At 44.4% G+C, this 144179-nt stretch overlaps 3 protein-coding genes across 5 annotated transcripts in view; 1 reads left to right on the forward strand and 2 right to left on the reverse strand.

The window, feature by feature from the left end:
* ryr2a (ryanodine receptor 2a (cardiac)) overlaps positions 1-1023 on the reverse strand; it is a 139548-nt gene extending 138525 nt beyond the window's left edge. The window contains exon 1 of the mRNA XM_056576687.1: positions 844-1023. Coding sequence (XP_056432662.1) covers positions 844-1023 — 180 coding nt within the window. The remainder of the gene's footprint in view (positions 1-843) is intronic.
* A 32836-nt stretch (positions 1024-33859) lies between these two features.
* On the reverse strand, positions 33860-79879 carry mtr (5-methyltetrahydrofolate-homocysteine methyltransferase). 3 transcript variants are annotated; one of them, XR_008893123.1, is made up of 34 exons: positions 79744-79879; positions 78276-78487; positions 75702-75791; positions 75405-75474; positions 73909-74001; positions 73720-73826; positions 72538-72597; positions 71779-71873; positions 69993-70093; positions 68368-68429; positions 68115-68182; positions 67650-67729; positions 67047-67159; positions 66810-66950; positions 61643-61828; positions 56962-57141; positions 56741-56857; positions 56146-56286; positions 55856-55945; positions 54626-54778; positions 53283-53390; positions 52492-52592; positions 48980-49047; positions 47488-47608; positions 44043-44124; positions 43690-43788; positions 41842-41917; positions 41518-41673; positions 40912-41111; positions 39458-39658; positions 38783-38978; positions 37636-37748; positions 34877-36238; positions 33863-34836 (listed from the first exon to the last, which is right to left on the reverse strand). XR_008893123.1 is itself a non-coding variant. In XM_056576606.1 (33 exons), the coding sequence occupies exons 1-33, from the start codon at positions 79778-79780 to the stop codon at positions 36149-36151; spliced, it is 3807 nt and encodes a 1268-aa protein (XP_056432581.1). In that variant the 5' UTR covers positions 79781-79879; the 3' UTR covers positions 33863-36148. The 3 variants fall into 3 exon arrangements, 2 of the variants coding, with proteins under 2 accessions (XP_056432582.1, XP_056432581.1); XM_056576606.1 differs by having other exon boundaries at positions 33863-36238; XM_056576607.1 differs by lacking the exons at positions 78276-78487; positions 79744-79879 and adding an exon at positions 78132-78146 and having other exon boundaries at positions 33860-36238.
* A 7569-nt stretch (positions 79880-87448) lies between these two features.
* Positions 87449-104209, forward strand: bms1 (BMS1 ribosome biogenesis factor). Its single transcript, XM_056576605.1, has 23 exons — positions 87449-87559; positions 88509-88706; positions 88788-88978; positions 89945-90024; positions 91228-91416; positions 91914-92056; positions 92196-92317; positions 93200-93393; positions 94725-94870; positions 94950-95671; positions 95764-95865; positions 96524-96675; positions 96962-97043; positions 98031-98113; positions 98763-98948; positions 99466-99654; positions 100020-100200; positions 101163-101221; positions 101320-101442; positions 101585-101732; positions 101848-102023; positions 102700-102861; positions 103249-104209. Exons 2-23 carry the CDS (start codon positions 88516-88518, stop codon positions 103474-103476), a joined length of 3849 nt encoding a protein of 1282 aa, XP_056432580.1. The 5' UTR covers positions 87449-87559; positions 88509-88515; the 3' UTR covers positions 103477-104209.
* The last annotated feature ends 39970 nt before the right edge of the window (positions 104210-144179 follow it).

Raw genomic sequence — 144179 nt, forward strand, 5'->3', positions numbered from 1 at the left:
CACACTGTAGTATACATACTGTACAGTCATGAAATAAGACTCCACACACACACTGTAGTATACATACTGTACAGTCATGAGGCTCATAAGACATGTTTCATTTTCTGAAGGGGGGGGGGGGGGGTCAAAAAGTGTTACAGCATAGCACCCCTAGTTACCCAGATCAAGGATTTATATTGTATTTTCTCTCCAACTTCTTCAAATCAGTATGATTTAAACTCTTTCAGCAATTTAGTAACAGCACAAAATCGGTTGATTCATCACCGTCTGGACTGGATGACAATGTTATCTTTGTGGAAGACTAGTAATGGGGCTGTCTCAGTCATATTCATACTGTGACATAGCATTCACTGCAATGAAAAGGTTGGTCTGGTGGTGTGACACCACTCCATAGCAGCCCTTCTTCATTACTGAACCCACAGGCACTCCAGGACATACTCAAGAAGACCTGCCTGTCAGTGTGAAATCTATTAACCATCTTACAAAGTGGGACATTGCTTAAATAATTGATGAAACAATCAACATACCCTGCTGAAGAATTTGATGCATAATATGTGTATGTGGTGTTCATATTTGAGGAATTGCGGCAGTTGATAGATGTAGATTAGATCATCCATTTCACATTACGGCAAAGTCCCTCTGTGAAGTCAATTAGGCTTGCACCTCGGTAACAGTTCTGAATATCCAAAGATAATACACATCCACTTCACCGGATTTTGACAACATTTTGCATTGGTCAAGGTTTGACACAGTATTAATCTGTAGCATGTAGATGAAGACAAAAACGTACTTTCAAACATTTCAAGTATTTAGAGTTCTCATGTTGTATAAGGGAACCTTTACCTTGGAGTTGGACGTGGACTCTAGGAAGCACAGCCTGTTTCCAAAGCCTTCAGCAGCCAGACAAAGCTTCTGCTGCTCTTTATGGAGAGTGGCAGAGCACTGCAGCACCACCTCGTCGTCCTGGGACAGAAGATGAAAGAAAAGGTCAACTGAATGAAGCCCTGCGATGCCAACCTTCATCTTGCCAGCTCACTTCCGGTTTTGCTTCGATGTAATTCTGGAACCAGCGGGAGACGGGCAGCCAAGCTTTGAACAAAAACTGTTGCCAGATACATTTGAAAAAACATTGACTTCTTTATCTGCATCTCATCTTTGGACCACACAGGGTGTTGGCGTTTCTACTCAAAGGCTCTCAGGAACATCGCTATCCTCTCACAATCACGCTCATTAAATGTGACATTCAAGGGCTCAAGTGGGACTGTGGGAGTTAAGGCTAGCCTTCTATTTTTTATCCCTTTCACAACAACCTACTAATCCGAGGTGGAATTGCATTTAAGTGAATTTGCTTTTCTCACAAAATAAAAACCACACTCAAGAACACAGAACGCTGCACCTGACATGCACACTGCACTTCCTGCACCCCGGAAAAAAATAAGCATTCACATGTATCGTCTATGAGTGAAAATCAACTGAAGTTGAAGGGGCAGTTACAAAAGTATCTTTCAATTAAATCCTAGCCGTTGTTATTTCATAAAATTGGACTTATTGCTAAATTCAAATAACTTCTGTTTACCGAAAAATATCAGACATCTTTTAGAACATTTTTATGGAAAGTGTTGGATTCTTGAAAAACAAAATTACAAATTTCCTTGTGATTTTATTATTAGCCTTAAGAGAACAGTTTGCTCTTCCTAAGTTGTCACATTAAGTGTTGCCTTGATTTTAATTGATAATATTGATTTTATAGTTTTAACTACTTCTATTTATAGTATTATTTTAATCTTTGTTCAGTGCTGCAACTCACTGATACAAAATGGACCCACTGTGCTTCCAATGTTATATATTATCACCCACCCTCAGGATATGACTTATTTACTAGTGGGCTTAACTGGCCTGCTTAAGGCTTCTGTGCACTGGTAGACTCTTAAAGGGAACTTCACCCATTTCCATTAAGCTTTGTATCGTTAGAAACCCACTCATATTTTTGAATGGTCGAGCATCATTCCCTATTTTCTGAGAGAACTGGAGAGGATCCATATCGATCTCCAACACTTCCTGTTTAAGATGACGCAATATGACGTTTTTACGTAGAAGTAAATAGGAAGTGTAAGAGGGGAGGATTCTCGTAAGACTACAAGCACTAGTCCCACCCCTCTATAGGGGGTGTGAACCCATGACGCTACAGACCTATTAGAGCAGTGCAGTGGGGTGGGACTTCACCAGCAGAAACTAACATCCACAGCGTCTGAAGCTAAGCTAACAGAGGCTGTTGATAAAACTGAAGTACAATGGCGGAAGGTACTGGATCTGACATAGAAGATGGGCACCATGCAAAAGTTCACCATTTCGAAAGAAATACAAACGAGGACTAATTCACTGAGTTCACCAACTAATACTCCACTAGAAATGTTGTGTGAAATGATTTTCAAGCATTCTTGCGGTATTAGCTTGGTAGATGGAACAGCGAGGTGTCCGATAGGCGGAGTTCTAGATAAGCGGGAGTGGCCAGTGAAGCTGGGCATCGTGGTGCATGGTGGGAGTTGTTGTCTTCAATCCACAAGCGACAAAAAGTCACTTTCTGCCTTTTCTCGGTCAGACGGCACCAAATTAGAATTGTATTTTATTATCGACTACATATAGGACCCAATTTCAATACATATTCATGCCTCCACCGGTGAAATGCTCCTTTGAGGTCGGGCCGACCTGGGCAGTACACACTGCTCAACTGGTCTCGACAATTCGAGCAGTGTCGACAATTCGTTTTGCATTGGCAAAATAGTGTGGTGGTCCACACTAGACTGGGATCACGCCTGTATACACATTTTACTCTGAAATCTCGGCATTCTGGCTTGAACTCATAGACTATGTGAGTCTATGCGAGTTGGCATGTTGAGGTGAGTTCCTCACTTCTTCTCTCAAATATTAATGCAAATGAATGAATGCGAAAAATAATGTGGTAATGTGTATTTTGTAGGGCTGGGCAAATTGACGCGTTCATTACGCGTTAACGCAATCTTATTTTAACACGATTAATACAAATCTTTTTTTTTTGCTCTGATTTTGAAAGGTTTGGCCCACAGAATGTCCACATTCATATCAGAAATATCTTTTGTTTTTAGTTTCACTTACTTTACATGAAATTACACTTAAGCAGTAAGTGACTGCCTGATTACAATTGCAGTAAGTGACAGCCTGTTTACAAATCCCAAATCTGTGGAGCTACTTATTTGAATTTAGATACACTTGTAGTAACTGTTGGTTTACAATTATGCTAATTAGCTGCCTGTTTACAATTCCTAAATCTGTGGTTATCCGTAAATTTCGTATTCAACCCACACTGAATGAGTCAATAAATTCTAACTTTTAATCGTTGCCCAGCCCTAAAATTTTGGGTTTCTAAGAATAGGATATGTTCGTTTCATCATCGTTTATATTGTTCGATCATACATTTAGTTATATTGTTTGATCAGCGAAGATGTCAGTTCTGTTCTTCAAAAATCTCTGTAAAGAAAAAAAAAGAAAAATAATTAATGAGCTTTTTGTCCTTTTGTCTAACCCTGATAAAGACAAAAGGATAAATGGACTTGTTGTTCTGGTAGCTAAGCCATTTAAAATTATAAGGAATAAAATCATCCCTTTAAGTCTGATCTTCAACGTATTAATCCAGACATCTGAGTCATCCGTTACGAGGATCGGGCTGTTCGGTTTTTCCCATTGGCTGTTGCCAATAGGAATCATCCATCTGTATTTCTATATGTATGTTAACCTAGGATATCTAAATGAGTTCACCAGCTGCACCCTATTTGAGATGCTTTCCAGTTGATTTGCGTATGTGAATGGTGAAGGTGGGTCTTCTGGCCCTACAGACAGATCACAAGACTGCTACTAGGGAGAGGAAAAAGACAAAGAAAGATCTCTAAAAACCCAACAATTAATTAACTATTACCATCTGTGATTGGTTGAGCAGTACCAAGTGACCTACTTGATTTCCGTAAAGAAGGGCTTCTTTTGTTAGCCTCATTTTATGGTTCCATCTTTCATCTTTTGTTCCCTTATGTGTACAACTTATTGTCAACGAATAAAAGGGTTTCTTATTCAGATTTATCCACCTTCTACCTTTTAACACCATCCACACGCAAAGCAATGAGGCAAGTTTGATGGAATAAAGATGACAGACTTTTATTCTAAATGTTATATATATACTAGATTATACAAAAATAACTAAAGACAGACTTTCAATATTTGATGCAGATATTGAATGTTTGGATAACGTCCAAAATCCTGCTCTATTTTACAGCATTAACAAAAAGACAAAAGACTTTCCTTTAATATTTAACATTCTTATAGAGCTTTCGATAATTACGTTTGATAAACAATATATGTGACAAGGATAAACACAATAACATAAGAATGGGCCTGACCTAAATAAGAATTAATACATCTCCCGACTCAAACTGTTCGTATTGTATGGTATAGATTTAATAGAATGATTCTATAGTCATATGGTTCCTCCTCTTGTATGCTAGAAGAGATGAAGGCATATTATTCCACTCTTACATAAACCATCTTTGGTTGGCAGACATTACTCCTTTAAAATTAACATATTCCCACACATATATTCTGTAGCAAATGAACGTTGCCATATATGTGTATAATAACTTGTATAATATACTAACTGATACCTTTAAAATAATGCCGTTCACAGTCAAGTCTTATTGCTTTTTTTTTTCAGAACGAACATAATTGTTTGTTAGATTGCAAACTGGAGCAAAACCACTCATCCAGGATTCAGTTATATTTCATTCCTACTGACCGCCAGAGGCGTTGCTTTAGCACTGGATGCTCCATCTCGCGCACGCACAGGGTTAGGGTTAGGGTTATTGTACGATGTTGAATTATTATACCAACAAAGTCACCTGTGATACCTGGGTGACCCGAGAATATCTATATATAACAGGACACACAAATATTCTTTGTTGTAATATAACATATTAGCTTGTCACAAGTAGCCTTTTAACCCAAGGGTTGGTGCCTCGATTCGACTTTGTCCACCAAAGGCTGTGACTTATAATTTGTTCGATTTCGGCTGCAGTAAGGGGTGACTAAAGTGTGCAGGCTACGCGTAGACGTCGGCTAGCAAAGCAGCTTATATCACCTTTCCAACTTTGCTTTAATTTGCTTAGAGTGTCAGTCGGCGGCTAGTTTTCAGTCGTTGTATTATTCTTTCGGTCTTGCACCGTTGCTCATGTGTTTTCGCCTAAGCCCGGTTGCTAATTTGTATGCTCGCCAGTGCACGGGGTCCAAGCACCCTTTACTGTATTTTTCTAGCGGTGTTGCACTGTTGCTCAGGGGCCGTATTCACAAAGGATCTTAGGGCTTAAAGTAGGTCCTAACTGGCGAATTTAGGAGTAACTCTTAAAAATAATGGGCGTGTCACTCTTAAATTTAGGACTCCTAACTTTTTTCACTAAGAGCAATTCACAAAGTATTTAGGCCTAAAAGTAGCACCTAAGTCTAGGAGAGCTTAAAAGTCCTCAAGAGGACTCCTAACTCAGTAAGACCTATTCACAAAGAATCGTAAAATGCCTGCGAGACGAAATGTTAGGGTATTAAACTTGTTGTGGAGTAGTGCGCGATGCATTAACATCCCCGACTAACAGGAATAATCCGATTAGTCCCGAAATAAAATGTTTGGACACACTACGTTATTTAGCAACAGGGGAAATGCAACTTTGCAATGCCGACGATTTCAAAATACCGCAACCATCAGTCAGCCGTGCCATAAACTTTCCTTTGGACATTCAACAATTACACAGGATCAAAGCCAACTTCATGGCACTTGCAGGTATGCCCGGTGTGGTCGGTGCTATTGACGGGACGCACATAAAAATAATTGCGCCATCAAAAGACGAGGACGTGTTCGTCAATAGGAAGGAAGTGCATTCCATCAACACGCAGGTTGTTTTTGATGCAAATTTTAACATAGCCTACTGGATGTTGATGCAAAGTGGCCTGGAGCTTCAGCTACCCATGATTCGCGCATTTTAATGGTGTGCGGTCTGGGGCAGCTTTTTGAGATGTACCAGGTGTCACTTGCTGGGTGACAGTGACTGACTATCCATGCAAGACGCGGCTCTAGACACCGTGGCTCTAGACACCCTACCTCAATCCACAACCGGTCGTGTATGTTTGTGTGCTCTAGCATATATGGAAGAAATCAGTAAACAATAAAAAATATGGATTCAACAAATAAAAGGCATCAAAGAGCCAATACGATGTGTTTTACGCATAGGACTAAGTGTAATCTGCGTAATCACTTACATGTTATACTTTAATGTTGTGGAGAGAGGAATTGGGCAGATGAAACGTCGGTTTCATGTCCTCCACGGCGAAATACGCCTCACCCAGAGAGGGCAAGCACAGTAATCACTGTATGTGCCATTCTACACAACCTCTGCAAGCGGAGGAACATTCCACAGCCAGACGATGATGATGATGATGATGATGATGATGATGATGGCGATCAACATGACAAGGAATTTGGCCGTGTTGTACCGAGTGGACAGGCATTTAGGGATCACTTTGAAAACACATTTTAGGTAAACACCTTGGCACAAATCAGTCAACACTTAGGTAGTTCATAACATTTATTTTCTTTTAAATTTTACGTATTTTATTGTTTGCTTTCTCTCTCTCTTGAACGTGCAAGCTACAACGTCATTATCGTGGTCTGCACAAAATTGTCATCATGCGTGTATTCTGCTAACTACACTATAACTACTTAATAGGAATTCATTTCTAGCCTAGGCTATTTCCTTGTTTTTCGGTGATTCAGTGGGCTCGTCTGAACAACCAATCACCGAACTGACCGCTTCTAAACTCGTGCACGAGAATTGACGTAATCCTAGCAACGCGCGCGTCACTCTTAGTTCACTCTTTGTGATTTATCCTTAGTAAGAGTAGGTCTCAGCGGCTTTGTGAATAACTTTTAAGAAAAAACTCCTACGTAAAATGTTTTAGCGCGAGTTAGGAGCACTCCTAGCGGTAAGATAAAATGCTTTGTGAATACGGCCCCAGGTGTTGATTTCGCCTAGGCCGGTTGCGTACTTTGATTTGATCGCCAGTGAGCGCAGTGGCTTAAATATCGACGGTGCAACCGGTGCAGCTGCCCGGGGCCCAGACACCATCAGGGGCCCGTGGAGGAAGAAGAAAATAATAATGTTTTTGTGAATGCAATACCTCGGGGGCGGGTCGGTAAGGTAGGCTAACGCTGAGTGGCTGGTATGGGAGGAGGAATGATCATTTGTCCAAATTCCAAACACCTTGATAGCTGTCAGTCATGATGAGTCTCGATGACGTTGTTTCAACTTTCAGCAGGAAAGAAAAGCAAGTTGACCGTAGCGTAGCATCACCATGTTTAGCAAGCATAAACAAAAAAGCGGCGCGCAAAAGTGGAAGAAAAAAAAGAAGCAGGATGAGGGTAAAACTAAAATGGCCAAGTTAGATACATTTTTTACTCAGACCCAGGCAACCACCCAGGCAAAAGCTAGCGTCCCGCCGGAGGCTAGCGGTAGCTTGCCAGCTAGCTCAAATGAAGTGGCTGCGGCATTGACCCCACCGCCACGTCCCGCCTCTCCGGTCGGCCCGAAGGAGACTTCCCCGCCACCGAAGCTTCAGGGGTCGGAGTCGGCGGACTCGGCTGTGCCCACCAGAGGACCTGTTGCAGGGATTATTCTGCCCACAGATCGAGGACTCTACATTACTCTGCCTCCTGACGCCAAGACAAAAAGCAATATAATAGCAACTGGTTCATGTAGGCCTACCGGACCATTCCCCAGAGACAAAAAGCAAGGAAACAGGTGTTTCTCTGAGAAATACTACACCACCACTACCAAGGCTGTGCTATTCGCCAACACTGGACTGAGCCTATTGTGAGCCATGCTGGCTGTTTGCAGACCGAAGGGCACCTTTCTACAGTGATGCGTGGGTCAAAGGAGTACGAGACTGGCAACATTTATCTGCGAGGATTGACCCACATGAAGAATCTCAGATTCATTCCGGAGCGTGTGCTATATATGAACAGTGGAAGAGAAACGGGAGAATTGACGCAAACATGGAGAAACGCGAGAAATGCCGCCAATTACTGGAGACAGGTACTTGAGCGTATTATTAATGTTACAGTCACTCTGGCCACTTGTAACTTGTCTTTTAGAGGACACAGGGAGATCATTGGACAGTCTAACAGCGGGAACTTTCTCAGTATAATACAGCTCTTAGCACGTTATGATCCGGTTCTGAAAGAACTTCTTGAGCAACCACAAGGTTCTGTTAAATACTTGAGTCCTGCCATTCAACACGAAATCATCTAAATTATTGCAAAACGGGTGCAGTGCGACATTCAAGTCGCAGTTTTTCTCTTTTATTATGGACACCACTCGATATTTCCAAAAGAGACCAGCTGAGCCAGGTTTATAGGAATGTGACTATCCAGGCTTTCCTAGGTTTCGAGGAAACAGCGGACACGTCAGCCCGTGAGCTGCAGAAGAAAATTCTGGACAGCATACAGAGTAACGGATTTGTGTCGGAGGCAAGGATATGACATGAGTGGAGTATATTCAGGTGTGCAGACCAGGATGAAGGAGATGGAGCCGCTTGCCAAATATGTGCACTGTGCTGCACACAACCTGAATCTGACACTGAATAACTCTGTAAAAAATATAGCAGAGCTTCGTCGATTTTATGACACTGTTGAGGGTCTTTATACTTTTTTATCCTTTCTGGTATCATTTCATCTGAACTCTCAGAGCATGGTAACGTTACTCTGAAACGTCTCTGCCCTACCAGGTGGTCCTCAAGGCATAATGCCCTAGCTGCCCTGAGGTACCGTTATGCAGATGTCACGAAAGCTTTAACTAAAATCACCCTCGTCAGCGAAAAAAGAGACGAACAGGATGAAGCTACAGCCCTACAAAAAAAAGGAAAATTTCTGCTTTATTTTCCTTGTCGTACAGCAAACAAAAATACTGGAAAACGTGGATGCAGTGTCAAAGATGTTGCAGACAAAAGATTGCGATATCCAAAAAACAATCGGTCTCCTCGAAAACATAATTCAGACCCTCTCCACATACCGACATGACTTTGACCAGGTCAATCGCACCGCTCAAAATCTGGTTGCAAAATGGGGAGCACAGAGCGAGTTCATGGAAATGCACAGAGGAAGAGTGAAACACCACTTCGATGAACTCTGTGAAGATGAAAGGCTGAGTAATGGAGAAAGCTATTTCAGAATAAATGTCTTCAACGCCAGCCTGGACATGATTATCAGCCAGCTTTCACAGAGATTCATTTCTATGCGTGAAACTAATGAGGTGTTCCACGCTATCCAGCCGGGCACACTGAACAAAGCGCAGGATGACGCACCTCACCAGGACGCACAGCGCCTCGCGGGCCACTACAGCAGGGATTTATCCTCAAGTTTCCCCGACCAACTCCTTTTATGCAGAGCCTGCTTTAAGTCTGAAATAGCAAAAGAGCCAACTAGGAAGGATCTGGCTAAGATGCTAATTGTGAAAAACAGCACCATGGCAGCATCATTTACTGACGTTTGCACTGCATTACTGTTATATCTCACCATACCTGTCACTGTTGCGACTGCAGAGCGCTCATTCTCCAAACTCAAGTTGATAAAGACTTATTTAAGGAGCAGCATGGGACAAGAAAGACTCAGTGGACTGGCTATACTCTCTATTGAGAACGGCAGAGCGAGGACTATGGACCTGAGCAGTGTCGTAAATGACTTTGGCCCGTAAGATGAGCTTCGAATGAGTGAGTACAGCTTCTCTTGTTTATGAAGTGGAATGTGTGTAGCTTTGTTAGTGTCAGCTATATTTGAATGTTTGATCGTTTGGAGACATCATCAGGCTGTGATAGTTTGAGCCCAGGTCAGGGTAGGCTGTTAGATAAGTGTTGATTTGAAGCTTCGGCCGCAGTCCGTGGTGCTGAAAGGATGGCTTGCAGGATGAGTGTGTGTGTGGTGGTGCCTTTATCATTTGTTTACCCATGTGCGATTGCTACCCCTACTCTCATTGGCTGAATCGTTGAAAACGTTTTAGACTCAAACAATATAAGGTCTCGGGGAGACAAAGCTCTGTTGGTTTGTATATTTTATTTTCGTAATGGTAGGGAAAAACAATACTTTATTAAAGCATAAAATTGTGATGTAGAACAAAATAAAAAGAAAACAAAGTGCTTGCATGATATTGAAGCCTACAGCGATCGTTATAACTTGTGTGGTGCCGTGTAATTTGTTTACCCATGTGCCATGGCAACGCGATTGCTACCTGCTGTAGTAGTACTCTCATTGGCTGAATCTTTGGGGGGGCACAAAAAAAATATTTGCACCGGGGCCATCACCACGATGTTACGCCGCTGAGTGAGCGGCTTGTGGTTTCAAAAGTCGCCGTCACTGTATTTTCCCTAGCGGGGTCGCACAGTTTTTTCGGGTGCTCTCGCTGAAGCCCATTTGGCTCAGGCTACTTAATTTGCTTGTCAGTGGGTGGCTTAGGGCCTCCTAGAGTTGCCATCACTGTGTTATATCGGGGGTGTCGCATCGTTGCTCGGGTGCTCTCGCCTAAAGCCTGATTGCCTAGCCTACTAAATAATTTACTTGACATAGGCAAATTCATTTTTTGCTGACATGTTAAGTGCCCATAATTGTGTCGCCTGCATTGCCTCCCTGCAAGTGGAGGATAGCCATGACAATTGTCCTGCATGTCTCGGAGTTCAGCACCTGAGGGAAGCAGTGTCAGATAACTCATGAATGAATTGTAGTTTCATGCCTCATTCACTGAGGCTAGCTAAGTTGGCTGAGGAGGAGGGCGGACCAGGTTTGCCCCCTTCGGGTGTTCGTCCTAGTGGCACCAGGCGCCGTGCCTCGGCAGCTGGGGGGCCCCCCGGGAAGTCCCGTAAGGTCGAAAACTTTGCAAACCAAGTGGATACGCTTTCAAATGAGGTTGCTCAGATTAAAGCCCTCCTACAGAACCTCCAAACAGCTCAGGGTGTACCAGCCGCGGCCCCTGCGGCTGCGCAACCTAGCTGCGCCCTGTAGTCTCTTTACAGAGGAGGAAGAACGAGGAGCAGACAAGGTAGCGTCTCTTGGCTCTGAGGCTTTCTCTCAAGGGTCTGTGGGAGGCTTGGATAGAGGGTCAGTGTCCGGCCGTGACACTGTTAGACCAGCCGTGCATATGGCCCTGGCAAGACTGGGGTTGGATGGAAGCTCCTGTTTCATCTGCACCTGTGAATGCTTTTTTTTCACAGGCCGCTCAACCCTCAGTTTTCTCTTTGCCCCCCTCCGAACCATACATCGCAGAGCTTCATAGATGCTGGCCATATTCAAAGGCTCTCTCCCATCATACTAGTGATAGCAGAGCTCTGGCAACTAAGGACAATGCTGATACTTACGGCTTGGACCAGTTAGCTTCGATTGAGCCTGCTAGAGTATCCCTTGTTGTCTCCCCAGATGAGGCTCTGAGAGCCGATGCGCGCTGCCCTTGATTACGGATGACCTCCTTACCAGGAGTTACAACATTGCCGCCGGTGTGGGCCGTCTTGGGAATTTGCTTTCTCACATCGTTCTAGCTCTGTTTAAAACCATACTGGGGTCATCTGATGATCCTTCAGCACAGACCCTCAGTAATGTTTCACTGCAGAAATTTGCGTATATGACTAGGGAGCTAGGCAGATTATTGTCAACTGTTACGTTGGTGCGCCGCCAGGTTTGGCGCGCGCAGTCGCCCCTGTCGGAGGTGTGTCGACGGACCCTCCATTCTCTTCCAGGGGTCCCAGGTCAGACGTTTGGGCCTGCTTCCCTGGAGCGAAGTGTACAGGTTGGCCAGGCTAGCCAGCAGTGTGCAAGCTTACGACATGCACCTCTGCCTAATTCAAGGCCAGGGGCCTCTGTGGTACTCCGTGCCAATAGCTCTCAACCACGTTCAGGTGGACAATCGAGGGGCCAGCGCTTCTCAGCACAGGTTGACAGTAGCACTGCGCCACAGGATGGCATTTCAGGCGCCAAGAGGTCCGGCGCCCAGCCAACGCCCCCCCAGGGCCCCTAGGGGCGGCGGGGGGGGGGTAGGTACTGAAGCTCATGGGCCGGCCACGGACGCTTTTCTCAGCAGCACCTGAGCTACTGGGAAGGTCAGACCACAGACCCTTGGATAGTGTCCACGCTATCCAATAGGTACACACTCCAATTCCGCCCTGTCACCATTACAGGCCAGCGGTATGGCTAATTGCCATACCTTGACGACCGGTTGGTCATTTCCCCAACTCAGGAGCAGGCGATCTTGAACACAGCCACGCTCCTCAGCCATGTGGACCGGCTTGGCCGCAAAGTCAACTTTGCCATGCAAGCCTGCCTCTCTCCAAAGCGCGTAGCTACCATTCTGCAGCTGCTATAGCATTTCAAGCGGGGGAGGTTGCTCGAATACAGACAGGTATGCTGACCTCCGGATCCATGGTGGTCTCACTAGGCCTTCTCAAGTTGCATCGTCTTCAGATCTGGGTGAATGGTGTCCACAAGGACCCCAAGTGGAGACACAAGATGGTCAGGGTGTCTGGGCAGTGCCTTCGGGCCCTCAGACCCTGGAGAGAGAGGGCATACCAGATTGCGGGGTTGCCCTTAGGGAGGATAGGCTCCCGGCAGGAGGTTGTAGAGATAGACGCCCTTTCTGGCTTGGGCGCAGTATGGCAGTGCAGGACTGTCAGAGGCCAGTGGGATGCCCAACAGAGCATGTAACTGTCCTGGAACTGTCCTTGTGGTGTTCTTAGCCCTAAGGCACTTCCTTCCAGTTCTGAGGAACCTACATGTCCTCCACAGTCTACCACGTCAACCACCAGGGGGATACCAGATCGAGGCAGAGCCTGTGGGTCACCCAAAGGCTCCTTATGTGGGCGTTTCCCCATTTTCCAGGTGTCCGGAACACAGCGACGGACTGTGTTCTCTCGCCAAAGGCCACCCCCCCAGAGAGTGAAGACTCCATCCGGAGGTGGTAGGCATGATTTGGGACAAGTATGACAGGGCAGTGGCAAATCTCTTTGCTTCCGAAGAGATGACCCACTGTCCCCTTTGGTTCTCCTTGATGGAGAGGACCTGTCCCCTAGGACAGGATGCTCTAGCTCATGCTTGGCCAGACCGCCTGCTTTATGCATTTCCTCCAATTCCCCTTTTACTGGCAACGCTGGACAGGGTCCAGCGTTGGTGAACTCCATGACTTGTCGCCATACATCAAAGCAGCTTATGATGTATGGCTACATCATGGGCTGCCTTGAAGGGGGTTCCACTTCAGGACATTTACTCCGCGGCTACCACTTAAAGTCTAAAGCCAATGTGAAGAAGAAGGAACAGCTCCGTGTGACCAGAGCTTGCCTCCTCAAACCACCATCACTAGTGCAAGCGATCCACAGATTCAAGCCAATAATTTATTCAGGACTTTGTGGCTGTTCGCCGAGTCTGACGTCCTTTAAGAAAAGATAACAACAGATTGAATTTCAACAGGGGGAGCATTGCCCGAAAATTAGAGCAACTCCCAGCATTTCTGAGCTGTCCGCATGTAAATGATTCCAAAACTACGAGCTATCGTGGTGAAATACTGCGATGCTGTCAGCAGCGGTCTGCCCACTATTATTCCATAGTTCCAAATGTTGTATGCATCATTAAACAATTACTGTTATAATTTGTTCAACTGTTGACTTTTATTCATTCACAAAAGTAGAGACTTTTCTTGATGATAAAATTAGCACCAATCATAAAATACAGAATTGTGAAAAAACTAAATGGAAAAAACTGAATTTTGTAAGGAAATACATATTTCATAGGGCTCTAAAAGTGGAATAAATATACATTCAAATCTGTAAGACATCGCTGAGACATTTACTTTAGTATCACTCACATATTTAGGTGAAAAATGAATGCTTCACGAAGAGACAGATAATAAGTTATTGAATGTTACATCTAACCGTTCAAACCGAAAGCAAATGCATGGCGCAAATACAAAGTCAATGCAAATAGGTGACTTTGCAAATGGCTCAAATGGCGCGGCGCGAACAACATGGTTGTATAAAAGGCTCAGAGTAGCTGCACTGATTCGCTAGGCTAGCTAATGTCAATTTAATGAGGGTTACCGCTTTAAGCGCTTGATAGGTTGATTGGTTGATTGACGCTGCTGGTGAAACTAAAGTTAGCTGTTAAGTTTGTAACAAAAATTGTGTGGAGCAGTGGCACTGAGGAGCTTGTAGACTTATTGGTGGTTACAGTTGGGCATCCGTGATTTATACGCAAGTTCCCACCTAATGTTGTTACTGATGGACATGTTTAAAATGTCTTACTTGAAAGGTTTTACTTGAATATAATAAGGATGTTACCATCCCTTATATATATGTATATATATGTATGTTGTTGCCATGGCGCTGTGGGAGACGGCTGCCTCTCCAGTAGCTCTCCAGTTTTTAACTTCTTTCTTTCTACTTATTACTCTTCTTGTTAAGAGATTGTGTGTTTAATATATATACTATAGATACTATAGGTAAGTGAGAGAGCCAGCTCTCTCACTTACCCAAGAGAGGAACCACTGGCTCTGCAAACAAACGGACAAACAGAAAAAACAAACAAACAAACAAACAAACAAACGGACGAACTGGGATACGACACCCAATCCCAGCGGAGCTGAGGAGGAGACCCAGGGGCTGCAAGGCTGGGCTAAGATAAAGGCTGAGCTAGCGGATAATCGTAGGCGCTACAAACCATCTATTCCCTCCGTAATCATGGGGAATGTGAACTCGCTGCCGAACAAGATCGACAAGCTGTCCGCGCTGAACAACCAACGGATCTACTGTGAGAGCAGCTTGTTCATCTTTACGGAGACATGGCTAAACCACCTCGTACCGGATGATAACGTGGACCTGCTGGGATTCACTGCCGTGAGAGCCGACAGAGACACTAAAGCGAGCGGAAAAAGCAAAGGTGGGGGTCTCATCATGTATGTCAACAACCGCTGGTGTAACCCAGGACATATCTCCGTAAAGACAGTCTCATTTTGCCGGGACCTCGAGCTGCTAGCTGCTAGCCTGGCAAAACAAGAAAGAATATTTATGCTTCGCTGAGCGTTCAACACCCGAGAAAAATGTACACACAACATATATGGACAACATATTCTAATATCCTGCAGTCTTCACATTAAGTGGAAGTAAACTGACATGGGATCTACATACATTTGCCCCGCTTCAATTATTTTTATCTATAGAGCCATCCCTTCAGTGGAGGCAGATGCCTGATGTCTCGCCGTTAGTCTCGTGTGGCCAGCCTTTGTTTCTTCGCACAACGAAACCTGGCCACGTGAGAGACCAAAACATGTCGGAGCTGTTCCACTGAAGGCACCACCAAGCCTAAAGGCAGATGTGTGGGTGCATTAAGGATTCAAACACTTTGACGACAGAGAAAAGCTGCACAAAAGCAAAGCCTTATGTAAACTCTGCAAAATGAAGGTGAAATATTGTAGAAAACTACAAACCTACAAACCAAACATAGCGTTCATCCAGAGCAGGGATGGGCAACTTTCATGATAAAGAGGGCCACATTTTTCATCATAACCATCGGAGGGCCACATGACTGCACACTTCAACTAAACGTGAGCTGAGAGAAGCTACACAATTTTGAATTTGGTAGATATGATTTCCTGTATTCTGGTGCATTTTGGGGATGGCCACTACCTAAAAATCATCCAGAATCATAACCTATGTACGGTATGTTAATTGAACCAACATACATTCATTTCATGTTTTCCATGCTCAAACAGCCACATGAATGGTCAGTATTTTTATCAGTGCAAAGGGCTCACATACATCATCATTCAATGAAGTCAAAAAACTGAAAAACAGTGGCCCAACATTAAGTGCAACAACTCAATGAACTCAAACCCAACAAGCAGTTGTAGTAGTTGTAGTGGCGACTTAAGTGGATATCTTTAATGACTGATATCGCTTCTAAGCAAACTAGACGCATGGGTTTGCCTTCGAATTCTATGAATTCTTCTCATCTTTCTTGACCGAGTTTTCTGTAACTCGATCAATTATAATTATTCTTTTTTTTTTTTTCTTTTTTTTTTTATTCTGTGCGGGCCTGACTGAGTGAGGATGCGGGCCGCACTGAGTGAGGATGCGGGCCGCGTGCGCCAGTTGCCCATCCCTGATCCAGAGCAATGGATTCCTACCTGGCAATTGAAACTAGCCACACGGCAAGTCATTTAGCTGAATGGTTGTCCAAGGTGATACAAGAGTGGGAGACAAACAAAGACCCAGCCATCTAGCAGACAACGCTGCCTACATGGTCCGTGCTGTGTAATTGATGGCGCTGTTTCACATTGGTTGTTTCACACACACACACACACACACACACACACACACACACACACACACACACACACACACACACTCAATTTAGCCTCACAAGCAGCTCTCAAAGTTCCAGCTGTTGTGCGCTTGCTTGGCCAAGTGAGGCACATTGCTTAAATACTACGAAGCATGCTGAACATATCCAGACTTTCTTGGGAAAGCCTGGAATCGACAGAGACGCAACTCACGATCAGAGTTAATTGGTACTACGAAGCTCACTTAGGATTCGATTTGTCAATCCAGGTTGTTTTTTTTGTGGATGATGGCTGGTTTAATCAGCCTCACCTGGCCGAGTCTGATTGGACTCTGGGGCTGAATGAGGCTGCACACCTGTTGCACATTGCGTAGTGTCCGTTTGCACAGGTTAAACCAGCCATCATCACGCACATTCATGGAGATATCTCCTACATGGAGTACCAGGACATGAATTATGCAAAACTTGAATAAACCAGATTTCATCACTACCCTGCATCCTTTGCTTGGAGGAGCCAAGTAATAGGCAGCTATTTGGAGTGTGTCAGCCAGCTGGCTGGCATGTAGCATGGTCAATGCTACAATGCTTTTCGCAGGAGAATTTAACATCTGGAAGTCTTGGGATTAAAAACAACTGCCATAAAGAGAACACATTTGGACTCTACCTGTGAAATACATTTTCCAGGTAACAAGTTTTTATATCATTGACCAGTGTGAATCTAAAGGAAAGATCAGAGCATTTTAATGAAGTTAAAGATCAAATAAGACGTAAGGTAATTAGGTAAGACTACAAATGAATGCATGTGTCTGGATATCCCATTGAGGACCTTTTCACTGCTTCAATAGTTGTGAGATGGAAGCTGCATCGTTGTCCCCAGAACAGGTACTGCCTTGACAAAGCCTTACCCCCAAACTCTGGGTCAGATGTACGGGGATAGAATGAGGAAAGGCAGAGGAACTGCAGTGTGAAGGAGCTCCAGTCAACCACATCAAGAACAACACTATCCATCAGTGCACCTTGTATGTGTGTTAAACACACTGCCCTCACCTCACACAAAGCATCCTATGAGGTGGAAGAATGAGGCTGAAGAAACTGCAAAACCACTTGATTCAGAATGCAGATATAGAGGGATGCATGATTGTATTTGGTACAATAATCCTTATGTCCAGTTTTTTAAACTGAAACATCAGCAAACCCTGGTCGTCAAATACTCTGATTTGTATTCAAATAACAATTTAAAGGACTAACAAGAGGATGTGAGAGTGACGAGGAATACAAATTGAATGGTAGAAGACAAGGGGGAGGGAGACTGCAACACAATATAAATATAACCTGTACGATTATTGCAAGGAAAGGCTCCAAACATCACAAGTGCTTAACCCTATTTGTCCCTTACATTCCTCCCTGTATTCTGGCGTTCTGATATCTGAAACCACTCTCCATTTGGCTTGACCGGGAGCCATGCAGTCAAAGAGATATTGATTGTTTGAAACCTTTTTAAAGCAATGAAGATGACAGGAAATGTCTTCCAACAGCTGAACACACACACACACACACACACACACACACACACACACACACACACACACATTACTTACACCCATTAATCATTCCCTGTACATTATGTCAACCATAGCAACACAACTACTAGGGATGGGGAGGAAATGGATAAGAACATCAATGTATTGTAATGATGACATGTTATGATGCCATGCTCTGATGGCATCCTCAAGTGGTGCATGCTAGCGGAGCTAGTGCATGGCCAGCTAACGGTGTGAACCTGGGGGAAGCCTCCTGTTGCCCAGCCCTTCTAGGTCAGGGTCGGAGACATAACTATAGATGTATCAGAGCCACCATCTTCTAACTAAGAATAACCGTCAAATTATTAAGAACAATGACAAATGAACAAAGTAAACAGACAAACAGGCCCTGGAAAATCCCAAAAAGTTCTGGTGCTAGCATGTGACTACTGTTGGCTCCAACTAGGGATAGGTGAAATATACATTGAGTCAAACCAACCCCACACAGACCCATACACACTAAACTCAAGTTTAACAATACAAGTGCATGTTTCTATGCATCCACTTATTGGCCTACTGAGAGTGAAAGAGAGGGATATTAGAGGGACGATTTTGATGTAAACTGCGATCGAGTTTCGTAGTGCAATCAGCCAAGTGTTTATATGAAGCATGCTCTAATGTGTTCCAAAGGAAGTTGTGCAAGGTCTGGCATCTGGTTCTCAAACTGCTCAATAACGGTGCTTTAAGATGTTTATTCCCAGGGAGGATTCAGGTGCCCCTATGAAGTCTAGTGCGGATCACTATACAAGAAACATGTAAATATGAATACACTATTAAAATAGATTTCATACATTGCATTATCATTTATTGCCCCCATTTTTCCCTGAACATAGAGAGGGAATGATGTGAAAAGAAGCAGGCTTGCTCTGGTATCTTGTAGGGCTGCCTGCAACTAACCGTTACCCAATCATGTGTTGATGATGTTGTGTAGAAATGTCATCAATAATACAGACTCAGTCAGACCACAGTGATGTTTTGCATTGGTTGCATTTCGTTTCTCGGTCTGACCAGTCATGGAAAATAAGGAAAGTTGTATCATGATCAGCATCCAAAAGCAATGAAATCTTTGCATTTTTACTTAAATAACAATGAGTTGATTTTCAGCATACTATCTTTTTTCCTCCATCTAATAACCATTTCAGCACCAGGCGACAAATCTTGTTTACACTGGGGAGGGCAAAGCATCTTAAATTCTTCCTAACACATATATGATGGCCTTGAATGACCAGGCGCATAGTGCATCCTTGGTGCCGTAAACTGTGCAGGCGATTCGCACTGCACTGCGCCCCCGATCCACTCCCCACAGGAGGAAAATAGGACGGAAAACATCCCCGCAACACACCACAACTCTTCTGTGTGTGTGTGTGTGTGTGTGTGTGTGTGTGTGTGTGTGTGTGTGTGTGTGTGTGTGTGTGTGTGTGTGTGTGTGTGTGTGTGTGTGTGTGTGTGTGTGTGTGTGTGTGTGTGTGTGTGTGTGTGTGTGTGTGAGCGCGCGCGCGGCACACCACAGCCCAGCAAATAGCTTCACATGGATGCCTATATCTCATGCTGCATCATTCTTAAACCATCGTAAGGAAGCACCAATAAATAATCAGGAAGAGAATCAGAGATGCAGATTCTCCTCTCTCCACATCATTTCGTCAGGCTTGACTGTTCCGCGTCGTCCGTCCATCATACAAGATCAGGCATCTCCTCATCAGTCATTTAGAAGCTTGCAGGCATTGCTGAAAGCAAATGCGGACATGACGCGGTCGTTTAAAGGCTGATGAATGTATCGGGACTATAGAACGGCAGCCCCGGCTGTCATCCGGCACTGCGCTTGTCGCAGCTTGCGGTAGACGACGCGCACCGGACGACGAAGGCACCGCAAGACGCCAGATGGAGGCTTCTTTCCCAGAGACTGACGTTCACCCACCTAGAGAACACCAACACCCACACCGGACAGACACCGACACAGACTTAGACAAGAAAATGCAAACCAACACTCACTGTCCGTAGGAATTGGATCTCATCCTCGGCTTCTGCCCCTTCAGCCATGGTTTTGGGTTAAAGGGAGCGTGTGTTGGATGCACCCAGCGAGGCTGCGGAGGATACGCGCAGTGCTGCTCTCTGATTGGACGGCAGAACGACGGCAGAGGAGCGAGGTGCGCAGGTGTGGGATGATGCTCCTGCTCGAGCCTCATTCTGCAGCCTCTCTGGGCCAGCGTACAGGGAGGAGAGCTGCGTTTCTCTGTCTGAGATGCATATATTTAACATTAATTTATTATGCATGTGTATTTGCATCGAAAATGTTGTCACACTGCGGAATGGTGTTTCTTACGTCTACTTTAATCTGGCCTGTCAATCACAAGGGAATAAAGGCAACACTTCTCAAGAGGAGAGGCACGGAGGGAGGAGGGAGGAGGGAGGAGAGAGGGGTGTTTTTTTTTTGGTTCTCATTTTCATCTAAAGATCTTGTCTTCTATCTCTCTTTACAACTCTCAAGTCTTGCCAACAGCACCTTGGCTGTTCAGTAGGACATGTTGGCTTCTATGACAGAACCACCCAGTGGCCTATTCAGGTCAAACTGATGGAAAGTAATGCGTCCAGCTCTACTCAATAGCACAACAAACCACATTGTTCCTTTGAACTACTGTGGTCCCATAACAACCTCGGCTCTGTAATCACTGTGTGGATGGGATTTTGGAGCATCTTTCCTTGTGAAGCCTGATAATGGAAAGATAATGTGTTGGTGTGTTTTTCTTTGCACAATAATTTGACACAGTCAAGACAATCTTTGTTTTCTAGAGCCTAATATCACTGACCCGGAGACTCATAATAACTTGAATGTTAAGTTACAAATAATTATTTTTGGTCTTAAACACCCAATACCTTTTATCAGGAGAAATGGTTTTCCAAAGTTGATACAGTGATCGATTGCACTGTTTGCGAAACCTTGCATCTAAAAACCATTGTGAGAGAGGGGAGTGCCGATTGGCCAAACAATTCTCTTTATCCAACTATGCTTGGTACCAGAGCCCATAGAGAGCTCTAGCCCCACCTCCGCCCCCTGCTGGCTACCAGGGCCGGTGTACCAGACAAAAGAAGACACATACAAGAAGAACTAAATGTCAGCAAAAAAAAAGATCTCGTCAAAAACATTGACAAGAATCTGCCTCTAATTCATCAACATCAACATATTAACCTTATAAACATTGCTCTTTATTTAATATCCTCATAGTTTACTAAGAGCTTGCCTTTCTTTACCATGAATAAAAACTGTTGACATAGAAAAAAAACAAGATTATCTTACTCTCATTATTAACAAGTTGGTAATTACAAAAAATTGTAATTATAATAAAGGTACATTTTTTTCCTTCTATTAATTTCTTGTGTAATTTGTAGATCTTAGCATTGGAGTAACTCGTACAAAATATACACACCTGATTTAAAAAAAAAAACGTTATTGTAGATAATATATAATACAATTTGATTCATGTTTATTTAATATAACATTTGATTAGCAATTTATTTTACTTTTTATTGGTCTTTCGATTGTATCTAATTATAGATAATTGCTGACATTTAATCGATGTCTATTACTCTGTTTATCCCACAGGAATTATTTTATTGTTTGTATTGTCCTCTTACTTATTCCACCTCCTTGTCTATCTTTGGACACTAATAGCCGTAATGGTTTTGTCCAGCACTCTGAGATCATAGAAGTGGGGCTTACAACCTGAACAGCGTAAGCACTATCAAGTACTGTGAGGGCCCTCCTGCTTTAGTGCGGCCCTCCTTCTTTAGCAGGGACCACCTTCTCCAGCGGGGGCCCCCTGCTTTAGCGGGGCCATCCTGCTTTAGTGGGGCCCTCCTTCTCCAGCGGATGCCCCCTGCTTTAGCGGGGCCCTCCTGCTTTAGTAGGGCCCTCCTTCTCTAGCAGGGGCCCCCTGCTTTAGCGGGGCCCTCCTGCTTCAGTGGGGCCCCCTGCTTTAGTGCTCTAAAGCAAGAGGGCCCCACTGGAGAAGGAGGGCCCGCTAAAGCAGGAGGGCCCGCTGGAGTAGGAGGGCCCCGCGAGATCAGGAGGGCCCAACTAAAGCAGTAGGGCCCCGCTAAAGCAAGGTGGCCCTGCTGGAGCAGGAGGGACCCGCTAAAGCAGGAGGGACCCGCTAAAGCAGGAGGGCCCCACTAACGCAGGAGGGCCCCGCTGGAGCAGGAGGGCCCCGCTAAAATAGGAGGGCCCCAGTAAAGCAGTAAAGCCCAGCTAAAGCAGGGGGCCCCCGCTGGGGAAGGAGGTCCCCGCTAAAGAAGGAGGGCCCTCACAGTACTTGATAGTGCTAACGCTGTTCAGGTTGTAAATCCCCCTTCTATAATCTCATTGAGATTAACAATCTATTTTTCAAGAGAGACCTGGCCAAGACAGGCAGCAGCATACACTCACATAGTTACAGAGGACACATTGAAGAAGAACTAAAAGTCAACATAGGAACTAATAACCATGGAAATTTAAAACATTGACATCTTAAAGAATCTGCCTCTAATTCTTTCATTTTGGATCTAAAAGCTTTTAATGGAATACATTCGGTCAGTTTCCACTTTTCCTGCAACGTTTTCCATGCCTTGGGTGCAGAATACACAAAATCCCCTTTGCCATCGGCATTAGGGATCGACAGTATAAAAGAAGTTGTGAGAATGCAAAGAATACTTTCCTGCACTTTTATGCTTGAGAAGAACACATAGGTAGTATGGGGGAAGACCAAGAATTGCCTTATAATATATAAAAGTGTACCAATGACAGAGCCTACGGAAGGCCAGTGCAGGCCATCCTACTGAGAGTATAACTCACAATGGTGAGTCAGAGTGTTATAATTAGTGATGAACCTCAAAGAGGCATGGTAAGATGGAGAGGATATGTTTGCCGATGTTTTGTGATTTCAGTGTGGTGCCAGTAGGTTCAGGAAAGTTTCGGCTGGTGCTTAAATATTTCTGCATGATCCCCAGCTAGGTACAGCGGCGGTACCCTTTGGGTTTGTCGTTTCTGTTTTCCTCTCCTGTGTTGTAGTCAATGTGGTCGGAGCAAACCCACCCCGCCCCCCGAGGCCAATAGTGGCGCCTTAGACATCTGCCTCAGGACCCTCTAAAAAGATTGCCCCTCCTGCACCAGCAACTAGTGTCTCTGAGGGGCCCCCACCCGTCAGTCTTTGGGGCCCTGACTAGACAGTTTTTGTGGAACTCTTTTGAACCGGAGAGAAGAGTGTTCCTTATCTCCCTTTGTTTCTCGTAGACGCAATATCTGGTATAGGAATTGCCACGACACTGCACAGATGAAAAGTCTCTTTATTTTTTACCGAATCTCTCTACGTCTGTGGTCTGTGTTCCCTGTGTGATCAACTGTCTTCATTTTACGATAGAATGGAAGAAACCCAAGTGCAGACGCAGACAACAGAGGTTTAATTAAACCAGAGGTTTATTGTAGGGAGGATGAGGGCAGTATGGAAAAAATAGGAGGTGGACAGGGAAGGATGGATGACAGGCAGGCAGGGCTACTGGCAGGTTTGCAGGTAGAGGAGCACACAGGGTGAATGGCAGGAAGGTTCAGAGTTGGGGACCCTGGGGCAAGGAGAACACAGAGATGACGAACAGGAGAAAACTCTGTGGTTGAAGCAACGTTCTGGTGATGAGGGGCTGAAGAACAAATGTGTTAAAGTAGGGCAGAGATGATGACCGGAGATTGAAGGCAAGTGTGCATGTCCAACAGGTCTAGATCCGGGGAAAACAAGGCAACACCTTGCCCAAGAGGGGGAGACAGAGCACGGCCGTAACAGTACCCTCCCCTCAATGGGCGCCTCCAGGCTACCCACCAGGTCTATCCGGGTGCTCCTTATGGAAATACCGCACTAAGGATGCGTCAAAGTTGTTGCTGCAGGGCTGTACCAAGTATTGATAACCCCGGCCCCGTCGGCACACTTCCAGCAGCCGCCGGACAGTGTAGGCTGGGTGGTCATCAATGATGTGGGGCGGTGAAGGGGGGGGGGGGGGGACAGAGGGCTGATGGAAACGGGCTTAAGCCCAGATACATGGAATGTGGGATGAACCTTCATATGAGAAGGCAACTTTAATATGACAACCGTAGGGTATTTGATAGAGCAAATTAACGGGGGTTAGTTTCATTGAAACAATCTTGAGGGGTAGGTTATTTGAAGAGAGCAAAACCCCCTGTTGGGGTCAGCTGAGTGGAGCAAGGCGGAACGAACGTCCCTGCAAATCTTGCGTATTTGTTGAAGATGAGACTGAACCGATAGGACGGCATGGCGCACTTGAAAGGTGGCATGCAGGTTTCTTGCAGGTTTTCTTCCTGGTTGGCCCGCTCCGCCTGCCTATTTGTCAGAGGACAATAACCAGAAGAAAAGCTCCCAGAGGCTCCCAGACCTTCACAGAAAGCCTTCCACACTAGTGAGATGAATTGGGGTCCACAGTCAGAAACAGTGTCCGAGGGGATTGGCAGGATTTCCCGCGAGCAAACACAGTGCAGGCGTCCACGAAGGCACGATCAGCCTCTATTGTGCGGCTGATTCCCGGATGGCAGGCAAACCTCCAGGTGTGCGCCCACTGGAAGACCTGAGAGCGGACTGACTCAGGCACAAAGATGATTTGTAGGGCCATTGCCTGGATCTAGTTCAGTGAGTTGTGCTCAACGAATCAACGACTTAATCTCCCACATCACGCAGCCACCACACAGGACGAAGGGAGAATAGTTTCACAGACTGACACCGACCCTTCAGAGGCAGTAGGGAAAAAGCATCGGGCTTGATGTTCCTGGAACCTGGATGGTAGGTTGGAGTGAAGCTGAAGCGGCGAAAAAACATCGCCCACCAGGCTTGAGAGGGGTTGAGCTGTTCAATGTAGACAATGTTCTTGATGGATTGTCGATCCACTTCTTGATCATTGTCGATGCGGACAATGAAGGGGTGTTCTGCTCCCTCCAACCAGCTACGGCGGCAGTAGCTCAGGTGGTAGAGCGGGTTGGCTGGTAACCTGAAGGTTGTTGGTTCGATCCCCGGCTTCACCAAGCAGAGAGTTGAGGTGTCTTTGACAAAGCACCTAACCCTGACTGATGTCGTGATGTGATGTCGAATCCAGACATCCTGCTGATGCTGGAACAGAGACTTCCAACTCTCCAGCAGAAGCGCCCCAAGGCCATGAAATGCGCCGAGCGGGAAAAAATGATGATGATGATGATGAAGCCATTCCTCCAAAGCCAGTTTAACAGCAAGAAGACTACATGATAGTTCTTCTTCTCAGCAGGATAAGCAACGGGCACAAAAGGCGCATTGATGGAGTTTCTGGTCTGAGGCGGACTGCTGGGACAGGCCCGCGCCAACGCCAGAATCGGATGCATCGACCTCCACCACAAACTGACGTGCAGGATCAGGGTTGATGAGGAGGGCTGAAGTGAAACGTCTCTTCAGCTCCCTGAACGCAGCATCTGCCTCAGAGGTCCAGGAGAACCGAGTAGCAGGAGAGGTGAGCTCGGTAAGGGGCACTGCCACTCTTCCAAGGAAGGTCTGGAGCTGCTTAACCGTCTGAGGTGTAGACCACTCTGCCCCGGCCTGCACCTTCCCTTGATCAGTCTTCACCTGCCCGCTCTCAATGATCCCAGGAATGACACAAGTGGTAGATGTTGTCTTACATTTGGAACTGGGCTGTGATTATTGGCTTGGAGAGGTTGGTGACCACTGATCTATAGCATAAGTTCACCTAGAGAACAACCCAACGTGTCGAATCGTCACTCAGAGATCTTTATTTACTCAAATGATATCAGTCAAACAATGTTGTATTTTATCTGCATTATAATAACCAGACTTAACCTAACATATTGATCATGTAAAAATTGGTCAGGTCCCAGCAGTTTACCCCACTAGACCAACGGTGCCCGGATTTACCCCACTAGACCAACGGTGCCCGGATTTACCCAACTAGACCCACGGGGCCCTGGTTTACCCCACTAGACCCACGGTGCCCTGGGCTGGGTTGCACCAACTGGGCGTAAGCCTGGTCTTAACTACGCCTGGTTGTAACTTAGCGCTCTAAGTCCGACCTTACCGTTACGCCGGTTGCACCAACTGGGCTTAGCGTTCTTTTCACTAAGACCAGGCGTAAATCCTACGCCTGGTCAGTGGCAGGCATAGAGTCGAAATTCCAGGCTGTTTCTATAGCAATTACATCCAATCCATCCAGCGCAACCATGGCACGTATAATACATAGGCTGTACAACGAGCGGGCATTTAGACGGGAAAGAGTAATTAGGGACAGAAGCAATCCATTGGACATTTATGATGACGGGGAGCTGATTAAGAGTTTTCGATTCTGTAAGAGAGATCTGTTAGAATTAATAGAAGAGCTGTGACCGGATTTACAGTTTGTGTCTGACCGCAATGCAGTACTACCACCATCCTTGCAACTGCTCATTGCGCTTCGCTTCTATGCAAACGGAGCATTTCATAACACAGTTGGCGATATGATCAGTGTTCACAGATCGACCGCCTGTCGGGTTATCCGGAGGGTTTCCCTGGTGTTGAGCCGCCGCATCGCTCGTTATGTCCACCTCCCAAACGAAGAAGAGGCGGCGGCGATGAAGCAACGGTTCCGCCAGGTGTCCGGAATTCCTGGAATCGTGGGCTGCATAGACGGAACCCATGTGCAGATCCAGGCCCCATCTGAGAATGAGTATTTGTTTGTTAACCGAAAAGATTACCATTCCATCACTGTGCAAATAGCTTGGGACGCAAATTATACCATCATTCATTTGGTGGCGAGATGGCCTGGATCCACCCACGATTCCCGCATCCTCCGGGAGATTGCGTTGTTACAGGACTTCGAGGAAGGAAGGTAGGCTATAGTGTTTTTCTAATCGGCTACACTGAAACATTGTTTTAATATTTGTATTCATGTGCTGTCCTTTGTTTTGTAGGTTACTTCTGCAGCTAAAGCAATTTGAGCTTCACTTTAAGTAATGAACAGCAACCTAATTAAAGTCTATTTTCATAGGTGCAACGGGCTGCTCCTCGGGGACAGTGGATACCCACTGAAACAGTGGCTGATGACCCCGCTAATGGCTCCAACAACTGACCAAGAACGGAGACATAATAAGTGTCAGGTTTTAGTAAGCGGACCAATCACAGCCCTTGCTGCTGCGTCGCCTTGATGGAAGGTTACAATTTTTGGGAGGCGCACGCACCCTTACAACCCCCAAGGATGTAAGGGGTTCGTAACCCCCTTGCGTTGCGGGAACGTGGAACCATAAAAAGCCCTTTAGACGCACGCGCACAGGTAAGAACACACACGCACACACCGCATTGACACAATCGCCCAGGTAAGACGTTTTGTTTTTTAGCATAACGGCTCCGCCGTCGACAAACCCAGGTAAGACGTTCTGTCTATAGACTGTAGAAATTGCGATAAAAGAAGGGAAGAGACTTAGTCCACACGGAGCAGATTTTTTGGTGAAACCGCATAAGACTTGTGTGTTTGGTCCGACCGTCCAGACGGATCCGGCGGATCCGGTGTCCGAAGACGCATTTTTCTGAAACCACCCTCGGAGGTGGTTTCGAATCTATCCGGACCTATGCGGTTTCGTGTTAGGATTGGTGTAGACGCCTGAAACGCAAATGATGACGTCATTAGCCCCCCACCAGCTGGGGGACGTCAGAGTTGCGTTGAATTTTTTATTCATTCTTTTATTTGTATTCTTTTTGTAGCTTTAAATAAAGCCCCTTGATAAATGTAATTACTAACTGTACATTAAAAAGTATTTCTGCTCAATTTAGAAGGTTGAATCTCCTCGTGACTGAATGTTTGTATACAGCGTGCAGGCTGTATGCGTGCAGGGTGATTGATGCGCTCCACTTTTTTCTCTGGAGAACCAGCGCCATGAATATTTACTACAGCGTTTCTACAGCTCGATGCGGTTTCGCAATGACTCCGTCTTTACGGAGATATTCCTGAACCGCATAAAACGGAACCGGATCGTTTTCGCCCATTTCGGCTGTGGCGGGTGTGGCAACCCGGCCCGGACACGGCGGCCCTGGAAGCCCAGAGGGCAGGTAATACAAGCAGTCTACAACCCTTTTCCCCCAGAGGGCGCCAAGGGCCGCATTGGCACGGTCCCACTCAACGCCAACGGGAGACACCTGTGTACCAGGCCAATCAGACCCAGGTGAGGGCTACATAAGAGAAGCTGAGACGTAATCTAAAGGCAGGATGTATGTGACCCATGTAGGAGCCGAGAGCGGACCGAGATTCCCTACCTGGACGGACCTTTGCCCTAGGACCCGGTCTAGAGAAGACCACAGGACGACATGGAAGGACCTCCTCATCTGGATACCGGGACAGCGAGTAAGATACGACCACAGTGTAAGATACGACCACAGTGGCTCACGGAGCCCAGACTCTTTTTGTTATAGTTTGCATTGACGGGTGATTCCCCTTTTTTCCATTCTTTGGATTTAATAAACGTGCCTTGTTGGCAGTTTGTGAGCATCAGAGACTCTTGTTCATTGATCGGAGGCGGGGCTGATAGAACCAGGTTACCACAAGGGGGCCAAGTTCTCACCTCGACAAGCAACGGCAAGTCGTTAATTTTTTCATTTAAAAAACGTTAAATTCAAACAGCGCACCGACCAGCATTTCAACACACAAGTCACGTGAACTTAAAGAGACAGTGTCCCTATAAAACGGAACAAAAACATGTCTATAACACAGTATGGTAAATTATGTCTATAGAGTCCAACACAAGACTAAACTTTGTTGCTCAAATGTAATATTACTCCCCTCCTTTAGCCTCCCGAAATGTCTTGCGAGCTGCGAGCTGCGAGCTGCTTTCAGACACACGTGTAAGGTGTGATATTCTCCTGATGGGCCTTATGTGTGAACAACATATCCTGACATTTGTACCCTGAAAATCTCCTGAATAATACTACCCCTGAGTAGGGGTGTTACGATACATGTATTCGTATTGAACCGAATCTGTAAGGACGTCACAGTTCGGTGCATGGATTTACACAGAAAATACACAGTATAAAATTAAATAACACTGGCGTGCGAATTAATAGAATGCGGAACTAATGTTAGATACACAAGTTCTTCAGGGACAACTAATGGCGCATTTTCCACCGGAGGGTGCGGGTCGGTTTAGTTCGCTAAGGTCACACTTCCGTGAGACGGGGGGATAATAACAAAACACAAAACATTATCTGCAAGGTATTTCTGGACAACGAAAGCTTTGTTTATTGAAGAAAATGTCACACAAGTTTGCCGTCCTTCTTGGACGTCCAACACTGTTCTTTGTTCATGGTGGGCATTCTTCTTTTTCCTTGGATTTATAAGCAGGCTACACTGTGTCGGGCTGCTATGTGGTCACAATGCTAACGTAGCTGCCTCGACTATCGCTATCCATTTTAAACCCCCCCTACCATAAGGGTACTGTCGGCGATGGAAACGCGAGCCGTAACTGAGCTGCGCCGGACCGCGCCTTCACTAATCAACCAAGCCACACCGAAACCGACTCGTACCCTCCGTTGGAAATCCGCCAAAATTCTGTGTACTTTGCACTTTCATAAATAAGACATGCTGCATTTTCAGTTTTATTACTGATTGTCTTATTTTGTTTGCAAGTTACGGATGAAATCTGGAGATGAGCTCAGGGGAGAGACTGGATGACAATAGGTGGTACAACCTGAAACATGCACAATAAAAAATAATTGCCTTCTGCATTTTTGTTTTTCCTTTTCCCTTCCACACAGTACATTATTTTTTCCCCGTTTCATCCAAATTGTGCGGGTCACACGTCGGGTAGCCTACCCGAACCCGTGCAGGACTCTGGCCGAGATAACCCCCACTACAAGTCTTTACTTGTTGTGAAAGTACCAGAGATGTCCAAGAACCCGACGCAGTCTTTAATTCATAATATCATCCAGAGGCGCACACAGCTTTTGGCCGTGATATTATATATTATATTTTATACAACGGGGGGCCCAAATCCAGCGATCTGATTGGTTCCTAACTGTTGTATAATGAGCGTATACATAACTGCTATGACGCCCGATCATTTTGTGAAAGTTTGCATATCACTCCGCGCCTGGAAGTAGAAACAGTTACAAAGTAAAACATATGTTGGATGATGGAGAGGGTGTAAATGTTGTTACTCCGGGAGTGAGCAAGGCGATGGAGAGACTAACGAAAGCTTAGGCACACGGCGAGTGAACTGCTCCATAGGATAAATTGCCGGCGAACCGCTCTAGCCGAGCCTTCTCTCGGAGGGGCGCTAAAGTGTGTTGCATAGCGACCGTCGTGCATTTTGAAGGCAGCCAGGAGGGACTACTTTTTGTATTCTTTAATAAAACGGCTACTTTGACTTTCTTGGTTTCTTTTTAAATGTAGTGTGTCTATGACTTTCGTTTTGCCATAATAGTAACCGTTGTATAAAAGCAATAGATCTCTTCAGTCAGTGGTATGTGCTCATACCACTGTGAAGGGGGTCGCCGGCCCTCCGCTGCGCGTCGGGGCCGGACAACGCCCCTTAAGAGTGGTATAATGAGCACATACCACAGCCTGGCGTGATCTATTGCTTAAATATAGATACTTATATAATATTACATTGTTTAGATTTAGAGCTCCAGGAGTCTGCAAACGAACAAAATTTGAAATTAGGTGAGTGCTGCATGCAGCGCTCAACTATTGTTCTTAAGTTTTATTCTTTCTTTCTTTCTATCCAAGTTTCCTCTTTATTATTCTCTACAAACTTTGTGACCTATCTCCTTCCGCAATTTATCACCTAAAGTTCAAAAATTATTAAAACGTTCAGAATAACTTGGAATCACGCGCTTTTCACTTTTTAAATATTTTATAGTTTTTTAGATATTCTACTTTTAAAATACTACTAAAATCCTTTTTTTTTTTACTTTGGATTCAATGGGACGGCGGAGCCGTCCTTTGGTACTTCAACGGTTTAAGACGTAACTAAATCAATTTTCAACTGTTTATCTTTGTTCAAACCATTTAACAAATGTACACACGGAATTTCGATATCATTTAAAATTTCTTCAGAATCACAGATTTAGTTTCATACCGGCTTCGTTTTCAGTTGGTCTCATTGAAGGCTCATTGATTGGCTCCAATGAGACCGTAACCATAGGCGTCGATTACGCCGGGGACGCGTCCCCACCAGATTTCGTCATGAATCATTTTGTACCCACCACTTTAAAATATATATCGACTTTCATTATTATGGATTATTACACAGGTCTTCTCAATGCCGTGGAACGCTCGTTCACTTGCATGGGCTCTTCTCAACTTCGCGGTGAATGCTAGATATAAATTGGCCGCTGTCAAGGGAAACAAAGGACTTTTTGCCTATAATGACGTCTTTGGTATCACTCCTCAAGAGGTCCGGTAACTTTTCAACCCCAGCGTCTTCGGTTGCTAAGCGACGTCAACGTCTTTGGCGGACTATTTCTCTGCTGATCAACGCTACGAATGATGGTATTGGTAACAAATAAATTGTAACAAGCCACACCATGTGAAGTAATTTTTTCGTTTTGGCAAGTAGCCGTGTAATAAGCGGGATAATATATAGAACGTCGCCGGTCGAATTTAAGCCCCTTCAGTGGGAAGCAATTACCCTTGCTGCGCGTCGGTGTCCTGTTCGCCCTGTCAGGGTTTATTTTCCCAATAATGACCGGCATTCTATACATTATCTCTTACTTATTACACGGCTCTTCTCAATGCTGTAGACTACATTCGTATTCGGTTGCTAAGCGACGTCAACGACTTTGGCAAATTATTCTCTGCTGATCAACGCTACGAATGATAACAAATACATTGGAAAAAGACAGACTGTGTGAAGTTATTTTTTCGATTTGGCAAGTAGCCATTACTAATAATACCAATACTCTTTGGCTGGGATGATGAGGCATCAGACAATCAAGTCATTTTAGCATGAATACATAGGCAAGAAGCAGCAGAGCAGGTTGCTAGTAACATGGACAGTATTAGAACGATAACCTGTTGAACTAAATGGATGTGGTAGGCTACACCACGGGATGCATCTGCAGACCACTGCCACATAAATTAAGGTAAGACGCAATATTTATTGCTTAAGATTTGCTGGTGCAGTGGCGAGGTCTTTTGTGTTTTTTGCAAAAGTGGTCGGCTGTTTTAACTTGCAATTGAGAGTCTGTGGAGTCAGTCTCTTGTTGACACTAAGTGACTTCTGGTCATTCCTGAATTCTGGAGTAATTGAGGGGGGGAGTTGATGAGTTTTGGTCAGAATGCCTGATGTAGGCTAGTTTTGATGGAATGCGTGTTGAGAATTGAGAACAGCCAGCTCCTGATGTGATACAGCGTTCAGCTGTGCAACAAATATTTTTTTCTTTTTCAATCTTGACGACTTTTGTAGTGCTGTGTGTAGCCACACCTTTGGCCCTTCTGAACTTAAACACGCAGTTAAATTCCTTTCCTAGCTCCTCTTGTTTATGTTGTTAGCTTAGCCATAACATGTCACGTTGTTGGATACATGGAGCAACATTGGATACATGGAGCAGAACATAGTGGGTCATATGTCCGATGCTTTTTGAAAACGTTTTCTTCATAAAACATGCCAGACAGATTTTGTATACATTTTATTCCTTAGTAATTAGCTACATGGTTATGTCGTCTTTCGGAACCTTTCATTACCGGCACTAAAGAGAGAAAAAGGAGTGCATCCTCATTGTACCCAGCACTTCTAAAAATGCACTTCCGAATGCGTCTCTGTCCCCAGCACATTTCAAACCAAACTGACGCCAATGATCGTAACTCAATCATTTTCCAAACGTTTACCTTCGTTCAATCCATTTAACAAATCTACACATTTGTATCTTCAATAATATCCAAACAGAATTTCGATATCATTTATACTTTCTTCAGAATCAGTTTTAGTTTCATACCGGCTTCGTTTTCAGTTGGTCTCATTTATTCACATTGACGCGGACTTGTGGACGTTCAGCACTGCAGTGTTGTAAGATTGGGCGGATTTCCCCGCCGGATTGGGCTACTTTTGGAGGACCTAGAGGTAGTGTTGCCAGATTGGGATTTTTTTTTGGTACTTCAACTGTTTAAGACGTAACTAGATTGGGCGGTTTTCTTTTGGTACTTCAACTATTTAAGACGTAGCTAAATCAATTTAACTGTTTATCTTTGTTCAAACCATTTAACAAATGTACACACTTGTATCTTCAATAATATCTAAACGGAATTTTGGTATCATTTAAAATTTCTTCAGAATCAGTTTTAGTTTCATACCGGCTTCGTTTTCATTTGGTCTCATTTATTCACGTTGACGCGGACGCGTGGACCTTCAGCAGTGTTGTAAAATTGGGCGAGTTGGGCTACTTTTGGAGGACCTACAGGTGTTGCCAGATTGGGCGGTTTTTCCCACGCGCACCGGCGCGCTATTCTCTTAAAGACACACACACACACACACACACACACACACACACACACACACACACACACACACACACACACACACACACACACACACACACACACACACACACACACACACACACACACACACACACACACACACACACACACACACACACACACACACACACACACACACACACTTTGACCTCTCATTAATTTTACATTTCTGCTCCATTTTGACTTTTGAACTTTTGTTCAAACCCCTTCACCGGTGAAATTCTCCTTTAAGAGCAGCCTTCTAAGGAAAAAGTGATTATGCTGTCATTTAATTTTCCATTCTCTGAATAAAACCAGGTCACAAAAAATGTGATTCATACACAATAATCAAAACAAGCAACAGAGAAACAAAATTGTTAGTTTATTTATTAATTGAGGGATGAGGGAGCTCATCTTAAAAAGTAAACATCCGTAAAAGCCCATTTATTAATGTATAACCCTAACTCTAAACTTTCTATGTAAACACCCACTGGGGGGTATGTACAGAACATGATAGACCAAAACATGTTTCTGTTTAAAGTGTGAAGACCACAGGCATCAGTAGACCCCCATGGATATACGAGATCCATCATTAAAGTGTTGAATCACTAAAACTATGAATATGACATTATGAAGACCGTTACAAGACAGTGAACCCACTTTTTCAGCTGAAATTCGACGCGAGGTACGACCCATGGTATCTTTGTGATACTTCTTCAGTACCAGATATGTAGCAGATATGTAGTTGTGCATTACATAACAAAAACACTCATGAAGAATTCTTGAACTTTATTCCGGCAGAGGGCTTAGATGGAAAGTCTCTGCTCGAGCCAGTAGAACAGATGTCGGCTAAATGTAACGTCGACCAAAACGCATGTGTTGCCCAGTTGCAAGATGACGGTCAACGGTCTGAAGTAACATTTTTGCCAAGAAGTGCCACATGCAATTGACATCCATTACTATGCCCACAGACTAATCTTGGTTTTAGTTGACTGTGTGCATAATGTGAAACCAGTCGCAGACTGTTTTCAAATAGTACAGATGCTTTACAACCTTTTTTGCTGGGTCTGTCGTTCTGTTTATCGAGAAGCAGCAAGAACTAGAGCCCACCAGACGTGCGGAGGAACTGAAAGGATTATCAGACACGCGTGTGTTTCGAAAGCTATTTTAATTATTTTACACATTTAAAACATCTCTGATCATAATTTTAAAACATTTGAAACATATTTTTGAAACATTTGAAAAATTGATTTAGTCATGTTACTTCTACAGTTAAAGTACGACTGATGATTTGAATCATCGACTTTCAGGGTTTTTTTCTGGTTTATTTTTTCTCACGTCGCGCCCCCCCTGAAGTACTCTGGCGCCCCACAGGGGGGGCGCGCCCCACAGTTTGAAAACCACTGATCTACAGGCCACAAGTCTTGAGCTGGTATCTGCGAGTGATCTGGTCTTTTCAGTCGTTGATACCATCAACGATAGACGCAACGTTGAAACATGGAATGCAATCTGGTTGTGTGCCAGTGACCACCAGTGTGCTTCCGTGGGCTTTGAAAGGCAGAGGAGCACATGTGAGGAGAAAGGCACAACCTGGTCATCTGCAGGAGGTCGTGGTGAACAGTCAAACAGGATCCAGAGAGCATTTGGAAACTTCAGACGGACCAAAGCGCTGGACATCAATTCAGTGATTGACCACTTCGCTGCGTTTTATTTTCATGAATTGTGCTTGCATCGTTGTCAAACGCAACATTTAGTATCGTGCATTTTAATTATGCAGCATATTGTATCTCGTTTTTCTCTGGTAGCATAATTTGTTATTGTTTGGCGCTGCTACTGATGAGTGATATAGTGAGCAAGGTTGAATATGAACTCAGGGCTCCCTTAAAAAATAGGCTAAAGGTCTCAATGGGACTCATCTAGATACATAAAGGTTAAATAAAAATGTAATGCGCCATGCAATGTAACGTTCTAATGAGAAGCTTAACCCTCACTCAGGCAAAAGAATAAACCGGTGCTCAGACGGAGCTCCACATTTCCACACACAGCGTATTGTTATACTACAGGTGTCTGTGAAGGCCTCTCTCGTCCACCACAGCCAGGCAGAGCTCCACAAACACCTCGCTGCCATCGCCCCTTCATCGGGACCTCCATGAGTTTACTTTCAGGCTCCTCTGCATCATGAAAAGAACCTGACGCTGGTTCATACCTGTGCTCGATTCAGAGTGGAGGAGCGCTCAAATCAGAGTGGAGGAGCGCTCGATTCAGAGTGGAGGAGCGCTCGATTCAGAGTGGAGGAGCGCTTGAATCAGAGTGGAGGAGCGCTCGATTCAGAGTGGAGGAGCGCTCGATTCAGAGTGGAGGAGCGCTCGAATCAGAATGGAACACTCAGTGTTTTGGGGAGGCAAAAACATAGGATTATACGTTTTAGTAACCGTGACAGAAACCGATCATATAAGAAATAATACTGTGTTAAATCAACAAAATAAAAAACTGTTCACTGGCTATTTAATCTACAATGTATAGAAAGACGAAAACAAAAAACGTTGATGTACCGAGTTCATATTCATGGAAAGCACCGGCCAAACAAACAACCCTAACTTGTACCATTCACAATCTCAGTAGAATGTAATACCAAAACTGGTTCTGGAATCAGATCTCCACTCTACTGGTCCGTCTCGTAGCCCAGGATGGGCCCCAGCCACCGCTCCACCTCGGCCACGCCCATACTCTTCCTCTCAGCATAATGCTCCACCTGGGGAGAGTATAAAGGGTTCCAGAGGTCACCTGAGGGAAGAGTTCCTGGCTGCAACATTTAGAGGCTTCTACTGGAAGAAAACAATTAAGAACAAACATGACAAAACATGGCTATTCAGGTCCCTCACCTCCAACACATACACATTGGGGATGTATTTATTCATTAATTGCCTTGTAAGACCGTCCTGATCTTGAAACTAGTATATTTACTTTAAACCAAGTGTCAATCAGGGGAGTTGTAATAGTTCACGAGTCGTCATTGGCTGGTCAGCATTTGATTGACCCAAGTGGGTGTGGCCTAAGGGGGTGCCTTGAATGTGCGTTCTTGGTGAAGGAGAGGGCTTGGGAGGAAGTGATATCGTTTCAGGTACGTGAGTTTAGTGGAGAGAGGACAGTGAGGGATTTCTGTCTGATATCGGCTTTCATTGCATGATTTGGAGACTTTATTATTCATTATTAAGCCATTACTATTCTGACTCCGGGTCTGTTAACTGGTGAAGCTCATAGGAGGTACGAGAATGGGAATTGTGTCAGCCTAGGGGTGGCCTCATGTTAACAAAACTCCAGCCAATCGTATTTATTAATTGTTGGAAATTTGGAAATTAACATTCCGACAAAAATTCCTCCACGGAGAAAAGCCTTCAGGGAAGATTTATTAATGTTATTTATTTGTTCGCTTTCAATTGGCACTGACATTGTTTTTGAAATGGTGCAGACTGCCGGGCTGCGTTATATAACTGAACCCCCCCCCCCCCCTATCACCGATGGGTCGGCCCATTTCTGGGCTCTGAGAAGTTAGTTTCAAAAGGCTTGCGGCCAGACAGACCTTCTGTCATGATCCGCCCCTGGTTTTCTCATTCACCTGCCTGCCACCCTGTTCACTCCCAATTAAACCAACCACCTTCACCTGTGTTTCCCCTATATCAGTCCTCTCCTCCCAAACATTCCCTGCCAGATTGTCTCTTGTGTTTCACAGTGCTTTCCCGTGATTCTACTCCTGACCTACCACCGCTCCTGCCTGCTCTCTGATCCCTGCCGGTCTGACTATTCTCCCGGTTCCTGATCCCTGCCTGTCTGACTCTCCTTCTGGTTCCTGATCCTCGCCTGTCTGACTCTCCTGCCGGTTCCTGATCCCTGCCTGTCTGACTCTCCTTCTGGTTCCTGATCCTCGCCTGTCAGACTCTCCTGCCGGTTCCTGAACCCCGCCTGTCTGACTACCCCGTTGGTTCCTGATCCCTGCTTGTCTGACTACTCGCATGTCTACGAAATAAACTATTGACTCTGTTCCACGCTCGTCGCCAGTCTGTGCACTTGGGTTCAGCCAAACGCGCACGTTACACCTTCAGTGAGGAACTGAAATGTGAACAAAGCCTACATGCATCTCTTTTGACTCACCTGTTCCCTGGTGACTTTCCCAACGGCAAAGTACTGGGACTGAGGGTTCCAGAAGTAGAGGCCGGAGACGGAGGCCGCTGGCGTCATGGCCAGAGACTCAGTCAGGTCAATTCCTGAATGAACGCATGTTAAAGTACACTGAACATATGGAAACATCCATGAACACAGAGCATTCCATCATATGGATGGGTTTGTATATTCAACGTCAAATCAATTCCATAAGCACAGAATCATTAGTAAGTTTGTATAAATGTTGCCATGTCCCAACAAAATTCAAAAGAAGTGTACTTCCGTTCCATTTTACCTTCTTAAAATGAACCTTACTTTTATTCACTTTAAGCCCCTGGGTACAGTGGTGCTTCTCCGGTTTCAAGGATGATTTGCACATATTTGTAGCCATAATTATCTGCTTTGATAACATATTCTTCTTGGAGAATGAAGATAGGATTTGTGTCATTTTGGTTTGTATAATGTTGTGGTAGATTAAGTTATTTCTTTATTTTACCCGATTTATGTCTGACAGACAGCAGACCAGAGAAAAAATAACCCTAAACATTTAAACACTAGTAGGCCTACCAAGTGAAGGTGAATTTCCAGTTTTCAATAGATGGGGTTGAATCAGATGAAGAAAAGTAAGAAATCCCTTGTCCAGCCCCATCTTCAACTTGTGGGAATCAATTTTGTTTGTTCATCTTACAAACAAAATGGTTAGATTATAGATTTAATAAAAATACCATGCAAACAATTTCTGGGACAACTTTTGTTATTAGGGTTGATATTGAATGGGCTTAGAATTTTTTACCGAAAATAAATGGGAATCTAGTTTTGATCGCTAAATGATGCATTTGTCTAGAATCATTAATAGTTTGCCTGTGGTTATCAATATGATGTCATACATTTTGCTCTGTTTTGATCTTGGGCATTCCTAGTGGACGCTTATTATTGTAAAATGTGAGGGAACTCCACCTGTCCGGGTGAACGGATCCCTTTTTATTTGAGATTTTACATCCAAGCAGGCTGATAGGATTGTGACAAAATTGTGGCCTCTGTGTAAGAAGATTCGTTTGTTCAATGTTGATGCGGTCTAGGTTCAGAAGTGGCATTATTCCTGTGTAAAGGGGCCCCACGTCTCTGATTGGTGTCTCACCAGTCTGTTCCTGGATGTTTGCCAGGCTCCACATGGTCTTCTTCTCAGAGTGGTCGGGCTGGCTGGGGTAGCCGGCGGCGGGCCTGATTCCCTGGTAGCGGACCCGGTGGAGGTCTGCCGTGCTGAGCAGCTCCTCCTCTGGGCTGTAGCGCCACATGTCTTTGCGGACACGGGCATGGAGCTCCTCTGCAAACGCCTAAGGGAGCGTGTTGGAGAAGCTCAGATCAGAGCAGGTCTAAATACTAGATCTATCGACGTGGTTCGATAGTGGTTCCTACCGGCTTCCAGTGTGCAAAATACTTTTGAGGTTACAAATAATTAGCGAAATGTGATTTTCATAAAAGGTTTGGGTGGAGTCCATTTCTCTCCTGGCTACATAGGCAAGCAGTTGTAATTGGATGGTACGGTCCCGATTGGATGAAGACCAAACCGATCTTAAAATCCCCAAAAAAGGAGCGTCTGACAAAGAACTTCTCAGATCCTTCAGAATCAGGGCCTTGCTAACGAGGAGAAGGAGACTTCTGGGCTAATTATCCTGTAATGTGTCACTTCCATTTTATTCTGTTTTTATATATTCATACACTATATTTTGTGAAGGCAGTATGGGATGGGATGGGGGAAGAATAAACTGATATACATCTCAGACTATCAGTCAGGCTGTACGTCTGACTTTACCTCAGCCAGCCGATCAGCCAGTGCTTTGACCATTATGCTGCTGTAGTCGTCTCCTTGTTCCACAAACTGCTTGCTCAGCTCCTCAGCTCCGAACACGCCCACAGCGAAGAGCCCAATGTAGTCGGCCAACCTGCTTTCTCTGGGAGCCACGAAGTCCGAGATGCAGAGGTAGGGCTCTGAGCTAGCGCTGTCTTTCTCTGCCTGCGAGCGACAAGGAGACGTGCCAAGACAAACGGATGAGTGGTTGGAATCCGGTCATGCACCACAGATTGGAAAGAATTAATAAATCCAGTAGAATACACGTTTTAAAGGTGACATAGTATACCACCAGGCGTGAGTGTGATTAGCCATTACAAGCCGTTACTTGTGATGTCAAAAATCGACCTCTTCTGACATCACTATCGTTGGGGATAAAGTGCAGGTGGTAGAGAGCTATAAATACTTGGGTGTGCACATGAACAATAAACTGGACTGGAAGCGACAAACAGAGGCTGTCTACAAGAAGGGTCAGAGCAGACTCTACTTCTTGCGGAAGCTCAGGTCTTTTAATGTGTGTAGCAAATTGTTATGTATGTTTTATCAGTCTGCTGTGGCAAGTGCCATTTTCTTTGCAGCCATCAGTTGGGGCAGCGGCATCAGGGCTTGTGACTCTAAAAGGCTGATGAGGAGGGCTGGCTATGTGCTGGGGACTGCTGTAGTGTCCCTGGAGGTGGTGATGGAGAGAAGGATGGTACAGAAATTGTTGAGTATTATGGACGATAACACGCATCCCTTGCACAATCTAGTGAGTAAACAAAATAGTATTTTTAGTGGGAGGCTACGACAGCTAAGCTGCAGAAAGGACAGATTTAAGAATACTTTTTTACCTACTGCAATTGCACTTTATAATAACTCCCCTTTTTACAAAAGAATATTCATTTAAACTTCAGCTTGCGCTGCTTATATATAATTATATATGCTTATATATATGTATTTTTTTTTTTTTGCACCTGTTTATTCCACACCTGTTTATTTGCACACCTGTATATTTGCACACATTTTGTACTGTTATCTCTGAGTAACAGCTATTTCTACTTCTACTTATGCACATGGACCATCCATTACACTTTTTCTATCCTAAGCTAAGTATTGTGGGTGCATGGTTTTGTTTAGGTGGGATATGTATGTATGCTGGCTGCTGGAACACCTATATTTCTCTGCTGAGATGAATAAAGTATATCTTATCTTATCACAAGTGGGCGTGTCCAACTAGATATGTGCTGGATAGATCAGTCTACCAGCCTGGACTGTAGCAAATGTTGCTCATCTATCTGTCATACATCTAGGTGGACACGCCCAATTGTGATGTCGGAAGAGGCCGATTTTCAAAACGGCTTGTAACTGCTAATCACTCTCAAACCTGATGGTATAATATGTCACCTTCAAATATGTTATTTTAAGCCGTGCAGGCGTACCTGCTGTCGTAATCCGTGGAACTTTGCGATGGGCTCTGTGTTGCATTGTGGCGTGGCGTCTTCTGAGTAGACATGGATGTCATCCCCGACGCTTTGAGCTGGCCAGAAGCCCACCAGACCCTTACCACAGAGTCCTCGGCTGTCAATCAGACGGTTGAGGAGCCCCTGGGCTTCGTCAAACACCCGCCTGGCCTCTGCGCCTGCAGGTCAGTGGTCACCACGTCTGTTTTACTGGAGCCCATACGGACATTCTTCATGTAGGAGTCAATCCATGGCACAATGAAGTAAACGCCAATATGTGTGGCATCATAAGGGTTCAATGAGTACTACGTTCCCTCCAGCTAGCTGCTGGACAGGAGCAGCCAGACAGATGCTCTGAGGTAAAGGATTGGTGTGAAGGAAGACAGCATGCTTGACTGATCGTTAAATGTTTATGATTATCAAATAGCCATTTGATTTCAAGTTTATCTTCTTTTTGTGTTGTGTATGTAAATAAATGGACTTTGAACATTTTCCTCAAAACCCTTGTTTTACATTTTTCTAGTCAGCCACACTACAAAGTTTGCTACGAGCAGAGGGTTGCCTACCATCAGGAGAGGCTCATACCTACGGTCTTGTCCTTGAATATTTTGGGGTACCCTCTGTTGGGGTACTTGCCCCTGAGCTGCCAGACGTCGAAGAAGGGTTTCCAGTCGATGAAGTCAATGAGGTTGCGCAGGTTGTAGGAGTCAAACACACGGGTTCCCAAAAACTGAGGCCGCACTGAAAGATGGGAGGTGAACTGTATTTTACTATCTGTGAGAATAGCATGCCAAATTCTACTAATAGACTCAATGCTTCATTGTTCAACAAATCTACTTTAACATGGACGTGATGCACTGTTGGAACGAGACACTGGTTTATTAAAGCCCTCAACCTATTCCTCCTCACCTGCTTGTGGTTGTGCGGACCAGTCGATGTGGAGGCCCTGGTCTCTGGCCTGGGACAGGGAGAGGTAGCGCCGCTCCTGAGAGAGGACCATGATCATTCTTCATTTTTCATCCTCACAGCAAATTCATACTAGTTACCTTGGAACACATCGACCACATACACACCCACCCAATCAGACTACTTCCTTCAACCTGTCCGCCTATTTCTGAAGTGATGGCATAAGTCACTGTTGTTAAACTGATATTACATATCGTTTAATATAGGCAGATTACACACTTACAGACCCCCGCTATAAGCAACCAGATTGGGTGATACAAACATGTAGCAAAAGAAGGAGAACCCAAATCTGAGCGGGTTTGCTGTCGGTGTCATGAGCCGGCCCCCACACCGCTTCCGCCTCCTTCTGTCCATGCAGTTCTAGGCTAACAGTCAGTGGTGGGCCGTGCCATGATGACAATCTAGCAGCCTCACTGGCCGAGTCTGATGGACTCTGGCGACGTACTATCATCGGGGAGAAAGAGGGATTTTTTTTCTAACCAATTCTATCACAGCAACAGTAGTTATCAGTGTTCTAGACACAGGATCTGTCATTGTCCAATCAGATTAGTCAGATTCAAGTCGTGTTTCAAATGTTCCCGCCTCTCTGGGGCAATTTCAATCGCATGTAAAATCGCCCCAGGGGTTTCTCATTGACTCTCATGTCAAATATATTTTTTTAGAAAAACGGAGCGGACAATGCAATCTCTAAGGTTTCCGGGAGGGCTCGCCCCAGCGTGCTTGCGACATACGTAACTGAGAAAAAAGAGGGAGGGGGCATCTTCGATCAAGTCACGTAGGTACTTTCAAGATTGCGACTGTACAGTGCAATTCCGTTGTGTCTTTGAAAGAAGTCGCATTTAGTCGGCGATCAAATTCAGCCAAATTGGGATTAAATCAAACAATTTAATAAATGAACAGGCTTCTACAAAGGGGGGGGATGTCATACACCAGAGGTTTTACAAAAAGCATTCTCACAGGCTGTTGCATATTAAGTCAATATTTGACTTAATATGCTGCACCTGTCTTTATGTTGTTGCCGGACATATTTTCTCCCGTTTAGCTATTTTACATTTTACATCATACAACATTAGGCAAGATAAGGCAAGGCAACTTGATACAACACATTTATACTGTTTTGCCTAATGCACCAATTGAATGGGTCACCTTAATCATTATCATAAAAATGGCCCCACCTGAGATTTTTTCAGGAGCCGCCACTGTTTTGATCAACAAAAGCTGCTGATGGAAGCCGTAGACTACATTTTTTATTTGTCAGAAGGTCTAACCCTGCGTTCACACCAAAAGATGCAAAAAGTTGACGCGCGTCGTGATCCCATTCAAAGTGAATGTAGAGACGCGTTGCTGCTTTGCTGCCGCAGCATTTGCTGCCGAGAAAACGGGCAGCAAAACTTGATTTGCGGCACGTCAAAATCTGATTTGCGGCGCGGCATGCCCGTGCCCGCTGCCGGGAACACGGGCGAAGGGCGCGTTCACGTATTTTGCGGCGCGTCAAATGCTGCTCGAGTTGAAATATTTCAACTTTTGACGCGCGTCAAAAGTTTGACGCGCCGCAAAACTTGATTTGACGCGCCGCAAAACTCAGGCGTCAACGCGTTCGGGCAGCAAATGCATCTTTTGGTGTGAACGCAGGGTCATAATGACGAATGCTGGCACAGTCGGTTTGCATACAATTAAAACGGTATAAGCTTGCTGGCCTTGCGGTTAAAACCAGAAACGCCTAACCTGAGATGTATTACACTTAAATCATAGCTCTTAAAGCTTAGAGTACATTTGAGTCAAGTTTCTCACCTTCAACGAATCATAGTGCTCATGTCTGAGCTCCTCGTACTCCTCTGTAAGCTCCTCAAAGAACTCCTCCCGTGCCGCGTCTTCAAGGAGCTGGGAGCACTGGGGCAGAGGAGTTAGACGTTAAGTCTCACCGGGACGATTCTACAACACAGTACACAGTCCACGCACACTCCTAGCAATCAAAGGACACGCACAATGCCCATTTGACACCATTTGAATAATGCAGCCTCAATATTTAATATGTACACACAGAAAACCTCACATGGAACAATGGATTACGGAGAAAGAATGAATGCATTGAATCTTTAAAATACCTGGAGCCGTCTAAGTTCACACATCACACAAACACTTACCACTACAACACTTCTAGAGGCATCCAAGACGTGGACCACCGGAGACTTGTAGCGCGGTGCGATCTTCACCGCTGTGTGAATTCTTAGGAACACAAAGCATCCACATCACGGTATAAATCGATTACGTTGATTTCATTGTTCTTTTCTACGATGCATTCTGCCATACATAATACAACACACCCGCTCTACTTAACTCATCAACACAGAGGGCCGGGAAGGGCCTAGCGTAAGGGTGTTGAGAGATTGATCGACAATATATTCTTCATCACATAATTACATTTTTTACTGCTCTGAAATTGTTTATTGAGCTCTAAAATAGTTTAGAGCTCTGAAACGCTTAATTCAAGTAGCAATGTGTTAGATTAAGCCCTTTCCAGGTAGTAGGCGGGAGGCTTTTGTGTTCTGTCCACTTTAACTGGCGGTGCTACTGTGTGACTCAAACTGCCTCAAAGAGAGGGGGTGTCAATAGTTAGACATAGTTAGACATTTTTTGCTGTAGAATATATATGTTATAAGATGTGCATTGACTACAGATATAATGAGTCAATTTGAAGCAGGAAACGCTGGAACGTTAGACATTGCTACTGTATATAGTTTAATATTATTAAAAGTATTGAGAAGTTATTTAATCACAGGTATTGGCATTTGGGTAACACTCATTCCTTTTCATTGTTGTTTACTAGACTTGTTGTTTATTGCATGTTGTTTACATGCAGGGTCCGATTGTGTTCTCCATTAAATCAAACCGCATCAGTTCATCTGGACCCCCTCTCACAGGTGGTTCAGGACGGCTTGCTTTGGTCAGTACCCCAGTTTGATTTCTGCATTCACAAGCACCAACCGTAAGGGATCCCGTAAGGGTGTGAATGGGCCTTTTACACCTTGTTCACGCCTCGTGCCCACTACCTCCATCCGTTGACTGATCCCCATTGACTTTGAATGGGGACGGACGCGCAATGCATTGTGGATCCGTCCGCTGAAGGCTCCGTCAAAAAGTTGAACATTTTTCAACTTTTTCGGCAGCGACGGATCCGTCATCCAATCAGATCACGTATGCAAATGTAAGCACTGTGACACTATTCGGGCTCTGACGACTCTGGAAAGCTCCCCCATCCGTCAGCCACGCCTTCCCAGTCCTTTGACTGACGGTGCAGTGGGCATGAGGCGTGAGGCGTCACACTACCTCCGTCCGTCGACGGATTTCATTGACTTTGCATGGGGCGCTCGCGAAATGCATTGTGGGTCCGTCCGTTCTGTCGGCTCCGTGGCCTGACGCCTTGTTCACCCTACATGCCCACTGCACCGTCAGTCAACGGATGTGGGAAGGCGTGGCTGACGGATGGGGGAGTAGTCTTTGCAGAGGCATCCGTCAGCCAATCAAATCGCTTCGCCGGGTTCTTCCCGCTTCTTCCTGCTTGTTGCGATGCAAGATGACCCGCTTTCCCGCTTTCCAGTATCGTCAGAGCCCGAGTCGCGTCACAGTGTTTAAATTTGCATACGCGATCTGATTGGATGACGGATCCGTCGCTGCCGAAAAAGTTGAACATTTTTCAACTTTTTGACGGCGTCGAAGGCTCCAACGGGAAGGACGGATCCACAATGCATTGCGCGTCCGTCCCCATTCAAAGTCAATGGGGATCAGTCAACGGACGGAGGTAGTGGGCACGAGGCGTCACACTACATGTGTCCGTCGACGGATCTTATTGACTTTGCATGGGGCGTCTCTCAAAATGCATTGTGGGTCCGTTTGTTCCGTCGGCCTCGTGGCCTGAGTGAAAAAGTTGAGAAAATGTTAAACTTTTCAGGCAGCGACAGATCCATCGGCCAATCAGACTGCGTTATGCAAATATACACAAGGACACTGTCCAATGAAATCGCCTTTGTAATACAACCCGGAAAAACACATGGATATGTCAAAAAGCCCCCATCCGTCGACGGACACATTGTAGTGTGAACAAGGCATGAGAGCCCTTGGCCATGTACGTTCATATAATTGACACAGGTCCGTTCGTGTAGCAAAATCCATATGCTTAATCGGATCTAGCTGTCCCATTTAAACGCATCTATCTACGAGTCAATTGCGTACCTTGTACTTGACTGTGGGGAGGACCTACTAACCAGTGTAGTATTATTATTAAGTATTATACTATTTGGGATATTTAAATTCAACAATGTGATGTTACCAAACATGCATTGATAGATAGATAAATACTTTAATGAGTGATGCAAGGGTTCTATTGCCTCAACCTGCGAGTGTAAGAAGCTTTTTTGCTTTCCATAATAATTATTCAATGCACTTATAAAGAGAGCTGGCTCCTTGACCCAAAAGCTGGCTCCTAGACCACAGAGCTGGCTCCCAGAAACCAGAGCTGCCTCCCAGACCCCAGCGATGAGCACTGTGTGATCTTTAGTGACCACAGTTTATCGTCTCGTCTGTAAGACCAACGTTAATATGATCAGCTTCAATCCCCCCAGTGGAGAATCTCAGTGTCTGCGGTGCCTCTCCATTAAATGACTGAATCAGCCACGTGCTACTGATCCATCGGGAAGAGGATCTCATTGTAAGCGTACGGAAAACCCTTTATTCGTAGTTCCACTGACTTAACAGTTCACGTTTGCACAGACACAACCGGACTCATTCATTCACTAAACTGAGAGCGCAACCGCTCACTCTCCTCGCTCGTCCACTCACTCGCTGAAGTCACTCACACACACACTGCCATTCTCGTGCACACACGTACGCTACTCTCGTAACAGAAGCGTAGTGTGTACTGAATGCATGTTGATGATGATACACTTCTTATAGGGGATAACTACATCGGCACTAGACCGGCTTCCTCCATCTTCTTCGCTACCTTTTTAAATAAATCAAAGTTTCTCGTTTTCCGACGGCGACAACAACAGGACAATCGCCTCCTTATACTTCTGGATCACGGCCCCAGAAAAAATATCGCAGAACGCATAATCCGATTCCAATCCGATTGACCGCATCCATGCACACTTAATTAGACTAACAATCGAATAATCTAGGGGTCTGAATTTGACTATGAGTAACTCGATTCAATTTGACTTTAGTCTGAATAAGGTGTATATGTGCAATAATTCAACTTTCTTGAGTGTCATGTAAACGCACTGAGTTTGTTGTTGCTAGTGACATAAAGAGGTTAACCGGAGGCTCTATTACACTAGTTGAAATGGGCACAGCACCACCTATCGTACCGGGGTACGAAATGCTTCGACCAATGAATCGATTTTCTCACCGCCATGTATACTCTGACAATTGCAGTTGTCCGATTGAGGAGCATAGTCGAACTATGGCTTTAATCTGATTAAACTTTGCATTTAAACGTACTGAATGATGACCTAATAAACAGTTCAGCTAAATATAAAGGTGGTCATCCGGTAGATATTAGGGCACCATTGATGTTGTCAGGTCATGTCTCACTTTGAGGTGGTGGCTCCTCCTATGAGCAGCGGTATCTTCAGCCCCAGCCTCTCCATCTCCTTGGCCACATGGATCATCTCGTCCAGAGACGGGGTGATGAGCCCCGAGAGACCAACGAAATCTAAAAGACAAACCAGAACTTATTAAACTAGTGCTTGGAAAAAGAACAGCCTTGGATAACCTACAAGAACATCATGGACGAACACAGCCTCATCATCCGTTTAAAAGGCATTGGTATACATTGTCTACCTAGAGATAGCTCCCTTCAGCTCTCCGGTGTAAAGGGGTATATATAAAAGGCTAATCCGCATCCAAAAGGAACTCAACACTGAAATCAGTGGGTCTTAAGTGTAAGGATAAGTAGGCATCCATCAACCAGATCGAGTTACTCATCCCCTGGTCTGAACCATGTGGATTAGCCGAATTCCCTCCACAGTCCTTCAGCCTATGTTTTGATCCGTTTGTTTGATGTTTCTATGTGTATGGCGATGTTGGGCAAGGCTGAACGGATACAGCTGAGAAGATGTTAGGTTAGAGATGGTTAAGTTTAGGTATTAGGTTAGAGATGGTCAAGTTAGGTATTGGGTTAGGGATGGTTAGTTTAGGTAGTAGGTTAGAGATGGTTAAGTTAAGTATTGGGTTAGGGATGGTTAGTTTAGGTAGTAGGTTAGAGATGGTTAGTTTAGCTATAAGGTTAGAGATGGTTAGTTTAGGTATTGGGTTAGGGATGGTTAGTTTAGGTATTGGGTTAGCGATGGTTGGTTTAGGTATTAGGTTACAGATGGTTAGTTTAGGTATTAGGTTAGAGATGGTTAGTTTAGGTATTGGGTTAGGGATGGTTAGTTTAGGTATATGGGTAGAGATGGTTAAATTAGGTATTGGGTTAGGGATGGTTAGTTTAGGTAGTAGGTTAGAGATGGTTAGTTTAGGTATTGGGTTAGGGATGGTTAGTTTAGGTATTAGGTTACAGATGGTTAGTTTAGGTATTAAGTTCGAGATGGTTAGTTTAGGTATTGGGTTAGGGATGGTTAGTTTAGGTATTAGGTTAGAGATGGTTAGTTTAGGTATTGGGTTAGAGATGGTTAGTTTAGGTATTGGGTTAGGGATGGTTAGTTTAGGTATTAGGTTACAGATGGTTAGTTTAGGTATTAGGTTAGAGATGGTTAGTTTAGGTATTGGGTTAGGGATGGTTAGTTTAGGTATACAGGTAGAGATGGTTAAGTTAGGTATTGGGTTAGGGATGGTTAGGTTAGGTAGTAGGTTAGAGATGGTTAGGGATGGGATGGTTAGTTTAGGTAGTAGGTTAGAGATGGTTAGTTTAGGTATTAGGTAAGAGATGGTTAAGTGTATTATTAGATTAGAATTGACTTGGCTCAGGTGGAGCATATCCAAGTATGTGAGCGCTGTTTAGTCCTCCCCTCCTTGGAAGATGGGGAACACATACCCACCACCAACCCCACAGTGGTCCCTGTTACGGGGAGACGCGTCCTACCTGCTTTACGCTCAATGGCCTCTCTGAGGATCTTATCGCAGGAAACCATCACGCCCAGATCGATCACTCTGAGGAACGTAAGAAAGAAGAAAAAAAATACATTAGTATTGTGCTAACTTTTCGATTAAACACACAAACACACACACCTTAAAGGTCCCATGACATGAAAATCTCACTTTGTGAGGTTTTCTAACATAAATATGAGTTCCCCTAGCCTGCCTATGGTCCCCCAGTGGCTAAAACTTGCGTTTGGTTTAAAACTAGCACTAGCTGTTTGCGCGCTGATTTGGAATGTCTGTATTCATGACGTCATCAGGAATCTCAGCTCCTCCCCTTACTCTGCCTGGCCCGCCCAGAGACGTTGGCCCGCCAATGAGACTCGACCGTGCGAGCGCCACATGTGTGTGTGTGAATACACACACTGTAACGCAAGTGTTTCTTGTCGGTTCTTTGACGTGTCTTGTATTTCCACAACGAGACTGTCGTGGGGGTTATCTGAGCCATGGTTGAGAAGGAATTGGGGGAAAGGAACTTTGGTTTGACTTGCTGAAGAACATGAACTGCGACATGCCGCCGGTTGCCGCGAGGCACCATTGCCCGGCAGCGGGAAGCCGGCAGCAGGCAGCGCGCGGTTCAGTCGACTTCAGGTTGATGTGAAAGTGGAAGAACCAGAGACGTCGCAGAACCCGACAAAGTCGTTTGTGATTCATAATATCGTCTGGAGGCGCACACAATATGTTATATGATATAGATATCTATGTATTATATGATATTATTTAGATATAGAGCTCCAGGACTGTAACACAAGTGTTGTACACTTCCTTGTTATTTGGATAACCGTTCTGCTGTTGGTGTGATGGCGCATAGCATAACACGTCGCACTCTCGTCTCTGGTATTTCTACAACAAGACTCGTATTGGGGGTTATCTCAGCCAAGGTTGAGAATGAATTGGGGGGAAGGAACTTTGGCTTTGACTCCCTCAAGAACATGAACCACGACAAGGAGGAGAAAGGGATCTTTGCCGGGCAGCGCTTATGCACCTCCGCCTCCGGCGGTGGTCCCTCAGCGGGGCTCAAGCGGGAGACATTCGCCGCCAACAATCCCTTTCTCCTCCATGTCGTGGTTCATGTTCTTGAGGGAGTCAAAGCCAAAGTTCCTTCCACCCAATTAATTCTCAACCTTGGCTGAGATAACCCCCACTACGAGTCTCGTTGTAGAAATACCAGAGACGAGAGTCCGACGTGTTATGCGCCATCACACCAACAGCAGAACGGTTAACCAAATAACAAGGAAGTGTACAACACTTGCGTTACAGTCCTGGAGCTCTATATCTAAATTATATCATATAATACATAGATATCTATATCATATAACATATTGTGTGCGCCTCCAGACGATATTATGAATCACAAACGACTTTGTCGGGTTCTGCGACGTCTCTGGTTCTTCCACTTTCACATCAACCTGAAGTCGACTGAACCGCGCGCTGCCTGCTGCCGGCTTCCCGCTGCCGGGCGATGGTGCCTCGCGGCAACCGGCGGCATGTCGCAGTTCATGTACTTCAGCGAGTCAAACCAAAGTTCCTTTCCCCCAATTCCTTCTCAACCATGGCTCAGATAACCCCCACGACAGTCTCGTTGTGGAAATACAAGACACGTCAAAGAACCGACAAGAAACACTTGCTTTACAGTGTGTGTATTCACATTGATGTGGACGTTGAAGAACCAGGAACGTCGGAGATCGTTTGAGATTCATAATATCGGCTCACACAGCTTTTGGCCGTGATAATATATATGATATAGATATCTGTGTAGGCTATATGATAATATTTAGATATAGAGCTCCAGGACTCCCGTGTGTTCTAGAATATTTACACAACACGGCTAAAGGCTGTGTGCGCCTCGCCATTGCGATACATCCACTGTAAACAGAGCGCATGGTACCGTGGCTGCAAGCTGCTCAGGGCCACACCCCCACCCTCCTCCTTGACACGCCCACCGAAACAGCGCATTTGGGGGAAGCTCAATGTGTGACTGGCTCGGAGTGGCTGTAACTCTGCACCACGGCTGAATTTCGGGAACGTCTTTGAATACTGTGTTAGTTGCCCACTAATACCTATATTAAAGAATACATAAAATAGCATGTCATGGGACCTTTAATAGTTTGAATTTTAAAAGCCATCACATTTAACATTGAAATATTATACTTTGAAAACAAAGTATCTGAATCAAATATTTGTCGGATTTCACATCTATAAATTCCAATACGACATTTCGAGAGCCAAATTTAAAATATTTTGTTTTCAATGTTCACAAATTCAGACGCCCGAATTCAAGTTGCAGATATTCGAAATATATGATGCAGTACTCATGTGGTAAAGGTAATGGATAAGAAATGTCGGTGATTCCACTTGAAGTATCCTAAGGCCTAAAAAAATGTTTTGTTTGGTTCCGGTTTCCGACCGACCCTGTCAATTTTTTATTTTTTTATGCAAACTATAATTACGTTTTGGTACAGCACCTCTTCATTCTGTATAAGGATGAGCAAATTTTTCTCGTTTTTAAAGGAAAACAACCTACCTATCATTTGCTGCCGCTGGAAAAAATAAAATAAAAAAATAAAAACCCTACCTACCCATGACCTCAACTGACAACCAACAGGAACCAAACTTTTTTTTTTTTTTAGGCCTAACTACCCTGAATGGGCTTAACAATGGCGGTCATGTGATCAAATGGTTTTCCAACCTCACCACTAGTTGTTGGATCCACACAAAGATAGCATTGGTCAGAACATGTATTGTGTTTCAATTGTAGTATTTGCATTTGGTATCGGCCTGCACATCTCTGAAAGCTTTTACGTCAGAGTCGGCTACATCTCAGTGCTAGGCTACTAGCTACTATGCTACTGCCAATAAATAGCACCAGATACTTTTGTCTTAGCCCTAGCAATTAAAAGTTATTATCCCCAATTGTATCAAATGTCTAATTTTAAGTTATTACCACAGCCAACACCATTTCATGGATAAGGTTTGGTGTACGGGATCATTTACCAATAAAGCTACAAACACTGAATATTTGTCCAAAAAAAAAATCAAAGCCAAACCAAACTAATTTAATATAAAACACAACATAGGAGGGTCCCTCTTTACATTATGATTACCATTATAACAAACAAGTAGTTGGCGGGAAACCGCCTTAATCTCATGATGGATGGGCCACGTTCAGATGGACCAGCCGGCGGTTTGATTCACTTTGACACTCCCATTATCTGATCCAAATTTTGACCACTTTAATTGGAATATGGAAGAGTATGGAATATCGTATTTTGAATATCTGCGAAAGATTAAAAGAAAATTGAAATAGTAAATAACGATACCTTTGTTTAAAAGTTGTATTAAAATATTGAAGTGTTATGAATTCAAAGGTAAAAATTCTAATAATTATCTGAGTGATCTGTTTTCACTAACTAAATACATTACTTACACACACACACACACACACACACACAGTACCTGAAGTTGTTGCATCCCAGCACCACCCCTACAATGTTCTTGCCGATGTCGTGGACATCACCCTTCACGGTTGCGATGACGATAGTGCCCTGGTATGGATCCTGAAGATATCGGGACGGACGTCCAACGAAATTAATGGAATGAGACGACAAAACTATGATAACCATAATCCTGAGTATAATTTAGTAGAGCTTATTAAGGCTGACCCCTCATTAGCAGTGTTTCCACCAAAGGAACTCCCCCAGGATCTAGGGGAAAGTGTTACTAACTACTAAATGACTGATACCAAAGTGCGTTTCCACCACAAGAACCCTAATCATCACCCTGTATAATTGGCTGATTCATTAATTCCCTCACTCTCAACCTCAAGCCGGTGTCTGGTGAACGTTCTGGCGCAGATTGGCTGCCGTGCATCACCCCATTGGGTGCTACACACTGGTGGGGGTTAATGAGGTCCCCCCCTTCACTGTAAAGCGCTTTGGGGACTTGAAAAGCACTATATCAAATCAATGATTATTATTATTATTAAGAACCCGGGTCTAAATTAAGATCCGGGGACATTATTATACCATTATATTGGTCCAGTACTCAAAGTATTTTATTACAGCCATTTCAACATCTGCAGCTGCCAACAGTTTTTTTTACACTTGGACAAGTAACATATCCCACAGTCCTCTAATTGCATGCAGTGGGTCGTGTAAAGTGACTAGCATGCTTCCAAGTGGCATGGACAAAGACCTGGGACGCGGGCCACAGGATTACAGAGATACACGTGAGCCCCTGGAACTCACCGTCTCCTCCATTGTCCCTGAAGACGCCATCTTCTCTTGGCGTTCCTTCTCCATCAAGGGGATGAGGTAGCTCACAGCCTTCTTCATCACACGAGCTGACTTAATCACCTACAGAAATGAAAAACAACATGGAGGAAAATAATAAAAATAATAATAATAAAAAGATGCTGATAAGATGCCAACCGTAAAATCCGTGATAAACAATCAACCAAATATGAAACGATGTACTGCAGTTCTACAACCAATCAGAAAGATGTATCAGCTATCTATCTGAGGAATGTGCAAAAACCTTTAAACCATCGAGACATTGCTTTATGTCACTAGCAACCATCGAGCCCACACAGCCTAAAAATCACGCTTTGTAAAAACAAGGAACTCTGAAATTGAGTCAAATAACATTTAAACGGATAGCTTTAACATGACTTAGTGGTTTGATCAAAGATAATAATTGATATATTATTTTGCAATATATATTGCTAATAGTTATTTTAGTAGGACAGCTCATTTGTGAATCAACACTTAAACTGCTGTCGCCTGGACCTCCAACCCCTCCAGGGTCTTTGGTATGGTTTGAATGAAGATCACTGCTATGACCCAAGCATCATCAGAACAATGTGAACAACCTGGGCTTATCTAGAAGATTCCTCTGCAACTCACCTCATAAAACCTGTAGCTGTATCTATGGAATATAGATTTTAAGTTCTGAAAAGGCTCTGGTAGCAAGAAACTAGATAGGGAAGTTAACGTGCAGAGAACGTTTGAATATTCGGGTACTTCTACACACACTTCATTCGGGGTTTTGCTTACAATCATTCCTTTTAAGGCACTACTCCTGAAAATGCTTGTTTAAATCATAGAGTATTACTGCACCAAACAGGAAAAAAAATGTCACTTTTCACTCGTGATAAAGACAAAATACAGAATATATTGCCTGCCTGTAATATGGAAATGCTCTGAAGGGTAATAATCCTCACTTTACAGAAGCAAATACAAACTTACCACTACAGGTAAAACACATACACACACAAACCTGTCAAGTCTGCAGTCTTCCCCATGACTGTGAATCCTCCTGAACTAGACTGAGAGACTATTAAAGAAGACTCAGGAAACCTTCGCCGGTATTTTGAGGTAATTAGCTGGTTTGAGTGTGACACCTTGAGTCCTCAATATTGCACTTTTCACAATATAAACATTTTCTGAGATACAGAATATTGGGTTTTCATCAAGATTAATACAAATAAAGACTTGAAATATTTCCCTTTTGGTGGAAGGAATCTTTGCAATATATGAGTATGACTTTTTAAATGTAATTATTGAAATTTGTTAACTTGACAATATCTTACCTGTGGGAGGAACATCTTCCCACTGCCGAACAGGTCCCCCACGACCTTCATGCCATCCATCAACGGCCCCTCAATGACGTGAAGCGGACGTGTGTACCGGAGCACCTGGGCCAAGCACTTCTCTGTGTCCTCCACCACATACTTCTCTATGCCCTACATGCACAGAGGAACACACAACAGAGGCATGGTGAAGATACAGAGGAACACACAACAGAGAGACGTGGTGAAGAGACAGAGGAACACACAACAGAGACGTGGTGAAGAGACAGAGGAACACACAACAGAGACGTGGTGAAGATACTTAGGAACACACAACAGAGGCATGGGGAAGATACAGAGGAACACACAACAGAGGCATGGGGAAGATACAGAGGAACACACAACAGAGGCATGGGGAAGATACAGAGGAACACACAACAGAGGCATGGGGAAGATACAGAGGAACACACAACAGAGAGACGTGGTGAAGAGACAGGGGAACACACAACAGAGAGACGTGGTGAAGATACAGAGGAACACACAACAGAGAGACGTGGTGAAGAGACAGAGGAACACACAACAGAGAGACGTGGTGAAGAGACACAGGAACACACAACAGAGAGACGTGGTGAAGAGAGAGAGGAACACACAACAGAGAGACGTGGTGAAGAGACCGAGGAACACACAACAGAGAGACGTGCTGAAGAGATACAGGAACACACAACAGAGAGACGTGGTGAAGATACAGAGGAACACACAACAGAGAGACGTGCTGAAGGATGGGGGAAAACCATTCAGGTGTGTTTCACCATCCTGCTTCGTGTCCTGACGATACATCCTGCTACATGTATCCGCGGGTCAGGACACAAAGTCAAGGTAATCTAAAGCCCAAATAGCACTCCTACGTTGCGTGAGTATGCAAAGCCCCCCGCCACTACTCTGTCAGTTAATGAACTACGCAAGGGGGTCCACAGATGTTCAGCAGAACTTCTCAAGGAATTTGAAAGATCTTTATCACATGGATATATTGGAGCAGACTCAGCCTTTCTGGATTACTCGTGTTTGGAAACACAATACTGCCCCCTGGTGTCCATGTGATTGAGACGGGGAAATGGAAACGCAGACGCACAGATCTGCCTAATTCCCTCGCCTCCTGAAGCCCAACTTGTTGAACGTGGGGCCAGGAGAAACAGATAATAACTACATAAGCAGATGAATGAGGTTGATAGGATTGAGTTGTGGCCTTCATACCTTAACCAGCGCGTACCCCAGCCTCTCCTCCACCGTCCTGTCTCTCCACTCATCAGTCGCAATGACTTTCTTCTCTCCCGCTGTATAGTTCTACAGCCGAATGTCAAAGCAGAAAAACAACTTGTAAGAGTAGCAACATACAGAGATGTGCTTTATTAGTGCCTGTGTGTGTGTGTGTGTGTGTGTGTGTGTGTGTGTGTGTGTGTGTGTGTGTGTGTGTGTGTGTGTGTGTGTGTGTGTGTGTGTGTGTGTGTGTGTGTGTGTGTGTGTGTGTGTGTGTGTGTGTGTACCTGTGCGTATGCCAGTAGTTTGTCGGTGGCGTCTGCGTCTTTGTTCCAGATGAGGCTCTCGCAGAGCGACAGCAGCTCCTTGTCGATGTCGTCGTACACAGGCAGGTTCCCGGCGTTGACGATGCCCATGTCCATCCCGTCCTGACGGGGAGGATAGCATGTCATGGACTGGAGACCCAGGGCTGGACGGTGGCCTCGTGTATAACCTTAGGAATACGCTCTAAATATGCAGTACTTTCAATGTGAACATTCTTGGGTGTTACTTTCGCAATTGATATTTGCATATAATGGGCATTGTTACTTAATTAATTCAGCGCTCCACCAATCATAATGCTGTTGTATCAATTATATTAATAAAAACTTGGAAAAGTACAGAAGAGGATTAGGGCCACTTGCATTTTTCTTCTGAGTTCTGAAAAAATATAGAAATATAAAGTCAGAATACTGACTTTAACATAATAATTCGGTCTTTAAACTCAAAATAAAAATCACATGTTGCCCTGACCTTTTCAGTAGAAAAGCATATAAAAACATAACAGAGGTTTGGACTCCGGGTATCTTTCTGCTAGGGAACTCTATCAAACCAATCACACACCTTGATGGCGTGGTACAAGAAGACTCCATGCATGGCCTCCCTGATAGCCTCCATACCCCGGAACGAGAAGGAAAGATTAGACAGACCCCCGCTCACCCTTGCTCCTGGCAAGGTCTCCTACACACACACACACACACACACACACACCAAAAACAATGAGATGGTAAATATCTAATTTTATATATTAGACACCATTCAGCTTCCTGTTAGCCTGTGCGGACCTTAATGGCTCTGGTGGCCCTTATGAAGTCGATGGCAAAGGTGTTGTGTTCTTCCATTCCTGTGCCGATGGTGAGGATGTTGGGGTCGAAGATGATGTCACTGGGGTCGAACCCAACCTTGTGGACCAGAAGGTTGTATGCTCGAGTGCAGATCTGGATCTTACGCTCCGTGTCTGTGGCCTGGAAGGGAGAGGGACATTTAGAATCGTCCCATTACCACATCCTAATGCACCATCTCCTCCTATTGGAAAATGTACGCGTGTGTGCTGGTACCACTTTATCCAGGACGGCTACTCCGGTCAGAGAGTAAGCGCATACACAGGGAACAGTTTTAGTTGTTCTGTCGTTGCGGGTTATGCAATCGAGGCGCAACGAACTCTGACGTAGACCAGTGCACCTCGTAAAACTCTGGGACCCTACGGTGCTACCTGGGCTGTCCCAAGTGCCTGAATAGAAATAACAATATACATTATATATCTATATGCGATACGATATAACGAACTAACAGGGAATTTACAACAACTCTGTATCGTCTTCAGTAGAGTCTAGAGATTTTGAAACCAAACCAAAAAGAACCAGTCCCTCTCAGATCCCTCCCGTTCCTGCCTATCATACGTGATGCACAGGCCTGGGCCGTGTTCCAATACCCGTACTGTCCATTTTCAGTACGCAGTAAGTTCCAATTCAGATCCGGCGAAAAGAAGTATACTTCAAGGACCCGGATGCCGTACTCAAAATGGGCTAATCGTGAAGTGTGGATCGAAGGACACTCTCCGTACTCAACGGCAGCCATCTTAGCTACGTAGCGGAAGAGGCGGAGCCAGGCTGAGCCAAAGTCGGCGTATTTTCCACAAAGCCTGCATTAATAGTCATTTTGTATTTTTTATAGCTTTTTATAGCTGCTAGGCGTAAAGAGTTCACCGTTCAAAGCGGGATGTTTATTGCGGGGGAGGAGCCGCGGCGGCAGTCGTGATCGTCATTTCCGGTATGTGCACCACAGAGTACTCGATTTGGAACAGCACTCACATCTGAAGAATTAGCGTACTCAAGTGAGTACGGATAGTGCAGATAGTGTACTTCCTTTAAGTGTACTCATGGAAGTACGGGTATTGGAACACGGCACAGGTGTATACCTCAATCCAATCAGGGTAGATGGCCTGATGAGTCAGTAACGAAAGGGGAGCAGTCTAACATCTCATATGGAGGCAGGCGGGGTCAACTTATAACCCATTCTTAGGGTGCATCTGCTGTCAGCAACAGCTGACAAAGGCTGCTCTACTACAACAACAGCTTTAGGTTGCTTTCTCACCTATAAAAGGGATCCCATTTACTAACATGGTTAGCTGTGTGCACGCAGCCAGGAGGCAATAAACTGCATTTCTGCCATAAACTTAACTACTGCGGTCACATAGCGACTACAGCGGTGTTATCAATGTATCCACGGCATTGCACTGCCTGATTTAGTCTGAAGATGTAGTGATGAACTGATATTTCTAGAGGTGAATGAGTTTTGTGTCATTAATCATTTAGATATTAATGTCACGTTACTAATGTTAGTTGTTAGTTCTAATATCACTGACTATGATTTGACTGCATAAATAAAAGACGGAATTGGCCCTCTTGTAATTCTAAGAAACGTTAGGAGGCTTGCTTCAGTTAACTGAGTTACTAAAAACTTTATGATTCATGAACTTGGCTTTCGTGGTTCAGTTCATTATTAAACCTGTATGTCACTTTTTAACAAGATCAACGATGATCAAAGCCTATTTTAAACATTCCAATTATTTTTAACAAACTTTTTACTGATTTTTATAATCGTTAAATCTTTAAATTAATGATGATTATAATAATGGGAGGGGATAGCATTTGGCAAGATTTGGCAGGTCACTTCACATCCATTGGAAGCATCCTTCTACAGCAATTACAGAAAGATAGGATATGAAAGCCAACACATGTCTGGTAGGAGCCTGGGGTGTCTACTGAAGATTACCTACTTGCATATATCATAATGGCGACTCAAATTGCCCTTTTAATGACTAAAAGCCAGGTCTATCCCTGGCTTTTGGGATGAGCGCAATTAACCGCTCAACAAAGCCTTGCCATCTCCGATGTTCAGCTGTCCAGCTAAACTCTCTGCCACTTCGCTGCACGGGCTAATCTGCTGTGGCGTGGTTCAGAGGACTGGGCCCCATTCATAAACCCGTCTGTGGTTCAGTGGACTTGGCCCCATTCATAAACCTGTCTGTGGTTCAGTGGACTTGGCCCCATTCAGAAACCTGTCTGTGGTTAAGTGGACTGGGTCCCATTCAGAAACCTGTCTGTGGTTCAGTGGACTGGGTCCCATTCAGAAACCTATCTGTGGTTCAGTGGACTGGGTCCCATTCAGAAACCTGTCTGTGGTTCAGTGGACTGGGTCCCATTCATAAACCTGTCTGTGGTTCAGTGGAGTGGGTGCCATTCAGAAAATTGTCTTTGGTGTTCATTGTTCCACATTCCTGCTGTGCGTTCCCTTTGTCTCTCTTTACCTTCTCCTGGGTAAAGAAGGATTTTGTACAGCCCTGTAGGACCCGTAAAACCTAACCAGGCCATCGCTCCTATGCTGTTGCACCCTGTTCCAGCAGTGGGGGACATCTCCGAGTGAGCAATCACAGATAGTGTGGGTCCGCTTCCATGTACCAAGGAAGGTAATAAGTTCCTTCAAACAATCACTTGTTCTGCCAAACAGTTTTGAGACGCCATTCCACTAGGTAAGATAACAGCAATGATGGTTGTATGAGCTTTGCTCAAGATTCTTTTTCTCAAAATCTTGAGGCTAGAGCTTTTTCTGAGGTGCTGAAGCAGCTTGAGGTTATGATTTTCTCGTGCATATCCCCCAGCATCACGAGGAGCTCTGGAGTTCTTCCACCACACATTTAAGTCCACGGTGAGTGCAAACAGTTTGGAGTCTGAGAAGCATTGGGATGAGGGGGTGTATGTTATGCTTTCTGCTCTACGTGAGCAAGTACAGGAGTCGTTTAGTCCTGTGACATGGTTTTCGTGCACACAGTATGTGTTCCACCGAAGCCACTCAAGGACAAGTTGCTCAGAAAGTTTGAGTTCCGTTTTAGGCTGCGCGAGAGTTTGACAGGCATGCCAAAGTTGAATGTTTTTCAAAGAGGCCACGTGATCTTGGCGGAGGAAGCACATGGTGTTGACAGCTGGTGCCGACTCAGAGCTGCAGGTTGTCTTGGTTGTTCAGGGAAGGAGGTCCGGTAAGTTCGTAGTGGATAGTTCAGGGAATCCGATGAATCCTACGGCCCACTGCAGGTTGGTTCAGGGTCTCTCCCTCTCATGCTTCGTTTCCTGGATCTCCAATGAGTGTAAGAAGGATAGGGAATGGCCATTTATAGTGGCTAGGGTTATGTGTGGAGGGGGAGGGTCCTAGAGATTAAATATCGAGCGAGCGTAAACGTCTCTGTGAGAAGGAGAAAGATTTCACAACCTGCTACCTGTGTTTGAACAATTCGCTAACTATTGACTCGTTCTTCCGACCTGCGGCCAGTGTGCCAGTGCCAGAGTCCTGCACGGGTCTTATTTTGCAAACCCGCACCCGCCCCTAGCTGCAATACATAAAACCGCATCTGATCCGTGTTCCGACAGTAGCGCGAATTACATTCCGCATCCGACCGTCTATGAATTGATATGGACGCCCGACCCACACCCAAAGAAAAATTAGACCGATGGAACGCCGGCGTTTGGCCTGGTGCTTTAGGTTGCGGGCAAAAAAAGCACATCATCCACTGTTTTAGTTGATTCCTCCGCTCCTGAATAACATATTCAGCACCGGATAAGTCTCGGTAGCAAACGCAAATCCTGTGTCCGACCCACGCTGTTCAGGCGTCCGACCCGCAACCGTGTCCAACACAGTACATTATTTTGCAACGTTATATCCAAATTGTGCGGGTCACCCGTCGGGAACTCGCGGGTACCCGAACCCGGTCAGGACTTCATGTGCCATAAAGGGCTTTTCACACCGGAGCCGTTGGTCGCACCTGCAGCTTTCTCAATGGAGAGGTGAGCGGGCAGAGAGGAGGCGCAGCGTCCTGTCAAGGGGCACGACAAGCGGGCGCACTCCCGTGAAACTGTCGCTTCCATGCTCGTCGAACGCATGCGCGCACACGTTGGTATGGGTGAGAATCACAATAAAATGTGACACTGAATTTGAAACGGCACATTGTAATTTCTGCATCTATTATCAAAATATTTATCAGTAATACAGTGCAAAAGATGAGAAAATCAAATTGGCATGTTGATTTACCGTGTGCGCCCCTAACATTTTCAGTTAGGGGCCACAGTGCTCCTAGTGAAAAAAGTTATTCTGGAGCCCTGAAGCGGTAACTTATATTGTGATTGTTAACAACTCCTAATGAGAATGAATACAAATTAGATATAGCAGCTTGTTAGAGAGCAGCTTTAAACCTTAACTACAGCATCTGTAAGAACTTGTCCGTTCGAGTTGCAAAATGTCCTGTAATATTGCACAAGCTATTATGTTGCTTGTTGCATTGTTGCTCTTCGGTGACTGCATGCTATCGGATTCAATGCGTTCCTCGCTACAGAAAATACAACCACACAGGGATCATCAGCATTTCCCAGTGGTTCAGGAAGACCCCTTTAAATTCCCCTGCCTCCCCCAGCTCACCTGGCCCTCTTCGTCGAATGCCATGACCACGACGGCCGCCCCGTAGCGCTTCACTGTGGCCGCCCTGCTCAGGAACTCCTCCTCGCCCTCCTTCAGACTGATGCTGTTCACGATGCACTTCCCCTGGCAGCACTTCAGCCCCGCCTCGATCACGGAGAAGTTGGACGAGTCGATGCAGAGTGGAACCTACACACAAACACCAGAGGTGGATAAAGAGAAACTTGTTTATTTTACTAGGTTCGCTGGTAAGGAATACAATGCCTGAAATTAAGTTTGTTAAATGCCAAAGATACTGGAAATCCCATAGGCTCATTTTCCAGTGCTTGCATTAGTTCTTTTAAAACTCATGTAAAAATACTATTTTTTAATAATATTGGCTTCCTGTAACTTCCTGCCCAGAGATCTCTGGACCAAGTTTATAAAGAATCTTGGCAAAACACAGCAAAACACATTTTCAAACTGGTGTATACAACAACATGTCATGCGTGATCTCATGTCTCCAGGATAAAAACCTACATAAATAAGTCTAGTACAGAAACCAGGTCTAGCACAGAAGCCAGGTCTAGTACATAAACTAGGTCTAGTACAGAAACTAAGTCTAGTACAGAAACTAAGTCTAGCACAGAAACCAGGTCTAGTACAGGAACTACTACTACTACAACATTAAAGAGTTTTTGTGTTTCAGTTTGTGGAGTGAGGCTGTGGAACAGACTAGGTGTGGAGCTCAAGCAATGTCCAAGCATGATCCAGTTTAAAAAGCGGTACAAACACATGGTTTTCACGAGGTACAGGGAGGAAGAAGGGATTTAATAATCACGTGTTTTCATGAATGATAAATGGTTTATATATTTGTTTATTTAATCTATTTATTTTCTATTTTTTGTAAATTTGTATTATGCAAATAAATATGTTTAGGGAGAAAGATAAGTTAGTTAGTTAATTGAGTAGTGGAGAAGGGGTAGGATTAAATAAGCATATGCTTCATCCTACTCCTTTTCGGACATGTTCGGTTCACATTATTACTTTTGTTTTGACTATTCTCATTGGTTTTGCTGGTTTGTCCGTTTATTTAGTTGTATTTCTCGAACATGTTCGAAGTAAAAAAAAACCTAAATTAAACTAGGTCTGACAACAGGTCTAACAGTCTTCTGTGTGAGCGATCGTTGTTAACCATACATTGCTAAAAAGCCTTTACTTGTCCCACACTATTTGGTACTTTTGCGTTACTTTTAGCAAAAAAGGAAAGCATAGTTGAGCATTCGCTATTGGATGTTTGAAGTATACAGTTCATAGTTTGAAGTGGCAATCTTGAAGATTTCCATTCCATTCTCTTTGGCGAAACTTTTGTCCATAAGAGGTCTTTTAGCGCATATATGATATCACCAGACACCGAGCTTGTAAAATCATAATACTGCAAATAAGATTCGATCTGATTCCAAGCAAAGATTGCTAATTTAAACTTGGTATGGAATCTCCTGGTGAAGAATTGTTAGAGTGCCTGCAGCACTCACCTAATAAACCCAAAAAATATTATTCGTTTTTTTTCTTTTCCTCAAATTCTGTAAAAGTCATACTGCAGCCGTCATGCCAAATTTGTACCGGCTGCCAAATTTGTACCGGGCGCGTCATCCATACGTAATCCACTCCAATTCTGCCTGGCAACAGATGATCGCTTCGTCCGTTGCCAGGCAACGGACGAAGCGTCGAATGACGTGAACATTCGCAAACCTTCTATCTAGCGATCCGTTATCTGTATTGTGCTATTTCGTCCTTGACCTGCTTTAAACACTCAGTTTACTTGCTAAATTTGATTAAACAATTAAATACAATACAAATATAAAGTAAAAACAAGTGTTATCTGTAATGATATCAACATCAGTTATTAGACCCACGTCACACGGAGCATGCGCAGTTGGATTGGCACGCTGCATGTTGATGTCTGTTCCAAGATACATCGTGTGTTTATTAAGGAACCCAACAAAACATTACATTATCTAGCGATCCGTTAACTGTATTATGTTATTTCGTCTTTGGCAACATGAGCGCGAATGTTTTTTGAAACCTGCCCGGCAACGGACGACGCGATCATCTGCTGCCATGCAGGTTTGGAATGGATTACGTATGGATGACGCGCCCGGTACAAATTTGGCAGCCGGTACAAATTTGGCATGACACAGCCTATACCCTAAAGGTGCGGCCACACCAGACGCGTATCTCGCGTACTTCGCGTATAAAATCGCCATTTTTTCCATAGGGAACCATTGGTTTACGCGCGTATTACGCGTTTCACGCGTATAAGCAACATTTTACGCACGTAACGCGCGTCTGAGGCGCGTACATTTCAAGAGTTCAAAAAATGGAACTTTTTACGCTCATACGCATGACGATTAGCCGCGTTGCCCAATCAGCGTTGAGCTTGACCCGACGTCACTGGCAGAGAGTAGTGAGCTTGGACAGAAGCATACGGCCGACATCTTTCTTTATTCTGTGTGGAAATAGTAACATAGTTACGCCATTAAATGCTTTTATGGAAACATTTCTAGCGAGAAATGTGCATTTTACTTTCATAATGTTCGCTCGGTGAATGTGAAGGATGTTTGGTTTGATAGTTATGACGAAGAGGGAACGCTCCGTTCACTTGCATGGACAGAGTCTCTGGTTACTAAGCAACCTCAACGTCTTGGCGGACTATATATCTACTGATCAACACTACGAATGCTGGAAACACACCAGACACACCATGTGAAGTTATTTAACCCGATTATTGTTATTTATATCCGAGATTATTTAATCTAACCCGATCTAAACTCTATCACCCAAACACGGCGGCGTTTGGGTTTCCTACCTCGGACTCCAGCGCAGCCACGGCCGACAACTTTCTTTATTCTGGGTGGAAATAGTAACATAGTTACGCCATTAAATGCGTTTATGGAAACATTTTTAGCGAGAAATGTGCATTTTACTTTCGTAATGTTCGCTCGGTGAATGTGAAGGATGTTTGGTTTGATAGTTATGACGAAGAGGGAACGCTCCGTTCACTTGCATGGACATGGACTCATCTAGGCGAGTGACGTAGGCGCGTATGGCGCGTATGCGACAATTTTTGACACAAAATGGTCAAGCAACATTTTACACGCGTATCTCGCGTAAAAATTACGCGAGATACGCGTCTGGTGTGGCCGCACCTTAAGGCCCCGTTTACATGAGGACGCTTGCGGGTAAAAACGACAAAATATTTTATCGGAAGTGCCTTTCGTTTAGACGGTGACAGCGTTTTTGGGGCATGAAAACGCATAAATCTGAAACCACCCTCCAGAGTGGAAAAGTTGAATACGCTCCGCCGCAGTGTTTCCGTCTACACTGCCAAGACGCAAAACACTGCTCAGATCTGCTCACGTCGCGTACGCGTTTACGTCACATACATGTGCCAGTACAAGGAAATAAACAAACATGTCCGATTATTTCCATGCGTCGGACCTTCAAGCTGCTCTGGCAGCTCTAACAAGCGTACAGGAGTCTTTCCACGAAATGTACAGGATATGTACAGATAGTATTACTGAACAGAGAAGGATCTTTTTGTTTTTTGCGGCACGGATAAGAAGAAGGAAGATTCGACGCATGCGCTCAGACATGGCGGTTTTGTGTGATGGTGTATCACAGCATCACCTAGCCGCCTGGCATGCATACCCAATCGAATACCACAGACTTTTGCGTCACCGTATGCATGCAGATTTCCTCCCGAAAACACTCGTCTAAACACGGAATAAAAAGTGAAGACGCAACGCCACTTTTGCGTCTTCTGTTCAGGCCGTCATCGTGTAAACGTAGCCTAAGTCGAAGAAAAAAATCTACTAAGAACTTGTGGTACTGCACCCAAAGGTGGCGCTATTGTAAAAAATCATGATAAATATTGGCCAATAAAGTTGGAGCAGTTAGCCCATTTTTCTTATATGACTTATATGATTTTGTTATTGTATAAAAAAAAATACGACTATTATTAGGTGGATACCAATACCCCCCACTACCCTTAAACCCAAATTGTGGTACTGCACCCAAAGTTGGCACCATTTAAAAAAATTAAGAACTGGCTTTATTTCTCCTTATTAGATTGACCTGGACTCAAAATTCTTTCACCATATCAATCTCTAAAATCAGATGCATCCTTTTCACCCTGGACTTCTACTCAAATTTTTTATACTTTTCCCACAATTTCATAAAAAAGCCAAACGTCCACAGTCTCAACCCATTATGCCTAAATGAACACTTTGTTATTGTATATCTACCATACGGCTATCATTAGGTGGATACCATTAACAGTGCAAATTTTCAGATCTGTACTATTTTAAGAAAGCCCTTAATTCTCTTGTGAAATGTGTACTTGGAGTTTTCTTGATGTTGTGTGCTTATTAATCGACATTTTCACCATTCGAATGAGGGTTAGGGTTAGTGATCCTTAGGTTGAGAGTTTGAATCCTGATTAGAGCATTATGAACAAGCTGAACATGACATTCTGTCATTGCCACTCATTTAAGAAACACAACATTTAATAGCACCTGAAATTCATCAGGCAATAAACATTCCGGCTCATTTGTTTCCAAGAATCTGACTGCCAAGACACAATATGCCATTAAGGGGAACTTCTTCCTTAACCATTTTTCCTTCATAATTAACTCTGTCATATTTATATTTCTCCCGATAGTGTTCTTGACTACAAAGGTTTAATTTCCCCAGAATTTCAAAGATTTTTCAGGTATATGCTTTTAAGAAAGCCCTTAATTCACTTGAGAAATGTGGACTTGGAGTTTTCTGGATGTTGTATGCTTATCTCAATAGACATTTTGACCATGTGAATGAGGCTGCAGTTCAGGTTTATCAGTGGCTCAATGGGATAATGCCTTGTACAGGTGATTCTTAGGTTTAGAATCCCGATTATAGCATTATGAACAAGCTGAACATGACATTCGGCCATTGCTTTGCAGCTCACCTGAAAGCCGAGGCACAGTATTGCATTAAGTGGAACATCTTCATCAACATCTTTCCTTCATAATTATATGACATATTTATATATCTTCCATTAGTGTGTTCTTGACTTTTAAGTTTTGCTCGGACCCCATTAATCACCGCCTGCGGTTATATTTATTATTAAGAATATTATGAGAACTCTTACTCGTGCTATGTCCGGTTCAGAGGCGATCAGATTGCAGAAGCGAGCCATGGCTTTGGGACCATCTAGCATTCCTTCATCCATGTTGATGTCAAGAATCTGTGCTCCCATTTCCACCTGGGCCTTGGCAATGTTCACCGCTTCCTGGAGGGGATTCAGAAGACAACGAGAACAACATAGATGGTACTTCCTCCTAAAACAAAGTTTTGAAAGGAAACAAGACAGTGCCGTTTTCCTCACCTCGTAGTTTCCTGCCATGATGAGCTTGGAGAACTTCCGTGAGCCGGCCACATTGCAGCGCTCACCAATGTTGACGAAGTTGGTATAGGGGCCGATCTTGAAAGGCTCCAGTCCTAGAAAAGGGCCAAGAGGCACACCAAGTATAAAGAGGTACAATTTGTGAAACTGTTCCCATGGATCAACCACCAGGGCACCCAGATCAATGTCAAACTATCGAGACCGGTTGGATTCTAAAAACCGAGACACGCTTATACACAGACATTGGCTTCGGTAGGAATATCATATTTTGGCCAATAACCACAAATTATGAAAGCGAAAAACATTTAATATCTCTCCAATCTCTCCGTTCTGAAACAAACCGAGGACTGAGTCAGACACGTTTCCCCCTGCAGAGAGTGGTGTGGTCACCTAACTACAAGCTATATCTTACTGGTAGTACTAACAACAGAGGTTGCTAACATGGGTTGTTGTGTGTACATAATGACATAAACGTAAATACAATCAAATTTAATTCAAGATATAACAATAGATTTTGCAAGAAGGGAAGGGGTCTAACACACACACACACACACACACACACACACACACACACACACACTCTACCTGCGAGCAGCAGGTAGTCTTCAGGTACGTTATGAGGTGGCTGTCTGGGCTTGCAGTGCTCCACAGCCTTAGCTATGGCCCTACAGGGAAGAGGATCACAAAGACAATTAGAATTGGCAAAAGACAGGTATTGTGTAATCGCTGTAGAGCGAGAGTGTCTGCAGAAACAACCACATTCAAGGTTGTTTCTGCTTCTGGGAAAAGATCGCTGTCGCTAACACAGGACTACAGTCAGAGGGGTCACGGTGCCCGTCGGAGACGTCCCTACATGTCATGTTGATGTTTATGACTGGGACGACAACAGGGGAGAGCACAAAGATTAACCAGCCAACTGGCTAGAGGGACCTTATGTTTCTGAACACATCCCTGAAAAGACATTAGGGACAATCAGGGGTAACATCGGGCTATCAACCTTTTAGGGTCAGAATATTGGTACATAGGCATTATAATAGAAAGAGGAGTGACCTGATGTGTTCTGGGGTTGTTCCACAACAGCCTCCAACGATGTTCACCAGGCCAGAAACGGCAAAGTCCTACAGCAGAGTGGGGAGACAGAGGATATACGGTCAAACATTTGACAAGCCCTCCAGTTTAAAACACACACACACACACACACACACACACACACACACACACACACACACACACACACACACACACACACACACACACACACACACACACACACACACACACACACACACACACACACACACACCTTTAAATGTGAGGCGGTGACTTCAGGGGTCTCATCATAGCCCCCGAAGGTATTGGGAAGGCCTACAAAAGAAGACAGATCATTATCCAGAGAACATCCTGATGCTGTAGTTTCTGACCTAGTCCCTTACTGGTCACCCTCCCCTGGGGGCCAATATCATGTGTTGGAATGATGGATCTTCTGACCCTCTTGTTCCCAGTCCTTTAGTTGGGAACGTTGGATACAACTGGATTTTGTATTTCTTCAACCCAGCAGTTGCAATGGGCTGCCTCGGTGGGGAAGTGTCAAGTAAACACAGAATGGAAAATTGTGGATTTGTGAGTTTGTTGGCTCTATTGGAGAAAGCTACCCAGCCATGACAGTTGGTATGACTTACCTGGGTTGGACAAAACGAAGATATAGCTATGGTAGATGATAACCCTTGTTTGGAATATAAGGGAAGTCTAGTGATGGCCAACTGCCATCGCGGTGTAGACTTTGCGTCTATACAGAGAGGGTAGGTGAGATGAACCAAAACCACAGCTGATCTATACCTCAACAAACATCTCAGTATCAACAATGAACCTGGGTTCCTAACAAACCGGTCCTTTGAGTGAATAAGGTGACAATAAATGTTGAATCAAACACTTTATTTGCCTTATATTTGATATAGTTTAGTATCTGAGATGTCTGAGAAGATTCTTTATTATCTGGTGACATCTGAAAAAGGAGAATAGGTGTTGTGAAATAGTTAATCCAGCTACTAATAAATGAACAAAAGGCTGCATGGAGTTATCTGGCCCCATCAGATGAAGACGTAAGAGAAAATGCCCTCCCAAAATAATAAAGATCACAATGAAAATTCAAATGTCAGAAGTATCCATTGTCACGACCCCTTGGAGCTTGTGCGCTCTTCCAGCTCTTGGTCCTCCCTGAGCTTTCCCTTCTGGAGAAAGTCGGTAAGTTTGACCCTACACTCTTTGAAACCTGAGAAGAGATTCCGCCCAGAAGGATAGACGTCTCTCCCAGGTAGTGTCACAAAATCTGCCGTACATTAGTCGTGCCCAAAGGCGCACACATCTACGTAAAGACAGACTTAAGGGATGACTTTGACTGAAAGTTCTAATCATTGACAGAGTTCTGTCAAATATTTTGACAGAAAGTTAGCAAGTTTAGAAAGTTAGTTAAGTTAGTAGAGGCTAAAGTTGAGGGACAGTAGTTTCTCTTAGATACATTTTTTAGATAGTGTAGAGATATGACTTTGAGATGGCTTTCCTTTTTGGGTGGTGAACACTCACTGACCAAACCTATCCAATCCCTGGACCACTGATCCATAATTTCAACAACCCGCCAGTCCACAGTCACCTCAGTGCATTAACTGCTTACCTCAGGGAGAGTCTCCAAGTAAACACTATCCCTAGTCCTTATAAACCAGGTTACCAGCTTATTTAAAATGTCACGGTTTATATTAAGGTTTATTAACTACAAACTGTACCAATCCCTGAATCCACCTCTACCACCACCCTCAGACCCTTAGACCCTCAGACCCCTCCGACCTCTGATCCCTCCGACCCCTGAACCCTCACACCTCTGACCTCTGACCCCTCAGACCTCAGAAACATGATGACACAGGTGAATCTGTCTACCTGCGTTTGGGTAGGTGATTATGAAGGCAGTGGTGCTTTTCCCAATGGCCTCGATGAAAGGCCGCATCTCTGTTGCCCCCAACGCACAATTAAGACCAATACTGGACAAAAGGGAAAGAACAGCACAATCATCACTGACATACTTCTTTCTCATATTGCAATTCAATATGCATACAAAAGGCAACAGAAAATATTTTTTTGAGTTTATGTATTCAACACTAATATACACTTCTGTAAATGGTAAATCATCTGTGAATCATTAAAACCCAGGTCATATATTTTATCATATAAATAAAACCCTGCAGTGACCATTTTATACTAAAGAACACCCAACCTTTTAAATCAGAAGAGGGTTGGTGTGTTGACTTGTTTGCTCCAACGTTACAATCAGACAGATGGCAGTCTTCCAATAAGCCCTTAACCCTGCCTTACTTGACCTCTAAACAGTGTACCGTATAGTGTTCACTATATCGGGATAAGGGTACGGGTGAAAGTTAAAGACTTTGGACACATGTATTTCTAAAGGAAAACCAGGTGGCCGATCATCTCTGATCAGACATTGTGTCGTCGTTGCGGCTAATTTCTTTCCGCGTTCCCTACATCAAGTGTCTGATCGCCCCTATACTTATGGTGCATCACTCACATAAGATGCGTTCTGACTGAGGGACTTCTTGGGAAGAGGCTCAGTGTTTCGGCTACGCCCGCTCACTGATTTCCCCTCGGGCGTGCGTTCCCATACAGGAAACTTTGTAGCGGCTACCCAATGCTCAAAACAGAATGACGCAACAAGGCGGTAACAGAGAAGGTGATGCTTTGTTACGGAATTTTATTTTGTTAATGCCTGTTTTTCGGTAATGTCAAGGTGTGTTTTCAATGGAAAATTTAAAAACGTATACCACTTTTATAGTGAACCAGATTTGTATAGTCTTATTTCAGATAACACTTCTAAATGGTTACACCCTGCATGCCTCTAAGGAAACCTTTCTCCATCTCCTAATAGGTTTTGAATCAAGGTTTTCCCCTTTCTGTCATTGGTACAAGCTGCTTGCCGTTTGAGTGAATTAAACTAGCAACATTGGTAATATTAACATTATTACTACCCACAATGCAGTAGAAAATCTGGTTAAGTTAGACTCAAATGAGCGCTGCTTCCTTCCATTTTACATATGCTGACAAGCATTGTCTTTGAATTCTGAGATTTTGAACTCCACAATATTCGGTCTTCAATACAATTATTTATAATTTATTAATCCTATTAACTTGTCATTATCGCCCAACGACAATATTGAAAAGGCAAACATACAAGAGCCTGAAAGGGGCTGTAGGTTAAATACTAAATATCCCCAAAAAAAGCTACAGTTGCCTTTCCTGTGGTTTACAGGCAAGATGGATTCCTCTGGCCAATCAGGGAGAAGAGGCCTTGATAGGTCAGACAGGAGCTGGGGGTGTACTAAGTAAGACCACTCCCATTTCACTCACCCTACAGATAGCTTGCTGATTGTAAAATAATTGCACTCAAATAATAGCTTTTCAATTACAGCACCTTAGCCTGAGACCTTGTAAAAAAAATAAAAAAATTGTGTAAATAACAATCATATTGTTATAGCTTTGCTCAGTCAACCTCCCCTGCAGAAGTCATTGAGAAAGCGAATAAATATCAAAAAGGAGTATATTTTCACTAGCAGACAAATTGACACCAGTCAGAAAGTCAAGCTAACAAAGCTTGTCTGGAAATTAAGAAGTTAACATTTCACACGTTAACAACACCCAGTCCAAAGGAACTCACCAGAGTGGTTTGGTGTGTGACACGCTGACCACAAAGGCCTCACCCGTCTGACCCGACAATGTCCGCCCACTCCTGTCCACAACCGTCCCTGAAATCTAGAGTTAATAATATATAGATACATTAGGGCTGGACGATATACATATATCACAACATACTATTCCATATTATTCTAAACGATAATTCAGTTATTATTTTAAGAGGGTCTTTTGGGGTCCACAGTCAGACAACACAATTCATTTAAATTATTTCTAAATAATCAATCTTTCCATTTTTTTCCACAGAGTAAAATACAAATTTCATTGTCAAAATATTTTATCATGACCCAACCCCCCCCCCCAGAGACCCCTCCTTTCAAAATACACATGACAACACCGCGAAACCACATGAACATCACAGCTCTATCGATATCAATATCTTCTAAAACTGATCTTTAGTAAACATGGTCGAACAATGCTTCAGGATTAATTCAATGAACAGGGGTCCAAGTTGCTTCAGAATACAGAAAAGGAGAGAGGGACATGTTTGAGAATGATGACTAATTTAGTGAACATCACAGCTCTGTCAATATCAATATCTTAAACTCTTTGAGTTTGGGGAGAACTGGGCGTGTATGGTTTTTTGTTTTGTCTCGTCTTCATTTCTAAATCTCTACGTCCTGATGGCCCATGCTCTGCGGCACGGTACTGGCCCGCAGCCCGGCGGTTGAGAACCCTGGTCCAGATGACTGAATTTATAATAAAACATTTGATTCAAACGTACAAAAAGTGGTGTTGGTGCGTAGCTCTTTCCACAGAGTAGGTCGATGGCAAACAAAGCCGCCTGGGAAGAGAAGGAAAACATGAATATCTTAATGTCAACGCACAAGATCGTTTTTTTCTCAAGACAGGCTAGTATTTCAAACTGAATGGCTTACTGAAGGCTGTGAAGGCTGCCGAACTTGTCTTAGTTTTTGCCTGAGCTCCATTTGTTAACACAGCTAAACATAAGCTCCATATGGTACAAGCATTTAAACCTCATCAATCAGTATCCAGTCCCATTGTTTTGCCAAATCTCGCCAAGGTGGAAGGGAAAATGGGTTCCACCAACATCAAGTAATTCTATAGGTTGATGTTGGAAGGTCCAGACGTTGAATATGAAGCGAGGTTGGGTATTCCAGCATGACAATGAACAGAAGCATACATTTAAATCATGAATGAAGTACCTCAAGAAAAGGTTTAAGGTGCAGTATGAAGGATTTAGTGTATCTAGCGTTGATGTTGCAGATTGCAAAAAACTGAATACCCCTCCTCACCGCTCCCTTCCAATTTATGTTTGATTTATAAATGTGTTTAGTTAAATAGTCTGTAAAACTAAAGCTCATAGCTCACAAGAAGAGCTGTTTGTCTGTTCTGGGCTACTGTAGAAACATGCGGGGCAGCAGGGTAGGTGGAAGGGCACACGCTCCCTTGGTAGATATAAAGGCTCAGTCTAAGGCAGGGGTATTCAAGACTATTTTAAGAGTTTGAGAGTATTTCCTCAAGAAAAGTTCGGAACATTTCCATGTTGAACTTCCGCTATGATTCAGTGCTATATATTGAAGCAGTAGTATTAGTTGTATCAATGTCTGTATGTAGTCAACACATGACTCAAATCAAACTGTGTAATCTGAGAATATTGATTTGTTCTGACTGAGAACAGAGATTTCAAAGGAGGACATACTGTCGATAGCATTATTTACGGTGAAGCCAGTATTTTGACTTGCCATGTTTGCTTATTCTCTGATGACATATCCTGGGTATTTTAAGATTTATTTCAGTCAACATATTCTACCTTTAAACAAAGATCTGTCTATCAAAGCACATAACAATCCATAGCATTATATTTGGTTATGTCCTCAGTGTTAAATCTGGAAACAGAGCAACATATCAAAGAGAAGAGAAGGCCGTAGACAGGGGAGCACACCTTGGCATTAGCTGTGTCGAAGATGGTTTCCACCAGCAGGATGTCAACCCCTCCATCCAACAGACCCCTGACCTGCTCCGAGTAGGATTCTGCCAGTTCATCGAAAGCTGGGGAGATAAGCACTGGATCTTACACACTTTACTAGGATAGAAGACTGCATGTATTATTTATTTATTTTGAATGGCTCACTAGTATTTCTGAGGTCAGGTCTTTCTACCGACGGCGACACAGAGAGGGTTTTATTGGTTGGACCGACGGCTCCGGCCACATAACGCTTTCTTCCTGAGGACATAACGAAAGCAAGTACAACCAATCAAAACATGTCACAAGGAACCGCCAATCTCTTCCTCTGGTGTCAGATATAGGCATTTTATGTTATTCTGTATCTCTTTATCTTGGTCAAACATCTTGGCATCGCTTCATCCCGCCACACTAGGCCTGCACGACAAATCGTTATAAAATCGCGATCTCGATTCGCCCCTGAGAGGATTTACCGTTAGTATTAAATTACTTAGATTTTTTTTGTAAGCCTTAATTTACAGGTGTGTGGAATTGGTTCAGTAGTTTTAAAAGGCCAGCAATTAAAGAAGATTGTGCTGCTATATGTACAAAACAGTATCAGTTTTTGATACTGCACTTTAATCAGTTATAAAGGGCCATATGAAACGCAACGTGCTAGAGATGCCAAAAAACGATGTTTGGTACTGCCATTTTCTTTTTGTCATGGTTCATGTTTGCAATTAAAATTACATTTAAGCTAAAGGTCATATCATATTTAAGCCTACGCCACACCAACTTTGTCATTATCATGTTATATACCAGAGAGGACTTGGCTGAGGAGAACCAGTACCTGCCTCTAGGCGGTCTGATGTTCGCTGACTTTACAGTGGGACTATGGACAGTAGCTGCAGGATTCAGACGAAAGGTTTCCACCATCACTACCATTCCACACTTAACTCATTAAGTGTGCAATGAAAAGGAAATGTTGCATTTGTCTGATAGGATCAATTCAAATAAGTTTATTTATATTCCACATAATTCACTAAATTATGTGGAATATAAATTTGAAAGTCAGCTAGTAAACGTAGTCTTGACAGACTTGATGAGGTGGAACTGGATTCCCCCGGCTCCTCCATTTGGGGTGTAGTTTGCGCTTTCTTAAGCCATCAATAGATTCCCCTGCCGTAAGGGAGGTAAATGATGAACCGCTTGGCTCCGTAGCCATGAGGGAAAATAGACTCAGCCTATTACATCAGCGGGAAGGAATAGAAGGAAATCGATTGGTATCAATTATTGTTTGAATTGAAAGACACCAACCTACCATACAGCCACAAGATGTGATACAGAAGGATTGGATCAAAACGATTGACCTACTGTATGTCAAACCTGTGTGTAAACACTCTGTGGCACAAAGCCTATTAGATAACCCGTTTATGATAGTTTTATGGGACCAAACACAACTTTGATGACAAAAACAACTAAACATTGTAACTAGAAAAAGGGAAGTTTGCCCTTGTGTCATATTTTCAAAGTAAACATCAGCAAAGTTATAGCGCTGCTATTTTCATTAAAGAAAAACCTGCTAAGTTAAGTGGTTCATTATGGGTGGAGGTTGAGTGGAGCGGATCCAGACTGGCTTCACAAGGCTAGCTCTTTTATAATCCTGAACCAGTCCTAGTAGCTACCTGTTTGCTTGGTGACATCACTGGCTGCTCGTTTTGCAAGTTCTGCAGATGACTTGTTGAGGCGGTATGCCTGAAAAACAGAACGATTAAATTAACATTTGAACATAACAATATTCATTTGACCAGCTGCAAAAAGTTAACACCATGTCGTCTGTGATGCACAGAGATTATAGTTAAAAGAGACGATGGTGGGGCTGGCCAAGTGATCTGTGGTGGCTGTGAATCCATTTACAAATAAGACACAATATAGAAACAATCAACACAGCCTCAAGATGTGTGTGAATATGGAATACTGACCAAATGACTGAGTTGGTAGTCTGCCTGGGCGATGCTGGTGCTGCTGAATGTGTTGGTCTCTATGATGTCTGCACCGGCTAGAAGATACTCCTGCAGAGAAAATGCAAAGGTGAGAAGAAAAAGTTTTGCCTGCGTATGCAATTTCATCTTGACTATTATATCCCCTTTTTCATTAGCCTAACGTATCCTAAACAATGTATTCATGTATAAAAGAAAGACTGAACCATTCTTCAACGCTACGGAAATGTTGACCCTATAACGAATAGGCCAAACACTTAAGGGCTGATTATGGGCCCACGTTCACCCAACGCAATGAACACGCAGACGCTTCGACGCAGTCGTGAACCTTTATGGTTCTGCGTCGGGTTCTAGTAAGCCGACCAATCACAGCCCTTGCTGCTGCATCGCCTCGACAGAAGGTTAACATTTTTGGGAGGCGCACGTCAGGCCCTTGCGGTGGACGCAAGGAGGGTCCGCAAGGACATAAGGGGTCCGTAACCCCCTTGCGTTGCGTGAACGTGGGACCATAATCAGCCCTTTACTGTCACTAAAACCCAAAACACGTTTTTTATAGACATTTCTGACTAGATTATAAAAATTTCTAAAACAGAGAAATTGTATGAAACACACCAGGAGTTCCCTACTTCCGGCTAAAAAACCGAAACATTTATTGAAAACGCTTTGTAGTCCTTTTTTAACATCTTATTAATACATTTTATCTAATAGCGATATGTTTTTTTGACAACGTTTGAAGCAGGATATACTGCACATACTTCAAATAAAGCTTTTGCAGTCGCAAAAGGTGGAGTAGGTGGATCTCCCCCACATTCTGCAGGTTTTACTATACTGAACGCCCGCCAGGAGCATCTCGACATGAACGAATTAAAGTGAAATGTAAAGCAATGGAGAGCTAATGTGCTGGTGTCGTAGAACACCCACACATCGCAATAGCACTTAATGTCATTTGAAAGTCCTTTTTTTAGATTTGGATATTCAATGGATATTCACGCTGCTCATCCCAGCGATCTGGCACATGTCACTAAAGACGGGAGCTGCAGGGGTTTTGGTCTGCGCCCGCTGATGCCCATGAAAAAATTGTAGTGAACAGATGTTCCTGACTCAACCCTAACAGCCTATATTATCTAGAGTACTGCTAAGCTTCATTATATGTTGGACATTCAAAAGACATCAGAAAGTATTTCTACATAACTTTTTGCACGTATTCATGTTGTTTTGTGGTATTTGATTGGACTACCAGGTTAGGTTATTCCTTAAACGGTGTGCACAGCCTAACTATTGTATATACTATTTAAAAATATAGGATATTATAGCCTACTGTATATGATGGAAAAGGCTAGTGTCTATATTGAAGAGGAAAAACATGTAACTTTTGCCTTCATAGCCGTAAACTTTTCTTTTACTCACTAGTAATCTGTAAAAGTGGGGACGTTTCGTATTCGGTCATCATAGACTTTGAATGTAATGACCAGAAAGGACAACAATGACCAACTAGCAGCCAATCTTCTGTTTTTGTTGCACATTGTTTGATGTCGTATTCAGCTTTCAAGTTGCTAGAATCAATACCATAATCAAAATTCTAATAGTAGACCAATTGTAAAGTAAGTAATAGCCTTCACAGACAAAGACCAACTATTTGTTCTCTCTTTACCACGCAGAACCATAAAAGTTCACGACTACGTTGAGGCGACTGAGTGGTCATTGCGTTTCGTGAATGTGGAACCATTATCAGCCCTAAGTCTTAATAGGAGGCTGATTGGTCCAAATCTCTGGTGGTTCAGACACAAATGCATACCTTGGCAAGTTGTGACAGGATTGAGCTTGTGGGATGGTTATTTCACAAGGTTAACGAGAAATTAGACTTACAAGATGGTCTTTCGGGATTTGATTTGCAAATATAGGAGAACGTCCCACAACCTAATTTATATGAATGCATATACATGTAACAGTTCAGTACTTCTCAATGTAACCCAAGTGTGAAACTTTTGATCTGACAAAAGGTAAGCAGACACTCGTGTTTGCAGTACCATCCAAATTGCTTCATTTGGAGGTTCTTATTTGAAAATCTACACCCAGAGAACACTATTTCAGATAAACTCCAAACCTCAATGCAGACTTTAATTAAGGTATTACTGGAAGCTGAGTTTGCTTCTATTTTGCTTATCATGACTGATAAAGAATGAGGGCACTTCTATTTTACTACTACTAATACTCATACGACTACTAATTACATCTGAATACATCTCTTCAAGCTGCTGCTGCCTTACTCAATATTCCCCTTTTCCGGTATTCCACACGGTTCAACGATAGAAATGACACTCCTGTTTTCAAGAGATATCCCAATTATTAGATAGGTTTATCTTATAGCTCTATTATGAGGTAAATTGTATGTGCATTTGGCGGTGTGTGTACCTTGTGTATTTGGTAGATAGCTCAGGCTGTGTGTGTACCTTGGGTATTTGGTAGATAGCTCAGGCTGTGTACCCGGTGTATTTGGTAGATAACTCAGGCTGTGTACCTTGTGTATTTCGCAGATAACTCAGGCTATGTGTGTACCTTGTGTATTTGGTAGATAGCATCTGGCTTTGTGATGCTTAGCATATCGTTGTTTCCTTTCAGAGAGCAAGGATGGTCTTTGAATTCCATCCCCCGGAAATCTTCTTCCTTCAGGTTCAGCTGTTGAATCATTGTTCCCATGCCGCCATCCAGGATCATTATCCTTTCCTGCAGCACCATTTGGAGTTCCATTTCCAGTGGGCATCTACATTCTGTTAAGAAAGATATTTGTATGAGAAGATTCCTTTTTCAGCATTTCCCTCGACCCACATTTTAAACAAGAAGTGGATAAACGTTGACATTGACTGCCAAATTATCGCAGTATTCACAGTATATTTTTTGTTAAAATTGCTTTTGAGCATACGTATAGTGGCAAAATCATAAAACACTGCAATGTTTATGAAACATAAAAATATTTTTTTTTATTGAGTCATGAACAAGTGGTTTGATTTGAATACTTGTATGGAGTAATTAAACACATTTAATTCACCTTACTCCATCTACTAGGGTTAATAGGACTACTTGCATTATATTGTTGTTTGGCAATTTAAACATTTCGTTTGAAGCATCTTTAAAGGTAGGTAAGTCAGGGAGGATAAAGGGAGGCTGAAGGGAGGTGGACTAGTTTCAGATTCTATCTTGCTCTGACTGGTTTCTCCAAATCGTCTTCCCTAGCTTTAAAAGGGTCAGGCATTAATACAAAAGTTCATTCTACTCCTGCAACATGTGTGCTTATTAAATCCTCCCATGTTGAACTGCCCATAAGAACCTTTCATTCATAGGTCTTGTGTCCAACACATCAACATTGAAGGATTTTACTGAATAATCTTGAGGTAAAAAAAAATGAATCATCCCTTTAAACAACAGGGGGACAAAGGTGTTCTCAGGTAAAATAGTACTCGTACAGGCAAACAATAAACGATTACCTAAATAAAGTACTCAGACATCTTGATTGATGTTATATGATGTTGATATGTAGTCTGACAAAGCTGTTGCTGTTGCGGAGACTAAAACAGGGTTGTTCACCGACTGACCTACTCATTAGAAGATGTGTCATCATGTGGAAGTCACAACACAGTCCCTTCATCCAAATATATATATTTTAAAATGTATACTGACAATCAAGGGTCCTCGAAAACATGTGTTGTGACCGTCTTGCATGTCTGACGTCACGTGCCCAGATGTTCAGATCCAGGAGGCTCATGACACTTATGAATAGTGATATTTATGATCATATTCCGTTCATTAACATGAACACATGAACACATAAACTAGGACGCTCGGCCACTCTCAAGGCTTTCCCCCTCATCTGTAAGTAGAGTATAAGTAAATATATACGGTAAAAAGTATGAGTACATAATGTTGCACATGGCAGTGGAGCCCAAACTTTCTGAGCCCACAGCCTAGGGACTGTGGTTTGATAGTTCAGTCCTCTTACAGTAGTCATGCATCGTTTATGGTTCTTTACCGGTTTCTGCTGAGAGATCGGGAATCGTTGGAGTCATGGTAGCACAATGTCACTGATCCTTTACCACAAAGTAAAAATATTTCCGATTGATTTCGTCAGTACATGCACATTGCAGCGGAGGAATAAGTGAGGCGAGGGCGCATGCGCGGTGTTTTTTAATTGACGCGTTCAAGTCCAACTCGGAATGTTAACGAGCACCTTTTATGCTTTTTCGACTTTTATGGCCTATAAACGTTGTTATAATGATTTATAGTCATATTTAACCATACTAAAGTGTCAAATAATGACGTACATGGATTTAGACGTGTTCCCTGCTGACCGTCTGGGGTGGCTGTGCAGAGCGCTACCGGTCGCGATTCACTTGTTCAAATTCCGGGATTTATCTACGTAGAACAATCCGGATTTTCCATGTATGGTAATGCTGCCACATGCTCTTCCGGAGGGTAACCAATCACAACGGAGTGTTAAAAGACATTGATCAACAGAATATTGTAGGAGCAGAACTATTAGACTTTAGTGCTGCCTTTGATGTCATTGATCATAGCTTACTATTGAAGAAACTTAAGTGTTATGGCTTTACTCCATCTGCCATAGCATGGATCGAAAGTTACCTAACCAATAGCACACAGAAGGTTTTCTTTAACGGAAGCACCTCAAATGCAAGACATACAGGCTACAGTGTGGGATTCTACCGGGCTCTACACTAGGACCACTGCTCTTCTAAATTTTTACAAATGAACTCCCACTTGTTTGTAAGAAGAAAAAAAAGCCTGTGTATGCAGATGATTACACACTCTATATGTCTGCACAAAAAGTTGTGGAAAACCCTTCAGCCCTCAACAAAGAGTTGCAGATGGTATTCAAATGGATCCCTGATAACAAACTTGTCCTGAACATTTATAAAACCAGGAGCATTGTATTTGGAACAAAACACTCATTAGGCTCTAAACCCCAGCTGAATCTGGTACTGAACAATGTTGCTGTTGAGCAAGTACAGGAAACAAAGCTTCTGGGGATAACCTTGGACTGTAAATGATCTTGATCAAGACATATAGATTTACTGGTGCAAAATTTGGTGAGGAACATATCTGTAGTCAAGAGATGCTCTTATTTTTTTAACACCTCATCTGACCAAACAGGTCCTACAGACCCTGGTACTGTCACACCTAGATTATTGTATTACTGAAGAGAGAAGGATCTGTAATTATGTTTTGGTTTTTTCGGCGCAGATAAGAGAAGAAGGAAGATTCTACGCATACGCTCAGACACTGTGGTGTTGTGTGATGGAGTATCACAGCACCACCTAACCACCTGACATGCATACCCAATCGAGTCCACACACTTTTGCGTCACCAGCTAGGTGGTGCTGTGATACACTCACACAACACGCCATGTCTGAGAGCATGCGTAGAATCTTTCTTCTCTTATCTGCGCCGCGAAAACCAAAACATAATTACAGATCCTTCTCTGTTCAGTCATACTATCTGTACATATCCTGTACATTTCGTGGAAAGACTCCTGTATGTTTATTAGAACTGCCAGAGCAGCTTGACGGTCCGACGCATGGAAATAATACATATCAATAAACATGTTTCTTTATATCCCTGTACTGTATGGAGTCAGTTTCCTGCCATATTTCAAACCTGAAAAAAAAAGTTTCAAAGGCTTGTAAGTCTGGGTTTGAAAACTCAACACCTTGTAATAAAGGTTTTGCAACACTGAAAAAAGAGATTATAACCTGAAAAAAAATAAAACTAAAATTCAAACATATGTAAACATGATTTTGTGTTCTATTTTATCTTCTTCATCATTTTCAGCAACACATTTTCAAAGTTCAAACAATTTCACCAGCGCATTTGCAGAGTTTCAAATCTGGCACTGTTCTAACAGTGTATTTCATTGTTGCCCGGTTTTGAAACCTTGTAAATGGGATTCTGCAAACAGGTGTTCATACATTGAGAAATACGTTTTGAAAGGTTGAATATTTAGTTTTAAAAACTTGTAAAGGTGTACGTTAACGACATTACAACGTATTTTTTCAGAACTGACTTTTCAGCACCGACTTTTCAGAGATTTGACCACACAGGCGCAAGCTTTGAGTCACGTGAATATTGGCAGTGTTCTGACGCCACTCGTTTTGAAACTCCTGACAGTCGAATCTGAAAACGTTCCTGGGGGCGGGACCATTTAGCTCTAAACCTATTGGTTGCTCTCGGCTGACGTACATTCCAATCACATGTGCCGTTCACCGGGCTGTTCGTGATTGACAGTGCTCTGCCGATGACACGAATCTCCATAGGACGCGACTAGCAAGGACGCGTCCTAGCAAGGCTGCAGCCTTCACTTTGGGAAACAGCCATGGTTCCAGAAAATGGAAATCAAAATCAACCGCGAAAGTCGCTTGTTATTTGTGTCATCGGCAGAGCACTGTCAATCACGCACAGCCCGGTGAACGGCACATGTGATTGGAATGTACGTCAGCCGAGAGCAACCAATAGGTTGAGAGCTAAATGGTCCGGCCCCCAGAAACGTTTTCAGATTCGACTGTCAGGAGCATAGATATATATAGAACACTAGATACGTCACGGCAATGTTGAGCTCCGGTCGGCTGACGGCCACCGCGGCGGCCATCTTGAATGGGTCAACCCGCTGTCTAGTGCATTACACCATATGGAAAATTCATACAAAGATGTAGCAAATTTGAGCGGTGATGGCTCAGTGGATGACACTAAAAACATCATAGTTGATATTCCATGTTTGATTTTAAGTGGTAGTAAGATTTTTTTCCCCTCTATGTTATACAAGAAACACACTTTTTAACACATGACATTTAACTTGCCACTGATTATATCTACTATCAGAAATGTTTCTGCTGGACTAAGATGAACATTTTATTTCTCAAAAAGTAAATATCTTATCCATTTAGCTTATAACTCTCATATATAGTTATATATAACTATATATAATTATAAAGTGATTTCCTCTGATCTGGTTTGTACTGTACGACGGTGTACACACTTGAAAGCAGCACAATGAACTGGCATTGTTTTTTTTTGAGAAATGAGCTGTGAACATATATATCTATGGCTGTTCTGACAGTCTGAGAATACCTACTCAAGACCCACACAAGATGGCGGCTCCGTGTGCCGCGGCTGAGAGGGGCGTGGCGTATCTAGTGTTCTATATATATCTATGGTCAGGAGTTTCAAAACGAGTGGCGTCAGAACACTGCCAATATTCACGTGACTCAAAGCTTGCGCTCAAATCTCTGAAAAGTCAGTTCTGAAAAAATACGTTGCAATGTCGTAAACGTACACCTTTACAAGTTTTTAAAACTAAATATTCAACCTTTCAAAACGTATTTCTCAATGTATGAACACCTGTTTGCAGAATCCCATTTACAAGGTTTCAAAACCGGGCAACAATGAAATACACCGTTAGAACAGTGCCAGATTTGAAACTCTGCAAATGCGCTGGTGAAATTGTTTGAACTTTGAAAATGTGTTGCTGAAAATGATGAAGAAGATAAAATAGAACACAAAATCATGTTTACAGATGTTTGAATTTTAGTTTTATTTTTTTTCAGGTTATAATCTCTTTTTTCAGTGTTGCAAAACCTTTATTACAAGGTGTTGAGTTTTCAAACCCAGACTTACAAGCCTTTGAAACTTTTTTTTTCAGGTTTGAATTATGGCAGGAAACTGACTCCATAGTACTGGCGCTGAATGTGACTTAAACGCGTACGCGACGTGAGCAGATCTGAGCAGAGTTTTGCATCTTGGCAGTGTAGACGGAAACACTACGGCGGAGCGTATTCAAGTTTTCCACTCTGGAGGGTGGTTTCAGATTTTTGCGTTTTCAAGCCCCAAAAACGCTGTCACCGTCTACTGTAAACGAAAGGCAGAGCTGGCCGAAGATGTTCGCTCATTTCAGAAGCAGGGAGATTACAAGACAAAAATAAGTGTAGAATTTGCCGTGTGCTGCCTGGCACTAATGTTCCCGTTGAACTGATCTTTATTCCATCATGAACAATACTTGAACCGACAAGATGAACCGCACTGTTCCCACCCTAAAGGCGTTGCTTATCACACGGGCCAATTTTGATGACACCTGTCCGCAATTCCACAGCAGCAGGCTGTCAGCAAACAAATGCAAATGAGGAGGAGAGAGGCGGCTCAAGGGGGAGGGTGGGGGTGTGGCACTAAGCAGCTTTTTGCCACGGTACCATGCGCTCTGTTTACAGTGGATGTATCGCAATGGCGTGCGCACACAGCCTTTTGGCCGTGACTCCTGCTCTGGCAGAAGTCCTGGAGCTCTATATCTAAATAATATCATATTATGCATAGATAACTATATCATATATTATTACGGCCTAAAGCTGTGTGCGCCTCCAGATGATATTATGAATCCAAAACGACTGCGTTGGGTTCCGCGACGTCTCTGGTTCTTCTACTTCCAAATCATTCTAACGTAGACTGAACCACGACATGGAGGAGAAAGGGATTGTTCCCCGCGATTGTTGACAGCGATTGTCTCCCACCAGAACCTCGCTACCGAGGGACCACCGGGGAAGCGGGGATCAAGCGGGAGACAATCGCGGACAACAATCCCTTTCTCATCCATACCGTGTTTCATGTACTTCAGGGGGTCAAAGCCAAAGTTTATTTTCTCCCAATTCCTTATCTACCATGGCTGAGACATGAGTCTTGTTGTGGAAATACCAGAGACGAGAGACCGACCTGCGCCATAACACCAACAGCAGAACGGTTATCCAAATAACAAAGAAGTGTACAACACTTGCAGTCCTGGAGCTCTATATCTAAATAATATCATATAATGCATAGATATCTATATCATATAATGCATATTATCATGGCCAAAAGCTGTGTGCGCCTCCAGACGATATTATGAATCACAAACGACTGCGTCGGGTTCTCCGACGTCTCTGGTTCTTCCACTTCCGCATCAATCCGAAGTAGACTGAACCGCACGCTGCCCAGGGGCGGATCTAGAAAAATATTCATGGGGTGGCAAGAGGGGGACAGGAGATTTTGAGGGGTGGCACCCTCTGGCAGAACTATATACAGTATGCCGATTTAATTAAAGCCATATCAATCTATATTTACTTGGAAAGCCCCCACATTTAGATATTTTGACTCAATAACATTATATTTAATTTATTGTGGGATGAGTAAAGCCTTACATTTAAACATAAAAGGTTTCAGAGAAAATTGAATAAATTATTACTGAATAATTACAAAATCAACCTGCCTTACAACAAACACCTGCACTATTACACCAGCAGGGGCATGGGGCTAAAAATATATGCAAAGAGAGCTGCAATATGTACTTTAGTTAACAATAAGTTGGCATTGGTCCATGAGATATTCCTATCAGATGTCAATCATCAGTCCAACTTGAGTGCAAATATCACTTTATTCACCGATTCCAATAATTTACATACAATGCCACCCTCAAAGTGCGGTGACATAGAATAACTCCCAAAGTAGAGTGTATTACCTGCATGCTTGGAAGAGCCAAATGGGGATTCAGGGGAAGTGCTATCAAAGATTTCCCGCTCTTTCTTTTTTTATATCTTTAATTTCTAAGTATTTAAGACCTTTTGGGTTTACCTTATTATTATTTTTGCTCTTGATGTGAAGCTTGTTTTATTATTAATTATTGATGACTTATATTGGTTTATAAAAGTTCAGACAGGTGTGCAACCAAGTAGATTAGAGATGGCCATTTGTAAATAATTTACAGAAGATGACTTGCATTTTGTTGTCCAAGTAGGCCTACCTGTTACTTGGTTCAATGACAATAAAGTTTAATATAATCAAATCGAATGACTGTTGATACAAAAGGAGGCACATGAAGTTAACGGTCAGGAAAACCAGCTGAGTGTAGAAGGGTTTGTGTTTGTTAGCGCGTCTTTAGCGCGGATTGCAATTCTTATTGCAGCCTGCAGGGTTATGCGAGAAACATACGGAGGGACGCGGTCGTTGAGCTCCGCCGCCCCACATTGCATGACACCTTAAACTCAACTAGAATCGCCACCATCAATTTGATATCAACAGAACAAAAATAGTCGGAAAGCCTACAGAAACTATAGATAGTTAATGTGACAATCACATTATTAAAAATAAACTTGGAGCAATGATTTACTGAGGAACTATTTTTTTGGGAGAATGCTTTTGCAGGGAGTTCGCCGCCCCACCTGCCCATACGGCACGCGCCTGCTATGCAGCTATAAGGCATTCCAATCTTAACTTAAGTCTTTAACTATGATGTTTCTGTAATACACAGCCCTGCTGTGTATTACAGGGGCAGGGGGGATTGGACAATATTTGTAAATGTCTTGTAAAAGCAAAAAAAAAAAAAAAAAAATGAATTTTGCGCTGCCAACTGGGGTGGCAGCTGGGGTGGCAAGGCTTTTTTTAGGGTGGCAGTTGCCACCCCATGCCACCCCAGTAGATCCGCCCCTGACGCTGCCTGCTGCCGGCTGCCTCGCAGCAGCGGGCAGCATGTCGCAGTTCATGTACTTCTGGGAGTCAAAGCCAAAGTTCCTTAGCCCCAATTCCTTCTCAACCATGGCTGAGATAACCCCAACTACAGTCTCTTTGTGGAAATACCAGAGACGTCAAAGAACCAACGTGCTATGCACCATAACACCAACAGCAGAACGATTATCCAAATAACAAAGAAGTGTACAACACTTGCGTTACAATGTGTGCAATCACACACACAGACACACATTTGGCGATTGCACAGTCGTAGCTCATTGTCTTATTGGCGGGCCAAATTCTCAGGGCGGGCAAGGCAGAGAAATGGGAGGAAACTTGGCCCCTAATGACGACATATGGGGCCCCATTCCAAATCAGCTCGCCTGAGCTTCCATTTTTTACAAGGCGAGCCGGATACCTAGTGCTCGTTTTACACCAAACGCAAGTTTTGGCCACTGGGGGACGATATACAGGCTAGGGGAACTCATATTAATGTTAGATAACCTCATAAAGTGAGATTTTCATGCCATGGGACCTTTAAAATTGGTTGGGAACATGACCACATTGGTTTACTGAGATTCGATTAGATAAAGTGTAATCCTGGTAATTCACCTTATTGCATTTATTTGTGATTGAATTATGAATGAACCTGTTTTAAATAACATTGTAGCATGTCATTAAGTTATGTTAAGTAATAAGGCAACAGCACGGCAGGGATGATGGTCAGTAACCTCAATATATGCAAGAGGAGCATATGCCTCATAATGCCTATTGAAAGTGTCACTGTAGGATTTTATTCTTTTGTGGGTCCCCAAAATTTTTTGGGGGGAAAACTGGTCAAATGATCAAATAATAACTTTCGAATTTGATTTAAATAGTAATTTATAGAGTTTGAGTTACATATAAAACCAAATATAATATAAGTTTTCTCACCCAACTTTACTTAATTTTAATATTAATTTTAAGGTCAAGTGCCCTCATTATATTATTATAAATTGACCGAAGTATTTTGCATGGAAACAAACATTCACATTACCAAAGCGGGTGAACAATAAAGAAGTCGAAATTTAAAACGCTGAATAGAAAATATATATACATATCAGATATTACACTATTAAATACTAAATATATAAAAGTAAAATGTATTACTCTAAGTCGAGTCCAGCAGAGGGTGACAACAACACACATCCTCGGTGAAGGACTCTCTACCCTGGTTTCCGGTTCCGGGTCGTGTTGAACCTCATCCATGTGTTCACTACGGGTCAACATCTCCACACGTGAGGATATTAAGTCGAAAGAAGTATTCGCTGGTAATGTATTGATAACTTTGACTGTACTAGGATTAATTTCCACTTAAGTGTTTCTGTTTGTCCATGGGTCTTGTCTCTGGGTTTGGGAGTATGTTGCTCTCATTTCATGCTGGCTGGGGTCTTCTTTATGAGAAAACAACACACACACACACACGCACATCTGTATATGTATATATATATATGTGTATGTATATGTATATATAGATATATATATATATATATACACACACACACACACATTAAAGATGGCTCAATGGAAGTTTAAAACAGCAATGACCACAAACTAGAAACCTAGGACCCTCCTCGTTAAAACAATATGCAACTCTTGTCACTTGGGGAGCAATATAATAAATTATTATACAAAGGTATCTTCAATGCTTTAAGACCCAGTGAACCCAAAACCACTTTTATTTGGGTTATGTGTCTTAAATGAGACGACATCTATTATTCATGCAGTACGTATAAAATCACTTGGTAGAATTCAACGAACCATTATGTCACCGTAGGAAAAGTCTAATTGAGCATCTCTAAATCACCGATCTGATTTGAAAGTCAGTGGTATGAGATATCAAGTTACGTCAAACCGGGCTCTGACTTGTGAGACGCAACCACCAGGAGTAGGGTGTTCCTGCAAAAGAGGATGCTGCAGTGTCAGTAGTACTTCGGTGGAATGAACCTTTACATCTATGAAATACTTCCTCCTATTGCAGGAATACGCTATTGACAAACACATATCCAACAAACCAGCAGCCCCCTGTGAACAGTGTGCGTTCAACATAGATATTACAAGGTTCCCGATATATTGTTGGTTTTAGGATATTGTTCAAATTAAACAACTTCCTTATTCACTACCCATATTCAGACACAAACGGCGCTGGTAGAATGTCATTGTTGCTGTTCAAATAATTTAACTACTACACCTTTTGTCTCATCTCATCCAATGATGCAGAAGTTGCATGATGGACGGGAAAGTGAAAGAACAGAAGAAGGAGCAGAAGAAACACCAGCAGAAAAACAGCGGGCCGAAGTCCGAGAGGAAAAAGTCCAGGAAGCTTGATGATGCAGCCGTGGAGGAAAATGAACACAAGAAGAACCCTAAAGCCTTCGCCGTGCAGTCTGCTGTGCGCATGGCCAAGTCATTTCACAGGTCAGATGTTATCCCACTTGACTCAACCCCTTCCATTTTTAAGATGATTGTATTTTAACCTAACCACTTTTCTCTGTGCAGAACCCAGGACCTGAAGACTAAGAAGCACCATATACCTCATGTGGACCGCAGCCCCCTGGACCCTCCGCCCATCGTTGTGGTGGTGGTCGGGCCGCCCAAGGTGGGGAAAACCACCTTGATACGATGCCTGATCAAGAACTTCACCCGGCAGAAACTGGGAGACATCCGTGGACCGGTCACCATTGTTTCTGGTAAGTGTTTCCACCTGAGTTGGATTATACTTCTGGTGGAGGCTCAGCAGGAATATTTGGTGAATATCCAGTCAATAAGAAAGATTTGAGGCATTGAACATATGTTCCTATGTGTCTAGCTGTGTATTAGCTCAGTCAGGAGTGAAAATGCCCTGCCCCAAACAATAAAATAAAAAACAAGGCGAAATAAAACCATTAAACCGGATACATCTTTTACAAAATATTCCCATGGATTAAAGTCTGTTTAGAAGTGTATGCCGCTTGCTCTACAACAGTCAAAGCAGTGGATGGAACCGTGTGGCCACTGGACATTAGGACACAGATGGTAACTAATGCTGATCCCCTCATAGTTGATCAGATCAATTACGAGTTGAGCGACTCATGGCCGACTAAGGTTGATGTTAGTCGAGTTGTCTCATATTTTCTTATGCTAAGCAAATGCTTTCATTCTAAATAAGTTCTCCCCATTATTCCTTGTTGTGTAAACTGGGATGGGTTCAGTCACCGGTGTTTACTGGCTGTTGGTAGGTGGACCAGGTTAACCATCATGACCCCGAGCGGCCTGACATTAAACTTAAGGTCAAATGCACAGCAGTAGCGTTTGTTTTTGTTTGGAGAGATGATGTAGTACTTTGACGTCAGAGCATGGGAGAGGTCTTCACCCTCCATGCTGGTGAAAATAACTCGTATGACGAGTAAATGTAGGATACTTTTATTCAAGTTTGTCGTTTTCTTCTAATGAACCACATCGGACCTCTTTAAGAGACCTGCTTTTTTCTCAATGCTCTATATCTGCAGACGTCAGTGGGGAGCATTGGCAAACAATTATACAAAGCATTTGTCGCCAATATATGATATTGAAAGCCCTTTGAGACTAACTCTTAAGGGCTATACAAATAAAATTGAAATTTTTAATTTAAGAAAATTGGGTGGGGGAAATAGATACTAAGACTTTTTCCTTCCCAGGTAAGAAGCGGCGTCTGACGTTCATCGAGTGTAACAACGACATCAACACCATGATCGATCTGGCCAAGGTGGCCGACCTGGTGAGTGAGGAGTTTTACCTTTTTGATAAGACACAATGAGTGTTATTCATTTAGATTGATGGTGTAAATAAATAAACAAGTTTCATTTTCTGTACAGATTTAAAAGTCAATGTTGGTAACACACCTATGCAGGAAAAACAACTGTATATATACACAAACGTGTGTATGTATATGACAGTGGTGGCTGGTGGTTTTTAAAGTGTGGGAGGAAGGACTGTGTGCTTGGTTGCCATTGGCCTGCTTGCACTGTTAGTGGCGTATGGTGGCATAAGTATGTGAGACTCGAGTTGTTTCAGGGTGTTTCGGGGAACTACAAAATAGCAGGGAGGGAGGGATGATACAAATCCACAAGTGACATCATTGTACTTTGAAAGTACAACTCTTGATTTTTAAAACTACTCTTGATTTGTAAATCTAAATAAAGAAATCTGGGCCTAGCTTTGGGCATATTTTTGCCCTCAATGACTGAAGCTATTGGTTGTAATTTGGCTATGTTTATTTTCAGCTACAGTTGTTTTAAGAAAAATTAAGACACAAGACCAAAAGTGATGGCATTTAAAATGCATCATGCTCTGAATCATTCAGTAACATCCATACCACAATATCAAACGGAATGGTCAGAGTAACTAACAATTAAAAGATTAAAACAAGACCATTATTTCACAACTATTTGCATCGGCCGTCCGTGGGCTACGGAAGCGCCAACATAACCAAACCCAGCCGCACTGTACCACAACGAGCGGTAGCTCACCGCTCGGTGGAAACAAGGCATACGACTGAGCGAGCAAATATGATTAAAGTCATATTTAAGGGCATTAATTCATTAGTAATCTGGGCAATCTACATTTTTTATTCTCAACAATGTTAAGGATGATCTTCCTTCCTCTCCTCATTGGAGAAGCCTCCACTGGTATATGACTATATGTATATATACACACACGTGCTTGTGCGTGCAATCGTGCGTGTGTGTATATTACTAAATATACATGCATAAATAAATAAAAAGGCATTTGGAGAGACCAGCCAGAGCAGGCTCGTTATGAAAGGATGCAACCATTCCTCCCTACCTCAATACCACACCAGCGTGTGTGATGTTGGTTTTCAACAGCATTTTGCTCTTCCCTTGTTACATTTCTTCTATTAACATTTGACAAATAGCTAAATTGTCTCTCTTTTACTAAATTTTTTATCGACTTTTTGCAGGTACTGATGTTGATTGACGCAAGCTTTGGCTTTGAAATGGAGACTTTTGAGTTCCTCAACATTTGTCAGGTACATGGCTTCCCACGAATAATGGGGGTGCTCACGCACCTCGATTCCTTCAAGAACAACAAACAGCTGCGAACGGCAAAGAAAGTCCTCAAACATCGCTTCTGGACAGAAGTCTACCAGGTGAGCAACAAAATTAAAGTAATTGTATTGTTTTAATATATTAGATATATCGAACACTAATTATTTTGACAAGAATTACATAATGTTTCGTGAGTTTTTAACGGTAAGATTAGATTACCATTAACCTCTTAGTTCAGTCAAACTTTTATAATTTGTATCTTTTATTGGTTGCCTTCTAAATGAGTACGTAAGCATTAGCCTTGTTTTTCAATGTTTTGTACAGACTAAACAAATGAATTACAATAGTCTGCCTGTACTGCAGAGTAATCGACTCATGACCTACGTTCAACGGGGCTATTTTCGATCCCACTCTTCTAAAAACTTGTAATTGGAACAAAATAACTGATTAACTAATTTGAGAGCAGTTAAATTAAGTTCTGTTCTTGAATAGTACTAGTATGAAGTTTTGGTTCCTGGTAAGTATAGTTAGTTGAGGGTTTTGTTTCATGAGCCGGTTCAGAGCCCTGAACAGTGTTGTGTTGTCATTCCTCCGGTAGGGAGCCAAGCTGTTCTACCTGTCGGGGATGGTCTACGGCGAGTACCAAGCCCAGGAGGTCAAGAACCTTGGGCGGTTCATCTCGGTCATCAAGTTCCGCCCCCTGGCCTGGCAGACTTCCCACCCTTACGTTTTTGCTGACCGGTGAGTGTAGGGATGAGAAAACCCCACAAGGGTTTGTCAAAAACATATAAAGCACATCCGTATTAACCCACAATTTTTAAAGTCTTCTAATGCTATAATATGGCTTTTTATCTAATTGCATATGTCTCTCTTCACCCAGAATGGAGGATTTGACTGACCCTGAAACATTGAGGTTGGATCAGAAATGTGACCGAACAGTGTCCCTGTATGGCTATCTGCGTGGGACCTATTTGAAAAAACACACCCAGGTCCATATCCCAGGTAAGGCAGGGGTTGGTCTTCTTAGTAGTGTTAAGCCATCCTCTCTTCTGCATGGAGCCATTTGCATGAGATTACACATTACCTTTTTGATGGTGGGGATTTCCTTTTACGGAGAAGCAACGGAAATCGTATTAGGATTATTGAGGGTGGCTGGCTAGCACTAGTCTTGGCCAAAACTCATTAATATTCACAATTACCTCATATTTCTTTAATCTTTTTTACTTCAGAGCACCCTGATGCGATCATTGGCTGATCAGCAGGCTGATCAGTGCTGACTACAAAATATATGCAGCAGAAATGTATGCTTCTTTTGGAATTTAAGAAAGAGGGGAGACAAACGCTATCTATTTTAATTGTTAAGAAAGCTGTTGAACTCCACATATTGCTAAAATCAGGGCAACGTCTAAACATTAGTCAAATGCAGTGATGGGAATAAAATAACGGCGTTATAAATGACTGCGTTATAAATAACGGCGTTACTTTTTCAGTAACGAGTAATGTAAATGATTACTTATAATGCCGTTACTTCCAGAAAATGTGGCGTGTTACTATAATAAAGTAGTTTCTTCATCAGGCAAACTAGATCTCTAAGCGGAGCGGCAAAGTATTTTTTTACTTTTCTTCCTTGGTTTTGGGCACGAGACAATCGCATAAATTATGACGATTGGCTGAGGTAGAGTCAAATTTCATTGTAAGCCAATCAGAGGTAGAGTTGACGGATGTTGTTTGCACAAATTCAAAATCATTGGAAGCGTTTAATGTTGAAGCTTCTCGGTCACCTTTTTTTTTTAATATATTTTCATAGTGTTGAATTGATCTGAAACGAGGACTGATTTACCCCAAAAAATATCTCACCCATGTTTTGCCTTCTACCTCCCCAAGGTGTGGGAGACTTCAGCGTTGCGGATGTGGGCTTCCTCCCAGACCCGTGTCCTCTACCAGACACCAAGAGGAAGAGGACACTGAACGAGAAGGAGCGCCTGCTCTACGCCCCCATGTCCGGGGTCGGGGGCGTGGTCTACGACAAAGACGCCGTGTACATCGACCTTCCTAGAGGCCATGTCGACCGGGAGCAGGTGAATGCTATTCTGTTATTTAAGCCTCACAGGTGTGCTCCGTATTTGTACTCGACCGCTGTAGGACTGAGCAGTGACCAGCTGACATGTTGTGAATCCCCCACAGCCCTCATCATTGCCCACAACGCTTGCTTCTTCACACTGCATGAGTAGGGGTTTGGCTTCACATTTGTGTTTCTAGGAGCGCCTACTCCTAGCGCCTACTCCATAAACAGGATTTAACCCTTTATTTGAACCCATTACAAACTAAGAACGTAAAGCATGTTAAAGTTTAACTGGAGCACCATAAGATTAAACAAAGTAAGCATTGTAGTGAAAAGTTATGACATTTGATGCGCCATTTTGTTAGATGGGAGATGAGATAATGCTATGCGGCTTTAACTTAATTCAACTTTTGAATTCCATTAAAGGCATGCTTCACTTAACCTTAGAAATAGCTTTTTGTTCTGATCTCGGTTATAGGATGCACTAACAAGCCTGCCTCTTACCAGACCTCACTCCGTTTTTTGTTTAGTTTATATATGTAGGTTTTCTCATAAAATAGACCTATGCTTGTCTTTATTCGCATTTCCCCATGTCAGTTAAACTAAGTGAGGTATCTACAACGTGATAGGACAAGGCAGCTCCCACACAGTCCTTCACGTGAAACTTACTGGCTGCTCCGCCGCTGTAATGAGGATGAGGAATAATGATGTCTCTAAAGGGCGTAGCCTAAGCGTTACGTAGGTTGATCACTCATGAAACAACTCTCTGTGATCAGTGGTCTTAAAACCTGTTATGACACTCGTTGATTTCACTGGCATTTCTTGTCTAGTCATCATATGCATGTTTGTGTGTTCGCACCACATCTAGTATGTGTTATATCAATTCAACATTTAGAAATGTAATAATATACCAATTGGCCTATTCATTCAGGTCATAGTCTATGTCAAGTTTGTTCTTTGCAAACGCGAAGTGACCTTTGTTCTTGATTCACACAAGCGTTTCAGTCTAATGTTCCACAGGTTGAAAAATATTCCTCTGCATTCATGAGAACATTGGTTTGCACTGGTCTTTAAAGCTATATTTACTGATGATTGAGATGCTTCACCATGGTTGCATATTAAACACAATTATAACAATCATAAACAACAAAGTCCATTTGGAAATGGGTATTTGTTGTGGGGAAGGGCAATTGATGGAAAATCGAATTTTGGTCACTTGGCCTCATTAAATATCTTAACTCTGTCCTGAGGATGATTTCCCCACATGGTCAGATGGATTGGGAGGTTCAAAGTGTGGCTGTACATGTGTGAAGGAGCTTCAACGTCCATCTTTTCCCAATGCGATAGGAGGAATCGCGTCCCACAACAGAGCTGGTCCGCTCTCTGATTGACACGCACGCCACTCTTGATGCCAAAATGGCCTCCAGCAAAGTCTCGCTCTTCAGAGGGTCTGCCACCATAACGGACACAGACGTTGAGGGGGACCAACAACTGTGAGTCAAGTTCTGTTTTCACGTTGTGTTGTGTATGTATATCGTGTTTGGTCTCATTATTTCCTCCATGATCTCTCAGGGAGAACAGCGCGCCACAGTCCCCAGACCCAACCTCCAACAGGGAAAGAAGGAAGATGATATTCACAGGCGAGGTGGAGGCCAATGAAGACGGAGACGACAGTGAAGATGAAGACGACAGTGAAGATGGAGAAGATGGAGACGACAGTGAAGATGAAGAAGGTGGAGATGATGGAGAAGATGAAGAAGGTGGAGATGATGGAGAAGATGGAGACGACGGTGAAGATGGAGAAGAGAACAGTGATATGGACGAGGCAGAGTCTGATGAAGAATTGGACACAAATGAAGGCAACAACGTATCCGTGTTCCTCAAGCAGGTGAGGGCGTCTACTGAGCAGCCAGGGAAACTGACCGAACCTCAGCGTGTGCAAACCGGGAAAAGGCTGAAGATGTCAGTTGACGAAGGGGAGCCCAAAGTGTCCGAGACGCTGGCCTTCGCAGACAGTGAAGACGACCTGGAGCTCAGCAAGGAGGATCTGTCGGAGGGCGAGAGCGCAGCAGAGGAAAGTGACGAGGAAGACTCGGAATCTGAGCAGATCGAAACAAAAGCAGCGGGCTCCGCGTTCTGCTCTGATGAAGAGTGGACCGACGACGAACCAGACGTGGAGTCCACGGTGAAGTCAGAAGGGATGGAAATCCCTCCACCTAAAACCACTGAAAAAGATCTTAAGAAAGCCAAGGCGTTGGAGATAAAGGGGTCTGACCAGGCGTACGAGACCGACGGTAAACACTTCATCTGCTCTCCATGATTGTTGACGCTTTCCCTTTCAGCAATGGTCATGAGCGGTCAACATTTTTCTTTTTTACATGTTTAGGAGCTCTACGCTGGAAGGACGACTTGCAACAGAAGGCATCAGAAGTCTTCCTCAAGCATCAACAAGCAGCCCCCAACCTCCGGAAACATGTGTATGGTACAGGTAAGGTGTCTGAATGTCAAGATCTGGTCAGGGAAAACAAGCTACTTTTTTTCTAACATGGTCATGATTGCCATTGGTGTATAACATATAACATAACAATTATTATATTATAACATCAATTCATTTTTTTCGATAAAAACCCAATCCTCACCCTTGACCAATTCTATGTTTCATATTCTGTGCTAAAACGACAAACCAACCATCATCAATAGCCTGATGCATGATCTCAGGTTCTATGGAAAGATAACACATGGGGATATTATCTAATATAAATAAGACTTGTCACCTTCACTAGGTATGCGTATGGGACAGTAGCCCCCCCATGTGGGTGCTTTATTAACCACTTGGAAGGACAACACTGGTCTGGGTGAACAAAACATGTTATCTCTGAATGTGTCAGACTTGCAACATCCTTTTAAAGAGCTTAACACAAGCAAACTTATGAAAAAGGACAGAGAAATTATTATTTAATACATACCATAGCAATTTAGTTATAATTGTATTATTAATGATATATTAATGCATATACAGTTTTTGAAAAGTGTACAATAAATACTTGAATCGATGAACCTTGTGTGCTTATGCTTGAGCTACACTAACGTCAGTCACATTTGTTGGGAAGCCTGTGAAATATAATGACTAGTTAGTCTGTGTTCAGTTTCCAGCCAGGGCGCGGGTCAGGGCGAGGAGGCCGAGCTGGGAGGGCTCTTCCGGGTCAGCCGCCCAGAGAAGAGTAAGACCAACCTGGCCGATGCGGCTGACTGCTCCAGGTTCCACCCAGACAGCCTCCACAACTGGGATCTGGAAGAGGTTTGTGTCAATTCATGAGTCACATTCTTGTCCAGCTTACTTATTTTGTTTATTTTTAAAGATAAATAACAATAGAGGACACACAGGTCAGTTCTAAAGTCAAGTCATTCAAATATTTATATGTGCAATGCGTTGGATTTAGCCCCTCCCAGTACGTAGGCGGGATACCTTCAGAATTAAAATACTATTTTATTGATAAGAGCATTACAATTGCTAGGGATCAGCATTCACTACAGATTGCACATTGGACTTTAACCAATGATCTTCATTCTAAACGTTTTTCCAGATGCTGCACTCCATAGCAGACTGCTTTGTGACCGGGAAGTGGGAGGAATGGCAAGATGCTGCCACACTGCTGAAGCAGGATGGTGAGGAACAATAACTGAAACCATACTCATGCTCTGGAAACCATTTACTGTAAATGCCAGTAAATGTCAGGGTGAGGAAAAGCCATCCAAACAGGATTAGAGTTGTTTTTACATTTTAAGATCACGCAGATTCAGATTAAAATGTAAGGGGTCGGATTTCCGATTCAACACATTGAGGCGTACCTTCCAATATCAACCAATCACAAGATTCCTCTTACAATGGATGCCAACACGTTACACATTTTGCATCATATAACTACGTTGTTGCTAGGGGATGGATAAATTGGAGTACAAGCCATTATCTCAAAACAGCAAACACCGAAATGCTGGTACCTGCCACGTTGTCTAGTTAGGCCCTCGTTAGCTAGCAGTACCTGCCACGTTGTCTAGTGAGGCTCTCGTTAGCTAGCAGTACCTGCCACGTTGTCTAGTGAGGCTCTCGTTAGCTAGCAGTACCTGCCACGTTGTCTAGTGAGGCTCTCGTTAGCTAGCAGTACCTGCCACGTTGTCTAGTGAGGCTCTCGTTAGCTAGCAGTACCTGCCATGTTGTCTAGTGAGGCTCTCGTTAGCTAGCAGTACCTGCCATGTTGTCTAGTGAGGCTCTCGTTAGCTAGCAGTACCTGCCATGTTATCTAGTGAGGCTCTCGTTAGCTAACAGTACCTGCCATGTTGTCTAGTGAGGCTCACGTTAGCTAGCAGTACCTGCCATGTTGTCTAGTGAGGCTCTCGTTAGCTAGCAGTACCTGCCATGTTATCTAGTGAGGCTCTCGTTAGCTAACAGTACCTGCCATGTTGTCTAGTGAGGCTCACGTTAGATTCCAATTCAATCAGGGATATTTACAATACCCACTGCTTAGATATGTAAGAGACATAAATCTTTTTATTAAGAACCGGCATTTACACACACACTGACTTTGATTCATTGTGTTAAAGGTAAAAGCATGTTAAAATGACATGCATGTTGCATACTATTTCTTTTATTTTTAGAAAATCTTTATGGTGACTTTGAAGACTTGGAAACAGGAGAGGTCCATAATGGAGACGATAAAGACCAGGAGACCCAACCAGAGGTACCCTTGCTGCAATGTATATATCAAGAATGTTTCGCATAATAAGAACTAAAAATACATTCAAATGCAATAAATTAAATGTTTCCACAGTTAATGGGTAATTTGTTAAACATAGAAGTATTGGAAGCATAGCATTTTTATTTAATCAATTTATACAGGCCTGTTTTTGATCATTCAAAAGGCATGAGTTAGGCGTTGTGGGAAAGCTTTGACTATTTTCAGTTACGTAGAACTAGCGTAGCTCTGTGTGTGGGAGGGGTTATGGGAGTTTAGTAGAACTAGCGTAGCTCTGTGTGGGAGGGCTAAGAGGCCAAAGAGGTACAGGCCGGCCAGCATTTTATTTGTATCGTATCAGTTAGGAGGATGTTATTTTATCGACATTATTTAATCACTATCAAGAAGCATCGACTTCAGATAGGTTCTGATTATTTTTGGCTTCCAGTTATTCAAAATCGTGCACAATCCAACTTTATAATGTTTAATGCAATTGTCAACCCCCTCAAACCTACTACCTAAAAAAACTTTTGTTACTGTGCTCATTGTTTGTCCTCATTAGCATATGTCAAGCAAAAACATTTGTCCAACAATGCAGCAGAACTTAGATTAACATTTTCTCGATTAACCTGAGAAGTCTATTTTCACTTGTCAGGTCGATGGTGAGGAAGAGGCTGATGATGATGCAAAGGAGGACGTCAAAGTGGACGATGAGACGCAGAAGAAGAACAAGCGTTTGGAAAAGAAGCGCAGGCTGAAGGAGAGGTTCGACGCGGAGTACGACGACGGAGATGCCACCTACTTTGACGACCTGAAGGAGGAGATGCAGATACAAGCGGAGGTACGGTTGCTTCCTGTCAGAGCGGCGGACACGCCCCCTTTGGTCAGAAGACTGCGCCTCCGTGACGGTTCTGGTTGAAATTGCCCTTTACTCTTACATCGTGGACACGCCGTTTCTCACTCTTGTGGGGCTTTTTTTGGAGATTGTGACACAGTCTGCCCAATATTTTCAAAACACTTGGACAATCACACAAAAATAACACGGGAGGGAAACTAAAATCCTTCCCCTGTTGTGTGCTTTTGATCCTCTCCAAACTTGGGAGAGGATCAAATCATCAACCCAATATACTAACTGAATGGTGAGCTGAGAGATTTGTTACAGTCCTATAGTTCTGTGTATAGTTATATGTATATAACTTTATGTATGAATAGTTCAGTCATCTGTGGTACGGCTTGGTTGTCCGGTGGGCATTGGTTTGGGTATCAGTAAAAAGTTGTACGGATTTTTTAACTGAGGGGTACTGATTTACTGTCCATTCATCCTAAATGTTTCTCACCTAACATGTTTTGTTGTTCAGTTGAACCGGACAGAGTTTGAGAGCATGGACGATGCCACCCGGGTGCAGTACGAGGGCTTCCGCCCGGGGATGTACGTCCGCCTCGAGATCGCAGCTCTGCCCTGCGAGTTTGTGACCAACTTCGACCCCCACTACCCCGTGATTCTCGGTGGCCTGGGGTCAAGCGAGGGAAATGTAGGATATTTGCAAGTAGGTACAACCGAAAAGGAACCCATTATTCCCAACATACTTTTAGGTTGATTTGACCAATCTCTTGGAAACCCTGAAACCATGGATGTTCACGTTAAATAGAAGTCTGAACCAGGGATGCTTTCTGCAAAAGATAGAAACCGCAGAAGCAGGCCATAAAGTCAATAAAGCTGTTGTTGTATGCTGTTGTGCAACGTACCCACAGTGCCTTGGTAGATGTGTGTTTGTCCTGGACTAAGGCCACATGGAATGGATTTTTATTTTGGTTTGTTAAATCTCAGTCTGGCAGTCTGTCGTGTACATTTTATTAAAAAATGTACAACAGATGAAAGGAAAGGTGGAGCTGACTGTGGTTGTGTGTTTAGCTGCGGCTGAAGAAACACCGGTGGTACCACCGTATCCTGAAGAACCGGGACCCCCTCATCGTGTCCCTGGGCTGGCGCCGCTTCCAGGCCATGCCCCTGTACCACATCGAGGACCACAACGGACGCCACCGCATGCTCAAGTACACGCCCCAGCACATGCACTGCGGCGCCTCCATCTGGGGTGAGTTCTGCTGAGTCGGGTTCAGTGGTCGGGTTCAACTAAGGCTCATGCTAGGCTATAGACCCTCACATTACCCATCACCGCTCCATACAGTCAGAATAGAAAACGCTTTAATACTAGCTTATATTCTGGTTGTGATGTGTTGGATGTATACAAATACACACATGCATAGATACATACATCTATACAAATGTTATGGAAAATATGTAATGTGCAGAATTTGTCATTGAACTGGGGAAAAATGTATGTGGCCAAGCCAAACAGCCTTTCTTTCTCAGCTTCCTCCTATGGATCGGATTTGTCCTTAACAAAAGAAAAGGCATATTTATAGTTTGCTCCAAATATGACCCATATTTGTAGTTGTATGGTATCAGGTCCTTGTATGTCCATGATTCTAAGGGGGCCTGAAATGGACAAAAGGGCCTTTTGAATGATGATTTAATTACTATTCCATTTTCACTCTGTGTTAATGTAACAGAAGAAATATTTATTAGTTTACGAAAAGCACCTTTTTATTCCTCTTAACATCGTTATTTGGTGTGATTCAGATGAACTTTCGACAGCTCTGTTGATTGCTACTTTCTTTTGCAAATGTTTTTAAAATTCTTCAGATTGATTCGCTCCTTGCTTTTATTATGAACTGAAACTCTCTTCTGCTATTTGTAATTAAATGTATTTTAAACGAGCTGGAGGCCAGACTGCATAGAGAACCAGAATGTCAGCTCCCAGGTGGGGTTGGTCTCCTGATACTCGTTAAGGCAATGTGTGAAGGCCTTTTGGGCAAGTAGGCGGTCTTCCGGTTCTGTACCATTGAAATTTAAACTTGTCAGGACTTGATGCGCACACAACCCTTTTTGGACACGTATTTGTGTTATTACAGAGACATACAGTCAATATGTAACGCACAAAAAGCATCAAGCATCCGCTCACCTGCGTATACAATCTTTCCTTTCCTGCTCAAGGTCCCATCACACCCCAGGGCACCGGCTTCCTCGCTGTACAGTCTGTCTCAGAGACTAAAGTAAGGCCATCTCCCTCTTTTGACCGTTTGGTTTTAAGTGAAGCTCCAAAAACACGATAGACTATGATAAATGGTCTTTTCTTTCTTACTTTTTTCAGGCCAATTTCCGTATCGCTGCCACTGGGGTTGTCCTAGAACTGGACAAGTCTGTTACTTTAGTGAAGAAACTGAAGCTCATTGGCTACCCATACAAGATCTACAAGAACACCAGCTTCATCAAAGTAGGAACCCATTTGTTTGCTATAATATATCCTTTTACAATCTGTGAAATGGTTACCTCTTGGGGTCCTTGTACCCTGTACAACATGAAGGAACCCCTTCCTCGGCCCTGGATGTGCTGAGCTGAGGCTGTGTTCTCCACAGGGCATGTTCAACACCGTCCTCGAAGTGGCCAAGTTTGAAGGGGCCTCCGTTCGGACAGTGTCGGGGGTCAGAGGTCAAATCAAGAAGGCCCTGTCCACTCCAGCAGGCGCTTACCGTGCCACATTCGAAGACCGGCTGCTCATGAGCGGTAAGGGAACCTGCATCTACCTAAATCCACTGTACAGAATTATCATTTATTTTGCACACCGAGTTTATATTTGTGCACACAAAATTACCTTTTATCTTGTTGTTTAAACCCATAGATATCGTGTTCCTGCGCACCTGGTATCCGGTGGCCGTTCCCCAGCTCTACAACCCGGTCACCTCCCTGCTCCTACCGGTGGGCCAGAAGGAGAACTGGTCCGGCATGAGAACCGTCGGACAGCTCAAACATGACCTGGGACTCCACTACAAACCCAAGCCCGATTCTGTGTACAAGGTGACCCTGAGCCCCATCTGGGATGTACACTCCATTCCTGCTGTACCATGTTAATGAGTTCATGGTGATCTAGTACTGCACATAGACTGTAAAGTAATGTGGCCCTAGCAACCAGGACATCAGCCACCAGTCCAGACCAAACCCTTTTAAATGTGTTATTTGGATTGGCATCGTTTAGAGCTTTCAACCATCAGCTGAAACTATCCATACTGGAAACCATGGCAACATGTCAATATTCGACATGTAGGCCGGGCTTTGCGGCCGTCTTGCTACATCTTTGGGCCTCATGGCTAGTGCTCGGTATTGCGTCACACTGACACTGACATGCTGACACTGCGTAATTGTTATCCCAACTGACCTAAGGTTTAGGCCAGTCGGAAGATGTTTGGGTTTAATTGACCTAGCTAATCTCTCTGGTCAGGTCTCGAATAGAAATTAGATTGTTGTTCTTGGCAATCCTAAACATTAAATAAATATTTAATTTAACACTGCAAAATAAAAAAATACTTGACCCTTTCATTTGCCTTTTCATAAAATCATAAATTTGCATCAAATAAAACGATATATAAACTGACAGCATTCACCTTAGCCCCACCAATGCTTTCTATCTATTGACCCACTATTGAATAGAACATGTATTGATCTTTGAAATGTCCTTTCCTTCATGTTGTTGCAGCCTGTGGTCCGGGCCCCGAGACACTTCAACCGTCTGAACATCCCCAGGCAGCTGCAGAAGGCCCTGCCCTTCAAGAGCAAGCCCAAGCAGGACCAGGGCAAGGGCAAGACCCCCCGCGACCTCATCAGGCCCACCGTGGTCCGGGAGCCCCACGAGAGAAAGGTTGGCCTTTCATCATTTGGTGTGCAAACAAAGACTTTGTAAAATACCAGCTGTTTACAAGTGGAGTTTTTAAAGGAAAACTAAACGCGCTGTCATAACTAGTCCCTGCCCAGAGACCCAGTCTTCGGGTAGACTCGCTACAACCAGATTGCTAGTGTTTGATTGACGTAACCCAAAACTGCTGGGAACCAGTAACGGGTGCATAAGCATGTTAACAGGGGAATGGCCTGTTAACCTGCTTTCTTGTTGGATTCTGTAATTATTCAATATTAAGTTATTATGTATTTAAGTATTATTATATAGCGGAGAATGGTGATTCAATACACAGATCCTGTTTTTAATCTAGCGTTTAGTAGCACATGTCCTTCATCAGCATTGTCCTTTCAGGTGGCTGCTCTGCTGGACGCGCTGAGCACCGTCCACAGCTACCAGAGGAAGAAGGCCCGCGGGGCGCAGCGCCTCAAGCACAAGGACTTCCTGCAGCAGAGGGAGAAGCAGGAGGGGGAGAAGGTCAAGAGACAGAAAGAGGCCAAGAAGAAACTCTACCGGATGATGGGCCAGCAGGAGAACAAAAGTCAGCGATCCAGTCTGAAGGGTGCATCACAAGATGGATAATAACACGTGATGGCCTTTTCTCTCTCCTTTGGTATGGACTTGATTACATGGCCACCCAACAAATGTTATGGTATGGCTGGTTGTCATTGCTTCTTTTTTGTTTTGTATATAAAACATCTGTTGACTTATTTATAAAACTGTACTCTAGCATGCTAATGAAAATACCAGATTCCATATGTCCTGAGGGCAGATTGCAGTTTTATAAATGTTTAAATCTTAAATGAACCCCTTTTAAAACAAACCTGCGTGTGTTTTTTGGTGTCATGAATGGATCCTTTTAAATTTGCCACAATAGATTTTTGGAAATGAATGCCTTTGTTTTTAGTTTGAATTCTTGAAGGGTGGCTAAGCCCCATTCCACAAGGACGAAAACAATCTCTTTTACATATACACTGTAAGAATATGGGCATCAGGTTGAAATAGTCTACTAAAATTTGCTCTATTGGCAGGAATATCACAACAAAATTTTTTGCCAAAGCATCATTAACCAATTAAACTAACTAAATAACTTGTACAAACAAAGTGTAGTACGATATTGGTAGAGCTTGCTCTATGCATTTGTGCATGGGATTCTGTCTGGGCAAGTTTTTATACGCAATAGATAATAATTGTTCAAAAGATCATAAAATAACAATATATATTTCATGTAGATATATAGTGCTCACGTCGTGGCCATATTGGGTACATTCAAAATGTGCCCACCTACTGCACAATTCACACTTTACTTACCAAAATAAATAAAGAGCATCAATCAAAATTTACAATAAGATACATTGTATGGTAATATGCACTCATTTGAGTCAATTGATAATACAAAGCACATATATTATGTTATACTTTACCATTTCAATCATGCTCTCCTCTGCATCTTTTTCGACTGCTCGAAAAAGCACGACTGCCCTAAATATTAAGATATTCGCCAATCAGCCAGGTTTCCGTGGTCAAATATTTAAGTTTAATGCTGGAGGCTCATCTTAAATTTGACAAGTATTCATAGAAAATTAAAACGGTCCAACTGAACTTATTTACTCTCAGACTAAACAGTGAATGCTTAACGTTTGAAGCAACTTAAATATGTGTACGATCAATAATCCTCTCGCACCTCAGCTACTGTGTAACTGCATGGTCGCAGGCAAGTCCTTCTGTAGTCAAACCTCTGGTGAGACTCTACAACCGAGCGTTAAGGTCTTTAGGTAAGAGGCGATAAGATCTCTTCACTGCAACGTCCTGAGGAACCCGAACATGCTCAGCCTTGATAATTACGTAGCACTCTTACCTCAACCTATTTCATGGTCAGGCCCTGCAAGCTGTCTGTGACATGGTCCAACCGATGCAGGCCGCAGGGCGGTCCACTAGAGGCGCTGCTGCAGGGAACTTTAGGTACCCCACCGCAAAACCACCTTTGGCCAGTCTTTCCATTTTGAGCTAATAAATGGAATATACGTGGCTACCAGATATGTAGCCACGTATAGGGAAATGCAGGAAGATTTTAATTGTGAATGTGTGTGCGGGGATGGAAAGAATGTGGACGTGTGTATGTGTGTGTGAATGTCAGGGCGGGCGGGAGGGGGGGGATGTATGTTGTACAATGTATAGGACTAGATTAGGGAATGGTAGGCTAGTATGTAAACATATTATTACGTACAGCATATGGATGGTTGGATGTATAGATTAATTAATGGTAGAACAGAGGGATGGATGAATGGATAGGCTGTTCTTTGTATTTTTATGTATGGTATTTCAAAGGCCCCACTAGGGACGGGCATTGGAAATTAGCTAATGCTACAAATGGTAAGATGTTTTCTGCTGGATTGTGCACAATCTACATGAGTTGTACCTGTCCCTAGCCAGTCCCTCCAGAAAATGTGGCGTTTTTTTGTGATTGTTGCGGCCAAAAATCCTTGATGCGAGGAAATTGCGGGAACTTGCAAAAACATGCGGGAACTTTCGAAATGCAGCTTTTCGATGACGTTTACGACTCGTAATTACATCAATTCATAACGTTACCATGGCAACAGGGGGAAATGGCTGCTCTTGTGTGAAGTAAATTAAAAAAAATTCAACTTTCTGCTAAGATATATGTGACTTTTTTTTGCAACGAAAATGCAGGTATTATGAAATCATGTAAGCCCTGCATATTTTGCGTGGTAATCGGCAATTTATGCGGTGAAAGTGCGGCATATTCGAAAAAATGCGGCCCCTGCATGAATATGCAGACTTTGGCCTGATTTTGCGTTGAATTATGCCATAGAACCGCCCACAAAGCTATATGGCAACTTCATCATTATCAGGGGAAGATCTATCTCCTCCATATGCTGTAAATCTTCCAGGACATTGCAACAGTGCCTTAAAAAGATGGAAAAAGACTGTAGAGCATTGGTGTCATCTGCCTTCATTGTTGGCCACTTCATAGCCTGCTCCGTATAAGCTACAGCAACTTTCATTTCCAGTGTTCTTTCAATCGTTATAGCAACTCTGAATCAGTATTCTTGGCTGTCCTCTGGTGTATTGCTCGAGGTAACAAAGACATTGTTTATCTGTAGATTTCTTTGAAGGCTCTAATAAAGGCAGCATATTTAGGTGGATTATCATCAAGCTCAGGGATAGCTCGTGGAGGAAGAGAGGCTAAGGCCTGGTTCTGAACTAGCTGAGCAGTGATGTTGTTTTGCTGATATTCAAGGTTCAAGGTAGTTCTATTTATACCTCCTGATAAATTGGATTTGCAGGTCTAGAAGAAGGCGTTCACTTAGCATATATAGTACGAAAAAAACAACAGCATACTTAATAAAACACGCAACATAAAACTGACGACGAAAATCTCAAGTGCTAGGACATCAGAGCAAGAATATTATGCAACCCTAGTGGCGCTGCAACATTTCATTTATACGGATAATGGCTGCAGGAAAAATACTTTTCCTGTAGCGGTTTGTACAGATTTTGGGAACCTTGAGCCTCTATCCAGAAGGGATCAGCTGAAATGCACTGTTTAAAGGATGGGTGTCAATTACAATTAGGGCATTTAGCAGCCGCTTTTATCCAAAGCGACTTACATCGGTTAATCCACACATTGACACACCGATGGCAGAGTCAACCATGCAAGGCGACAGACAGCCAGCTCGTTAGGAGCAGTTAGGGTTAAGTGTCTTGCTCAAGGACACATCAACACTCAGCTAGGAGGAGCTGGGGATCGAACTTGCAACCTTCGGTTACAAGACAACTGTTCCACCTCCTGAGTGAAGCCGACTCAAACGGTGTCGTCACTTTGAATGGATTTAGTTAACCTCTGTAACTGTTTGGTGCACAGGGCTTCCATGTGGTTCACCAATCAACTTGCTAGACCATTTGACTCTCTTGTTTAGGGAATTCTTATTTTTTAAAGATATGTTTCTAAACCATGATACTAAGGAAAATGACAAGATTGACTCGATAAAAGCACAGTAAAACAATGAATCATGGTTTTTGTCTATGTTAAAAGAGGAAAGTTTCCTCAAACAGTTCAGGCGCTGGTGACCCTTCTTACACACAGCTTCAGAGTTTAGTTTAATATTAAGGGTGGAATCGATTACTGTCCCAAGATATTTATATGAGGTTACCTGTTAAATGGCCTGACCTTTTATTGTTAGGTCCTCCTGACTGAGTGCCTTCCTTTCCGAAATCAATGAACATGTCCTTGTTTTGGAAACATTTAACTAAAGGTAAGAGTCATCACACCATCTGAGAATGTCATCTATGACCGGTCCATGGCTGCTCTCCCCACCCATAAGCAGGCTGACTACTACTGAGTCACCCGCATACTTTAAAATCAATCCGTTTTTATACTGGCTCCAACACATGTTGGTATGAAGAATAAAACGCAAAGGTGAAAGCACACAGCCCTGTGGGGAGCCAGTGGATGAGCAGACAGGGTCTGACAAAGTTATGTTTATTCTCACTCTCTGTGTCCAGCAGGTTAAAAAGTTAAGAATACACCCCACTAGATTCTAGTGATGGATTCAATGATTATTTTCCTAGATTCAGTTCGCCAAGAAGAGTCGTTCAGAATGGTTTGTTCGTTCGTTCATTCGGGTTTCCGGTAGCGGGGAATCGAATCATGGAGGAGTCGAGTCAGACGAACGAGAGAGAAGAATCAGTTTGTTCTTGTTAAAGATTCATTCGAACTGATTCGGTCGCAAATGACCCATCACTACTAGATTCTTAGTCACATCAAATTGTTCTAAAAGCTGGTTAGTTAAAATATGGGGCTGGATGGTATTAAAAGCTGAGCTGAGGTCAACATATATAAACCTGGCATGAGATCCAGGTCCCTCCGGATGACTGAGAATTGAATTAAGGCCCTGTGTGGCCTATAAGCAAATTGCAATGCACAAATTCGGTTGTCCTTAAGAGCTCTGTTCTCAGCGTCTTTTCAAATGTTTTCATTAAAATAGAGGTGAGAGCAACTGGTCTAAAATCACAGAGTTTTTGGACAGTTGTATTTGCGGTCAGGGACTATGACAGCATCTTTCCATATCTCTGGCACATGCTGTTTTTTAAGAGACATGTTAAAAATGTAATTATAGTTATGAATGAGTTGAACTGCACATGACTTAAGCAGACGCCCACAGATTTTTTCTGGCCCAAGAATTTTATTCACTTTGATTTTTAGAAATGCTTTTTCCACTTCTTCTTGTTCAATTTTAAATTGCTGTGTGTCAACTAGCATATCCTCCAGTTCCAAAGTTTCGTTGCTAAAATCCACAGCGACAAAGCGATTATAAAACAATTAAAAGCATTTGACAACTCAATGTCAGAGTTAAAACCATTCATAGTAATACTGCTGCTGCTTTTTGGATTCTGAAGGCCTAGTATGGTCTTTATGCTAGACCATACAGAACCCAGATTGTTTGACGCCATATTGTCGTCCACTTTGGATTTATAAGTATTTTCTTTTCTTTTTAAATCTCAGTTTTCAGCTCCCTGCTGGCTACATTCTGATCTGCTAAACATCCTTCTAGGAAGGCCAGCCTCTTTTTTTCCGGACCACATTTAACTGCCCTAGTTACCCATGGCTTATTGTTTGGATAAATCTTTACAGTTTTGCTAGGAATAATCATGTCTTTACAGAACACAGCATAAGAGCAACACACATCTGTCAGGTCAACAAGATCGTCACAAGTGTTCTTTAAAGTGTCCCAGTCTGGGCAGTCAAAGGATTCCTGAAAGCAAAGTGTCTTCGGTCCACACTTTAGCATCCCTAGTTTGCAATTTTCCCTTATTTAATACAGTTTTTTGCAGTAAATGCAGTTATGATCCACTGAGCCCAGCGGGGGGAGTGAGACTGTTTTATATGCATTTTTAATTGACCCGTAGCAAAGATCCAGTATCTTGTCCAATCTGGTTGGGCAGGAATCTTTTTGAGCGACACTTGATTAAAATCTTGCATAATAATGATTGGCGCATCGGGAGAGATGGACTGCAGTTTCTGCACTGAATCAAAAATAGTGCTGCAAGCAGACGCAGCGTTTGCCTTGGGATGAATATACTGTATACTGTGGTTATAAAAAAGTTGTGGAAACTCGCAGGGAAGTAAAAGGGATGCAGCCACACGGTTAAAAGTTAGATATCGGGTGTGCAGATGCGTTCCCTGATTGTCGTGGAACTACAGTATGTTTTATTGATGTAAACAAATACCCCGCCGCCCTGATTTTTCCCCTTAGTTTCAGGGTCTCGGTCCAGGCGCAGGGGAGCTCCAAAGCCGTCAATAGCGAGTTCTGTGTCCGGTTCGCATTCAGTGAACTATGTCTCTGTGAAGGCCAAAACACAGCAATCTTTGTAATCCTTTTGAAAATGAACCATCCCCTGGAGTTCGTCCAGTTAGTTTCTTTGCGACTGTATGTTTCCCATAATGACAGGAGTCTGATGCCTCCCCGTTTCCCACGCTTCCTCCATTTTCCTTTAGTTTCCCCACTGGATACTGGAGAGGATCTACGAAGAAAGTCTGGTATTCCATGCCTAACATCTGCGGCACGAGTTGGTCTTGCAAGGTTTATTTGTAACAACTCCTGTCGCGAGTATTGCCGGTCTGTTTGACAGCCCAACTCTCTCAGGCAAGCAGCCTGCAAAACAAAGTTCCCAAAGCGACGATTTGAATAAAATCCATTGTTATGGGTTGGCACCAAGAACATTGGAATTGGTATGAAATATATAATAAGAACACTTAAAAACACTTAAAACGAGTAAAAAAATTCTACAAAACTCAAGCATACGTGGAATGATGCGACTGTGATTGCATACGTGTAGGCCCTACTCCCTTGTGAGGTCACTGGCTGAAATTCAGCTGTTGAAGAGTTGGTGAGTCTATATCCAGGGCCATTTCCATGTGCTTCATTGTCACTCATATGTGCAGGCTCACTCAGCTGGGAGGTCAAATACTGAATTCCTGCTGATGTAGGAATGCTGAATCTGGATCCAGGCTGTGAGACGGCACATATGAAACTGAAGACAAAGGATTACTTGACCTTACTGTGGACTGGGCTTGTGTAATGTGCTGCCTTCTTTTAGGCCGTACAGAGAATGGTCCGCAGAGAATGGTCCTGTTGGAAAGAGATATTTTTAGGAAGTTGCAAGAGAGAAGCTGTGTTCAAATAGCTTGATGTTTGTTATTCCAAATGAGCATGAAGATAGACATTCATGGCATACTCATCAACATCTTCACCACCTTCATTTTTTCAAACACAAACAATGTAGCTGTAGCAGCAGCCAACTTGGTCTCAACCACTAGCTCGTCCTTTTTCGTCTTTGCTTTTTCAATTTGAAGGGCATCTACTTCTGTGTCAATGTCATGCATTTTTCTCAGAGCAGCTGCAGACTGTAAAAGTGCCGCCTTTTCCATTAAACTGACAGAAAAAACACTGGAAGCCTTTGAATGGACAGAAGAGCGACCTTTATATTTTAACCCATTACTTAAAACATTGGATATACTATCTTCAGGCCTTATGTTGGATTTTGTTATAGACAGCAAATCGAGATTATCATCGTCCTTTTTTACATCAGCATCAGCCAACCATTTCTTCACATCATTCTCAAATGTATTAATTTCCTTAGTTTTTTGTGTTGCTTGTCACGTTCAGGATCTGGCATAGGCCTTTCAAGCAAAGTATTTTTAGTTTTTAAAGACCCTTTGCACAACATGGAATACTCGCTATGGTATTTCATCACATCAGACACGTTTTGAGATTAAATCTTTCCAGGAAGAAGCTCATTAATCCTTTGCTTAATTTTATTAGCTCGCTTAAATTGGGTTTTCCGACATTTCAGATTTTCAAACAGCATTGTAAATCCCTTATTTGTTCATTTTCTTGTGCTTTTCCCGAATCATGAACGACAGAACTAGGCTTATCGGCAGTATCATCATCATTTTCGTCAGTAGCCGCAGAAGAGGTCTTAGCCTTGACTGGCATTTCTTCTTCATCGACACTCATCTTTGTGCATTAAAAGCGTCCAGTTCAAAGCTCTCAATGAAACAGCACAATTACCTTTAATTATGCGGAGGTAGTTAGCAGCCCCACAACATAGCACTTAAGATATTCAGAGCATCAGGCATTTCTTTCAATTAACAGCACAACAAGTAGCCCTTATTTAGGAAGCAGTAGGATCAGGAGATCAGGATTACAGATCCAACCTAACTGAGAAGGAGAAGAGGATGGAATCTGCATCATTCATCTTACATCATCTCAGAGCTTGTGTGTTTTATGACCTGTTTGGCAGCGTTAGTGAAGGTCATGTGACCCTCTGTTTTGATGTGATGCAAAACACAAACCTCAATAGGACAGGGCCCCGTTTCCTGAAAGCATCTTTAGCCTAAGTGGATCGCAGAGTGGGTCGTAAGAGCATCGTACAGTTTTCACACCGTTTCCCGAAAGCATCTTTGGTAACGAACGTCTTAAAAACGCTCACGAGTCACGAGTAGCTAACGAGTGCTCCAGGGTACTCGTAGGACGCTAAGAGCCTCGTTAGCCTACTATAGCCTCAGTGGCGTAGCCAGCGGACATTCCTATCCTAGTATTGGATGCGTTTTATTATAACACATTGGTAATGGTGTATCACGTGCGTCTGAGCCTAATGTGGGCCATTATGTTCTTAGTTTGAGAGACAGTCCAGGAAATGTTTGAGCAGGCAGGGCACTTAAAATGTGTGAGAGAAAGTGGGGGGGATTTGTGCAGACTGACATAGGCTACTCATAAAACGTAGCATAAAATAATGTAAAAAATAAAAAAAATATAAAGAAAATTATTATATATTTTTTTATAAAAAACAAGCAAAGGAGCAGGCAAAAGGCTGGGATATGGTGGGGATTGGTCACGTTGACGGGAATGTTGAGTGACATGTGGGAGGGTGGAGGGGGTTAAAAAAAAAGTCTCAATCACTCTTCGACGTGCATGAAAACCAGCCGCGTAGTTATGAGGGAGGCCGTCCTCCCACCGATCTTCCTCGTCGTCATCGTCCTCAATGTCCTCCGGTTCAACCAAAGCTACCCCAGCCTTAGCTGCAATGTTGTGCAACATAGAGCTATCACACACATATCACAGCGCATGACTTGGCTGGCGAAATCTGGAGCCCTCCGCTGGACTTGTGAAGGCATCTAAAGCGCAACTTCCACCTCCCGATCGTGCGCTCAGGATTAGGACTGCTATATATGTCGGCCTAGGCTTAATCAATTGTGTTTTAATATCTTTAGCATTCATATTATTGCAATCTATTCTTTTCGTAGGCTACTCTGCGGTTGGCCTTGATGGGGAGATATTTTAACCCTTTTTAACCCCATTTTCCTCCGACATTCCTGCGTCTCCCCCTGCGTCATAGCCCGTTTCAGCACCATGTCAGCGGACAGGTTCAATCCTACGTTCGTCTTGAGTGCATCGAATGCGCGTTCACGTTAAGAGGAGTTTCGGGAAACGCTCCAAAGAAATTATCGATGGTTCGAAAGATCCACCTTTCGAACCATCTTACGAGCGAAGATCCATCGATATCGGGAAACGGGGCCCAGGCCTATTACTCGCTGCTTTCGCTAAACTAGCAACTCACGTGTTTCCTGCGTTTGTGTTATTAAACCGTTACTTTATGTAACTTTTAATGATATCATCTTGTTAGAAACACGTATATCTGAGAGCCAACCCAGTCGCCAAAAGCATACGTTGACAGTGTAAGTTTTCGTGAACACTGGATTACGTCGCATTTCAACATAAAATAGCGTGTTATACACACACACACACACACACACACACACACACACACACACACACACACACACTGCATTTCGCTGCTAAATGAATAAATAAATAAATAAATACTAAGGCAGAATAAAGAATAAATTCATTCATTATCATTCAACTTCAACATGTGTTATAGTGGTGGAGGGATGACGTATGTTGGCCAACCCGGAAGTGAGCGTCGCCCTGGGTTCCCTTGACAAAAAGCCAACGGGTTTTTCCATTTGATTTTGGATTATTGCAGAAAAATTTGCATCTTTGAAGCACCTCCTCAAAAACTGAAAATAAATAAGAATAACTGTGCTCCAAAGAAAGAAATGTAAACCAATGCATTCCGAATGGGAGTGTTTCTCCGATTTTTCCATGCTACACAGAACGAAATGTAAACCCATGCAAATAAAGACTTCATGGTCATAATCATTTAAATATCATTAATCTCCTGAGGGTGGTATTCTATTTTTTTCAACGGGGCTGCATCCAGTCACTTGACCGTCATGGTTGCTATGGTGGTTGCTATCGACCAGCCCCTCTAATCCTTACATGGCTCTAAAAACCACGCGGCAAAGGAGCTGCCGTAAACTGTGTTGTTTTTGTCGTAAACTAGGGTCCGATTGTTAAAAAATAGACAGATATTCCAAGGTATCCAAGGCAGCTTGGATGTTTTTATTTTCTGCAGTTTAGACTTCTTCTATAACCTATTTTTGAAAGCAAAACACCAAGCTCATTGATTTAACGAGGCAGGGTTATTTGAAACAATTTATTAAATAAATATTTATGAGAGGTCATTCCTTCTCCTGAGTTTTCTTCCTATTTATGTCTAGTGTACAACCCTACTGTCCACAAGCATCACCCCCCCCCCCCCCCTCCCCATATGGATTTGGAGAATTGTTGCCACGTCCCAGTGGTGGAGGTATCATATATATGAAAGAGGGCATTCAATTATACTACAATGATCAATTAGGAGGCCGAAGCCCTAAAGGAAGTGATGCAATAGGTGACTGGGTCGACAACATTTAAGTAAGCTTTACTTTGAGGTCTCTTATATATCAAAGGGGGTCTCAAAGGACGCATACGATTCAACCTGTGGCTCCAGCCCTACAGGAAATGACTCAGCAAGTGCTCCATCTCGTTGGACCTGCACCCAGCGGCTCGCTTGCAAGATTTTGGCCTGAAGTTATTCCCAGACCTACACCGTAGCCATCCAACCTGCACATCTGAGAATCAGGCCTCTCTTTAATAATGACAAAAATGTATGAGAGAAATACACATTAACTTTTGTCTCATAAGCGGCGTGGTGCCGGCTCCTTTTGACCTTTTGACCCCAGACTTCTGGGGGAATAGCTGAATCAATTCATTAGTCAATCAGAACCATGTAAATATCTTCCCGGTGGCGTAAGAGGGCGAACAAGGTGTCCTTCAACATCTACGCTTCCAGGCGATTGCAACGGTGCCACAGATGAGCATATTCGAACATGTTTAATGGTAGTAATTAGCTGTCGAAATTGGAGGCCTTAATCAATAATGAGCAGCTATTGATTTGCTTCCCGATAGAAATTTGTGACAAATGACATGTTATTTAGCATCTACACGTTGAGCTGAGTCCAATGACACCAAGCATGACACTCTAGAAAATGGTAACATGTATTTTACATGGTACACCTAGGTCTAGGACATGATCTCGGTGTAGCAAGAGGGCGAGCTTGATCTCATTGGACTCAGCTTAACGTGTAGATGCTAAATAACATGTAATTTGTCAAAAATCACCATCGGGAAGCAAATCTATAGCTGGTCAATATTGATAAAGGCCTCCAAAATCGACAGCTAATTACTACCCCGAAACATATTCAAATATGATCATGTGTGGCACTGTTGCAATCGCCTCGAAACGTAGATGTGAAAGGACACCTTGTTTGCCCCATAGATATTTTCATACTTCTAATGGATTGATTCATATTTTAAGGTTATCGGAGTGAGACTTTAAGCGGCTGCAGCAGAAGTGTTGAGACGAAAGATGATATCAAGACATTTATAGAATATTCCCATTCACATTATGATTCTTCGTCATAACATCCGACCAAACATCCTTTACAGTCACCGAGCGAGGATTATGAAAGTCCAGGCCCCCCCTTCCTGCACTCGGGGTCCGACTGGGCCAAGTTTCGGGCAGGAAGGGCCACCCCTTCCTGCCCTCGGGGTCCCAGTTAGGCCTTAGAATAAGGTATTCAAATTTCAGGGCGGTAGGACCTTCCGGGCCAAGTTTCGGTGCGGGGGTCCCAGTTAGGCCTTAGAATAAGGTATTCAAATTTCAGGGCGGTAGGACCTTCCTATCTCAAAAACTGTTTTTCCACCACATTCTGAACCATTAGGTATTGCAGGTAACACTTCTGAGGGGCTTTGTCCAAATGACAGTCCATTTGGGAAAAAAAAAATTCTCTAAGGGCTAGAACTCCAAATCTCGGATATGTCGTTCTCGGGGCCCCGGGAAATGTGTTTAAACCTTTTAGCATCCCTAGCTATCTCGAAAAGGCCGGAAAAGGGGCGTGACCTCCAACAGTACAGTAAATGTACATAAGACAGAGGTTAGTTTCTAGTCCCCATTTTTACTTACTTAAATGTTGTCGACCCAGTCACCTATTGCATCACTTCCTTTAGGGCTTCGGCCTCCTAATTGATCATTGTAGTAATTGAATGCCCTCTTTCATATATATGATACCTCCCCCACTGGGACGTGGCAACAATTCTCCAAATCCATATGGGGAGGGGGGGGGGGGGGGGTGATGCTTGTGGACAGTAGGGTTGTACACTAGACATAAATAGGAAGAAAACTCAGGAGAAGGAATGACCTCTCATAAATATTTATTTAATAAATTGTTTCAAATAACCCTGCCTCGTTAAATCAATGAGCTTGGTGTTTTGCTTTCAAAAATAGGTTATAGAAGAAGCAGTGGCGAACTTAGCCCTTTGGGGGCTCCAGGCGAACAGTCATTTGGGGGCCCCTGCATCTACCGGTCTCAGTGTTGACACACGTCATTAGCATCGCTGCTGGCTGAGCCAGAGCCACTTGGAATGAAAGGAGCAGTAACGTGACAGCAAACGACGTTGACGGCTGCTCTTGATCCGCCGACGGTCCCGCTGCCACTGCGGTGGCTGTAAAACAGCTGAATAGCTTTGAGCTTTGAAAGAAAGTCCTGCCATTGGTCTTTCTTCTTCTTTTTATGTGACCCGCTTTCGTACAATCGCTTCATGTTTCACTCGATTTATGTCTCACTCGATTTCTCTCTCTCTCTCTCTCTTACCGCTTACTGTTTTGAATTTGACATAATTTCCGCATACGCGTGATGAGCGTGATGCGCGTAACATGGAATAGTCCATGTAGTGCAGACTGAAGGGGGGTGCACACGGAAAGATCGTCAAAACATGAGTAATTAGACGTCCTGATGCTACTATTGTGAAGAGATTTTTATAAAAATAATAAATATGGGGACAAAATATATGCATTGGGGCCCTCTTGACCAGATCAATATTGTAAATAAGAAACTGTTCTTAATGTTTTATCGGGAAAAATAAAGGTAAAAAAAAATAATAATAATTTGGGGGCCCCAAAAACCTTCTATGGGGCCCGGGGCTCCTGGCAAATGCCTGGTTTGCCTAATAGAACGGCCCGCCACTGAGAAGAAGTCTAAACTGCAGAAAATAAAAACATCCAAGCTGCCTTGGATACCTTGGAATATCTGTCTATTTTTTAACAATCGGACCCTAGTTTACGACAAAAACAACACAGTTTACGGCAGCTCCTTTGCCGCGTGGTTTTTAGAGCCATGTAAGGATTAGAGGGGCTGGTCGATAGCAACCACCATAGCAACCATGACGGTCAAGTGACTGGATGCAGCCCCGTTGAAAAAAATAGAATACCACCCTCAGGAGATTAATGATATTTAAATGATTATGACCATGAAGTCTTTATTTGCATGGGTTTACATTTCGTTCTGTGTAGCATGGAAAAATCGGAGAAACACTCCCATTCGGAATGCATTGGTTTACATTTCTTTCTTTGGAGCACAGTTATTCTTATTTATTTTCAGTTTTTGAGGAGGTGCTTCAAAGATGCAAATTTTTCTGCAATAATCCAAAATCAAATGGAAAAACCCGTTGGCTTTTTGTCAAGGGAACCCAGGGCGACGCTCACTTCCGGGTTGGCCAACATACGTCATCCCTCCACCACTATAACACATGTTGAAGTTGAATGATAATGAATGAATTTATTCTTTATTCTTTATTCTTAGTATTTATCCTCATCCTCATCCGCTTATCCGGGGTCGGGTCGCGGGGGGAGCAGCTCAAGCAGGGGGCCCCAGACTTCCCTTTCCCGGGCCACATTGACCAGCTCTGACGGGGGGATCCCGAGGCGTTCCCAGGCCAGTGTTGAGATATAATCTCTCCACCTAGTCCTGGGTCTTCCCCGAGGTCTCCTCCCCACTGGACGTGCCTGAAACACCTCCCAAGGAAGGCGCCCAGTGGGCATCCTTACCAGATGCCCGAACCACCTCAGCTGACTCCTTTCTAAGTAAAGGAGCAGCGGCTCTAATCCGAGTTCCTCACGGATGGCTGAGCTTCTCACCCTATCCCTAAGGGAGACGCCAGCCACCCTTCTGAGAAAACTCATCTCGGCCGCTTGTACCCGCGATCTCGTCCTTTCGGTCATCACCCAGCCCTCATGACCATAGGTGAGGATAGGAACGAAGATCGACCGGTAGATCGAGAGCTTTGCCTTGCGGCTCAGCCCTCTTTTCGTTACAACGGTGCGGTAAAGCGAACGCAATACCGCCCCCGCTGCTCCGATTCTCCGGCCAATCTCACGCTCCATAGTACCCTCACTCGCGAACAAGACCCCGAGGTACTTGAACTCCTTCACTTGGGCTAAGGACTCATTTCCTACCCGGAGTAAGCAATCCACCGGTTTCCTGCTAAGAGTCATGGCCTCAGATTTAGCGGTGCTGATCCTCATCCCAGCCGCTTCACACTCGGCCGCCAGCCGATCCAGTGAGTGCTGAAGGTCACAGGCCGATGATCCAATGAGGACCACATCATCTGCAAAAAGCAGTGACGAGATCCTCAGACCACCGAACTGCAACCCCTCCCCACCACGACTACGCCTCGATATCCTGTCCATGTATATCACAAACAGGATTGGTGACAAGGCGCAGCCCTGGCGGAGACCAGCACCCACTGAGAACGAAACTGACTGGCTGCCGAGAACACGAACACAGCTCTCGCTTTGGGAGTACAAAGATTGGATGGCCCTGAGGATAGACCCCCTTACCCCATACTCCCGCAGCACCTCCCACAGTTTCTCCCGGGGGACCCGGTCATACGCCTTCTCCAGATCCACAAAACACATGTAGACCGGATGGGCATACTCCCAGGCCCCCTCCAGGATCCTTGCGAGAGTGAAGAGCTGGTCCGTAGTTCCACGTCCGGGGCGAAAACCGCATTGTTCCTCTTCAATCTGAGGTTCGACGATCGGCCGAACCCTCCTTTCCAGCACCTTGGAGTAGACTTTACCAGGGAGGCTGAGAAGTGTGATACCCCGGTAATTGGCACACACTCTCTGGTCCCCCTTTTTGAACAGGGGAACCACCACCCCGGTTTGCCACTCCTTTGGCACTGTACCCGACTCCCACGCGATGTTGAATAGGCGTGTCAACCATGACAGCCCCTCAACACCCAGAGCCTTTAGCATTTCTGGCTGGATCTCATCAATCCCTGGGGCTTTGCCACTGCGGAGATGTTTGACTACCTCAGTGACCTCCACCAGGGAAATTGACGACGAAACACCATCAACCTCGAGCTCTGCCTCCAACATAGAGGGCGTGTTATTCGGATTCAGGAGTTCCTCAAAGTGTTCCTTCCAACGTCCGACGACCTCCTCAGTTGAGGTCAACAGAGTCCCATCCTTACTGTACACAGCTTGGATGGTTCCCCGTTTCCCCCTCCTGAGGTGCCGGATAGTCTTCCAGAAACACTTTGGTGCCGACCGAAAGTCCTTCTCCATGGCCTCTCCGAACTTCTCCCACACCCGCTGCTTAGCCTCCGACACGGCAGCCGCTGCAGCCCTTCGAGCCTGTCGGTACCCTGCAACCGAGTCAGGAGTCCTCCAGGATATCATATCCCGGAAGGCCTCCTTCTTCAGTCGGACGGCTTCCCTGACCACCGGTGTCCACCACGGTGTCCGAGGGTTACCGCCCCTTGAGGAGCCTAAGACCCTGAGGCCACAGCTAGCCACCGCAGCTTCAGCAATGGAGGCTTTGAACACCGCCCACTCCGGCTCAATGCCCCCAACCTCCACAGGAATGCCAGAAAAGCTCCGCCGGAGGTGTGAGTTGAAGATACCTAGGACGGGGGCCTCCTCCAGACGTTCCCAGTTCACCCGCACTACTCGTTTGGGCTTACCAGGTCTATCCGGAAATTTCCCCCATTCCCTGATCCAACTCACAACCAGATGGTGGTCGGTTGACAGTTCCGCCCCTCTCTTTACCCGAGTGTCCAAAACATGCGGCCTCAGATCAGATGACACGATCACGAAATCGATCATCGATCTTCGGCCTAGGGTACTCTGGTACCAGGTACACTTATGAGCACCCTTATGTTCGAACATGGTGTTTGTTATGGATAATCCATGACTAGCACAGAAGTCCAATAACAAACGACCGCTCGGGTTTAGATCAGGGAGGCCGTTCCTCCCCACCACGCCTCTCCAGGTGTCTCCATCGTTGCCCACGTGGGCGTTGAAGTCTCCCAGCAGAACTACGGAGTCCCCTACTGGAGCCCCATACAGGACTCCATTCAGGGTCTCCAAGAAGGCCGAGTACTCTGAGCTGCGGCGCTCAGCCGGGGATTTATGAGTATCCCCACACCCGCCCGGCGCCTCACGCCCTCGGCAACTCCGGAGAAGAATAGAGTCCAACCCTTATCCAGGAGTACGGTACCAGAGCTGAGACTGTGCGTGGAAGTAAGCCCCACCAGATCTAACTGATAGCGCTCCACCTCCCTCACAAGCTCCGGTTCCTTTCCCCACAGCGAGGTGACGTTCCACGTCCCCAGAGCCAGCTTCTGCCGCCCGGGTCTGGTCCGTCGAGACCCCTGACCTTCGCTGCCACCCATGTGGCTGCGCACCCGACCCCAACGGGTCTTCCCACAGGTGGTGGGCCCATGGGATGAAGAGAGGGGGGCTGCCACGTAGTTTGTTCGGGCTGTGCCCGACCGGGCTCCGTGGCAAACCCGGCCACCAGGCGCTCGCCATCGAGCCCTCCGTCTGGGCCTAGCTCCAGACGGGGGCCCCGGGCTTCCTCCGGGCCGGGTCACATCTCCTCTTTTTTTGTTCTTCATTGGAGTTTTTTGAACCATTCTTAGTCTGGCCCCTCACCTGAGACCACTCTGCCATGAGAGACCCTACCAGGAGCACAAGGCTCCAGACAACACAGCTCTCAGGTTCACAGGGACACGCAAACCTCTCCACCACGATAAGGTGACGGTTCCAGGAGAGGACCTTAGTATTTATTTATTTCTTTAGCAGCGAAATGCAGTGTGTGTGTGTGTGTGTGTGTGTGTGTGTGTGTGTGTGTGTGTGTGTGTGTGTGTGTGTATAACACGCTATTTTATGTTGAAATGCGACGTAATCCAGTGTTCACGAAAACGTACACTGTCAACGTATGCTTTTGGCGACTGGGTTGGCTCTCAGATATACGTGTTTCTAACAAGATGATATCATTAAAAGTTACATAAAGTAACGGTTTAATAACACAAACGCAGGAAACACGTGAGCTGAGCGTGAGCACGTAGCGAAAGCAGCGTCCCTAACAACCTGACGTCGTTGAAACATGCGAGCGAGCCGATAAAATCTTCCTAATAACTATAAAACTAAAGATCAGACACAATCACTGACTGAAGATTATGCAAGTAAAAAGTATATTTCTCGCTAGAAATGTTATTAGAAACACGTTTAACGGTGAATCGGTCCTAAAATATAGCATTTCCCATTCAGATAATAAAGGTTAATAAAGATCATACACATTCACTGACTGAAGATTATTCAAGGAAAAAGTACATTTCTCGCTAGAAATGTCATTACAAACACGTTTAATGGTGAATCTGTCCTAAAATATTGCATTTCCCATTCAGTTAATGCTGGGTTTTGCGTATCATATGCACACGAAATGGACGCATCCGCCCTCCACACTAGTTAATGCTGGGTTTTGCGTATCATATGCACGCGAAATGGTCATTTGGCGTATGTACTGCACGCATTTTGAAAGTGTCAAACCGTGCGAATCTGTACGCATATTGGTGAGACTGGTTTGCTCACTCACACTCGCTCTCTCTCTGTCCTCTTACAGACTCAAAGCACATCTCACACACACACAATGTGATTTGTTTTATCAGTGGCGAACTTAGCCCTTTGGGGGCTCCAGGCGAACAGTCATTTGGGGGCCCCTGCATCTACCGGTCTCAGTACCTTATATCGCATAATGAGATACTCCATACAAGGGATGAACAAAAGTCACTATCCTTCTTTCATGCAAATGTTAATTATCTATTTACAAATTGAGAATAACATACAAAACAATAAGATTAGTTATGTTGACACATTACACTGACTGTTAACCATAAGTCCTCATTTACCTGAGGGTTTCCAGTAGCTCACATCAGCTATCTGCTGTGAGCTACTGGAAATCACTACTGGAAACCCACTGATAGCTGCGTCCAGCTATCACTATATTTCCTGTGCTCTTCAGACCTTTCATGGTTGATTAGATGCATTGCAAGGTTATTCTAGTCTTTAAATCCTTCCTCACTCATTTGTTTTTGTTTTCCAGAAAGGCAACAACAAAAGCAAAAAACACGGTCTGCACTTTCACTGTAGACTAACCAAGACCTGTTCACCCTCTCACCATTTTTCATTACTATGTAATAGTATGCTTTTGTGAATCTGCGGCCCTTGGGCCAGAGTGCTGGGTCATCCACAAGAATATGTGTGCACCTGCCCAAGACACAGCAGCTTGGGCCAGAGTGCTGGGTCATCCACAGGAATATGTGTCTCGCAGTCATTGTTATCGTTATTGTCATACATTTCAATAACCAAAGTGGAAGAAGGAGAGTGAGAAATATTCACTACCAGTTGTGCATCATCTCCGTCAGTTTGTTGACACACGTCATTAGCATCGCTGCGGGCTGAGCCAGAGCCACTTGGAATGAAAGGAGCAGTAACGTGACAGCAAACGACGTTGACGGCTGCTCTTGATCCGCCGACGGTCCCGCTGCCACTGCGGTGGCTGTAAAACAGCTGGATAGCTTTGGCAGCTTTGAAAAAAAGTCCTGCCTTTGGTCTTTCTTTTTATGTGACCCGCTTTCGTACGATCGCTTCATGTTTCACTCGATTTATGTCTCACTCGATTTCTCTCTCTCTCTCTCTTACCGCTTACTGTTTTGAATTTGACATAATTTCCGCATACGCATGATGAGCGTGATGCGCGTAACATGGAATAGTCCATGTAGGGCAGACTGAAGGGGGGTGCACATGGAAAGATCGTCAAAACATGAGTAATAATTAGACATCCCGATGCTACTATTGTAAAGAGATTTTTATAAAAATAATAAATATGGGGACAAAATACATGCATTGGGGCCCTCTTGACCAGATCAATATTGTAAATAAGAAACTGTTCTTAATGTTTTATCGGGAAAAATAAAGGTAAAAAAATAAATAAAAATAAATAAAAAATTGGGGGCCCCAAAAACCTTCTATGGGGCCCGGGGCTCCAGGCAAATGCCTGGTTTGCCTAATAGTACAGCCCGCCCCTGTGTTTTATGTATAGTGGACGATGGTCCTACTATTTACCGGTTCCACACTTTACTGAATGTCAATGTAATGATTGACTTGATTTACATTTTAATGGTTTGAGACTTTACTGAATGTCAATGATTACTGATTGACTTGCCTATTGAATATCGTTAGCATTATTTAAACATGCATATGTGTTGGCCAAATTGGTCAATACATATACTAAATACCTTGCCTAATTATTGTTATCATTACTATCATTACTTTTTACTGGTTCAGCATTGAATGACTATTGGCCTAATGTGTTACTAAATGATTTGAATTTATTGTTAACATTGATGTATTTTTATTTAATTGGTGGTATTTGTATGCGTGTAATTTTTTTAGCATTTGTTTTATGTGGTGGACAATATTGAAACGTGAAATTGTATTTATTTTACTATTTAGTTTGTTACTATTTATATTTGGCTGTTATTTATTTATTCTATATCAATTTATAGTATGAGATTAGATGAGATGATGATATTGCATTTTGCAAGTTCTCATTTTTTAAATGAAATACATAAACCATCAAGGGATTTAAAGAATATATATATATATAATCAACAATATTGATGTTTGATTTGTAAAGCATTTTACAACATGTTTACACTGAGCCAACACACCATTTAACAGGATAAATTGAATATTAACAAAATATGTGGGTTAAGGTAATTTACCTGAAGACTATTCAAATGGATTTATAGCATTTCGGAAAAGAGCTCCTCATATAAAATAGCATCAAAAACGCACAAAGATGTTTAAAATGTTTAGGGCCACTTTTATTTTCAATATTTACAAATGATTTACCTTTAATTCTAAACAATGCATCTATTATATGTACGCTATTATATGCAGCGCTGACACCAGGATATCTTGAAAAGGTTCTAAATGAAGAGCTAGTGCTGATAAGGAAATGGGTTAACATAAATAAAATGGTACTTAACATAAAAAAAACAAAATGCATATTATGCTCTAAACGGGGAGGGAGAGTAGAGCCGAAACTGCATCTAAAACTAGATGATAAAGAAATCGAACAGGTCACAGAAGTTAAGTTACTTGGTGTGCTGATTGACAGCCAAATTACCTGGTCAAGTCAGATACATGAAATGTTGAAGAAAATGGGTAGAGGGATGGCTGCAATTAGATATTGTAGGACATATTTACCAGGATGCCTAATTAAACAATTGGTGCAAGCTTTAGTCCTATCTCAGCTTGATTACTGCACAGTCATATGTATGTATAATCGTAATAAGCTACAGGTAGCTCAAACAAAGCTGCTTGTATAGTTCTCAACTGCTCATACAGAACTAGAGAATGTGAGATGCTGAATAAGTTGAATTGGTTACCAGTTAAACGTAGGTTACACTACTCTCTAGTCAGCTTTTAAGAAATATAATACCAGCAAAGAGTCCTGTAAGCCTGTTTAATAGCTTGATGTTTTGTCATGATATGCCAACCCGGTCTCACGAAAATACGTGACACTGTCACGTTATTTAATCTATTGAAACTAGAGCTGTCAAGCGATTAAAATATTTCATCCTGATTAATCACATTAATGTCATAGTTAAGTCACGATTAATCGCTAATTATTTTTCTATGCTAAATATCCCTTGATTTTTTTTGTCCCATAATTCGTCTCATTTTAATTCTCTTATCAACATGGTGAAGTGCATCGGCTTGCCTTGTGCAAATGATTTTTTTATTGATAACAACATTGGCATATACTGATCAAAACAGGACGATACAAAAAAAGAGCCTATAGTGCAATTAAACGACTGCTTTGAACAAATGTAATTTGAACATAGCAGTCAGGCTACTGCTTCTTTGTTTTGAGCCAAAGAAATTATTATTTTTTTTTTTTTTTTTGGTAAATAAAATAATTGCGTTAATCGCGCGTTAAATTTTTTAACGCCGTTAAAATTGGTTTGCGTTAACGTCGTTAATAACACGTTTAACTGACAGCTCTAATTGAAACGTGATCAGGGACACGTATTTTCAATTTTTTTGTGTCAAAAAGCACCAATTTCAAACCCATGTATTTCAATTGGAAGTATTTGTCATGTCACTAAGCACGACTTCCAAACTAATGCCTCGTTCCCACATACGTATGTTTTTCGTATCCGTGCTTCCGTACATTTACGGAAGGGGTCGCTAGTGTTTTACGTAAGGACATGAATTTATTTACGGACAGCCAAAAAGATGGGGGAACGTATGATAATGGCAGTTTTTAGGAGAACGGTACTTTGGAACATGAGGATCGACATATACAGAGATAAAAACAAAACCAACCAGGCTTGGAAAGAGATCTGCGAGGAGTTTGGCCTGCCAGGTACTTACATGTTTTGTGAAATATATTTAATTAAAAAGAGCCATAAATTAGGCCTATACAAATAATACAATAATACTTTCTGACGGGACAGTACACCCACACCCTGTCCCCGGGTGTGAACGCTCGTCCCCGGCAGCGAGTGTCATAGCCCCTCTTCTGCCTCACCCGTGAGGCAGCCTGAGCCTGGCGGGTGTAGTCGTGGACCACCAGCAGGCGATCCCTCAGCCTGCGGAAATATTCCATAGCCGCACCCCCAGCGATCTCAGGCTCGGGAGGGGATCCGAACACCATGTCCACCGGTGTCCGGAGCTCCCGCCCGAACGTGAGGGCAGCCGGCGTGCAGTGACTGGATTCCTGCACTGCCGTCCAATAGGACCACAGGACCAAGGGCAGGTGGCGGTCCCAGTCCCGCTGGTGCTGGCTGGTGAGGATGGCGAGCTGGGTGGCCAGGGTGCGGTTAAACCGCTCCACCAACCCGTCACTCTGGGGATGGAGCGGCGTCGTCCTGGTCTTGTGCACCCCCAGCCGCCAGCAGACCTCCCCGAAGACCTGGGACTCAAAGTTCCGCCCCTGGTCGCTGTGGAGCTCGGCAGGGACCCCGAAACGGGCAAACATCTCCTCCACCAGCCTCTCCGCGGTGGTGGCAGCGCTCTGATCCGGCACCGTATACGCCTCGGGTCATTTGGTGAAGTAGTCCATGGCCACGAGGACGTAGCGGTTGCCGGAGTCGGTGACTGGAAACGGCCCCAGGACGTCGACCCCCACCCGTTCCATCGGTGATCCCACCAGGTACTGCTGTAGCGGGGCGTGGGAACGCTGGGCAGGCCCTTTCTGCGCCGTACAGGTGTCACAGCAGTGGACTTGCAACTCCACGTCCCGTCGACAGCCCGGCCAGTAGAACCGCCCCCGCAGGCGATGCAGGGTCTTGGCGTTCCCGTAGTGCCCCGCTCCCACCGAGCCGTGGACCAGCTGCAGCACCTGGGGACGAAGCGCACGGGGCACCAACAGCTGCAGAATGTTTTTCTTACCCCTAGGGTCCTGCCAGCTGCGGTGGACCACCCCGTTGTGGAGCCGGAAGCATCCCCACTGGGAGTGGTAGGCTTTCAGCTCAGGCCCTCGTGTCGACACCTCCGGCCAGCTGTGGCGCTGCCCCGCCTCCAGCCAGTCCCTCACCAACGCCAGGGTCTCGTCGGCCCGCTGCTGCTGCTCCAACTGACTCGCCGTCAGCAGGAGCGAACCCTCCGCCTCAGCCTCGGTGGTCTGGAGAGCCGCCACCATCGGAGACTCGTGGACCCGCTCCTCCTGTCGCAGGCAGTAGCGACACTCCAGGACCGCACAGGGCCGCAGGGAGAGTGCGTCGGCGTTGTTGTGGATACGCCCCGCCCGATGCTGGATCTCAAAGTCGTATTCTTGCAGAATCTCCAGCCATCGAGCCACCTGGCCCTCAGGGTTCTTAAAACTGAGGAGCCACGGTAGGGACGCATGGTCGGTGCGGACCAGGAAACGCTTCCCATGTAGGTACGGCCTGAAATGCCGCACGGCCAGGACCACAGCCAACAGCTCCCGTCGGGTCACGCAGTAATTGCGCTCCGCCCGACTGAGAGTGCGGCTGAAGTAGGCGACGGGACGTTCCCCCTCCCCCACCCCCTGGGAGAGGACCGCACCGACCCCCACGTTACTGGCATCGGTGTCGAGGACGAAAGGGCGACCAGCGTCGGGGTACGCCAGGACCGGGGCCTCGTGAGCACCGCTTGGAGTCGGGCGAAGGCCGTGGCGCAGGCGTCGTCCCAGACGTACGGCCGGCCTGCCTTGGTTAAGCGGTGGAGGGGGCTGGCGACCGTAGCAAAGTCTTGGACGAACCGGCGGTAGTACCCCGCCAGGCCCAGAAAACTCTGCAGTTCACCGGCGTTGGTGGGGGTCGGCCAGTCCCGGACTGCAGCTGCCTTGGCCGGGTTAGTGGCTACGCCATGCTCGTTCACCACGTGCCCCAAGAACAGCGTTTCCCTGGCCAGCAGGGAACCCTTGGCAGGGTTCAGCTGCAACCCAGCCCGGCGGATGGCCCCAAGAACCTCCCGCAGGTTCGCCAGCGCCCCCCCGAAATCGCGGGCGTGCACCAACAAATCGTCCAGGTACACGACACAACGACTCCGGGGGATGCTCGCCAGCAACCTCTCCATCATCTGCTCGAACGTCGACGGTGCGTTGCATAGTCCGAACGGCATGACACGGAAATGCCACAGCCCCTGTCCAATGGTGAAGGCAGTCTTAGGTCGGGCCTCGGGCGCCAACTCCACCTGCCAGTAGCCGCTACGCAGGTCCAGGGAGCTGAACCAGCTAGACCCCCCGATGTAGTCCAGGGCGTCGTCGATCCGTGGAAGCGGGTACGAGTCCTTCCGGGTGACCTCGTTGAGGCGCCGGTAGTCCACGCAGAACCTCCAGCTACCGTCCTTCTTCTTCACCAGGACGGCCGGGGCCGCCCATGGACTGGACGAGGGCTCGATCACTCCCCCGGCAGCCATCTCGCGGACCTTGTCCTCCACCGCCTGGCGCTTGGCTAATGCTAATCGGTGGGGCCGCAGGCGGATGGGCCGAGCAGAGCCGGTGTCGATGGCATGCTGCACCAGCCCTGTCCGCCTGCAGTCCTCATCCCGAGCCGCAAAAATGTCCCCATACTCCTCGAGTAACAGCCTCAGCTGCAGACTCTGCTGTACGTCGAGGCCAGCTCCACTGCGCCTCCAAAGCGCATTGACGGCTTCGGCGGTCTCAGGGGAAGGAAAGGCCACCCCCCAGAGAGTACGCCGGTGGTGCCCGGAAAAACGCCCGGACGCACCAGGGAGATGGTCGACCCAGTGTCCACCAGGGCCGTGCAGGGTCGGCCGTCTTTCCCGCAACGGAGGTAAAGGCCCCTGGCGTGGTCCGGGCCGCCAACCAGAGCGCACCGACCGTGGAGAGGGGCAGGAATCCGGAGCGCCGTTTTCCGCCGGATGAGATGGTCTAGCCAGTGGTGCCGGTGCCGGGCAGTCACGGGCCAGATGGCCTGGCTCATCGCATCAGCTCCGGACCTACGTCTGTCGTCGGGTGGTGGACGCTGTGGTGGACCCTGCCGGGGACGCTGGGGCGAGGTCCAGGCCTGGAAACACTCTTCCTCGTCGTCGTCGTCGTCGTCGTCGTCGTCCCGCTCATGGTCCGCCTGCCGGACGTGAGGCCGGGGGGCACCGGACGGCTGTAGGTCGGACAGCCCGATCCCGCTCCGCCCGTTCCGCCAGCTCAAGAGCCACATCGAGGTTCGGGGGCCCGGCGAGGCGGACGTGCCGTCCCAGCCGCGGCGGGGCAAGTCCTCGGAGGAACGATTGAAGGGCTAGTTCCTCCCTAGCCGCAGCAGGGAAGTCTGGGTAGCCCCGTTGGGCGTACAGCAGTACGTCCGCTGCGTAGGCCCCCAAACGTTCCCCCTCCCGGCGGCGGCGGCTGGTCAGCAACTCCAGGCTGTGGCTCACGACCCTCCGCTGCCCGGAACGCCTCTCCAAGGCCAGGGTCAGGGCCTGGAGGTCCCACTGGTCTGCTGTGGCCAGGTCCAGCAGAACCTGCAACGCCGTTCCCTCCAAAGCTAGGGCAAGCTGGGCGGCGGACCCGTCCATACCCCAGCCGTAGTATCGCGCGGCGATCCTCAACTGCGCCAGGTAAGGTTCCAGTGGCGTTGCTCCAGAAAACTTGGGCAGACTGGCCACCAGGTGGCGACCGACCGCCGCCGATCCTGCGACACCGGACACCAACGGTCACTGGGTGGCGGTATTGCGCCGCCTTCGCGCCAAGCCATTCCTCCGAGTCTTCCTCCTTTCCCACTTCTGACACCAATGTAGCGCCGACCAGGAAGAACAGGGAGTCAGGCTTTTGGTCAACTAGGGGTTCTGTGCCTCATACACCGCTCGACTACAGAAACACCCTCTTTTATTGACTCCCAACACGTACATAGAACAGCACACCTAACTAACACACAAGTCATTCTCGGTGATGGTGGCAACAACGACACACAACAGAACAACACACAACAATGAACAATCCCAACCCATTAACCCCACTAATCATTAATAACACCAACAACTAGCAATGGACCCAGAACAACAACAATAACAGCAACAATAACCACAACAACATGCGCTCCGAGAATCCCCCAGAATCCCCGGCACGAACCCGGAAGAGAACGAACACGTTGCGAACACTGGTCGCTACAATATATAAACTGATAAAATAGGCTATAACCATTTAATATCAAAATGATTAGAGTATTAAAGTATAGAGGAAACGAAAATAAAAATACTCACAATTTGTCTTTTTATTCACTCAAACTGACAATCAAATGCAAGCGAGCTAGCAAAACTTTCATACGGTATCTCCGTAAAACGACGGTGAAAGTTACATTTTTTGAACGTATATTACGGACATACCGGAGGGGAGGAGTCTCTGAGGAAAAACTGACATTACGGAGAATCACATAGGAATGAATGGACTTTCGGTCGGAGACGGTTGGATCGCATACGAGAATGTACGTATGTGGAAACGAGGCGTAAGGTTCTGTACGGGAGCGTTCTCCCTAATGTCCCTTAAGGAGCTCCGTACAGAACATTTGACAACTAACAATATGACAGCTTTTGGCCACCAGTTTCTACTTAAACTTGTCTGTGAACAATATGACAGCTTTAGGCCACCCGTTTCTACTTTCACCTTTGATTCTGAGAAATTGTGACAATTCACGGATATATTAAATGCAGGCGCGCTGCTCTGTAGGCCAACCGCGAAGGAAAAAAGGGTAGCTGCTTCATCTGTTCTTTTTAGAATTGTATGTCTTGATGTTTTGATCTAGCCATAGATCTATTGTCTTGTTTTTGGCTATGTGAATGGAAGTCCGCGTCGATGCTTCGCAAGTCCAGTGTCGCGAGCGGACGTTGCCATGACATCTAGAAATCATACCGTATTTAATGGGTATCATTAATATTGATGTGTAGGTATTGATTATAACTCGTGAATAATATTGTTTATACCACAGTCTGGGGGAATACTCGTATTCTGATTGGCTGCAGGGTGTGTATTAACTCCTGATATAGGCCTACAGTCACCTGCTAAGTAGTTCCAGTCAGTGTTTAGATTCTCTGCCCGAGCCCGAGCCCGACCCGACCCGACCCGCGGGCCGGGTCGGGCCGATATTTCCCACCACTATCCTCGGGCCGGGCCTTTGATCGAGCGTGACCTTTGACCTTTGATTTTTATTTTATCATTGGTTTATTGGCCTAATCTGAGGAGAATTAAAAAAAATGTTGGGTTGAAATCGGGCTCGGGCTCATAATTACAGTAAATCTGTTGGGGCGGGCCGGGCTCGGACAGAACGTGCACGGGCTCGGGCTTGATTTTCTTTATTAATCGAATGGGAAATGCAATGGGCCTATTTTAGGACCGAATCACCGTTAAACTTGTTTCTAATAACATTTCTAGCGAGAAATATACTTTTTACTTGCATAATCTTTAGTCAGTGATTACGTCTGATCTTTAGTTTTATAGTTATTAGGAAGATTTTATCGGCTCGCTCGCATGTTTCAACGACGTCAGGTTGCTAGGGACGCTGCTTTCGCTAAACTAGCAGCTCACGTGTTTCCTGCGTTTGTGTTATTAAACCGTTGCTGTTTCTAACAATGATATCATCTTGTTAGAAACACGTATATCTGAGAGCCAACCCAGTCGCCAGAAGCATACGTTGACAGTGTACGTTTTCGTGAACACTGGATTACGTCGCATTTCAACATTTATAGTGTGTTATACACACACACACACACACACACACACACACACACACACACACACACACAATGCATTTCGCTGCTAAAACAACAGCAACAGATATTCCCTCAATTATTATTACTTTCAAAGCGTTGGCCAAAGTGGAATTACTTTTTTATTTGGGCTGCTTCTAGGACATTTTGGGTGGATTTTGAACGGTATGTGGGAAGGGCGTTTTTTGCAGGACCTGGCAACCCTGCGCTGGTGCTGAAATGCTCCGGAACCAACACTGTTGGGTTGACACACATTAATATGGGAGGACTGGACACACACACACACACACAAACACACACACACACACACACACACACTTTTCTGTTGTGTTTTTGCTAGTCTCCGTAGCTCTGGTAGTGTCATCTGCCTCTGCAGGGTCAACTTGCTGCTGCAAGTTGACCCTGTGGGTGTAGTCGGCTTTTCATATTGTAATGTTGAATGTTATTGTAGCATGTAGCCTGGGAATCTTTAAGTGTTTGTGTTATGCCAATTGTTCCCGCGTTTAACTTTCAATCTGTGTTGGTCGCTAATCACAGCGCGAGAAGGAGGGGCTCGGCCAACTAACATGCAGAGATGCAGTGGCAGCTTCTTGTTCGTAACAGAGACAGGGCAGAGTGCGAGCACGCAGGGGGAAATTTATGAATGGTGAATGTCGGCGATAACTTCCCCTGCTAAAAGTATTTTATTGCAGTTATACCCGACCGGTATTTGCGAAAAATAAACACAGAAGTGAAAGATCTGTCACAAGACGATTGATACGTATCCGTGCACATTTTTAAGTGGATACACGCAAATCCTGGTGCCTTCCTAGTGGGTATACCGCGTATACCTGCGTATCACGTAGACTACACTACTGACTACACCAGCCTTCCCAGTGTTCACCTCAATATTCAAAATCCCCGTGGCGAGGAGGGCGTATGGCCCGGCCCCTAAGACTGTAGGCAAAGTCAGGAGGTGCGGGAAGAGGCGTGACATCTTCCATCACATCCTCTTGTTGGGCGGGTTGGGGGGCAGCGACGACCGGAGGAGATGGCGTGTGTGAGCGGCTTGTGGTCCACGTAGGCCGTAAACTCACGGCCTTCCAGTAAAAAACGGAAGTGTCTGACCGCGAGCCACAGCCTTGAGGAGCTCCCTATCGAAGGTGCTGTACTTTCGCTCTCAGCTGGCGGCTGAAGAATGCGAGTGGCTGCCAGACATCCCCAACCCACTGCTCGTACACCACCCCCACGGCTAAGTCTGATGCGTCCGTGGTGAGAGCAGTGCGCGCAGAGGGTGAGGGGTGGGCCAACATGGCCACGCAGGCCAGGGCCGCCTTGGTGTCCTGGAAGGCCTTGACACATTCCGCCGTCCAGTCGACCGGTTGCTTCAGAGCCTTGCCCTTCTGGGCCTCGTACAGTGGTTGCAGGATGTGAGCTATGTGGTGGAGGAAGCGATAGTAGAAGGTCACCATCTTGAGCTTGCTGACTGTGCAGGGGCGTGGGAAGGCTGCAACAGCTTCCACCTTCGAGTGGAGGGGGCTCACACCCTCCGCGGAGACCTGCTGCCCGAGAAAGTCAAGGGTGTCCCGTCCAAACTCACACTTTGCCGGATTAACAATCAGCCCATGTTGGCTGAGCCGCGTGAAGAGGGTCCGGAGGTGGGACAGGTGCATCTCTTCGGTGGTGCTCGCGACGAGGATGTCATCTAAGTAGACAAAGAGGAAGGGCAGGTCCTGGAGCACCGAGTGCATGAGGCGTTGGAAGGTCAGCGCCGCGTTCCTCAGGCCGAAGGGCATCCGCGGGAACTCGAAGAGACCGAAGGGGGTGAAGACGGCTGTCATAGGGACGTCCTCTGGGTGCACCGGCACCTGATGGTACCCCCGTACCAGATCCACCTTGGAGAAGAAGCGTTTGCCCGCCAGGTGCGCTGAAAAGTCCTGGATAAGCGGGACCGGGTAGCGGTCAGGCTTGGACGCGTCGTTGAGGCGGCGTAGTCCCCACATGGGTGCCACCCACCGTCTGGCTTAGGGACGATGTGCAGGGGAGTCGCCCAGGGGCTGTTCGAGCGTCGAACGATTCCCACCTGCTCAATGTGTGCGAACTCCACCCTGGCGACGGACAGCTTCTCCGGGTTGAGGCGCCTGGCCCTGGCGTGGAAGGGAGGCCCATTGGTCTCGATGTGGTGCTCCACTCCGTGCTTCACCGTGGGCGCGGAGAAGGTGGGCTTAGTAAGGTCAGGGAATTCGGCGAGCAGCCAAGGGTACTGGTCGCTTTCGGCGAGCGTGTTGGACAACCCGCTGTAGACCGCCTCCCCCTGCGTACAGGCGAAGGAAGTGAAAGTCTGTGAGTTGATCCAGGCGCCTGTTCCCGTAGTCCACTAACAGGTTATGGGCGCACAGATAATCTGCGCCAAGGAGGAGAAATGTGACAGCTGCGACGAAAAAATCCCAGGTAAAGCGTTGTCCTTCGAAGCACACGTCCACCGCTCTAGTGCCATAGGAATGGATAGGCGTGCCGTCCGCACCCACCAACTGCGGACCGTGCTCTCCCTTCGCCACCTCCGATCTCCCTGACGGAATGATGCTCCACTGGGCACCTGTGTCACAGAGGAATCTGCGACCGGAGACGGTGTCTTGTATGAAGAGCAGCCTGTTGGTGACACCAGCGCTCAGGGCTACTACTGAGCGCCGGCCCTGCCGTTTCCCGTCGACCCAAACGTGCAGGGCGACCGGCACCGTTTGGCCTTGGCGCCAAAAGTGGCGTGGTAGAAACAATGGCCCGCAGCGTTACCCTGCTGGTCAGAGGGTCTTACGTCGACCTTCGCTCTCTTGCGACGGTCCGGTGGCGGGGCAGCCGCGGGAGCAAGCAGGTCGGGGGAACGTTGAGGCATGGCCAAGACGAACTGGTCCGCCTTCCTGGCCAGGGCACGAGGTCCCACGATGTTGGTGTTAGCCAGCGCCATCCTGACCTGAGCTGGCAGTGTGCGCATGAACCGCTCCGTGACGATCATGGGGTCTTCTGTACCGAACAGGTTTAGCCTCTCCATACGTGCAGAGGGCCTCTCGTCTCCCAAGTCCGACATGTCAAATAAGCGGCGCACCCTCTCCGCGGTGGACAGCTCAAATGTCTCCAGTAGCAGGGCCTTGAGGCGCTCATATTTGTTTGTCGGGTGGGCGGACAGAAACCCCATCACACGTGCTGCGGTGGAGCTGCCCAACATAGCCACAGCATGGTTGTACCGGTCGTCGGTAACGTTGCTTTTGCTGAAATGTGCCTCTACTATAGCGAACCATGCAGCAGGCGTTGAGTCCCAGAACTCTGGCAGCTTAAGAGTGGGGGTGTGCATGCCCTGCGTCACCCTGACAGGAGACGGTGATGTCTGCCGCTGTGAACGTCTTCCTCAGACGGACATGTTGCAGAATTGCAGTGTTCGCTCGCACGGTTTTTGTAAACAAATGAATAACAAAAACGAACGTTGGGGTCACCAGTGTAGTGCGGGAGGAAAAGGAGGACGTAGGCAACATAATAATAACTGTTTTAATCCAAAACCACAGCAGAACAATCACTCTCACTGCATGGCTAGAACAACTCGTGCAACAGCATAAACAGTCCCCCTAGACCCGTGACTCATAGCCAGTTCCCTCCCACTCGATCACTCACAGTAACAGGGGAACACGAACCCATAATGAAGTCACTACAAGATCAAATATTACTTGTTTTCCAGTATTGTCCTGTAGTATTTTACAGGTTTTGCATTACCGGAATCAATTGTTAATAACATTTATGCTATGCTCTGTATGATCACATTACAATGCTATGCACCTTAACTCCCATTCCAGTATGACCAGTGTTCAGCAACTGAAGCTGCTCAGCATTTTATGTCTTTGCTCACCAGAGCAGTTCCTGAAGATCATAGACAGGGTCAGAGTACGAGTATGGAGAGACCTACTGTTGCGTTTGAGATGGCCAGGTAGAAAAGCAACTGACTAAATTAATTCATTACATTTAATGACCTAATCATCCCTGTTAGCACTAGTGCTATCATATATAATATGTCACAAAGTGGTATTGTAGTGCTATTGCTTCAGCAATTCAGCGCAATTTTTGTTCAGATTCTGTTCTTAATCTGATTTCTGTTCTGATTTATTTTTAAATAGTTGACACATCTATTAGGCCTAGAGACTGTGACCTAGTGAAATTAAGATTGTTCTAAAAATCATATAGATCCTTCCCTGGATTTTTTCAAACGCAATGGAAAAAACCGAAGTCACCCCGTCAGAAGACCAGCAAAAGTTGTGAAGACTTGGGCCCCGTTCACACGAAGCCGAAACGGGCGAAACTGTTACGGTTTCGATCTATCCGGTTTCGAAGTATCTCCGTGAAGACGAAGCCAAGCGAAACCGGGTAGATCTGTAGAAACGCTGTAGTACACATTCCAGGCCCATAAGGGGCGCTGCTTCTGGTACAGAAATCCAGAAGAAATGAAATAAGAAGAAGAGGCGAGCATGCGCATAAAGGCTGCCCTTATGCGCATGCTCGCATGTGATTTCTGAGACTCTGCGGGCTTAAGAGCCATTGGCTAGGAGGTCGAGGGGTGGGGCGATGATGTCATGGTTTGCGGTTTCAGTCGGTTTCAGGCGTACACACGAATCCAAAACGAAACCGGGTCGATTTGAAACCACCTCCGAGGGTGGTTTCAGAAGTTTGCGGTTTCGGTCAGCGGATTCGCCGGCTTCGTGTGTACGGAAGGCCGAACCGTACAAGACCTTTGCGGTTTCGCCATGAAATCGGCTTCGTGTGAACGGGGCCTTGGAAGCAACTTGATGTATCATTTTTCTTACTTGGTTCAAAAACTGACACAACCCCATCCATATCTGCCGAGCTGGAGCTCATGCAAGCAAGGCTTGGATAGAGGGCGTTGTCTATCACATCTGACTTAACACATGCAGAGGTGGGATGTCTGATGAACTTAAGCACACAATTTTTTTTCCCAAAGTGTATCAACAGTATTGATTGTGTGGCAATAGAGCTATACTGTCTAAATTCAAGCTGACTTTTTTCTTCCCTATTTTTATTAGTTATCCAGTTCACTAAGGACAACATATCCGAAGATGAATGATCTTCAAGACAGATGGCTTCTTTTCAAAGCAGCAGGTGCACTTTAAGTCACCACTAGTGACATTTCCCAACAGCAAGTTATTCATCCAATAGAGAAAAAATAAATGCACTATGCTTTAGGGTTATGCACCATTTTAATTGTTGTTACTTGCTTTGAAAGGCGGAAATGGAAGGAGAAAACTGTCTGCAATCGCATTAGAGGCAGAGGGATACACTGGTTCTGTCATCAAAAGAGCCTCAGGTGGAGGAAAACAGCTGTTACATATAGTGCCCCTCCAAGATGAGCTAGATTTAACACCACTACCAGCAGATGCACCGGAATTTGCTCGTATGCCAACAGCAACATGCAAACAATGCAAGACAGTGATGCCATTGCAGATGTTGGCTCTGCACATTGACCACTGCAACAACACATCCAACTCGGAAACGGAGGTAAAACTGTTTCCTATGTCACTTAGGTATGTGAGATCAAAGCTGTAAAAGTCCACCTTCCAGATCTAACTTCAGGGTTATCTGTTGTGAGGAACTCCAACCCCAACCTCAGCATATCAGTAAAATGGCATAAATGTACATGTTTTACTTCTCTGCTCAGGAGGCAGATGTGGTGTTCCTGGAAGAAGCAACATCTCCTAACCCAGTCCTAGGACCTTGTACAAACGCACCAAGGTCCAATGAGCAACATTGCTTTCAGCAGGTACAGCAACTGAGACAAAAAACAATGAGGATGGCATGGAGGGCAACAGCCAAAAAATGAGTCATAAACATAAGGGGCCGATTGCTCTGTCGCTAGCTTAGCCACTTTTTAGAGTTTAACACGGGTTTAAACTCGTCGGTGACGCAAGAAGTCACGTGATTTCTTAAACTCCATTGCTGTGTCATATGTACTTGTGGTTTAACCTGCAACTCCGTTTTACCTTGATCTCAATTGCTGTGTCTTCAGAGAAATTCACATCAGACACTAGAGGGCGTATTTTGTGTGTGTTAGTCTAATCTCGCAACTGACGTGGTTTTAGAGGAGACTAAACCAGTTTGCAGGATGAAACAAGGCTCCATCATAACCAACATACACACAGAATTAGTTTTATGAATAATGGGTATGATACATTTACACTTATTACACCAGGTAGAACTTCAGTACAATACAGGCTACAATATAGGAGTTGCTTAAAGTGCCCAACTAAAACTGTACAAAGAACAGATTATTTGTATGTAAAAAAAATAAATGAACGCACAGAGGATCGTACCATTCGACAAAACATAAAAAGGTCAATGCTTAACTAAAATGGTCCTAACTCTCCTTCTCCGAGAATTGAAAGGCGTGACATTACCCTAATTACTCACATAGGCCTATTAATTTGTCTTCAATTGATTAAGTAATCACGTTTGCATACACACACCAAGAGAAAACAATGACAAGTAATTGATTGACGTAGGTGAGGGCAGATTCCAGACTCAGATTTCCACAAAAAGTAGCCTAGACTATTTCATAATCTATGTCAACATTATTAGCGTTTTTATTATATTAAAGTTCATTTTACATTCCCATTAAGTTTTTGTTGGTAATTATAGCACAAAATGCATACACCATGAAGTTAAGACTGCATCTGCCCTGGGGTATACTAGAAATCAGAGTACTTCCGGTTTCCAAGCAGTTTAAACCGAGTCAGCTAGGAATCAACTGATCCTGTACGAGTCGTTACACAGCAATCAGGTGCGTGTAACGCGTGTTAAACTGCGTGTTAAACTCCAAAACCTCAGTTTTAAGGAGTACGGTTTTAAAGCGCAGCACAGCTAGCGCAATGCTATCTGACAGAGCAATCGGCCCAAGGGATACATATCAAGTTCTTTACAAAGTTGTAAGTCTTTGTTGCACTTAAAAATGATCCTGCGATATCTATGCTTTAAAGTTGCCTAGTTTAACTTATTTTCCTTAAAATACACTTACATTTTGTGTAAGAAGAAGAATGTAAATGAGTTAGGACTTAGTGAGCAGGAAGGGAGTGGGCGGGGAAAGCTTTGTTTTGAATCCACCGCTTATTTTGAAAATTAGCTCCTCCTTACGACTCTGACGTAATCTTCCACACTGCAGGTTTAACAATTCTGTTCTCATTTTCCATGTGCCTGCATATAGGCAGGTGAGGTCCAATGTCCAATATGCACATGCAACATTTCCAGTGTTAGACATAGAACTACATGCAAGCTTCTGCGGTGAAAGGTGATTGTGTGTCAACTTGTATTATGTATCTTTGTTTATAGGGTTGCTCGAATTCCTAGGCAGTTCCAAGATGGCTCTGTGTTCATTATGGTTATGATGGATTTTTACATAAACATAACATTTTATTTATCTCACAGGTCAGACGTGAGGTAATACACAATAATCTAGAACGGTAGGTTTAAAGGACAAGTATAAATGTATTCCTTTTGTTTTTACATTAGTATGGGAAAGTATCTTTGCCAGCTTGACACAGTCAAGACATGCTCCGATCTGGATCATATATCATGGTAACCAATCTGGTCGTGTACCATTTCATTAATTTGTTAAAATACAGTGCATTGTGTAGTTCATTTGAATAATTTGAAACTTTCAACAGTGAGGAAAATGTTCTTTAGTGGGTAAAGGCACAGATAGACTGTAGCAAGACCTTCGAAATCTGTGTGGCCAGAAACGGTATGGTTGAAAGGGGTCTTAAACTCTGGAAGCGTCGAAAGAATGGCGGTCCAGTGAACCGTTTGAAAGTCTCCTTCCTGGGAGAACCAGGGGGTTGACACTGGAGCCCTAAAAAAAGAGTTCCTGTCCGGTGAGTAGTATGCTTTCATTGTTAATTTACTAGATATGTAGAGTATGTTGTAGAATAGCTGAAATTAAATTGTTTACAGTTGCTATACCATTGTCAAACAACTGGAACAAAATCTCTGCTCTTAGGTGTATTCTTGCTGCATCCATCCATTTCCCAAAAAAAGAACATAACTGCCGGTGTGCTTCTGCAGGACACAGTATCAAAGTGGTCAGAGCTTGAGAAAAAATTGGCTAAATTCTTGATTTTTAAATGTTTGCCCCAAGCTAGTCTAATGCTGTTTTATCATTTTTGGCTGTTGCAAAGGTTGCTGGGATCGAGAAGCGACTATTTGAAGGCGAAAGTGAGAAGGGCAAAGTACCAAAGTATTCCCTCAACGATTTGGACAATGAACTGTTCAAGTATGTTATTCTTATTTCTAGCACTTATAATTACTGATTATTATTATCTGATGGACACTTTCGCAAGAGTACTTTCATGTGTGAAAATATGTAATGATACTTGGGGTCCTTTGCAGTTTGCCTCAGTCAGTGCCTCAATCTGTTTTTCTTTCAAACTTTCATGTACATGGCAAATTGTTAGAAAAACATTCAGGACAGGGTTTGAAATGTACCATATATTTTAAACATTCTGTCATATTCTAAAGGTTTATCTCCATCAGTCAGTGCTCGAAGTGGGCCGGTACTCACCGGTAAGCAGTACTTACACTTATACATTTGACCCTTTGGCGTTTTCTTCACTTTTTCTTGCGTACCGGCACTTGTCAAAGGCTGCCGGTACTTTACTCTGTTTAAGTGGGTTTGCAGAGTTGGGTAAATAGCCGGTGGCTCTACTACCACTTGTTGAAAGGGCTTTAGCGCCAGCTAGCGTAGCGGTCGGAGTCAGCCATACTCCGGCAATATACTAAAGTTAGGGCTGGGCGATAAACCGATTTTATCGATTAAATCGAGTGTGTAGCTCACGTCGACTTGTTTAAATGCAAATCGGTTTTCTCTTCAACATCCGCAAACGCTTCCCTCTCAGCTCCCGTAGTTCGGAATGGGCTCAGCTCTCCCCACGCACAGAGCGCGCATTTACCAAAGTGATACACAAACATGGCAGCGAGTGTGACAAGTTGTATACAACAATTTATTGGTTTAATAATTCGTCGATCTGTTGGTAATTCGTCGATCTGTTGGTAATGCCTCGGGGCTCCAGTAGGGGGTTTGCGCTCCTCTTCCTCATTCAATACAGACGAGTGAAGGAAAGAGCTGCGTGTGTGTTTTTCCTCATTCTTCTCCGTTACTATTCCCTTTTTTAAGGTATTTACCGTTTGCAAAACACTGTATATTTATGACCAGTGTTGAAAGTTTGAATGTTATGTTGGCACTATCAGAAGTCCTCTTATCATTAGTAATATTTTATGTTTACAGAAATATTTTATTTTATATTTTATACATTTTACATTTTATGTTATGTTACTGGTTACACTGTTTACAATGGCAGGGCCTGCCATAATGCTTTTTCATGTATATAGATTTAAATCGGATATCGTTTTTTTTGTGAAAAAATCTGGGATTTATATACATATCGCCCAGCCCTAACTAAAGTGTGACGTCACGTTTCCATAGCAACTGGTTCTACACAAACCAATCGTGTGGCATAGGATGCTTGCCTCGGCACGTTAGCCTATCATAGCAAGGTGATGTTAGAGCTATGATGTTTGTCCATTTATCTACACAGTAAATTAAGAAACGGGAAAGAAAAGTAATAAGTAGTGAAGTTACTTTTCAAATGCAGTAACTAGTAAAGTAATCTCATTACAATTTACAGAAGTAACTAGTAATAAGTAACTAATTACTTTTTTCGAGTAATGGTGCGTTTTATTATCCATCCGTCTCGGAGGTCCGAGGACGTTGCCTAGCGACATGCACAAACACGCCCCTTTTCCTCGGACGGCGAACTCGGCATCTTGGTTGAACTCAGTGGCGACCGAGATCCGAGAAGAATAATAAAACGCACCATAACTACCCCAACACTGACTTTGGCGATTCGCGCCAGTCTGCGTCTGTCGGCGGCTAGTCAATGTAAGGACTGTGAGAATAACCTTTCCAAAATGTTAAACTGGCTCCACACGAGTAAAAGGTAACGAACGGATTCAGAAGACGACACGTCCGATCTTCTAAACTCAAATGACTCGTCAACATTACCTTTAGCAACGCTAACAAGAACGAGCGTTATCACCGCTCCTAGCTTTCCACAGCCTGACATGCTATCAGCCAAACGACCAGACCGATCAGCGGCTCCCGATAACGTTGACGATGACGTTATAACCCGGTGAGTCCTGCCGATGAATGGCCTGACTGTTGGTCAAGTGACCAAAGGATGTATTTTTTATCACAAAACGACTGGCTGCCAAAGAAAAGAAGCTAGGCTGCAAAGTGTGCAGCAAAGTAAAATCGCTTGCTGCTCACACAGAGCAGGGACTGAGGCTGTCACCTGAATGGAGCGGCTGTTCAATCTCTGCCTTTGGTACTGGCTAAGCAACAGCATTCACTGCGTAAGAAAATCAAGGAACACAGAGATTCCAGATCCCATTTAAAAGCAGTGGAGATAGAAAAGAACACAGAACGTAATGACATTCACCAGAAAATCCAAGACATGCATAAGGCTAAACACGATACTAGTTCTCCCATAAAGACTCGATCACTGATAAGTATGAACAGGATTTATTTAAATAACGACATGGGAATATTTTGCATGGTAAATCTTTGGCATGAGCCCCGTCACTGATCCAGGGTGACGTGCGGACTCGGCGTATCCTGCCAGGACTAGCAGGGGCGGAGCCTTCCCCTGGACAAGTAGACTGAGGCCGACCTGGTGGTGGTGGGGTGGATGGAGGTGCGTCGAACGAAGACCTGAGCAGCAAAGACATATGTTAGACTACTCTTTATAGAGCAGGTGTAGGCAGGTGATTGGTAGCTGGTGATTGGTGATTGGCGGCCAGCCGCGCGTGATTTGAGTCCTCCTGGTAGAACTACCAGCAAGCTTACATTTCTCCCATAAAGACTCGATCACTGATAAGTATGAACAGGATTTATTTAAATAACGACATGGGAATATTTTGCATGGTAAATCTTTGGCATGAGCCCCGTCACTGATCCAGGGTGACGTGCGGACTCGGCGTATCCTGCCAGGACTAGCAGGGGCGGAGCCTTCCCCAAAAGAGAGGACGTAGGCCTACGCCGGAAATAGGTGATAACTCGGCATGTCCTGCCGGGACTGGCAGGGGCGGAGCCGACCCCAAAAATAGAATAGCGAAAGGAGGTAATGAGACCATACATACCCGCGTAGAAGAAGTGGACAAGGATCTATACTGCTTCTGGAAGATAAAAGGCATACCCAATATACGACATATTAAGAGTCAATCATACATACCGTAAAACGATAAGCTTAAAACCGTCAGCGAGATCGATGAATCACGTAAAAGCAGTTGACTTGAAATACCTCAGCGAGATCAATTAAAATTTAGAGCACTCTGCAGCTGTTACGCAGCGAGCCACGAGTGCTTTCGTGCTGTACCAACTGCCGTGGTCGATTCACTCTCCGGGGTCGCTGCGTGACCTGAGTGCTTTCGCGTTGAACCACCGACGTGGTCAACGAAATCACGAGTGCCCTTGATGTGCCACCGACGTGGTCACGCACTCACCGGTGTTGCTGCAGCAAATATTGTGTACTTCCGTGTTGAACACCGACGTGTTCAATGAACTCCGAGTGCCCTGCACTTGAGTGTTTGATATTATGCCACCGACGTGGTAATTAAATTTGCATGTGCCCGAGTTGTGCCCACCGACGTGGTCAACGCACTACCAGGGTTGCTGCAGCGAACGTGGAGTTCTGAGTTGTACCGCACCGACGTGCGCAACGAACTCACGAGTGCTTAGGTTGTTCCCACCGACGTGGGCAACGCACTCACCGGGGTTGCTGCAACGAACTAGAGTTCTGAGTTGTACCGCACCGACGTGCGCAACGAACACACGAGTGCTTGAGTTGTTCCCACCGACGTGAGCAACGCACTCACCGGGGTTACTGCAGTCAAACCATGAGTATTAGATAACGTGCCACCGACGTGGTCATACTCACGAGTGCCCGAGTTGTTACCACCGACGTGGTCAACGCACTCACCGGGGTTGCCGCTGCAACCTTGAGTTTTATTTTCCTATGTACGCCACCGACGTGACAGCGAACTCAAGAGTGTTTTCTAGATGATCCACCGACGTGGTCACACTCGCCGGGGTTGCTGCAGGTTAACCTGAGTTATGAAACCGAATTTTGCTTTATGAATTTAGTACCCGATAACCGCCACCGCCGGTAGTTGCAAATAGTGTTGCTTTTGGCAATGAAAATTATGACCAAGAGTCGTCATCAACAAACCTTTATCGCGTGAGAAAAACGAGACTGGACGCAACGTGGATGCTGGGCATGTGACAATAGCAGTGATTAAATGCATAGTACAATATAGTTGGCGAATAAAACAAGACTAAAAAGTGTTTTACGAAAATAAGACCGCTAAAATGTCTCTTCATTTTCGTTGACCTAAACTAGGCGATAAAGACTTATAACGTTATTTTGTTCGACTGGAACTTCAACTGTTCCAGACATAACATCAATTTTCAACCATTTATCTTATTTAACAAAACTACGCACTTGTAACTTCGATAATATCTAAATGGAATTACGATAACACTGGAAAGAGTATGAATGTAACTAAAACTAATAAAAACAAAAATGACAGCTTGACACAAGACTAGACCAACACTAGAAAGGAAACAGGCCACCAAAAACAGCTATGGTTGCAAACGTGTAAAACCTGTCTTAACCGACGTTAGAGAGCATCGTGTGCGCTTGAAGAAAGAACCTTGAATTCTACCGGATGTAGGACGTCGAGTTCTGTGTTGTACCGCACAGACGTGTGCAACGAACTCACGACTAGTGCCTGAGTTGTGCCCCAGTTGTGCGTTGACGTGGTCAACGCACTCACCGGGGTTACTGCAGTCAACCATGAGTAATAGATAACGTGCCGCCGACGTGGTCATAGTCACGAGTGCCCGAGTTGTTACCGCTGCGCTTTGGTCAACGCACTCACCGGGGTCGCCGCTGCGAACCTTGAGTTTTATTTTTTCCATGATATGCCACCAACGTGACACCGAACTCAAAGGGTGTTTTCTAGATGATCCACCGACGTGGTCGAACTTGCCGGGGTTGCTGCAGGTTAACCTTGAGTTATATAGCCGATTTTGCTGTATGAGTTTAGTACCTGATAACCACCACCACCAGTAGTTGCAAATAGTGTTGCTTTTGACACCGAAAATTATGACTAAATGTCGTCATCAACAAACCTTTATCGCGTGAGGAAAACAATGCTGGTCATATGACAATACTATAATTAAATGCGTAGTGCAATGTTGTTGGCGAATACGAACGAGACTGAGTGTTTTTACAAAATAAGACTGCTAAAATGTCTTCATTTCCGTTGACCTAAACTAGGCGATAAAC

The sequence above is a fragment of the Gadus chalcogrammus genome, chromosome 18, assembly GCF_026213295.1.
Source record: "Gadus chalcogrammus isolate NIFS_2021 chromosome 18, NIFS_Gcha_1.0, whole genome shotgun sequence".
NCBI lineage: Eukaryota > Metazoa > Chordata > Actinopteri > Gadiformes > Gadidae > Gadus > Gadus chalcogrammus.

Bases quoted from the DNA above. Each gene is read 5' to 3' on its own strand.
- bms1 (XM_056576605.1), top strand. From the start codon at position 88,516: ATGATGGACGGGAAAGTGAAAGAACAGAAGAAGGAGCAGAAGAAACAC. The intron at 88,707-88,787 runs GTCAGATGTTAT...TTCTCTGTGCAG, and splicing joins ATGGCCAAGTCATTTCACAG to AACCCAGGACCTGAAGACTA. The intron at 98,114-98,762 runs GTACCCTTGCTG...TTCACTTGTCAG, and splicing joins ACCAGGAGACCCAACCAGAG to GTCGATGGTGAGGAAGAGGC.
- mtr (XM_056576606.1), bottom strand. From the start codon at position 79,780: ATGACTCCAACGATTCCCGATCTCTCAGCAGAAACCG. The intron at 71,874-72,537 runs GTACGTTTGAAT...TATTAACTCTAG, and splicing joins ACGCACCAACACCACTTTTT to ATTTCAGGGACGGTTGTGGA. The intron at 70,094-71,778 runs GTGAGTTCCTTT...CCTTTTGTCCAG, and splicing joins TCACACACCAAACCACTCTG to TATTGGTCTTAATTGTGCGT.